At 49.7% G+C, this 143,634-nt stretch overlaps 1 protein-coding gene across 7 annotated transcripts; it reads right to left on the reverse strand.

The window, feature by feature from the left end:
* Nucleotides 1-13,294: 13,294 nt before the first annotated feature.
* On the reverse strand, nucleotides 13,295-115,567 carry SH3BP4 (SH3 domain binding protein 4). 7 transcript variants are annotated; one of them, XM_074398819.1, is made up of 6 exons: nucleotides 115,374-115,567; nucleotides 66,268-66,392; nucleotides 32,854-33,102; nucleotides 25,168-27,527; nucleotides 16,157-16,345; nucleotides 13,295-15,344 (listed from the first exon to the last, which is right to left on the reverse strand). In XM_074398819.1, exons 3-6 carry the CDS (start codon nucleotides 32,969-32,971, stop codon nucleotides 15,120-15,122), a joined length of 2,892 nt encoding a protein of 963 aa, XP_074254920.1. In that variant the 5' UTR covers nucleotides 32,972-33,102; nucleotides 66,268-66,392; nucleotides 115,374-115,567; the 3' UTR covers nucleotides 13,295-15,119. The 7 variants fall into 7 exon arrangements, with proteins under 7 accessions (XP_074254920.1, XP_074254922.1, XP_039325963.1 ...); XM_074398821.1 differs by lacking the exons at nucleotides 66,268-66,392; nucleotides 115,374-115,567 and adding exons at nucleotides 34,316-34,984; nucleotides 38,162-38,880; XM_039470029.2 differs by lacking the exon at nucleotides 66,268-66,392.
* Nucleotides 115,568-143,634: the final 28,067 nt, after the last annotated feature.

Here is a 143,634-nt window from a genome sequence, read left to right on the forward strand (position 1 = left end):
ATGTTTTGTTTGATTTGTTGAAGATCAGTTGGCTGTAAGTATTTGGGTTTATTTCTGGATTCTCTATTCTGTTCCATTGGTCTATGTTTCTATTTTTATACCAGTACCATGCTGTTTTGGTGACTGTGGCCTTATAGTATAGTTTGAAATCAGGTAATATGATGCCTCCAGATTGTTCTTTTTGCCTAATCTTACTTTGTATGTAGGCTCTTTTTTGGTTTCATACGAATTTTAGGATTTTTTTTTTCTAATTCTGTGAAGAATGATGGTGGTATTTTGATGGGAATTGTGTTGAATGTATAAATTGCTTTTGGCAGCATGGTCATTTTCACAATATTGATTCTACCCATCCATGAGCATGTGATGTGTTTCCATTTGATTGTGTCTTTCAGCAGTGTTTTGTAGTATTCCTTGTAGAGGGCTTTCATGTCCTTGGTTAGGTACACTTCTAAGTATTTTATTTTTTTGCAGCTATTGTAAAAGGGGTTGATCCATGCAGTTATCGTGATGAAAAAGTTTTCTAGTTAAAATTCAAGGAAACTCACAGGAATAAAGTTGATCTTACTTCATTCTACTTGAATTCTGTGTAGATGAAATGTGCCTCCACCTGCAGTCTCTCTGTGCACCCACCTGCAGTCACTTTGTGCCTCCACCTGAAGTTGCTCTGTGCCTCCACCTATAGTCACTCTGTGCCCTCACCTGCAGTCACTCTGTGCCCTCACCTGCAGTCACTCTGTACCCTCACCTGCAGTCTCTCTCTGCACCCACCTGCAGTCACTCTGTGCACTCTTAAAGACTTGTTTGGTCATTTGGTTCAAGACTATTTCTTGTCAATTCAGCTCCCACTTTCTCCATTAAGCCACTTCCCTGGTGACCAGATGCATTTTCTGCTCCACTTGTGTCATGCACTTTTATCAGAATAAAACTTGAGTAGTCAGAAATTGTGTCATTATGTTCATCTTAGATTCCAGTGGCACTAGTGAGTGCAGGTTGTGAGTCATCCTCTGGCTGCACTTTCACAACGGGAGTATTGGGCCAGTTTTTAGCCCCAATTGATCCAGGAATCTGTGCTTGCCAGCTCCCAGGGGGAACAAAGCCATACATGGTGGACTCCACTTGGGGCCTGCATAATCTCTCTCCACTTCTATTTTTCCTGATGAGCAGCATCCCTAGTGGTCCACAGGTAAGTCGTAACAAACAAATGAACTTAATCCTCCCTGCCCCACCCCAGGCTCCCTATAACCAGGGCAGCCATGGAGCAGCGCTCTGCTAATGCAATGCAACAGAATTTCACTGAGTGCAGTCACCTGCAAAGTCCTTGTTTCCCTATCACAAAGAGACAGACTGAGCTGGCAGAGCCCTCTGCCCTTCCTCCTGCCTGGAAAATGGACCTGACATGAAGGCATAGCAAGTGTCTTGACTGTGGGACAAAGCTACACTCTAAGGCCGGCTGTGTGTTTTGAGTAAGGGATACTCACCCACCCTGGACAACACATTAGGTGAGAAAATGCAAGCCTTCCCTCGCCACATCTGTTCTTGGTTGGGTTCTTGCTGCAGCCAGTGGAATGCGATCCTGCAGACTGGCAGAGGTGCAGGTGCAGTTCTGGGTGTGCTTCACTTGATGTGTATTTGCTGAGAGCATCTGGGCAAGGTGTGCCTGGGCATCACAGCCAGTGAGTTGGTCCCTGGAGACAAATGGCCTCACACCTTTTTTTTGTTTAGCTTTGTGCTGGAGCGTCCCTCACCAATACTCATTAACCTTTGAATAATACACTGACATCCTCCTTTTCCTACCTCTAGGCTAATGGTTATTAAACTTTTGTGGATCACGAACCTGTGTGAGAATCTATTAAAAACTCTTTATGGATCATGAACCTGTGTGAGCATCTATTAAAAACTCTGGATAATCTCCTCAGCAGATGCACAGGCCCAAATTAGCAAAACACTTGTGCAGCATTTTGAGGGTTTCATAGACCCCCTGTTACGGTCTGTCTGTGTCCCCACCCAGATCTCATCTTGAATTGTAGCTCTCGTATTTCCCACGTGCTGTGGAAGGGGACCTGGTGGGAGATAATTGAATCATTGGGGCGATTTCCCCACACTGTTCTCCTGGTAGTGAATAAGTTTCAAGAGAGCTGATGATTTTATAAGGGGAAACCCCTTTCCCTTGGTTCTCATTCTCTCTCTTACCACTGCCACAGAAGATGCGCCCTTCACCTTCTACCGTGGTTGTGGGGCTTCCCCAGCCATGTGAAACTGTGAGTCCATTAAACCTCTTTTTCTTTATAAAGTACCCAGTCTCATGTATCTCTCTATCAGCAGTGTGAAAACGGACGAATACACCCCCTAAAACCAATCCATGGACCCTGGCTGCAGAAGTCTCGTAGGCATCCACAATCCGCTTTGATTATCTGCCTATATGTGCCCACTTTGTTGATTAACAACATGTTAATTAGGTACTTGTTTGATTTTTAATTTTGCAAATTGGGGTATTTGCTCTATGCCTTGGGTACTTACAGCCAATTCTAAATTGCTCTCATTTCATAAATTATCTGTAGCAAAAAAGTCTGTAGAATTATGAAAATTACATTGGCACTGAGTAAGATGCTAAAAAGGATACACAGTGGAAACTGAGTCCTTCCCCCAAAATGTTCATCTGGGGCATCAACAAACCCTGGGACATCTGGAGTCCCAGCAAACACATGACTAAGTTTCTTGTCGTTTTAGAAATACTTCACGTACAGCCCTATTTTTTCCTCTCTCTCTATGAATGAGAGATTTTATACTCACCACTCTCTTTTCCCCCCTACTACATCTTGGAAGGCCTTTCACACCCATAATTATAGGAGTGCCTTTTCCCTTTGCATGGTGGACCAGGATGCCATTGTATGAATGTAGTGTAAGGTGTCTAACTATTCCATTACCGATAGACATTTACGTTGCAGCAATTTTCTTTTTCTTTTTCTTTTTCTTTTTTTTTTTTTGAGAAGGAGTTTCGCTCTTGTTACCCAGGCTGGAGTACAATGGAGTGATCTCGGCTCACCGCAACTTCCGCCTTATGGGTTCAGGCAAATCTCCTGCCTCAGCCTCCTGAGTAGCTGGGATTGCAGGCACGCGCCACCATGCCCAGCTGATTTTTTGTATTTTTAGTAGAGACGGGGTTTCACCATGTTGACCAGGATGGTCTGGATCTCTTGACCTCGTGATCCACCCGCCTCGGCCTCCCAAAGTGTTAGGATTACAGGCATGAACCACCGCGCCCGGCCTGCAGCAAATTTTAAAATCACTCTTGGTTCAGGAGGTCTCTGTGCTGTCTCCATACCAGCCACCAGAGTGTGCAGAGAGAATACAAACTAATCACATCTGCCCAGCCAAAGGAAATTAAAAACAAAACGCATCAAATCTATGGCAAATCTTTCTCTGCTTCTCACAGTCCTCTTTCTGTAACGAGTGAAGAATTGCAATGTTTGCCATTCACCACTCTGAATGAAGTCACTATTTCTTTCTCTTGCTGGGGTTTTTGACTCAGAAAACCATCACCGCGGCATGGTGGCAGCAGGAGACTGCACACACTGCAGAGCCCTGGAGCTGCGTTTAGGTCACAGCTCCACACTTCCTAGCTGTGTGACCTTGGGAAAGTTGCTTCACCCCTCTGTGCCTCAGGTTCTTAGTTGAAAAATGAAGATAATAGTTCCATCTACTTTACTGGATGTTTCCAGAGTCACATGAGTTAAGAATCTCCAAAGTTCTTAGGGCTGTGATGGGCATGGGCCAAGTGCTAAGTGAATCTTGGCTGTTACCAGTCCAGATGACCTAGGACACACACACACACACACACATTCACACACAAATACTTCATCTGCACACTTCTCAAAGACTCACAAAGGCCTTCTGAACATGTGCCAGTGTGCAGGACGGACCTGAGCGAAGTCCTGTCTGAAGACTGGGATCGGCCAGTGTGAGGACTGTGGATCTGCCCACGTGGTGCCTTCCACAGAGACAGGGAGCCTCTGTCCATCCAAACAGATACGGCCCTTAGTCCCTGAACACATAGGCCCGGGTCAGCCCCAAGCCTCAGCCTGGCTGGGTGCACACACTGTCCTGTTTTGGAGTTTCCAGCAAGGGGATAAAAATCACTCTCTCTGATGCACAGAAAGCCTGAGACAGGCACTGGGAAGAGAGAGGGGGGTCTGTTGTTCAGCTGTGGCTGGCTCCTTTATCCCTCTCAGCAGGGACAGCAAAACAGGTCCCAGTCACATGGTCGGCATCAAGAAGGCTCCCTGAGCACAACTGCCTGGATTTTAATTAAAGTTCAGCGGGAGGTGACTGCAAGTCGGACGATGATTGGACGCCAGAAGTGCGGCGGGAAGAGGCCAGAGCTGTGGCCGCTGAAATATTTAGAAATCCCAACACGGCACCCGCACCCTCCTATCTAGACATGGAAGTCATTTGTTTCCTTTCGATGTAGAATTTTACCAAACAAAATTAAACATGGAGCTTGTCCTCACACTTTAGGACACAAAGGAATGAGATGGAAAGCTTGCTAAAATGCAGATTCCTGGGCCTCCACAGCCATTCGATTCAGGAGGCCTGGGAAGGCCTTGGAACCTGGAGTGTTAGTAGGCTTTCTCCTGCTGAGTTTTCTTCAGGAGCTCCATGGGCTACACTTAAAGACACAGATGAGCAGTCACAGCAACTGTGTCTTCAGAATGATATTATATAGCGGAATTCTTTCATTTTCTCCAATTACTTAGCTGGTACCCAGTCAGCCTCCTCCCACAGCTGTGAATGAAAGAAAATACATGGAAATCCAAGAAAATAATTATATTTCAACCAAAGCTCTGTTGTGATCTGGTTGACTTGAAAAATACCCAAATAAGAGAATTTTATAAAAATTTCAATAATGTGGCTGGGTGTAGTGGCTCATGCTTGCAATCCCAGCACTCTGGGGGTTCAAGGTGGGAAGATGGCTTAAGGCCAGTAGTTCGAGACCAGCTTAGGCAACATGGCAAGACCTCATCTCTACTAAAAGTAAAAAAAAAAAGCATTAGCCAGGCATGGTGGTGGCACACAGCTGTGGTCTCAGCTACTTGGGAGGCTGGGGTGGGAAGATCACTTGAGCCCAGGTGTTTGAGGCTGCAGTGAGCCATGATGATGCCACTGTACTCCAGCCTGGGCAATAAGGAAGAGATCCTGCCTAAAAAAATTTTTTTTAATAAGGCAAGGAAAACATATTTTAAAAAAATATTTATTTATTTATTTATTTATTTATTTATTTATCTATTTTAGAGATGGGGTCTCGTTATGTTGCCCAGGCTGGTCTCAAACTCCTGGCTTCAAGCAATGCTCCCATCTCAGCCTCCCAAAGCGTTGATTACAGGCATGAGCCACTGCACCCAGCCTAGAAAACAAATTTTTAAGACATTCTGAAAATAGCGATACTAATAATGACACTAAGAAACTGCTTGAAGTGAAGTGTGAGTAATCATACAAAGCTCTTTCATTGAAGGAGAGAAGGCTGCCTTACTACATCAAAGGACTTCAATAATATTTCAAGTAGAATTTTGGAATATGTTGCATACATGTCACAAACAGAAAATGGAATTGCTTTTGCTTGGATATGAATTTCTAAGTGCAAAAAATATTATGCTTGTTTTGATATTCTTGTGCCTGGCATAGTGACATCAGCCTTTGGTACATCTCTATATATTTTGTACAGATCTAATATTTGAAAAACGATAGCTATCTCCCAGGACCTGGGAAAACGCCGTAAATCTCCACGGTCTGTGTGAATTATTTTTAAGTAGGTCAAGTGCCCTGAGTCCCTCAGCTCACACACATCCCCTTTCCTGTCTTTAATTTCTCAGCTCATCTATCACGTGGAAAATGTGATAATGAGGAATATATAAAGGTGTTGTGCAAAGCGCCTGGGACAACTGGAATCTGATTTTCTGATGAGATTTTTAATGAATAATTATATCCTTATGAATTCACTGGCTGCTCGAAGAATCCACCCCATCTTGCACTACCATAAATGGGCACAGAGCTACATTAGTACTTGTCAATGTTACAGGTTGTGATGCCAACCTGTCAGTGCGAATTTTCCTGTAAATTCCTCATTCTGTGTATGTTGGTTCTAACCAAGCTCAGAATAAAAAATATAAGTGACTCAGTTCTCTGGATCTTTTCTCTCCCAGACAGAAAGGATGGCTCGGAGCCTGCTGGAGTTGCCAGGCAACCAACCTCCCTACCCGCCTCTACCTGCCTTGGGCTGGCTCAGGTGTCAGGGGGCTGCTCAGAGAGAACTTTGACACCCAGAGAGTTTACCTGAGGCTACAGATGTCCACCAAGTGTCCCCACACTTGCTATTCCCGCCTAAGTGGGATCATCCCCACCCTGGGTGTGAACTGATTTTGCACTTGGAGTGAAAAAAAATATGTGGGTGTGTGAAAAATAAAGCAAGCACTTGTGATTCCAAAGTGTGAGCTTCAGCTGAGTTAAACATACGTAACATTATAGCGGGAAGACCAGCAAACCAAAATCGAGGAGAAATGAAACTTTCTAGAACACAATCTGGTTTCCCCCACAAAGCATGTATTTGTTTGATTAAGAAAGAAGGAGGAGGCGGGGCATGGTGGTTCTTGCCTGTAATCCTAGCACTTTGGGAGGCCAAGGCAGGCAGATCACAAGGTCAGGAGATTGAGACCATCTTGGTCATGGTGAAACACTGTCTCTACTAAAACACAAAAAGTTAGCCGGGTGTCCTGGCGCACGCCTGTAGTCCCAGCTATTCGGGAGGCTGAGGCAGGGGAGTCGCTTGAACCTGGGAGGTGAAGGTTGCAGTGAGCTGAGATTGTGCCACTGCACTCCAGCTAGTGACAGAGCAAGACTCAGTCTCAAAAAAAAAAAAAAAAAGAGAAAGAAAAGAAAAAAAGAAGTACCATAAGGTACTCACACAGCTATTCAAGTACTTGAACCTGGCCTCTATGCCCCTGAGGGAATGAATTTCTCTGACGATTTCATTCATCCAAGAATGTATTGAGTGTGAGTTTGAATTTATTGAGTGTGAGTCCAGCGCTGTGGCATCCTCCTTGTTCATTTCACACTCTGTGGGGTACACCAGGCAAAGACTTAGTTGGGCTACAGAGAGATTCAGGTTATATTCGTGGTAAGGGCAGAGGGCTACGGGAAAACAAAGAAGGACCTTTTCACAAAGGAAGCATCTGAGAAGACTTTCCTAGGAGCCTGATTTCAGAACTGAATCCTGAAGGAGTAAACTGAGTAGGAAGTAAAGGTGCTAATCTGAAGGCAACAGAAATTACCAAGGGTTGGTTCTTCATCAAAAAGTCTCCTTTAACAAGGCAATTCTCAATAGGGATGGGAGGGCTGAGCCCCACACTCAATGCTGAGCTTCCAGGAACCGCATCCAGAACTGGCCTGGTGACGAACGTGTGACTGTAGCAGACGTTCCTGGCACTAGGGCAAACTGCCATGACTGTGTGTCCCCCATGGACTCTTGGCCGGGTCACTAGCTCACTTTGGTGACCACTGCTTCCCTGATGCTCACGCCAGCTCCCTCCCTGCCTTCTGTGTGAATCGGAGCCTCAGAGTCCAAGCTCTACTTGGTGGATTCTGGTCACATGCTTATATTTAACTGCTAGGGGAGCTGTGAGTTTGTGTTTGAAGGGTCCCAAATATAGCACGAGAGTTTCCAAGATGCTGAGCACCCAGAAGATATGACAAAGGCCACCCTCCCAGTGAGGGCAGAAACAGCCATAGGGGCAGACAGCTGTGGAAATGCTGCAGGCAGTGGCATCCCGTCTCTCCCTCCCTGCGTTCAGCAGGACAAGCCTGGAACGATGCGTGATGTGTTATGGGCCAGCCTTTCACCTTGCCAAGCCTGAGGTGTTGAAACATCAAAACAACTCCCGCCACTATAATCCACCGTCACCTTCAGTCACCAGGATATAGGACATTTTAACACCAGACAGGAGTGAAGGGCTAAATGTCAGGATCAGAGAGAGTTGTTTGATTTGCACCAGTGTGGCTTCATGCAAATCCTCCATGAGCTGTCTTTCCTTCTCTCATTTGTCGTGTACCAGTGGAAGCTACATTGGGGTCCACAATGACCTCCAAGCTAGAGTCTGGGAGCCTCCATTCCTCTGCTTAAACCAGGGGACTGCTGATGGCAGAGGCTAAGGAGAAGAGGGGTATGAATCCTTTGTTTTTTTCTTTTTTTGAGATGGAGTCTCACTCTGTTGTCCAGGCTGGAGTACAGTGGTACAATCTCAAATCCCTGCAGCCTCTGCTTCCAGGGTTCAAACAATCCTCTCACTTGGGCCTCCCTAGTAGCTGGGATTACAGGAATGTACTACCATGCCCAGCTAATTTTTTGTGCTTTTGGTAGAAATAGGGCTTCATCGTATTGGCCAGTTTGGTCTTGAACTCCTGACCTCAAGTGATCCACCCACCTTGGCCTCCCAAAGTGCTGGGATTACAGGTGTAAGCCACCGTGGCTGGCCTAAATCCAATTTTTAATTTGTCTTCTTGCCCAGGCTGGAGTGCAGTGGCACAATCTCAGCTCACAGCAACCTCCACCTCCATGGTTCAATTGATTTTCATGCCTCAGCCTCCTGAGTAGCTGGGACTACAGACACCTGCCACCATGCCTGGCTACTTTTTGTATTTTTAGTACAAATGGGGTTTTGCCATGTTGGCTGGGCTGGTCTTGAACCCCTGACCTCAAGTGATCTGCCTACCTCAGCCTCCCAAAGTGCTGGGATTACAGGTATGAACTACTGCTCCTGTGTCTTTTTTTTTTTTTTTTTTTTTTTTTTTTTTGAGACAGAGTCTTGCTCTGTCATCAGGTGCCAGGCTGGAGTGCAGTGGCATGATCTTGGCTCAATGCAACCTCTGCCTCCTGGGTTCAAGCAATTCTCTCGCCTCAGCTTCCCGAGTAGCTGGGACTACAGGCACACGACACCATGCCCAGCTAATTTTTGTATTTTTAGTACAGATGGGGTTTCACCGTGTTGGCCAGGCTGGTCTTGATCTCTTGACCTCGTGATCCACCCACCTTGGCCTCCCAAAGTGCTGGGATTACAGGTGTGAGCCACCACGCCCAGCTGCTTCCTTATTGGATAAACTTCTAGAGGCCCAGGAACCATCTCTTTTCTCCCTGCTGTCCCATGGACTCTCTGCGTGCCCAGGCTTGGCACAGGCCAACCTGTCTCTGATGAGCAGCAAGTCAGCCCTCCACCAAGCTGCCCACAGCTCACTAAGTTGTATGCTGCACCCTCCCCAAATGAAAATTACATTGAAAGCTGTAATATATATGTGATATAAGCATACAGATTTTTTAAAAGTCCAGTTGAAATGGAAAATTACTAAAGATGACTTTAAATATTTAAAAAGTCACAGGCGCAACCAATTAATTTCTTCAAATTTTCCTTCTCCCTCATTAAGCAGAAAATTCTATCAGAGAAGCAAAGCTTTCAAGATACAATTCTTGCTAGCCTGGAGCAGAAAACACTAATGGAAGCACTTAAAAAATGTATGTAGCAAATCTGGGTGACTTCAGTTTCCTTAGGATGAACTCTTTATTCTTTAATAAGGTGAAAACATTACATCTTTATTTTCATTAACCTGCAACTGAACACTGGCATTTCATTCAAGAATGCGTCTAGGCAAGGAACCTCTCTAATAGGAGTTCCTGTGATGTGCTAAACGTAGAAATCTCTGGTATTTGTATTTCCACCAATGCTTTTGCAGATATCTAAATGCTCATCACTATTTTGAGTGTCTGGGGGACATAAGATGAACTACTAGATTGTGTTATTTAATGCACAAAGGGGTATATATATTACACCACGACTTCTAAAAATTGTTGGTAATTGTATGTAAACATAATTGCTTTCATCTGTGATCCCAGGGTTTTTATGTGCATTTCCATAATACTGAGTTTATAGCCTTTATCAAACTGCCAAAGGGGTTGATCCATGGCACAGAAAGAGCTAAGTTGTTCATTTCAATCTATTTCACATAAAACCAAATTTTATTGCAGCATAAATCACGGACCAAACTGACAATGTTTCCTTCATGCCAGAAAATGATTCATTAAGGAATGTAATGGTTCTTGGTATACACTTCATTGAACTCCATCCCTTCAAGTTTCCTCTTTGACCTCTTAAACTCCAAGCTGGTTTTGATGCATTCCTTGGTGTACAGCTTTTCACTTGTTTCTTACATTGGTTGTAAACACGGCACGAAGCCCATTCTATGCACCCCGATAGCCAAAGCCATCTTATTTGGAGATGTATTTCTGTGGCAGAGATAGGACCAATTCCTTCAAGTAACCAATATTGATTGTGCTAGGCTCTTGGGATTCAGAGATGAGCCAGGACAAGGTCGTGTCCTCAGGGAGCTGTGTGTGACTCCGTCAGGTAGGGAAGGAAAGGTGCCACAGCCTGGGCACAGCTCAGACCAACACAGGGAGGTTTACAAAAAGATGGTCAAGGGCATGCTGTAGGAAGTCGGTGTGCATGGGGACACAGCAAAGGCGGTGAGCCCAGAGCTGACCACACAGCAGGAAGCAGGAAGAGCTCCCGTGGAGAGTCCTGTGTCCTCCAGATACAGGACAGAACTGGAGGGAGGACCAGGGGGAGGGTGATGGAGCAGCTTGCCCAAATAGAGGGAGGACGAGCATCAAGGGAAGAAAAAAAGGTCTTCATTCTGATCATGGCAGTAGGCATGGTTGTGAGACCTGTGAGTTGATGAAATCTGGTGACCACTTGACGAGGAGGAGTTCCAGGACCGAGTCTGAGCTCGGGCACCCCTGTGGGGTGATGGATGCTCAGAGGGGCTGGGGGCTGGAGGATTACAAAATAACTGACTTGGTACATGCCTCAGGTGGTTTCACAGAAAGATGGCCAGGTGCAGATCGAGGCAAGAATTAATCAGGGACAAAACTGTCCTTTTCTAGGTAAGTCAGAGCCTAATTTTTTTTTCTAATTAAATATTTTCTTCTGCATATGAGGTCCTAAGGAACACCTACAAATACCATAACATTATGTTAATTATCATTCTCAAGAATGTCAATGTCAAAATCAACATCAACGAAAAACTGGGGGTTTCAATGAGCTGCTTGGCTTGGCCTAAGGAGTATTAGGGAGAAAAGTCTTCATTCATATTCAGACTGGTACCGACCAATTCTGAACATGTATAGGCCAAGAAAAAGTAGCATGAAGAGATTCTTCTTGTTGCCTGAAATAGTCCGGCTGTGGTAGGGATGTTTCCCTGTTAAGAACAAACTGCATTCCCTGCCAGCTTGTGGGTGACAGTGATCATCTGGGTACAGTGTACCCAGGATGAGGGGAAGCAGTACCAGCCCCTGTAATAAGAAACTCTCACCTTCTCGGTGGCCAATCAGAGTTTTCTCTGCCTAGATGCGGTGTGAGATAGTTTGCTGGACAAAGCTTAGAGGGGTCCCTCAGGGACCTGTGGTCCTTCTGTCTGCCCCTGCCTCACCTTTAGGGCCTTGAAGTTCTTCCTGATTAGCTGGAAGAGTAGAGGATTTCTGGAAGGTTCCTGCAAGCTGGACTCAACAGCAGGCAACCTGTAGCATTTGGGTTCCTATCTCCCAGCTGAACCGCACCTGACCGCAAGGGAGATGGGGAAAGACAGCCCAGTCGCTTGCTCAGGGAGAGGATGAGTCTTGGGTGAACACAGCAGTCAGTCGTCAGAAGAGCTTTCTTCCTTTAAGAAGTGCCTTCCTTTACCCCAGCTTTGTGTTGGGTGGAGGGCACCAAGATAGATCAAACCTGATTCCTGCACCATTCTTCCCAAGCAGGCCACGCCCAAAGGGCCAGGCATGGGCAGGGCGGCGGGTGAATTGTGCCCCCTAAAAAGACACGTCTGGCCAGGCGTGGTGGCTCATGCCTGTAATCCCAGCACTCTGGGAGGCTGAGGCAGGCGGATCACGAGGTCAAGAGATCGAGACCATCCTGGCCAACATGGTGAGACCCCATCTCTGCTAAAAATACAAAAATTAGCTGGGCATGTGCCTGTAGCCCCAGCTACTTAGGAGGCTGAGGCAGGAGTATTGCTTGAACCCGGGAGGTGGAGGTTGCAGTGAGCCGAGATCGCGCCACTGCACTCCAGCCTGGCGACAGAGCGAGACTCCGTCAAAAAAAAAAAAAAAAAAAAGACGTTGAAGTCCTAAACCCTATTGTGAATGTGACCCTACGTAGAAACAGGGTCATCCTAGGTGTCATCAAATTAGGATGAAGTCTTGATGGATTAGGGTGGGCTCTAAATCCTGTGACTGGTGTCTTTCTAAGGAAAGATTTAGTCACAGACACAGAGAACAAGCAACCATGTGATACCTTGATTTCAAACACCTGGCCCCCCAAACTGTGACAGAACACACATCTGTTGTTCTAAGCCATGGAGGGCACCTGGTTACAGCAGTTTCGAGTTGAAGTCCCTGCCTCTCTTATTAGCTGTATAAATTATGGGACACACTGAGCCCTGTCCTCGACTGCAAAATGGGTGTGAGGACCCAGCTGGTAGGTGCTGCAGGTGGAATTAACACAGGCACAAGGGGTGGAAAGAGTCCAGCTAACAGAGGGCTCATGCTCACTCCACAAGTCCCAGCCACGTAGAGGGCTCAGCCTCTCCTTGCCCCACGCACCCTGTGTTGTCAACGCTGCCAACACACTGGTCCCCAGGTCTAGCCTGTTGCTGGTCTAGCTGGCTCCCATTCAGCCTTCAAGTCTTGCATCAAAGTCAGGTTCTCAAGAAAGATTTTCATAAGCCCCACTCCTCACCCTACCTCCAAGTGAAGTTGGTCTCCATTAGGAGCTCCTGCACTGCATTCTCCTGGACAACACCAACTTCTTAACGCATGGTCTGCCCTTGTTTGCTGTAATCCGCACTTCAAGGCTGACACCTGGCACACAGAAATAACTCCATCCTAAACTTTGTCTTGTGGGAATGGGGTTGCCAATTCACAGGACCCAGAAAAAAGCAAGCCATCAGTGTGCTTCCCTTCGGGTGCCCTGGGTAACAGGGATTCCCATTTGGTGAGTGATGACTGAGTTACTCGCATTTCAAGAGCAAATTCAATGAATACCAAGAAAACAGACACCTGCCACAGCAGCTGTTATCCTGTCATCTAGGGGTGACTATTTCGGGGAGGCAGCCACTGGTCTATGTATAAATACTTGCATTAGGTTTTATTTGTGTTTTATTGAAAGTTTGGTTGGGTACAGAAAAAACACACACACTTAACAGGTTAAAATATCCAAATAAAATTTACTGCAACTTTTGGAGAATTTTATTTGTGCTACAAGACACGTTGCATAGGAAACTCTTTAAAGCCCCTGAGGAAAAATATCCATGGTTTAAGGTGCAACTGGTTTGGTTTCTTCTTTGGGGAAAAGGTGATGGATGATCTCTCGGAGGAATGATGGGGTCGAGTGGAGAAGCACATGGAAGGCTGCACCGTGGGATGACTGGGGAATTGTGTGTCCTGGTTCTTGCAGTGTACAATAGCTAGTGTTGTTTCTTTTTTCCAGTCAGTGGGTCTTCAGTATCTGAATAAGCAGCTATACAACGTTTCAGGCCAATAAGGGAGTATACGTTGATCATACTAAGGAAGTAACGTGTTTCAAGAAAGCAGTTTGAGAGAATGAGATTCGGGATCCCAAATGGCCCCTGACAATAGCAGACACACCGGGTGTGTCCTGACATGTTGCTGGGGCTCACCGCACTCTACTGATTTGCCAGGAAGCAGTCCTGCCTGCTGCTCCCTTCTAAGATGCGACATCTACCATTCGTTATGAAATTCACGCAGCACGTCTGCACCCCAATTATCAATGCCACTCTTTGCCAAGCTCCTGACTTTATGTGAGACACGTTTTCATTTTTACAAAACGGTCACCTTGCTCAGATGATCTTCACATTGTACAAAAGACGGTTTCATCTAAACGATTACTTCTTTCCGAGGAGACACAGGCACACCGGGAGGGAAGAGGGGTTAAGCCTTAGATGAAATGAAATGCAGAGTTTGGCAAATGGCAGCTGGCACCTCTGCACGTCGGCATAAGGCGTTGCCTGTGAGGCCAACCACAGCATCTGCCACAAACACGAGAGTCGGTGGCCACCAAGGCTCTGGTTCCATCGCAAAGTTTTCTTCCTGTCCACGGAAGAGGTGGCAAACTCGATGGGAAGCACTGCTTTGACCCCAGGAAGAAACAGGACAATAGCCTGGTAGCAGCAGGGACCACCTCACTCTCAAATGGCACTGCTCTTGTGAAGGACTAATTGCATCCGGCAGGAGCCCTAAAGACTGTCAACTCCTGGGTGCTTTCTAATCTACTGGCAGAAACAGCTCACGGCGCCTAAATGCTAATGTGTTAGCAGGACGTCACTCTGCCCACAAAAGCTCACTGAAGAGTCACACGTTCTGTGGACGGCCATTTACTATGCATGAGGCAAAGCACCGAGGACGGGGCAGTACCTCGGGCCTTCTCAGCAAGAATGGGTGTGAGCTGTACCCATTTACTGAAAAGCCACTTTTCCCCACACGACTCACCTTCTTACGTGCAGGGAGTGAAAGAGGTCCCACAACTGAACAAGTGTCTTTCTGGGCTGAGTGTTGAAATGCAAAGTGTGGCCGGGAATCAGAAATGCCCCCAGTGACCTTTAAATACCTATGTACATCCCTAACATAATTTAAAAAGGCCTGTAACAACATAAAAAGCTCAACAGCCTGTGCCCCTATTTTCTTTTAAGCCTTTATGGTCCATAAAAAAAATTAGATACCACCTTTCTCATCGATCCCTTCCCCCCATTCTTTAAAAAAATGATTTCCAATTTAAATTTATACTTAACAAATAGAAAGCTATGCGACTGGGAATGACCTGCGGTAGGAAGTCCCTTCAGGCCTCCCCCTTGATGGAGAAGGGTGGCGCATTACGGGTGTCGGTCCAGCTGGCAGACCCTAAATTTGTTCAGGCAGCCGCCCCTTCCTCCCTCTTCAGCTCTGCGGTCACGGCAGGGCACCCAGGGCGGATGACGGCTTGCCCTCCAGAGCAGCAGGAGGGGAGGGGACCCACTCAAATCACGAAGTCGTCCTGGTCCGCGGGGCTGAAGGCGGCTGCTCTCAGAATGTCCAGGGAGTTCACCAAGATCAGAGTCCCAGTGAGGTGCTTCCAGCGCTTGGTGATGGGGTTTTTCATCTTGTCCAGGCCCAGGTGCAGCTCCTGGATGACATCCCGGTAGCTGTCCCCGATCTGATGGCTCCAGGTGAGTAGGAAGTCATAGGCAGGCTTCCACATGGCCTGGGAGGTGCAGTCAAAAAAAAAAACAAAAGGAAGGAGAGAGGAAGAAAGATGAGGAGACAGAACGAGATTGGTTCCTATTACTTGGTGTGGCTCCTGTAGTTACTATTTGGGACACTCTTTCAAGAGTGCAACAAGCCCACGGAAGAACAGTGGAGCCATCTCGGGGCCAGCGTCAGCACATTCCAGAGGGAAGAGCAGGGCTTGGCGCCAGAGTAGGTGTGCAACAAATGAATAAACAGAAAAATTCCGCTTTCCTTACAATCATCACGGCACCTTCTCTCTGTGCCGTTTGGAAATTTATTCTGTTCATAAAAGACACCCTTGTGCTTGGGACTACCTGCTTCCTAGATCTTGCAAGCCTGAACTGTCTTCCAGGAAGCTCACTAGGGTGCCCTCCACACACAAGCAAGAACAAAGGACATCTGAGCAAGAGCCCGGCCGCACCGACTTTGGCCCAAGTTATGTAACGTACCAGGTATCGCCCAGCCCGGAGCGGCTCACAAAGGCCTGTGTGTGTGTGTTACGGCATTGTTCAGTCCTACTGATGGCAATTTAAGATCAAAATGAGCAAGGGACAGGCAGTTCTGTCTGCCCTGCCCACGTCGTGTGGAACAGCCTTGACACCCTCAAGCCAGAGGGCGGCTCCCGCTCAGTGAGGCACCCAGTGCTGGGCACAGGCACGCACATTTCCACCTGTCGCATCCTCCCGGAAATGCTGCGGGGCAGACCGTTTTATGGCTGCACTACACGGGTCTGAGGGGCCCAGGGACAGAAGGGCTCAGTGAGCTCCAAGCTCAGCCGCTGCTCACCTCGCTGTCCACAACCCCATTCCTGTCCCGGTGGGGAGACTCGTAGGCGTCCATCTGCTGCTTGGAGACCTTGGCCAGCTTCTCAGCCAGCTCCCGCCAGCGGTGGGCCACCTCCACAGCCGTGGTCAGGAGCACAAAGTCCTGGATGAGTCTGACCACCAGGCCCTGGCAGTCCATCTTCAGTAAGGCCTGCGGGAGAATTGGCACAGAGTGAGCTGGTGTCAGGAGCGGGGCAGGCTCTGCTCCCTGCAGAATTCCAGCAGACGGCGCAGGAACGGCCACAGGCTCTCTGCTCTCCATGCTCTCTGGCCTACCAATGCCCTGTGAAATCCATCACTGCCAGGACTCACAGGAGAGAAGGGATGATATGTGGGCATGCTGGGCTCACCAGGGTCTCCCTCCAAAGCCCACATCCGCCTGGAACCTCAGAATGTGACCTTGCTTGGAAATGGGGTCTTTACAGATGGAATTAAGATGAGGTCATTCTGGATTGGGGAAAGTCACCAATGACTGGTGTCTTCATGAGAGAAAGCAGACACAGAGGCAGGGAGGGAAGAAGGCCGTGTGACGACAGAGGCAGAGACTGGACGGATGAGGTCACAAGCCAAGGAATAGAAGGACCGCTGAGCCGGCAGGGCCCAGGAGAGGCCTGCGCACATCCTCTCCCACCGCTCGCAGATGAACCAGCCCTGTGACCTCCTGACTGAGACCTGTGGTCTCCTGAACAGTGAGAGGACAAGAGTCTGCTGTTTGAAGCCCCTCGGTTTGTGGTCATTTGTCTTGGGAGCCCCAAGACAAATGGTGAATGAGGCAGGGTGAATACGGATTAGAGTTGTCACTATTCCCACTCCCACTGGGGACACCAGAGAGAAATGAATGCACATCACCAAACAGACACCATAGCCTGAGGCTGAGAGGGACAGAGGGTGCGCTGAGTGTGCGGTGCCGACACTGGCCAGTTAGAGAGCCCCACAAGCAGAAGAGACCAAGGCTGTGGACTCAGACAGCGACCACCCAGGGAGAACATTCGAGGCCTGAGGCGGAGACGGAGGGTGTCCCACCAAGAACCACGGTGATCAGATCAGAAGAGCCACAGATCTCCCGCAGGAAGCCTTTCCACAGTCGGTGGGGCTGCTCCCATGTCAAAGCTGCAAGAACTTTCTACTGTGTCTTTAGGACAGGGATTACTAACCACAGGGGAAGTCAGAGGGGAGGAAACAGGACAGAGAGCCCTGCTGGGACAGTGGAAGTCGCAGCTGAAGCCGCAACCACCATGTGGCCATGCTGGGACTCAATTCCCACCTAAAAATGGGGGCTGGATGGGACAGGCATGGAACATATGGTTCAACAGCCTAATGTACCTGAGGGACCCCAGGCTGGGGTCAAACTCACATTTCTGGCTTAAAGAAATAAATGGGATTGGCCAGCACTAGCCAGCAGGCCTGCGGGTCTGCACACTGTGCAGTGTACGTCTCCTGCTGTCCCAGGCCACATGTCTGCCACTGGGTGTCATGCAAGCGACTCTGGCGCCGTCCTAATTATAAATAAGCCCACACATGGTTAGCGTGTGGCTCTGAGCCAGTCAGGATGATGTCACCAGGAAGGCAGGAGAGCCGCGTGCCGGGTCTGATTCTTGTCTGAGTCTCCTATGCCATAGGAGGCACAGTTCACCCCCACCTTGAAGCGTTCTCTCATTCAACAATGGGAAAGCCTTGGCTTCCAGGGGAAAGGGGGCCGAGGCAGCCCAGAGGCAGTTTCTGAGGCTCCTGTGGACCCCTGGACGGGAGAATTGCTAAGAGGAGAGGAAAAGTCACCAGGCCTGGCACTCTTTGTCTCTTTATGCTCTGCTTCAGCACCTGAGGTTGTCACTTTAGGACTCCAAAGCAGGCTAAAAAACAAACACCACCCCCCCACCCCGACCCCGCCAACCACGCCGCTGGTGCCAGCGCTCTTTCGTGGACTGTTTTGTGTGGACAACTGGGTTGTCTTGCTAGTGCTCATACAGTCGGCCGGGCTGCTTCCTTCAAAGCTAGCCCCGTTGTTTTAGGCTGAGCATTCTAACGTACACTATGTTCACCTGGGAGGAGTCTAACAATACAAAAAGGTGACTTTTGGCCAGGCACGGTGGCTCACGCCTCTAATCCCAGCACTTTGGGAGGCTGAGGTGGGTGGATCACCTGAGGTCAGGAGTTCGAGACCAGCCTGGCCAACATGGTGAAACCCCATCTCTTAAAAAAAAAAAAAGGTGACTTTTTGGTGATGTGCAGCATGCATCAGCCAGAGTTGGTGACTCACGAGCCTTCTAGGTGGACCCCCAGCATCTCAATCCATTCAATTTATAAAGAACCATAAGGCCGGGCACGGTGGCTCACACCTGTAATTCCAGCACTTTGGGAAACCGAGGTGGGTGGGTGGATCACGAGGTCAGGAAATCAAGACCATCCTTGTCAACATGGTGAAACCTCGTCTCTACTGGAATACAAAAAATTAGCTGGGCGTGGTGGCACATGCCTGTAGTCTGAGCTACTCGGGAAGCTGAGGCAAGAGAATCGCTTGAACCCGGGAGGCAGAGGTTGCAGTGAGCCAGGATTGTGCCACTGCACTCCAGCCTGGTGACAGAGCAAGACTCCATCTCAAACAAACAAACAAATAAACAAACAAACCAAAAAGCCCATGAGCGACAGATCATTCTGATGCCTTCCTAGATCTGAGAGGCTGGCAGCTGGCTACCAATGGGGCTGTCTGGAAGGGGGGTTGAGGACCTGGTGGCTGTTTCTGATTTTGTAGAAGCTACTAGAAACCCAGGGCTTGCTGCGAGCCAGACAGGGCTCCTCTGGTCCCCAGAGCCACCCCATGAAGCAGAGGCTGAGTTCAACCCACTTTACAGAAGCTGAGAGGTGAAGTGGGTTTCACACCTACAACTGTCAGAGCCAGAGCTGCCCCCGGGCGCCCGCCCCCCAGCTCCTCCCTGCTGTGTGGGCCACAAGGCATCTGTTCTACAGATAAGTACGAGAAGCCAGCAGACGCCAGGCTTGTCCCAGGTCCCACAGCTGGAAGTGACAGGCGTGGAAGCAAATGCAGACTTCTTGGCGCTCGGCCAACGGCCTTCCCAATTCTGTGAGCACCACGTGGCACTGGGAATGGAACCGAATATAACACTGGTCTGGATTGTGCTGCCTATCAGCTATTTATATATTTCAGAATAAGGTCTGTTTCATTTTGAATTTAGATATATTCAAAATAAATTCTTTTAAAAAATTAAATGTTTACTGGATTTGTTTCAGAAGATTGAAGAGCATACAGGTGTGTATTCACATGTGGAAGGTGTATAGTAAACTGGTAGGCGGCCAGATTCTAACTGTCTTGCTGTGGTGGGAGCCTCGCCTGTGGTCCTGGGAAGGTGTGCTGGACCACCACAGGGTTTGACACGAAGACACTCACTGTCCCCACTCAGCTCTCTTGTGGCTACTCAGCACACACCAAGCCCCTATGGCTGTGTGCACAGCTGCCTGGTCCCAAAGCAGCATTGATTTCTAGGTAACAGAACATGTCAAAGTCACCTGCTTCTGACTCAACTCATTCCTGGTACAAGTGATCAAAACTGTTCTCTCTCAGGGGCAGAGGGCACAAGTCACCAAAGTCCTGGGAAACACAGGCGCTCTCTAGTCCCTGGGAAGGAGACTGCCTGGACTCCAGCCAGGGGCAGCCACGGTCCCTTTTCCATGGATCCTGGATGAATGGAGAGGTCGGCACTTCCAGCACCAGGAATGAAGGCATCTTTCACTCACTCACTTTGGCTCCACTTACACAGCTTTTACTGAGCCCGGCACTGGTTTAGTTTGTTATAAACCACCCACACCATCAACAAGGCATAATTTATGCCTATTTTTAAAGGGCAAATTTTGAGTCTCCACCAATTCTTAGCAATAGAAAGGTTTCACAGCAGGAGGCTGTAGCTCTATGAACCTGATCCCCGTAGCTTCCAGTTTTGGGGGACACACGGGTATACCAGAAAACGCTCAATGAAGTGATGCACAATCCTGATTTCAGCTGAGTGAGTCAGTCCACCCCGATGTAAGTCAGGGACACTGAACTCCACCTATAAAGGGACAGGCAGTATTTTTGGCTTTGTGTGGCACACTGTATCTCTCAGAGTGGCCTGAAAGCCACAGACAATGCATATGGGAATGGGTATGGCTGGGTTTCAACAAAATGCCATTGACAGGAATGGCGGGCCTGGGGGCCAGAGTTTGGCGACTGATTTCAAGAGATATTCTTGGCCAGGCGTGGTGGCTCAACCCTGAAATACCAGCGCTTTGGGAGGCTGAGGTGGAAGGATTGCTTGAGTTCAGTGAGTTCCAAACCAGCCAGGCAACATAGTGAAACCTTGTCTCTACCACAGACACACACACACAAACACACACACACACACACACACACACACACACACACACACACACATAAGCTGGGGTTGGTGGCGTATGACTGTAGTCCCAGCTATGAAGGAGGCCGAGGTGGGAGGACTGCTTGAGTCCAGGAGTTTGAGGCTGCAGTGATCTGTGATCATACCACTGCGCTCCAGCCTAGGGGACAGAGCAGCGAGACCTTGTTTTGAAAAAAAAGGTGGCGGGGTGGGAGAAGATATTCTTATGAAATTATAAAGAAATACAATTTAGGCTTTTTTGCTGCTTGTTTATTACATCCTGCTTCCTTCCTGGGGCATCCAGACGCTGGAAGGGGAGCCTTCTCCACACAGCACCTGGACGGCGGGCCCAGCCAGCCTCCTTCTTGGCATCGAAAGATGCTGTGGAATGTAAAGATTTCTGATTCTTAAAAAGCTGGGTTCCCTTTCAAAGCCTCCACCACAGCCTGATGCTGCCCCTCCTCTTTGCCTGACAGGAGCCCACTGGCCACGCCGTGCTTCCGGCCAGTCTACAGAGCATGCACAGTGAGGGCTTCCTGTCCCCTGCTTCCCGAACTCTGACACCTCAGGGGGCTGAGCGTAAACTCTACCCTCGAATCATGCCACCGCCACCATTGTTTGTACATGAGACCCACGAAGGAGCACAAGACTTAAATGGGAATGTGCACGGTTCTCCTTTCATAAATATTGATGCCCCTTCTATGGCTCATTGCATATGTATATTTGGCCACCAATATCCATAAGTTCTTATTGCCTCTGCCCCTCCCTTGAACTGTCTCTTTTGGCTTCTGGCCGGAGGCTCTGCTTACTAGCCTGTCGGAATGGCCACTTGCAGGCTGCACCCTTTACGTGGAATGAAGGCTCTCCTTTCCAAATGCATGAACCTTATCAATCTTCAGCTGATGCCACCATGGACAGAGGCTCTGGTAGGAGAGAGGTGGCCAGGACAGAGGAGGGCAGCCACAGCCATGCTGCTGGGAAGGGGCAGGCAGAGGCCCCGGGATGCCCCATGTGCTAGCTCTGCTATCAAAAACAGGCATGAAAAGAATGGAAAGTGGAAATGGGACCACAGATCAGAAGCATGGTATGGCCACGTGAGAATGCCCCCTGCTTGGATTCTTAGTGCAGCCCAAGGCCCGCATTCATTATCCATTCATTCATTCCTCAGTCATCCATCGAGTACCTCAGTGTTTCTTAGGTACCAGGGCCCTTCCTCTCATGGGACCTATGTCCAGTTAGAGTGATAATGAGAAGCAAGTACACGAGAATCTAAACAAACTTGTTTCTTTTCTTCCTTTCTTTATTTTTGAGACAGGGTTTCACTCTGCTGTCCAGGCTGGAGTGCAGTGCTGTGACATAGCTCACTGCGGCTTTGAACTCCTGGGCTCAAGTAATCCTCCCACCTCAGCCTCCTGAGGAGCTGGGACTACAGGTGCGTACCACGACACCTGGCTAATCAAAAAAGAAAAAATTGTAGGGGTGAAGTCTTACTATGTTACCCAGGTTGGTCTTGAACTCCTGGGCTTAAGCGATTCTCCTGCCTCAGCCTCCCAAAGGGCTGGTATTACAGGTGTGAACCTCCATGTCTGGCCAAAATAAACTGCTTCTGATTCAAGAAACACCATGGAGACAGGGGATGATAAGGTGCATGGGGCTGCAGGGGAGGACATCTTTGAGAGATGGCATTTGAGTGACAGCTGAAGGAGATGAGGCGGTCCGGCTAAGGAAGCTCCAGGAAGAGGAACAGCATAGCATCTGCCAGGGCTGGAGGTCAGGTGAGCCGCGTGTGTTCCAGGCGGGGGTGCACGGAGCACAGTGGGCCCCAGGGGTGGGATTGGTAGGGCCAGATCTTATAGGACTTTCTGGGGTAGGGGCAGGGGCTGACCCCCTTCTGATGGTGGGGGAGAGAGAAACAACCCAGGTTTCATTTGGTTCCTTTTTCCTTCCCATCACCTTGCACACTGACTGTCTCAAACCCTCAGACTTTCCCTGTCATTTAGACAGTTTCCAACCCAGGTCTCATCAAAACAACAACACAGAGAGCAGTGCTACAGATAAGTGTGTGTGTTGACAGGGGGCAGGGGAGCAGTGGCAGTGATTCTCCCGGAGGAGCAGGAAAGCAGTGGTGGGAGGCTGCAGAAATCCTGGCAGCCCCACAACGACAAGCGGAATAGAACACCCAGTTTTCAGAGTCTCCTAATAAACCACGCTGGGATAAATCGTCTGTGGTTTCTAGACATTTGGCCAAGATGATGACTGACACAGGTTGGGGCCGATGGGGTGAGGACACGGCAAAACCAGTTTCACTTTATCACCACGAAATCTAAGCTTGCCTCAGGGAGCCGACCTGGCCAGGAGCGAGTTTCACTTCCTCCTCTCGGGGTGGAGGAAGGACTCAGGCACAGAGGACACAACCTTCCCAGGAGCAGATGGGGAAGCCCACCCAGAGCTTGGGAAAAATCCCTTCCCAGACGCTTGGCAATCCAATTAAAAGAGTTAGATCATCTAAGTCTTTCGGAAAAAGATAAAAAAGAAGGAAACGAGCCGGGCGCGGTGGCTCAAGCCTGTAATCCCAGCACTTTGGGAGGCCGAGGCGGGTGGATCACGAGGTCAAGAGATCGAGACCATCCTGGTCAACATGGTGAAACCCTGTCTCTACTAAAAATACAAAAAAAATTAGCTGGGCATGGTGGCTCGTGCCTGTAATCCCAGCTACTCAGGAGGCTGAGGCAGGAGAATTGCCTGAACCCAGGAGGGGGAGGTTGCGGTGAGCCGAGATCGTGCCATTGCACTCCAGCCTGGGTAACAAGAGCGAAACTCCGCCTCAAAAAAAAAAAAAAAAAAAAAAAAAAAAAAAAAAAAAAAAAAGAAGGAAACGAGCATAAAGCCACTTCCTTGGTTGTCATTTCCCACAGCTGGTGTGAAACTCCCGCTTGTGTCATTTTCCACCTCTGGTGTGGTGTCAAGGTGAGCGTCCTGGGCTCACCAACGCCGTCAGGTTCCACGACAGCATGCATGGCCATGGCTGTGGTGTCCAGGCTGCCCGCACGGAGGCTCTCACAGGATGGAGGCGCCTTGTCTGCTGCTGCGCTGGGTGCACCCGTGAGGAGATCAGGCCACAGCCAGGAACCAGCTTCCGGAAAGTTATTTTACTGGAGAGCCAGGACGAATGCTCTGAACCACAACGGGTGATGGCTGATGGGAGGGACACGGGCCATCCCATCCCTGCAGGTGACCCCACGTGGGGCCCGGGAAGCTCCCTTGCTGCATTTGTTTGCCTCCTCCCCACCCAAGAGCGGTGACTTCCTGGTCGCCATGGCAGCCCCTCTGATGGCTGCTTCTGGTTCCATCTCCCTCCCCTGGGCAATCTCATGGCTCCATGCTTCTGGCACTGCACACAATTGCAGGCCCCTGAGAAAGGGTCTTGCTCCTGCCCCACTTCTGCCGGGCTGCCTCCCTTCTGTCTCCTGGCTCAATATGGGCAGCCAGACCAGGTATGTGCCATGTGCAACCCTTACCTGCACACCTGTGTCTAAGGGACACTCCAGGCTCTCCCAGACACACAGGGCTCAATCCAGGGGAGCCAGGGAGGTGGCAGAAAGGCCAGGGCACCAGAACTGCACCTCTCAAAAGCTAGGACACAAGAAAGCCTGCGGGCTCAGAAGAATGAGGAAGAGCGCAAGGCCACGGGGTTTTCCTGCAGGAATAAACACCAGTGATGCGTCCCTCTCTGGAGGATGGGGGTGGACTCTGTTCTATCACAGGGAGAAGTCCATGGTGACTCTCCACCACAAACACCGCTGGGGATGCCAGGACACGATGTGGCTATGCCTAGCCAAGGTAACCTCTGGGACCCAGCTCTGCTGAAGGTGGGGCTACCTGTGGGGGGCGGGGCTGAGAAAGCGTTTAGCAAATCTGCCTGTGGGGGGCAGGGCTGAGAAAGCATGAGCAAATGCTCCCCAATTGGCTGGTAGGACGGGGCGTATCCCACAGTCTGACACTTACTTCCCCCTTTTATTTCTTTGGATTCCAGCTCAGGGTTGTGCTGGCAAAATAAATGCTGTCCTTGACCCAACTCAAACCAACACAGAGCGCGAAGTGGAAACTATACAGAGATGCTAGACGCTTCAAGGAAGCGAAGGTGAGAAAAACTCACAATGAACTCAGGCTTGGGGGCAGTGCTTCTTAAGACTCTGGAGACACAGACCCTGTTGGGAATCTGATGAACCACAGATCTGCTCCTGAGATCTAAACAGAAGGGGCGAGAGCACAGGCCTCCGTCTGCCCCGTCCCCGACCGGGTCCGTTCTGGAACCGTTGAGGAGCTCACAGCTTCAGTGGGAAAGTGACTCTAATGCTCTTCTTTGCAGAATTCTTGGGTTGTCTGGGGCCCCCAGGATCCCCCATAAACCCCTATCTCCAGCTGCACACTTCGAGCCCCACACGTGTATCCCAGACAGTGGGACATCAGCCACAGACACCGTCCCGGTGACTTACGACACCACAGCCCACACCCACGTGCACTGGGAAGGCGGAAAGGCTGTGCTGAGCCACACCCCTGAGCACCCAGGTGCCTGCTGAGCACTCACCATCACGAGCTCCTTCTGGAAGGACTTCCGTTCTTTGCTCTCCATGTTGTTGCAGTCCTCCTTCAGCTTTTCCAGGACACACGCCACCCGCTCGGGCTCGCTATCCAACTCCGCCCGGCAGAAGAAGGTCAGCGGCAGGTCCGCGTAGCCCAGGGCGTCGGCGAAGGAGCGCCAGCTGCTGATGTTCTCCATGAGCAGGGTCCTCACGGAGGCGTAGATGTAGGTGAGGAACTTGCAGGGCCGCAGGATCTGCTCCAGCAGCACCGAGGTGCTGAGCTCGGGCCCCGAGCACAGGCTGGGCCGCGCCCTGCCCACCACCAGCACGTTCTTGGCGTGCACGAGGCCCACCCTGCCCTGGTAGTAGCCGATGTACCACTCCTTGGTCCACAGCTGCCCCCGGAGCCTCACCCGCTCCTCGCTGAGCAGGGCGATGCCGTCCCCCTTCTTGTACTCCAGCAGGTAGTGGTTCTTGTTCTGCCGCACCACGGTCTTGAGTAACTTGCCGAACTTGAGGCTGGACACCGGGCGGTCCTGGAAAGTCGGGTACTTGGTGGTGGTGGCAAACGGGGACAGGATGATCTTCCCGACTTCGTTCTTCTTGAGAAACCTCCTTTGCCCGGAAGGCTTGATGGCACTTTTGGGGGGTGGCTGAGGAGTCTGGACGCAAAACTGGGTGAGGATGGCCTCCTGGTCGTCCTTCACCTGGACCCGCAGCGTGAAGTCAGAGAGCTCGTTGGCATTCTGGGAGGCGATGGGGAAGATCAGGCGGCTCACCTTGCCCAGCTTCAGCTGGAAGCCTCGCACCACTCTGGCCTGCTCACTGGCTCTGACCTCGTAATTCATCATGTTGGAAAACATACAGACCTTGAGATCCTGGGGCCGGGGCAAAATGAACTGGTGCTTACCCCACAGCTGCAAGGCCACTGGGGCAGGGCCGGGTGCCTGGCGGGTGACCTCGCTGACCAGGAGTGTCTTTGGGGCACAGTCGTGCCCAAAGATGGTCACTACCGTCTTGAAGGATGGATGGATGTGTTTGGGGCCGTAAAGCCCCACTGTGACTTTTTTATGGATGAAGTCCCACACGGTGGAAGGGTAGAGGATGCTGGGGCCGTGGGCAACGATAGCCACGTACATACATGGCTCCAGGTTGTGCAGCTGTGCCTGGACTGTGTCCCCACAGCTGTAGCTCAGCGGGACCGAGACATATGGCCCTTCCTTTGAGTCGCTCCTCAGGCACTGGAGGCCCACTGTGCTTTTGCTAAAAAGGTCATTTTTGATCTCGGCCGACACTTTCATCTCCAGGATGATGGAGGTTTTCACTTCCAGGTTGCTCAGCTTGACCTCCAACACGGGGCTGATGCTGCAAGACCTGTCACTGTTGAGCTCTAGAGGGGGGTCCAGCAGGGCTTTCAGGGAGATCTGCTGCATCTCGCCAGGGGTGACGTGGCCCTCGGGGACATGGATGCTGATGCCAGTGTCGGGGAGCTGCACGGTCCCCCCGGAGCTGTCCAGCTTGCACACAATGTTTGTCTCCACAGCTTGGGTCTGGCCCCAACCAGGGCTTTGGCCGAGCAAGTCCAGGTCATGGCAAGAGCGGGCCAGCTTCCGGTGGTTCAGCCAGGCGGTTCGAAAATCCTCCCGGCTCTGGAATTGCTCGGGGGCAGGTGATTTCAAGCCGGTGAAGAAACTCGACGACGTAGGCGCGTCAGACTTGGCTTGGAGGACGGAGAGTTCCGAGAGACTGTAGGAGCGCTTGCTTCTGAAGAAGGGGTTGTCCCGCTTGACCGGCGGCTCTGTGTGGGGTCCGTTTGCGACTGGAAGCTCATCGAAGATGTTGCCAGTGCTGTTCGTAGTGGCTGAGCTGGATTCAGTGAAGGAGGATGTGCCCGTGTCAAAAAGGAGCAAATCCACAGTACTTTTGGGATTCAGCTCATCCAAGCTGGGCATGATGGGTGCATTCCCATTCAGAAATGGGTTGGTTTGGGCACCATTCCAGAAAGGGTTGTTACTGTACCTTCTGGCTGGTACGTTTTTGTCATCTGTCCATCCCCCGAGCAGATCCAGCTCCTTGGCTACCTCATCTGGGCTGTCTGGAAGATTGTCAATCATACCGCTGTCACTCAGCGTGGAGTTCCGGTAGTTCAAGGGCTGCACGTAGGACGAGGGGATGTAGCCTATTTCTGTGGTGTTGTGCGCGTACCACCACTCACCGCCAGATGTGTCCAAGACATAGAGGTGGTCTCCTTTGGAGAACTTGAGCGTGGTGAAGTTGGTGGGGCAATAGTCCTTGATTGCAATCACCTCCTTTGCATTTCCAAAAGGTGTGGGGCTGTCTACTAGCAAGGCACTGGGAGAAGGCACTGTGTAAAACACAAAGAAAAGAGATGGTGAGGGCAAGCCTGGCAGGGCGCCCAGAGCGCTTCCGAGAGAAGGGAGGGAGGAAGGTGGCAAAACGAATGGGTAGGCAATAACGCAGGCAAGTCACCGACAGAAACAAACCAAAGTGAAATCTGGTACCTCATTTACCTGGCCCACAAACTAGTTCGCGAGAGCACCACTGTTACTCGGTCACTTTCCAAATCGACAGCCTATGCCAGGCAGAAAGACCACAGAGGAAGCCTCTCCATCACTCACAGAGAGGCGGATAGAAGATCTAACATGCCCTATGCCTTAAACATCTCATTTTGGGCAACTTTAACTTCTTAACAGAACTGCTACTAGATACAAAGAGAAACTGAATGTGATTTACTCAGAAAACATGGTGAGCTGATGAGTCAGGTGACCACTGCATGTAACTGGGGACTGGAAAGGAACATTCTCCCAAAACTCGTGCAGCAACACATGAGCTGATTCCAAGCTCTGCCTGTGGATGGAAAGGTTCCCTCCACCTGGTTCTTAAATTTCCAAGCTCAACCTGTTCCTCACCAAACTGCTTCTTCAGATAAAGTATGAATTCTGAAGTCGGATCCTTCCAACCTCTTTTATTTTAATTTTATTTATTTATTTATTCATTCATTCATTCATTCATTCATTTTTGAGACAGCATTTCATTCCATCACCCAGGCTGGAGTGTAGTGGCACAGTCTCAGCTCACTGCAACCTCAACCGCTCAGGTTCAAGCGATTTTTCTGCCTCAGCCTCCCAAGTAGCTAGGATGACGGGTGCGTGCCACTACGCCTAGCTAACTTTTGTATTTTTAGTAGAAATGGGGTTTCACCATGTTGGCTAGGCTGGCCTCGAACTCCTGACCTCAAGTGATCCTCCCACCTCAGCCTCCCAAAGTGCTGGGATCACAGGCGTGAGCCACCGTGCCCAGCCCAACCTATTTTAAATGATCAGTTAAAATCACAACACGAAAACAGGCTGCCCACATATCTTGAAAATGAGAGATGATGCCTAGTCTTAGCTCATACTATCATTGAGCAAGTGTTGACGCATTCTGAAAAATTCAAACCCTTTAAAAAGTGAATCAAGTTAATTTATGGTTCCTGCCATTGAACTCTGTAAGTACCAATGTAGACAGCAATGGAAACAGCAAAAGTAAACTAAACAGGTGGTGTGTTTGAAAGATAATGGATGTGATTAAATAGCCAAGTGCTTTTTCTCCCTCTCATACACGAGAAGGCATATTCAGAAGACGAAGAACATTCTCCCTGAAGAAAATAAGCATACTTACTTCTCCCCAAGACTCCCCTCCCCAACATCCCAATCTGCCTCTCTTACAGAGTCTGCTGACATTCCGGCTTCCTTTAATAAACAATTGAAAGAAAGAAAGGAAGCTTCTTTTTCTTTTCTTTTTAAGTTGCCAAAGCAAATGAGCAAAGAAAGGAATCCGTTTTTATTTGAACTAAACCTACAGCTTTTCTAACGGTAGATTAAGTCCACAGTCATCACGTCATCACATTCCATTCAATTGCTCCCCCCCTCCAAAAATCACCTGCCAGTTTCCTTTTCCTTTCAAAGGAAATAATTACACTTCCTTGGTAAAGTGTTAGCAAATCAGGTGGACAGTTTCTATTAATTTATGTTAACTGGGTTACAGAGATGAGCTTGGCTGGGAGCATCCCTGGCACTTGAAACCCCACCTACCCCCACGCCTCCCCCCAACCCTGCCTGTGAAATTACATCAGGCCGTTTGTCTGGGTGTCTCAGAGAACCTGGCTTTGGGATCACTAGACCTGGACTTGAATAGAACCCTTAGAAACTGTGTGAGCTCCAGAGCCTAAGACGCCACTCACGGTGGAGAAAAAGTCCGTTTCCTCCATGGGCTTTGCAGGGGACAAAATGCAAAGACAGAGATAAGGCACTTATCATAATCATGCTTGACCCGACTTGAGGACGCACAGGATGTTATGGGAAATAGCGATCTCCTGGCCCCACTGTTATCTTTTTCCATAGTTCTTATCACCAGCCACTTACATCATGTACCTGATGAGGTTCAGAACATGCCACCCCAAAATATAGCACCATGAATATTTTAAGCTGGAGGAATTTAAGAAACAGCAGGTGCAGGAAGGACTTCCTGCCCGCCTGCTGAGGCAGGTCATAGACCCTCAAAAGGGAGGGGCCCTCCGTATATGTCGGGGACAGAGCATCCTATCTCCAAGGACACAGGGAGTCTGCAATGCCCAGGACTTGCTGGCCTCCAGCTCATGACGCTTGCTCAGGCCTTTTTTTTTTGTCTCATCACATTTTTCCAGGACTCTCCACACCTCATCAGACTCCACGGGTTTAACTACTTGTTTAAGTCTTCATTTCCTTAAGAAGAAATATATACATAATCTATCTGTAATATACATAAAACATATATTAAGTAAGTTTGGATGCTTTTCTCTTATTAATGTCTTTTGTTATAGGGGCCCAAGCCAAGAACTCAGAATTTTTCCTTCTCTACATACTTTACATACATATATAAAGGAAAATAGATGCATATATATGTACAGTTTTTTGTGTAGGGGGAGGGGAGAGCCTCCATCTCCCCATTAGGGTATCAGCACCACTGGAGCCTGTTTTGTTTGCTGTTGTATCCCTGGGCCTCGTACAATGCCTGGCACGTAGCAGGGGCTCAATGAGTATTTGTGGAATGAACGCTTATCACACATGTTTAAATGACACAGGGAGGCCATCATCTATGTTACTGGATCCTGGTGTTGGTCAAAGCAATGTCTGAATTCCTCCTGGCTGTACCCTTGTGCTCTAATAAAAATCATAAAACCGACAAATTATTTAATATGAGATGGGAGTGAACCAAAACCCGTGAAAGAAAATGGCTTTGATGGAGAGATGGGAAGAAGTGATGCGGGTCAGGCTGAGGCCAGGGGATACATAGGCTCTTCTCCCCGACTCCTGCTTGCTGGTTGTGATCTCCAGGAATATAAACCATTTCGTCTCCTTGACACATCTACTGGGAAAGGCACATAAAGATGAAAACCAAATGAAAATTAAATAAAGCTTGCTGGCCATCACAATCTTGCTAGAATCCCTCAAAGGTTATGTCCTTATTATGCTCCCCCAGAATAATTCCCTCGTAGTAGTTTCAAAATTAAGAAACCAAAGCAATTAAGCATGCTTTGTGCATAGCCTAAAATGGATCGATAAGAATTATCACTCAGTTTTATCCAACTGAAGAATAAGAATGGCTTCACTTAAAATTCCCAGTTCTCTCCTTGGAAGAGAAGTAGTCACAGATTTCACTTAAAGGATCAGGGTTACCCAAGGGAAACCACCTCACTCTTCCTCTCCAGAACCCCAGGGTGATGGACTGTGGTGTGAACCCCTTTCTGGATGAGGCCATCCATCAGTCAATTGCCACCAAGCAGCTGGGGACACTGGAGAAGGGCTTCTATCCTATCAAACGCCAGAGAATCCCTATTGAATGCCATCTTAATGAATTCTGAGGAGTGTTACCCAGATTCACAGCCCCCTTGATTTTAATGCAAAAGTCTCCCTGGGTGTTAGAAGTTCAATGTACCCAATAAAACATTTCTTATCCCTCTGCCTATGTCCTGATGCAGCAAAACACTCATTACAGCAGAAGATTCCATGCAGATATTTTGGCTGGAATAAATTCCCACCTTAAAGTCTGTCTACCACCAGGATGTGTGTGAAGCTGCTGGCTGGCACACTGCCTGAGTGACATGAGGCGGCTCAGGGGCAGAGCCCCAAGGATCTCTGGGCGAGGCCGGAGACTCCATGGTCCTGTCTGCCTCAGTATCTCAAAATACCCTCCCCTTCACGTTCGAGACTATCTAGTTTGTCTTCCTCCTCCAAATTTGGGATTCTTTTAGGGATAACAGTCAATATTTTTTCCAGAGCACTATCATTATTTTTAAAAATTCATCTCACTTTATAAGGCTCTGCTCTCCTCACTTCAACACTCCGCCCGAATCACACAATTTATGCTCACAAGTTCTAGCTTTAACTCTGATGAACTGGGCTATAAAGTACAAAAACAATGTCTGTGAACAGAACCTGAAAAATAAATGCTTCAGTTATTTATAGCAATACCCAATCACTGTTGCTCTCTTATTAATAAAATCTCATACTGGCTAGTCTTTTCTTTTAAAAAAAACCTTTACAGCAGTGCTCAGGGATGCCAGCATCAATCAGGGGCAGGGAAAAGATGTTTGGGATAAAGGGGAAGGAGAAGCTACTCAATCAGACAGACATAAACACGGTGCATGTAATTTCTAGTAGATCACAGTAGAGGATTACAGCTTTATCTGGGTGATAGTGGTTTAGTTCCAGAAACATTTGCTTAGCACTGACTTTAGGCTGGGGCTGAGGATACAAAGGTCAAAGTAAAGTTCCTACTTTTCAGCTTTGCTCCAGGCAAGACAATTTCAACAGCTAAGAGAAAGGCAGAGGATGATGATATTGATGATGTCGGTGCTCTTGCTGAAGCTGCCAAGCCCCAGCGGAGCATGTGAGAGAGAGTGAACGTGGCCTAGGCTAGGGAAGATGTCCAGGAAGAAAATGACCTGCTGGTATCCACCTTGGTGTCCAAAAGATAGATTTTCTCATCAACTCAATTTTATGAGGCCACTGGAGAAACCCAGAGACCCAGGGTTATCAAACCACCTTCTAGACCAGGGGTTGGTAAAGCATAGCCCTGGGGCCAAATGGAGCTGACTGCAAACACAGCCGTCATGGAGCATGAGTGTGGCTGTTGACTCACTGACTTCTGTGGCTGCTTTCACGCGACAAGGCAGCAGTGAATAGTTGTGACAGAGACTGTGTATGGCCTGCAAAGCTTAACATGCTTCCTATCAGACCCTTTAGAGAAAAGGTTTGCTGTCCCCTGCCCTAAACCACCTTTAATCTTCTCTCGTGGTTCTCAGTATTTCACTTGCCTGCCACACTGTCTGTTCCCCTGGGTTTCGGGACCACCAAGCTCCCCACCACACTGTCACCGAATTTTATCAAGAGAAAAAGAAGCATATCCTGTATGCAGAAGGGGTTTCACGGAAGAGGGGGAACATTCAAAACCTCCTGGAAACGCAACAAAAAATAAGACAGGTGACTATTATTCCAGGGCTAAGTCTACAGCACAATGAAGTTTAAAGAACTAAATTCTAATTATCTGAAGGCGAAACCAGCAATCTTTAAAGCAGAAACGTCCTCAGGTCCCAACTTACAAATCCCAGTATTCCCCCTGAGCCACAGTCCTGTTCCCCAGAAGCTCACCTTTGACATCATTAAAGCTCGTCTCTGAAAAGCCCTCGCTCAGGTCAATCAGGGTCCCCTCGGACTTGCAGCGCGGGAGGCCACTGGAGTTGGCAGCTCGGATCCTCTGAGCCGCCATCTTGACACTCGCTTCCAGGTAGAGCTCCTAAGGCTTCATCTTCCTCCCTCCAGTGACCCCAGCAGACGCTGATGCTTCGGTGTCAAGCAAACACGCTGCTCAGCGGCGTCCACTTGGCAATACGCTTCTTCCTGCAAGTAGGGGAGGAAAAAAAGTCCCTTGAGCAAGCGAAACACGGGTTCAATGGTCATTTTACAGGAAGTGGGAATCCTCCGTTTTTCAGGCTGCTCCAATGAGGACAGACCCATTTCATCCTTCCTGGCCCAACAGGGCAGATCAGTGCCCGCTCCCTGGCCTCTGTGCCCATTTTGTGCTTGTCTCATCGGCACAGAAAACACTGCTGGGCACACACAGCCCAAGCAGGGTTTTCTGGCCAGCTGTTTGCACCTGCTCTTCCTGAGGGTATAAGGGGGCCTGTGAAATGTGAGCCCATTCATTACAGTCGAAGAGGAGGATAGACGACTGTACAGTCCGCGCTGGCAGCCTCAGGGCTCAGAAAAGGAAAAATCGGCCTCTGCTTGTTCAGAGTGGCTGGGCCCAGTGCAGGAGCAGTCATCATGGTGACTCGGCCCCGGGAAGCAGCTATCAGTGAGCACAGCCCAGCAGAGGCCCCGAAGGTGATGCTCCCTACCAATGAGCTCCTGAAATCCCCCTTGCACCCCAAATAAACAATTCTAAATACAACATAGAGCGGCCAGGAAGTATTCTCAATGCAACGGGGCAGAAGAAACTGGGGTGTATTTACTGAACCATTGTTACTGGGCAAGAAAGATCTTTCTGTGGAAGAGACCACAAGAATCACCCCTAAGGCCTCTGCTTCAGGACGGACACATGTAGGGGTTCTGGGTATGAATGAGGTGACTGGCTTTGAGCAGGGCCTTCACCAGGGAGACAAGACAACAGCAGAGAACCCATGCTGAAGAGGTGAATTTCACATGCTCTCCAAGAGAAAGTGGCAGACGCCATCATAGCTGGCCACAGTACTTAAGAGCTCTCTGAGCAGGCAAATCTCACGCCTACCATAACCAGGCACACATACGATGGTTTGAGGTCCCTTATTCCTCAACTGCTCTATCCAGAGACAGCTGAGAAGGCAGCTTCTGACCCAATGTGCTGCCTTTACCATGCGGAGACCCGGAAGCCCTGACACCACCCTTTGCAGCATTTCTGCAGCAGCCAGGACAGAGCCCTAACAATCCCTACTCTTCCCCCAGGCTCCACGTGCTGTTGCTATGGCTCGGAGGGCCCCTGTGCAGTGAGCAGAGCCAGGTGTGTGGCCACATGCTGCTCTAGGGACAATCTTGTGTTCAGAATTTAACCCTGCCAAGTCTCAGCCACTGTCACCACTGCATCAGAAGCTGCAGTCCCAGCTCCACGTGACTGGCTTGAGGGAGGCGTCCTTTCCATCTCAAGGCCTCAGAAGGCTGCATTCTGCACTTGAACGCTGTCTGGAGAGAAGACATGCATTACAGATTGAACTGTGTTCCCCCGAAGGCATGCTGAAGCCCTATCCCCTAATGGGATGGCACTGGGCGGTGGGGCAGTGGTGAGTCGCTAGAGTTAGAAGTGGTCATGAAGGTGGGGTCCCCATGATCAGATCAGTGCCTTTACTTGAGACACCAGAGAGCTTCCATTCTCTCCCTCTGCCACGTGAGGACACGTGAAGCCAGGAAGAGGGCCCTCACTGAGACCAGAGTCAGCCAGCGCCTTGACTTTGGACTTGCAGCCCTTTGAACTGTGAAAGAGGAGCCTCACCGGGGCTGTCGTGCTTGAATGCAGTGGGCAGCAGGTGAAAAGGGCACAGCGGCCACCTCTCCAGGAAGGGACAGAGCTGCCCTCCTAGGGGCCCTTCCCTTATAAGACACCTACCTGAGCCCAGCATCGCTGTCTCTCCTGCCCAGCATAGTAGGGAGGGGCAGAGTGGAGGCCGGCACTCACACAGGCCAGTTATTCACAGGAAGGAATGAAGCAGCTCCCCCTGAATCGGGTGCTCACAGATGTTTCTGTCTTTCCCTATGAAGTTAGGATGGTCAGGTCTGTGAGCGTACTCCCTTTCCGCAGCCCCAGAGAACTATGCGTGGGGGAGACCACCAGACCCCACCTTGGACCCAGGAGGAGGCCTCCTCCCACCCCACACTCCACCATCCTGCTGGCATCTGGGACACTGAGGCTTAGCACTGACAAGCGCTGGGGACGCAGCACCCTCGCCCCCGACCGGAGGCAAAGACCAAGTGGTTCTGTCTGCACAGCCGGCGTGCAGAACTGGAGAGAGGGGTCTTGCCGCCACTCCAGAAATCACCCTACCACAGCCAGGCGGACGGCAGCCCAGCAGCCCCCAGATGCAAGGGCCGTGTGTACAAGCCCCAGGCTGCCTGGAGGCCACTGCGGAGACCCCAGCAACAGCCCTCTCCGGAGCAGCCTAACTTCGATATTCTGAGCAAGGAGTAAAAATCCTTTCCATACAAAAACGCGGGATCATTTACTGAAGAGAGGAAAACGCAGGGAGGAAAAGAGGAGACCCGTGAGTGGGTGAGGGAGGAGCTTTAGGACAATCAGCCCACAACCAGAGCTTGCCACGTGGCCTTTCACGCGTGACGGGGACAGTTCCTGCCTGAGGGTCTCCGTCTGACTGTATCTGAGGAGGAGGAGAAATCAGGAGGTGTCAGCTGTGAGGGCAACTGGAGCCCGCCTGCCCATCCTGTAAGGGACTGGGGTGCCCCCACCCACACACAGGCCAGAGCTGCTCTGAGGACTGCGCTGGGTGAGACTCTGGGTCACAGTGGCCGAACAAAGGCTCCTGGTAATCATCGACGTCTCTCCTGTGGAAGGACAAGGGCTGCCTCAGCCCCTTTGGCCACCCCGCCCCCTCATGACTGTGGCATTGCCTGGTTTCCCATTCACACCAGGAGGCGTTATTTCATGGAGGGTAAACAAAAAGTCCATCTGGGCATAAGAGGGAGGCATTCCCAAAAGCTTGCCGTCGCGCCCTGGCTCTGCACAGCTGCCAGCAGAGGCCGGGGTCAGGCACCTGGAGCGCCACACAGGCTGCTCAGGGCATTGCCAGGCCTGGTGGGGCCTAGGGCGGTAGCAGGCATGGGGTCTAGAGAGCAGGACTGGCCACCTGGGGGGGGCCCAGAGAGCTGCCCATGGAAGATGAGATGCCATTGAGTCATCAGTGAGGAGGAGGAGGAGGCCCAGAGGCCAGTGGGAGGCCTAAGGACAGGTGTGCATGGTGAAGACTGGCTGCACCAGTGTCGGGCTAAAGGGAGGGAGGGGCTGTGGGGGCCGCAGTGAAGGCAGGAGGCCAGATAAGTGGGCAGAATGCAGGGGTGAAGGTCAGTCTTGCCCAGGAGACTCCAGAAAGCCACTGCAGCTTCCGAACTGAGGAAGAAAACTGGCTGAGAGAGGGAAAAACTGAAAGCAGCAACGTTGTTTCCTTTGAAAACTATGGACGGGCCGGGTGCGGTGGCTCACGCCTGTAATCCCAGCACTTTGGGAGGCCGAGGTGTGTGGGTCACGAGGTCAAGAGATCGAGACCATCCTGGCCAACGTGGTGAAACCCTGTCTCTACTAAAAATACAAAAATTAGCTGGGCGTGGTGGTGCGTGCCTGTAATCCCAGCTACTCAGGAGGCTGAGGCAGAATTGCTTGAACCCGGGAGGCAGAGGTTGTGGTGAGCCAAGATTGTGCCACTGCACTCCAGCTTGGCGCCTGGCGACAGTGTGAGACTCTGTCTCAAAAAAAAAAAAAAAAAAAAAAAAAAAAAACAAACAGAAAAACAAAAAAACAAACAAAAAAAACCTATGGACGTAAGGCCTTCAGCCCCCGCGGGGGCAGAGGACAGAAGTCACAGAGCCCCACACGTGCTTCCCGGAGCTGCAGCACATGGTGTTTGTGTTTATTATCGATGGCGGGATATGGCCACTCCCCTGAAACAGTGAGGAGACAAAAAGCTAAAGTGTGTGCAGTTCTAGAAAGAGATCCACAGGTCTATCCCCACAGGGGAAGCCATTCAAGGAAGAAGAGGCAACACCTGTGGACTCCGCCCCCCACCCTTTTCAGCCCGAGAGAAGCCATGCAGGGAACTCCTCCACCCAGGGCTCAGAAGCCTCGTGTTACCACGGGCACCACTGCGCTCACAGGCAGCCCTCCCCGCCGCGCAGCAGAGGGGAGACCTTTGTCCCGTGGCCCTCGATGCTCTGTAAATTCCCAGAATGACCGCTTCTTTCCTGGGGCCAGAGGGAGGCCATCCTGGGATGGAGCTGTAACACCCATCCGGACATTCAGGGCTGAGTAACAGAGAGGCCCACTGTCTGAAACCTTAGGGCCGTTTTACAGTAAAAAAAGAGGGCAGTCAGCCCTGGTGTGGAGCGCGCACGGAGCGCTCCCCGCTCCCGAAACCCTCCTGAGCGCGTGGAGCCGGAGCGAGTGCTAAGAGGGAAGCTCTGCTCCTCCAGACGCTGCCACATCCTCAGGGGGCTGGCACAGGAGGGAGGACGCAGCCAGCACCCCAGGGCCGCCCTGTGTGCTCCTCGCTGGGAGGTCAGCTCTGTCCTCCTTCCTACAGTGGAGTCCTCTCCCCTCCCACCCCTCCTCCTCCTCCCAGCTCATCCTGGTGTGGCCGCCCTCACTGGCCACCGCTGAGTGATGACTCGTCAATCTCCCCCGGATCACCCGCTTCCCCCATGGAGCCCAACAGCATCTCCTAGTCTGAACAGACGTAGAGGACGACAGTCAGGTGTGCTCCCCTTACAGCACAGGCTACGCTCCAAGCTCCACCAGGCACCATCCCACTGTGTCCTCAAGGGACAGAAAGAAGACAGCAGGGACGAGGCTTGGCTACGCTTGTGCAGATTCCGATCACTCAAGCAACTTACTTGCCCGAGGTAATGCAGCCAAGATGTGAGCGTGACGAAACACTCTGCTCTCAGCCTTGCTAACTGTTTCTTCCCACGCCCAGGGCTCCCCAGGCCTTTGCTGGCGGTGGCTGCTGGAACCCTGAACTCCTCAAGCCCTCGCCCTCAGCCCTGGTGAGCCCGATTCCCTCAAAGCCACGCTGCCGCCCTGCTCGAACACCTCCAGGCAGTGCTCGCTGCCTTTAAGAAGTCAGTCCGACTTCCCCCGACCTGGGATACAAAGCCCCGCGCTACTCAGGCTCCACCTGTACCTCCAGGGTTATGAATCACCGACCTCAACCCTTAAATCGATCACCCGCCACAGTCGCTGGAGCTTGCTGTGTCTTCAGCCTTCCTGGCACTGTCCACCTCTGAGTTGTTTCTTCAGCTGATGCGTGGAGCAGCCAGGACCCACCCAAGCTTCCAGGAAGCTCATCTTCTCTCGCCCCCTCTTTTAGTTCCACTGCTCTCCTGCCCTGCGAGGTCCTACAGTGACTCACCAGTGCACGGCATGCAGAGCCTGTGGCCCGGAGCCCGTGGCCCAGAGCCTCAGATCCGCCTCGCCCAGCCCGAGTGCCACGCCGGTGAACGGCTCCTTGCTGTATTAGTAAAGTAGGGCTGTCACCGGCACGATGCTGTGACTGTGAGCTCCCAAAGGTTCATTACGCTATCTTCCCTAAAATTACGTACATGTATGAAAATGTGCACAATAAAACATTTTTAAAATTTAGAAAACATTGGGAAACACGTCACCTACTTTCTTAGGCACATGCCAGGAGAGAGAATGTGTGTGTTCGTGGGTGTGGCTATCTCCCCTTGGCTAGGAGAGCCGCCACTGCTAAGGAGCTACCAACTGCAATGCCCAGGCAGCCCGAGCCCCTCCAAAGCACAGGTGGACATGGCTGTGTTCCCATTCTGTTGACAAGTGGCCCCTGAACCTCAGACTCAGAGACGCCTCTGCCCACCAAGCGCTCCCTTCAGTACCTAAGGTGCATCTTGAATGTCCTGGATCCAAAGCCAACTCTGGAGCTTGCCCCAAACCCTGCCCCTGGCATCTCCCATCTCAGCAGTGCACGGTAGTGCCATCCAACCAGCCGAAAAGCCCACACCCCTCCCTGTCCTCCCTGCCCTATCCCTCTCTCATGCACTCCCGGTGGCTCCACCTGCGGAACGCAACCTCTGGCTGACCTCTCCCTGGCACCTCCACACCACCGCCATCTCTCAGCACAATTACAGTCATCAGCTCCTCTCCAGCAGGCCCGCCTGCGGCCTGGAGTCCACCCCTCAATTAGCAGCCAGAACTTTTTGAGAAGTCAGTCAGACACCTTTAGGTGTCCTGGGCTCTTATCAGCAGTGTCCAGTGCCCCAGAAGCCGAACACCATCTCCGCCTGTCCCATTTCCTGCTGTTCTCTGCCTCCCTCTGCTTGACTCTTCTTGTCTCCATGCAGTTCCCCAGATACCAAACCCCACCCACCACAGGGCCTTTGCACATGCAAAATACGGAAGGCCCTCAGTATGGAAGGTCCCGGCCAGAAACAAGATGCTCTCATCCCATCACTTCATTCAGGTCTCTGCTCAAATGTCAGTGCAAGGGGAACAGCCCTCACCCCATCTTCTTTCTCTGCCCTTCTTTATCACCACTAGACATATCGCGCTCTGACTTGTCCCTGGCCAAATTTTTCCACAACAATCTGAGCTTTCCTAGGACATGGGACCATCTGTCTGTCTTTTTCTGTTCCTGTCACATTGAGATGGACCTGTGCATGGTCAGCTCCCAAACCTGAATGAATGAATTCGATTTAAACAAACATGGCTGTTTCAGACGTATCTCGGTAGGTATCCCTGGGATAATCTTTAAGGAGTTAAATAGCTGATGTGATAGGATTATACTCAAGAGGCTGAATTTAGGAATTCTACTCTATTCCTGAAACCTAAGCCACACATTCTCAAAACACCGATGGGTTCCCTTGGTGGGCACCTTGGATCTACCCGGGCAGCTGTACAAGCTTGGCCACCCTCTGCTCAGCAGGTCCCACCGTGGGCAGGGCAGCCACCACTGGGTCTTAAGACCCCCTAGAAGAGCAGGTTCCATTTCCCCTCTTCTCCTCCCAGGCGGGGGTCAGGTCTAGGAAGACAGGAAGGCACATTCAAGCTTATAACTGACAAGCTTTTCCTTTTTCTGTGTCAAGGCTGATTCATCTAGAGACAAAAGAGGTTGCTCTTGGCTCCTCCCCAGGAACTAGGAGGGCAGCCTCTGAACAGACAACATCACTGCACACAGAGGGCATCACCGGCAGATTCTGGCGGCAAACTCAAGAACCTGCACACGCCCATTCCGCTACGGCTGCCGTCATGCCACACGCAGACTCCAGATCACAGAATATTCTCACTGTGGCCTCTGCCAACGATCTGCCCCAAGGAACAATTAGACAAAAAAAACCAACCCAGAAAAATCAGCCTAACGAGAGCACGGCTGGGGTGAAGGCCTTATGGGAGCCTCAGGCTGAGCCCACAGACTTCACGTTCTCCCGCGGCCACGAACCCCAGTGCTGAAGAAGGAAAGCAGCCGGCCTGGAGGGGCTGAGGGTGTAACTACTGCTCTTGCTCCTCCCTCGCCGACTCCCTGAGTGCCTTGTTTAGGATGACTCACTCTCTGTGTTTGAGGAGAATTTCTGGGGTATCATGTTGATTTCATCAGATTTCCTCCGGGTTAGAAAAAAAAAAGGCGTGAGTTTCGACCTGCTCTCCGTAATTTCTGTCACCAGCCTCTGTCGATGGAAACTCATCACATCTGCTCACCTCCCTCCCTGCGCAAGAGCGCATTCCAGAGGACCCTAAAACCCACAGATGTTCCTCCCCAGAGGGTCGGTCCTCTTGTTAGTGATGGTCTGACACCCAGCACCCCGCGCTTCGGACCCCATTGCTGCAGTGGAAAAGCCTTCGGGGCCTGGGGTAGGTGGGAGGGACACCTGGCTTTCACAGTCACTTGCTGGGATCTTAAGGAGACCATGGGGTTAACACCCAGCTCTCTCTCTCACTCCAAAGGCAAAATCACGTAAATCTTCCTCCTAGTCCTGACCTGACTGGTCTGGGCAACAGACTAAGTGGAGTCAACACGTGACTGGTGTCCCTGCCCGGGTGCTTCTGGGTGTGGCTTGGCAGGGAAGGCAAAGCTCCCCCTCAGGGTGGACCAGACTAGGCGCAGTGAGATCGATCCAAACCTTTCCTGCCACCTGGGCAGACAGCCCCTCCCTCTTACAGAAGCCTGATCAGCAGAACCTTTCTTCATGCACCCAGAGCGCTAACGACGGCCACACCACCCTGAGCACGCCCAATCTCGCCTAACGCACCCAGAGCACATGAAGAACTCGCTGCCTGGGGCTCGGGCGGGCTGTCTTTTCTGGGGGAGAAAAGAGCATGGCCCATCGGAGGGCACGGGCAGTCACTCACAGTGCCCCTCTGGGGTGTATTTCCCTAAAGAACTAAGTTCAGTTTCGGAGGTGGCAGCCGTGATTGAGAGCAACGACCACACCACAGGGTGAAATAATGAGGAACCAGGGCGGGACCACGAGTTCCAGTCGGAGGATGAGAAAGGTGGGCATCTCCTGAGCGCCACGTCTACCTGGGACCATACACAGAGGCCACCTTAGTGAACACCTACTGAGTGCCAGGCTCTAGCAGTGAGGCTCTGTGCTCAAAACTGGGGACAGTAATAAGTGGAGGAGAGTTGGTTTTGAAGGAAGCTGTATTGGAGACAAACCCAGAAAAGAATGGAAGAGCCGGAGCTGAAGCAGAGCTGAGGTTCTGCGCGCCAGACGCTGGGTTGTGACTTGCTCACATTCAAGGCTTCATGTGGGTGCAAAGCTGGTGACTCAGACACCAGAGATGCACGGAAAACAAGGGCCACAAGTCGCCACTGGGTGCTCTTTGCTTGCTCAGTTTTTATTGCAAAAAGTGAGATGGCTAGAGTGGCTGGAACCACGACTCTGGATGGTTTCACCGGCCAGACTGAGAACATCTGAGCCTGGGGAATCTCCCAGGCAGGCCAGGAAGAGGAGAGGAGAGAGTACAAATCCCTCTCCAAGGCCTGAGCTGCTTCTCACTGGGCTTCCTCCCACACTTGCCTCCCCCCTCCCCTGCTTCTTCCTTTCCCGGCCCCCTCCTTCCAGACCTCCCTCCCTCCCCTTGATGTGATGCCCAGCTGTGGGGTTGTTCTCAGAGCACTGCGCTGATCCCAGAATTTCCTTGCATTCAAAGCAACCACTGCAGACTCTTCAGAGGCCCCACAGTCTGTGGGAGACAATCCAAGCTCTCCAGATTCTTCACACCTTCCCCCGTACATCCCATGCGTTCACCAAACACAGCTACTGTTTCTTCCAAAACATCTCCAGACCTCGTGCCTTTCTTCCCACCCCCTTTCTTGAAGACCCAACAGGGCTCCCCATTTCTACAACATCAAAACCTATCGATTTGAGAATGGCCCCGAGAAACAGTGCCTTTCTTTGCCTTTGCAAATGGAATCCAGCTCTTCTCCCAGCTCTCCTGGACGCGTCAACATTGTCTCCAGGCATTTACTGCTTTTATCCCAAGCATCGCACTGTGAAACACGCTTATTATTTTTTCTTAGTTCCCTAACTATGCTTGTTTCCTTGAAAGCTGGTGACTTGGCTGCTCTATCTTTATAGTTCTCCAGCATTGAGCGCAGTGCCCAGCCCAAGCTTGGACTGTCTCCCACAGACTGTGGGGGCCTCCGAAGCTTGGTGCTTGATGCCATCTGCGGCACGGATGACTGTTTCGCTCCGGCATCAATTCAACATCACATGCGTTCGCAACCAGCAAATACACAAGGGAAAGCAGGACCCAGACCTTACCTGTACTGCTTATCATTAAGCTGGAAAGACACACACGTGAAGCCAACACCACAGGAGAGGGGTGGGGCCCCCACCATGTCTTCAGGGTGTGCATGGGACCAGAAGCCCATAGACACCTTGGTTCGCTTTCCTTGCATGCTCCCAGGTTGACGCTCTTCACCAACAGCTTCCTTCCCTGCCCTCACCCTGCTGCTGAGAATCATGAAACGCTTACAGACACACCAGTGTGCACCTGTCAAGCACTCATCAGGCCCGGGGTGTACACAGACATTCGTTGCAATGGGCTGCTGTCAGCCCCCTTGAGTCACATGGGAAGGCCAGCCTGCCCGTGTCAGATGGCTGACAGCAGACAGGCTATGAAGTAGGATCTTGTGATCAGCCCAGACCAGAAATACTCCCCAGCTCTGGTCCTCAGCCAGTGACCAGAAAGAAAAAGTGTAACTGTCTCAAAGATGTTTTAAGAACAGCAAGCAGAGAGGCCCATTCATCTGACTGGGGCTGGCCAGCGGGCTGCACTCAGACTCCAGGCTCCCACTTGCCACTTAAGACTGCAAAGCATCGGCACTGGAAGGATTTGTGTCCTCCAAACACCAGTCACCGACTCACCACCTTCTTCAAAAAAAATTAATTGTTATTAATACTTCCCCATGAATCAATCCACTTTTCACAACTTGGTTATTTTAAAGGAAGCTTTTGATCATACTTTTAAATAGACTTGATAGATCTTTTCTAGTACACATTAACTTAGAATTGTTTAGAGTGCATCTTAAGTGCCATTCCGAAACATGCAGAGCTAGCCAAACCCCACGCATTTTACAGATGAGAAAACTGAGACCTATTTGTTATTGGAAGGGGCTTTCCCTGATTAAAATGCTGGATCTGAAAAGGCTAGAGAGGGGAAGGTGGCTTCTAGGCTTTAAAGGTGCTCCTGATTCTACCCACAGTTCTCACTAGTGACACATGCATGCCATGTCTGGAGCTCAAGGAACTTCATACGGTGAGGACACGAGTGGAGCCCCGAAGCCAGAGAAGCATGTGGATGTGCCACAGTCCTTGTAAAAGGCCACAAGCAGAAAGCCAAGTCAAACCCACCCAATGGATCTGCTGAAAAAGCACCAACACACCCCAGGATGCCTGGCATGTCCACCCCATGCAAACTGTGGGTGGGCCCCCAGGGCGTCGCTTAGGAGACGTGACTTTGCAAGGTATCATTCCTGAGTTTATTGTTTAAGCCTCTGCCTCTCAGCCAGACCTTTCCCTAAGAAAGGGAGCAACTGCAATTTTATCCACCTATTTAACAAGAATCTGGCCTCTAAGCAATTAGTACAATTTGTGAATGAATGAATGAATGAATATGTCCTTACTGAAGAGCTGCCATGTCCATGAATTACTAATCGAGATACCTAGAGCAAAAAAAATCAATGAAAAATCCATCCTTGAATCAATATTTATTAAGAACATGAGAGGGTATGGAATTCCTGTCCCTCCTCCCCTCCCACTGTCCCTCAGTATACCTGTCCTTAGGAAATCGAAGGCAGAGATAAAGCGTTTCCAGTAAGGAAATGGAAGCAACCTAGTTATCCCACACAGAGCTTGAGACACCGTATCTCCGTAAACAGCCGTGCAGCCATTAAAATTCTTCCCAGGCTATTTAATAGAATGGAAAATCTATATGAAATAATATTTAAAGAATTAAATCCAGTTTCTTGTACACTAACATTACATTCTCTTTACTTTCAATTTAACCTGACTTTTGGATTGCTGTGTCTTAGACCAGTGGTCCCCTACCTTTTGGCACCAGGAACCAGTTTTGTAGAAGACAAATTTTCCACTGACAAGGGGCAGGAGAACAGTTTCATTCTGAAACTGTTCTAACTCAGATCATCAAGCATTAGATTCTCATAAGGAGCGTGCAGCCTATACTGCTTGGATGCGCACTTCACGTAGGGTTTGCGTTCCTATGAGAAGCTAATGTCTCCACAGATCTGACAGGAGGCGGAGCTCAGTCGGTAATGCTGCTAGCTGGCCACCCACCACCTGCCATGGGCCTGCTTCCTAACAGGTCAGGGGCTGGTATGGGTCCATGACCCAGAGTGTTTGGAACCCCTGTGTCAGACAATACTACAAATAACAAAAATGGCAGATCAAAAAATAATGTACTTAATTGCTCTTTCCTAAGATAGATCTTAATAAGGCAATTTGTAGTATTAAGTTTCTATGTTTAAAAAGCTGAAATCAATGCTATTTGATAAAATATGTCCTGATTTAGAGTAGTAAATCTTTGATTGAATTAAAATAGAAGAACTCTGTATTAGGACTAATCAAATAAATCTGTATTAGAACTAAAAAGTTCAGCAAATTCACTTAAAGCAAAACAGGTATTTGAAAATAAAATTTTATTGCTTTAAAAAAAAAAGAATTAAATCCACAGATTGTATAATAAAATCTTTGTTTTTAAAAAAATACATTTTATAGAAAAAGAAAAGTAAATTCCACACTCAATGCTGACATTATCTCTAGGTAGCAAGCATGTATGGAGAATTCTTTTCCTCTTTAAAATTTTCTTAATTTTCCTAAGATTTTTCTATAATAAAAAATGCTTTTTATAAAATGAATTCCCATTCTTTTTTTCCCCTCTGAGATGGAGTCTTGCTCTGTTACCCAGGCTGGAGTGCAGTGATACGATCTCAGCTAACGGCAACCTCCACCACCCAGGTTCATGCAATTTTCCTGCCTTAGCCTCCCGAGTAGCTGAGATTACAGGCACCTGCCAGTTAATTTTTTGTAGTTTTAGAAGAGACAGGGTTTCACCGTGTCAGCCGGGCTGGTCTTGAACTCCTGACCTCAAGTGACCCACCCGCCTTGGACTCCCAAAGTGCTGAGAGTACAGGTGTGAGCCACCGCTCCCAGCCTGAGTTCCCATTCTTATTCTGAAACATGAGGCCTTGATTCCGGCAGGTCTTTGCAACTTTGTAAGGCCAATGTTATGATCAAGTGGAAAGGATGCCAGCTCTCAGATACCTGACTGAGCACCTCTAAACGCGTACTAACCCCGGAGGATCGAGCTCCAGGATGTCCAGTTCCAGCTCTGTGATTTGGGGAAAGTCATTTTGCCACTACATGAAAACAAAAGGTACACCTACTTCTCCTGGCATTATTACTCCACTAAGTAGGAGACATGGGTTACTGGCTAGAAAGGAGAAGTGAGGAGGGACAAGGTCAAGGAGCAGGGCCCAACCAGACCCCCTGGACCTCAGCTGCAACTCTGCAGAGCCAGAGCAGCGCCCTGGCCCGCCTCCTCCCAGCAGGGCTGCCACATTCTTGCTACCGTGAGCGGCACAGCCGCGATCATCTTTATATTTACTCATCCTCAGCATTTGGGGTTATTTTCTGAGGACTGCTTTCTAGTAGAGTATGAAGTGTTGCCAAAAGCAGTCCTGGAAGGCTGTGGCAATCTATCCTCTCCTTAAGATCAAGAAAAGCCTTGCTCATCTGACAATGAGGCGATGGGCCGTCAACGCTGACATTCACCATCTTTCACTGTCCTTTGACCATTAGTCAGAAAGAGTTCAAATATCAACGACTTCTTTCTTTTTTTGAGACAGTTTCGCCCTGTCACCCAGGCTGGAACACAGTGGCAGGATCTCTGCTCACTGCAGCCTCCACCTCTGGAGTAGCTGGGACCACAGGAGTGTGCCACCACACCCGGCTAATTTTTTATATTTTTAGTGGAGATGGGGTTTCACCATGTTGGCCAGGCTGGTCTCAAACCCCTGACTTCAAGTGATCCACCCACCTCAGCCTCCCAAAGTGATGGGATCACAGGCGTGAGCCACTGCACCTGGCCAAGTAGCAACTGCTTCTTATTTCCTACTTTGTGGGTTACCATTTTGTACCCTCTGCTCAATTACATCCTAAAATCTTATCAGGTCAGCTGCAAATATATCCCCAACTCTTCGCTTGCTTACAGTAATCCATTTGGTAACTTGATGAAGTCCCAATTATGTAATCACATCAATATTTCCTTTGTGATTTCCCCTTGATGCACAGAAAGGCCTCCCTTGATGACAAATTCAATAAACATTCACATCTATTTTCCTTTACTTAAAAAAATGGTCTGTGGATTGACATTAATGTACAAAGAATTTATTTTGCTTCTCGGGGAGGAACGTTACCAAATTAATTAGCAAACGGATGAGCAATTACTCCTGCCTGAGTTTCTGAACAATCTATCCCCTTCTGACTCATGTGATGTCATCTTAATGCACTTTTTAAATGTGTACAGGCACTGGGGTCTGAATTGGGCTGCTCTGTGTCATTAGTCTGCCTGTATTAGTATCACAATAACAACCTTTATTTAGCCATTATAGTTTTCCATGTTAGGCTACATGGAAGGTCCAGTTTCTACGCACTATTCTATTTCAAAGTCCTATCAGTTATTTTTACCTTTTTTTCTTCCAAATAAATTTTATTATTATCATTTTTTCCTGAGACAAAGTCTCACTCTTTCATCTAGGCTAGAGCACAGTGGCAAGATCTTGGCTCACTGCAACCTCTGCCTCCCAAGTTCAAGGGATTCTCTTGCCTCAGCCTCTGAAGCACCTGGGATTACAGGCATGCACCACCATGCCTGGCTAATTTATTTTTTAGTAGAGACAGAGTTTCACCATGCTGGCCGGGCTGGTCTCGAACCCCTGACCTCAAGTGACATGCCTTGGCCTAAAGTACTAGGATTACAGGTGTGAGCCACTGCACCCTGCCCTCCTCCAAATAAACTTAATAATAATTTAATAAAATATCTCCCACCATCTAATTTCTGCAAAAACGTATTCCCACTGGGATTTCCAGGGTGCAGCCCTGCGAGAACTGATATCTTTATACTATTCCATCTTTTCCTCCACAAATGTGGTTGGGTCCCCACTGATTTAGAGATGAGTCCCAGAGCAGTGTAGGGCAGAGACTGCCAAACTTTTCCCGTAAAGGGACAGAGAGTAAAGTAAGCTTTGGGTGGGGGAGCACGTATTCTCTGTCACAAAGACTCAGCTCCGCTCTTGTGGTCCAAAACAAGCCATAGATGATACAAAGAAATGGGTAGGACCATGTTCCAACAGAAATGCACTTATAAAAAACAGGAGGCAGACCACAGTTCGCCCCTCCCTGGTGTTGAGATTATGAGCGTGGGAGACTCTGCCCAGAGTCTGCCCGATGGATGTGGGGCCTTGGCACCATCGATTTCCAGCTGAGTGGCTTAGGGCAAAAATCGCTTGACCTTAAAAGGACCCCTGAAGTGCAAAATGGAAACAATGAAAACGCAATGAGATCATAGGTACAGGAAAAGCACTTCTTCTAGCGTTGATGTTAACCAAAAGCACTAACAGTAACGTAACACCAGCACTACCACCACCTACTACTGTAGCAGTAACAGTAGTCACAGAAAGAGGACGCAAAGGGTTTCCTTTGCAGAAAGCATTTCTAATACATTAAGACATTTTAAATTTGGTTTCGGATGTTGTCATTGCTGTGAATGCCGTCTCTTTTCTCGATTATATTTTCAGAGGAGTATTGCTAGAAAAGAGAAGTCACTTCTTTCTTTCTTTCTTTCTTTTTTTGAGATAGGATCTCGCTCTGTCACCCATGCTGGAGTGCCATGGTGCAATCTCGGCTCACTGCAACCTCCACCTCCCAGGCTCAAGCAATTCTCCTGCCGCCATCTCCAGAGTAGCTGGGACTACAGGCCGCCATGCCTGGCTAATTTTTGTATTTTTGGCAGAGGCAAGGTTTCACTATGTTGGCCAGGCTGGTCTTGAACTCCTGACCTCAAGTGACCTGCCACCTTGGCCTCCCAAAGTGCTGGGATGACAGGCATGAGCTACTGCACCTGGTCAAGAAGTCACTTACTTCTCTATCTAGGCATTTTCAATTCAGTAACTAAAATTTTGTTTTAAAGACACCCATTCCTACAAACCTGCTTCAGGGCCAGCCAGAGTCTGCCCAGCTCAGTGGGGTCTGTTTGACTGCCTTCCCCATCCCTGCTCTTACATCACAAAGAAGAGTCTTTTTAGATTCGGTGGTTCTCCCTCAGCGGGTCACAAGCTCCAGCTTGACCTCTTTCTCACAATCTGGTCAATAATCAGTTAAAATATCATTTACAACAATATTTCCAGATAGAACACGCTGTTCTTTCTCTTAAAAATTCTACTTTTTTTTTTTTTTTTAAGAATCTTTAGAGTACAGTCTGAGAACTCTGGCCTCAGATCTCTCACCTGGAAAAGGAGGAGAGGAATGGGTCTGCTTCTAGATTGAAACGGTAGCAGCAGCAGAAACAGTGGTGACGAGAGAATTCACCCTTCCTGCCTTCAAGCCCAGCATCCTCACAGAAGCGGCTTTCCCTGCCTCTCTCCCTTTCTTCTACCTCCAGTCCAGCCCACTGTGTCCAGTCAGTGTGGCTGCCAGTGTATTCCAGACTCACCTCATCTCTCTATTACCTGCTCCCGGCTGCCTGCTCCGTCGCTCACCTGGGTGTCCTGCAGTGCCCGCCCGCCTGGGCCCCCTGGTTCCACTCCCTCCACCCACCCACCAATGAAACCATTCTCCTTAGAGCACCCAGGGCTCTTTCAACAAATCGAGTCTCTCCAGCGCATCTCGCTGCATTCAGAACAAAATTTCAGCTTTTGACGAGGCTCCAAGGCCCTGCTTGACCTTGTCTCCTCCCTGGTGCACAACTGAACTCATCCTGCCCCAGGACCTTGCACTGGCTGCTCCCTCTGGCAAGCAAGCCCTGCTCCAGGACTTCACTTGACTGATAACTTTTGCCACCCAGATCTCAGGCCAGTGTCATCGCTCCAGAAAGGTCCCTCTGACCACTCACCACTGCAGCCCTGCTCACAGGGTTTTGCTTTCTTGAGAGCACATGACTTACCTCAATCAACTTCGCCTTGAGGTCTTATCTACTTCCTGGCTACCTCTGGAAGGTAAACTCCACGAACTAACTCCCTGTTTCCAGATGTGTCCCGACTCCCAGAACAGTGCCAGGTATGACTTTTTCACCAGATAAATGGGCTAAAAAAAGCAACTGGAACCTAAAGGCAGCATCGCGCACCCAAGGGGCCCCCCAGAGCACCCCAGTCCTGTCTCCCGTTCTCCCAGAAGTACTTTAAGGTGGAAAGGATTAAAAGTCACCTAAATTACTCATAATAATACATATCTTTTTTGCTCAAAACTTTCAGGAATGCTTGTTTGCAAAGATCACGGAGGGGTGGAAGAATGATTTACCTATTCAATAAAGCCTCCCTGAGGGCAGGCTTACTGGAGAATGGTGCTCGATGCTATGGTAACTAACATTGGTTAGTTAAGAGGGAAGTGGCAGCTTTTCCTACTCACCTGCCCAGGGGCCTGAACCTGGCCACTGCACACCAGCCTGGGAGGGACAGTCTGCACCTGCTCCCCAGGAGACTAAAATGGTTGCAGGGATGGCTGTTTTGTTAAATTTATTGCTCTACCATGCCCCCACCCCCAATCTCCTGGCTTCTGGAACTGCCTCTTACTCCTACCAAGCACCCAGACTCTGTAGAATGAACTCAGGGCCATGGTCTGATACGAGTTACACAGAAAACAATCACCTGATCCAGCTTCCTCCTCCTGCAACCTCCCCGGCCCACACCAAGGCTTTGGCTATCCCATAAGCCACTTAGGCCCTTGAACACAGGTAATCCAAGATCCTGGAAGCTCTCGTATGCCTCCACTGTCCCTGGGCCATAGAGATCTGCCCGGGCCACGGAATTAGGGCCCGTTTCTCACTTCTGCACAGGATGTCCATGTGGGTGGTGTTGACAGGACGCAATATAGGAGGTACCTACAGTGCTTTCTGCGCAAGTGGCCCCACCAAGAGCCCTGCTGTGGTTCAGAAAGAACCAAAAAACTGGTTGAATATCAGCCATTGATGTGGTTCAACCTAAAACCAATGTTCTAAAATAATTCATTACAGATTTAATGTGACACCGCCTCTAATTTCCTGAGAGGGATTTTAATGCTGATAACACTCCACCCATACGAAAAGGCAGGGGAGGGGGCCTGACACATGGCACCCCACCTTTGCCTGCAGAGAATGAATGACACTGGACCCCTGGAGGCAGGGTGGAGACAAGCACGTGTGCAGAAATATCAATTCCCACCCGCGTCCATAAAGCAACTTATGCCCAGCCATTCATCCTGAGAAGACGGAGGGAAAGCCAGACACAAAAGCTCGAGATAACCCCACAGATGAGGGTGAAACGGATTTATAAAGTCTGATCTATGAATGACAGAGTGACAGGCAGCCATTAATAGGCCCTAGGAGAGGGGTTTTTTTGAGATGGAGTCTCGCTCTGTCACCTAGGCTGGAGTGCAGTGGCATGATCTTGGCTCACTGCAACCTCCCCATTCCGGGTTCAAACAGTTCTCTGCCTCAGCCTTAATAGTAGCTGGGATTACAGGCACTCACCACCACACCTAGCTAATTTTTGTATTTTTAGTAGAGACAGGGTTTCACTGTCTTGGCCAGGCTGGTCTTGAACTCCTTACCTCCTGATCAGGAGTTCAAGATTATAGGCATGAGCCAGTGCACTAGGCCAGGAGAAGATTTTAAAATATAAGAAATGTGAATATTTTAAGTCTTAAAAGTATTTTACCAAATAATATTATAGCATGGCTTCACTTTTCTTTGAGTACACAAGGATATATACAAAAAAAAAAAAAAAAAAAATCAAAAACAGAAACTCGCTGCGGGAAGTGAGATCTGGATGATTTATGTTGTTGCTTGTAACTGTTTCTGTGATCCCTGAATCTTCTGAAGTCAGCATGTTCTGCTCTTGGGGGAAGTGTCAGGTGGCATCTCCATCCCCCATAGACAGAAACTTGCATCTCTGCATTAGCTTAGAAGGAAGGGATGGATGGATGGATGGATGGGTGGATGGGTGGATGAGTGAGTGGATGGATGGATAGATGGGTGGTGTGTGGATGGGTGGGTAGATGGATGAATGGATGGATGAACAGACGAACAGACAGAAGGACGGATGAAAGGATGAGTCACGGGGGCTCACGCCTATAATCCTAGCACTTCAGGAGGCCAAGGCAGACGGATCATGAGGTCAAGAGATTTTGATCTTGACCTCATGATCTTGTTGGCTCATCCTGGCCAACATGGTGAAAACCTGTCTCTACCAAAAATACAAAACAATTAGCTGGGCGTGGTGGTGTGAGTCTGTAGTCCCAGCTACTAGGGAAGCTGAGGCAGGAGAATCACCTGAATCCAGGAGGTGGAGGTTGCAGTGAGGCTAGATCACATCACTGCACTTCAGCCTGGTGATAGATCGAGACACTGTGTCAAAAAAAAAAAAAAAAAAAAAAGGAAAGAAAGGACGAGTGAGCGGATGGTGGTGCTGAGGGCGGTCAGCTACCCAGGCCCAGCTGAGCATCCGGCATCACCAGACACTTCGAGTCACAGAGAAAAGTGTTCCCTTTCTAAGTACAACACAGCAGTACACCCAGTGCACCGCCTGCTCAGGTGACCTACAGGACATTTGCCTGGACTTCCAAATCTCTTCTTACACAGAAGCAGAAGAAAACAAGGAACGTCTTATTTTCATTCCTCAGATGTGCCCCGTGTTTCTGGCCCAAGCCTCTGTCCGTGTTGTTACGTCTGTCATAGCAAGTTCCCCTGGGCCCAGTGCAGTGGTCTACACCTTGTCTACCCCTCTGCCTCTCTTCCCCCTGGCCCCCTCACCTTGTGACATTTAAAAATGTTTCCAGACTTTACTGAATATCCCCGGGTTGGGGAGCAACTCTCCCAGAACTATCGCTCTAATCTGAGCTGCTTAATCCCAGCTAAATGTGTGTCCCCCAAATCTCTGCAATGTATCCCCCATGTGACTGATGCTGATGAGCACAGGAGACCCCACGAGGCCCCTCATTTGCACCTTTCTCATCCTGACCCAGCTCAGCCACTCTTAGGATTAACTAGCAAGGCGCCTATAGTTGTGGTCTCTTTCTGGCAACACCATACAGGAGGGCACCTGAGGGAGAGCTGCCCTGGGTTACATGTTACTCCGGAGACAGGCTGGGAACCATATTAAACAACCAGCCTTCCTGGTGGTTCCCATCTTTATCTGTTCTCAGGCAGGCCCATCCTCTGCCCCCACCCCTACCACTCAGGTCCTCAAGAACCTGCCCACAGGCTCTTTCTTCCCAACCTTCCTCTACCTGCCTGGGATACGCTGGCTCACCAGAGTGGGCTGTGCCCGCCACGGTCACAGACAGTGTCTCACTGCCAGTCCTTCAGGCTAACACTGGACTCAAACCATCCTTGCATTCCCCACAGAGCCCTGCAGTCATATCTAAGCCCTGCGGTTATCAGCCATGTGATCTGGGAAAGTTGCTGACCTCTTTGCCTCACTGTCCCCATCTGCCAGAGGGAGGGACAGCAGCAGTGAGGGCTTCCACGTGAGATAATGCAGCACGGGCCCAGGACATCCTCTGCAGAGGTTAGAAGTTGAGCTGTTCATCATGACCCATCTCACACCCAGGCCCTACATTTTTCCTCGACAAGAGCTCAAAGTCTTGTTTACTCGGGCTTGCTGCTTCCCAAGTGTACCACTGAGGTCTGGAATGCAGAGAATTGAACCAGATTGGGTTAAGAGGTACTTCGTTAAAGTGAGTAGTATAATGTCTTTATTAGCTACTGATCAGCTCCTGTATTTTACCTCCGCTGATAGCTGTGAGCACTATGGGCTGCACGTAGTGAAGGTTTAGCGATATTTACTGCATCTTTTTTGCATTTGTTTGAGCTACTTAAGGTCCAAACAAAGGGTTAAAGGATAACACAGAAATGCTTGTGTACAAGCACCTTTTGGCTAAAACCTAAATGCCACCAGGCCAGGGAGAGGATGATAGTGAGAAGTCACTATGTTCACGTTTTAAGATGCTAAAGTCCTCATCCCCAATAGCTGTAAATGCGACTGTGTTTGGCAAGAAGGTCTTTGCAGATGATCAAGTTAAGGAAGTAACTGGAGGGCCCTAATCCAGTAGGACTGGCATTCTCATTTATACACAGAGGAAATGTGGACACAGAGAGAAGCATACGAGGAAAGGTGATGTGAAGACCCAGTGAGAAGGTGACCAATCACAAGCCAAGAAGGGACGCAGAGGAGCGGAAGCCAGGAGCGGAGAAGGGGACGGATTCTCCCTCACAGCCTCGGGAGGAACCAGCTCTGCTGATGCTTGATTATGAACATCGGGCTGATGTCTGATGTACTGAGAACAGACTTCCATGGGAAGACACCCGATTGGTGGTGCTTTGTTATGGCAGCCCCAGGAAACAAACATTTCCCTAAAGAGTAAAGCCATGAAGGCCTGGACACAGATCTCTGTTCTCAGAACTCGTTCTCCTCAACGCCGTGTGGACGCTGCTTCCTGAGTGCCTCTCACAGCTAACGCAATGGGGCCTCCAAGACTACACAGAGGGACAGCTCCCAAGACAGGGGGAGGAGGTGCTCGCTGAGTGTACCTTCCTAAGACCCGCAACCAGCTGGCATCACTGGATCCTGCTCAGCAAATATTCCTGAAGGATGAGGCTGATGTCGGCAGGCAATGGGTAATTAAGCCTCTGTATCCACAGTGAAATTTACAAAATCCTGTTACATCACCTTGAGAGCCATGCGAAGACATTTCTTAATGGCAACCAAATCACTGAGGCTTTCACACTAAATTTCACTAAGATACTGGAGCTACCCGAACATTGCGATTAACTAGGAATATGCTCAAATCATTAGAAAATGGGGGGAAGGTCTTGGGAATAAAAGGACAGAGCACAATGGAGCCCCCATAAGCGACGGTGGGCAAAACCAGGGAGCTCCTCATCCCCAGCCCAGCAGTTACCTTGGGAGATCTTGAGGCGGCATTGATCTCCCCAGAAAATCGAGTTCCTCCAGGTGGGAGCCAACTAGTCTGCTGCAGCATATGCACCAACCAGCAAAATAATTATTAACGCAAATGAACAAACGGCCATCCACAGTCACAGCCTGAAGCTCAAACTCCAAGGAGAAATTTCCAGCAGCTGGTCGGAGCTGAGTGAAAATCATCCAAGGGCGGAGAGCAAGGAAGGGTGGGCTGAGAAATGCAAGGACTGCGCAGACATGGGGGACAACTGGGGGCGGCGGGGGGAACAGCTCCTTACACACGGCCGCTTTGTGATCGTGGGGAAGGTGGGCCGGACCTTCTGCATAGGAGGAAGGAAGGGCTGGCAGCAAACCGTGCGGGCCAGGGAAAAGGCCACTCAGACAGAGGAGGCCTGAAGACCTCCTCTCCTCCCACGCTGGCCAGATGTGCCCTGCGAATCGGCATTTAGGGTCTTCACGTGTTTTTTTCTCTCACAACTGAATCTCACCCCGGTTGATTCAAGAGACGGTAACTCTGGGAAAAGACCAGGGAACGAAAGGCTGTTTTGGAAACATTTCTTTTTATTGTGAGTGGGCTGAAGTTTCTGCAGCCTGGGAGAAAAGCTGTGTCACCACCTGCATTTAGTGTACACATTCGGCGTCCACAGCTGAGGCGCAGAAAGTCAGCCCCGCTCCCAGAGGCCTGTGCACTCTTCTGGGTGTGGTCCTTGGCTTTCTCACCTGATCCTCAGTAAAATACTAAAATTTCATTTATGGCTCCTTCTTCCAGCTCCTTGGACTACAGCAGGGACCAAGCTGGGGCGATGGCACAGCGCAAGATGGAAAAGTGTTTTGGGGTTAGATGTGTGTAATGCACTGCGAGAAGCAAGCTGGGTGACAGCGAGGGACATGGGCTGGTGCCAGGCCAGTGCACCCTGCAGGCACCACAGCCCAGCCAGCCGGGCAGGTGGAAGAGGGAAACTGTGAGCCGGGCTGGGGTCAGGCCAGGCCTGCAGGCACACAGGCAGTAAAAGGAAGAGCCCTCCCTTGCAGCAGCTGCTCACTGTCCCCACTCAGACACAGGGTGTGCGTTCTTTAGGTGGGACACACAGCCATCCAAACATGACCACAACCAGGATGAAAACTTGGCAGACAACTCGGGGGTCCCTTCAGTTCCTGTTTATAGAACATTACAGAACACATTCTTAGCTACCACCCTTCTCAACCTGTGGGGGCAGAGCCTTGTTAGCAATGACCTGTCCATGGGGTGAAGATGCTGGGTCACTGCCTGTGCTGTCAATCACTCAGCTGTGCCTTGTGCAGCAGGGACCCTGGGTACGGTCTGCCGAGGTCAGGGCCCTTCTGGTCCCAGCTACGGTTCTTGTGCCTCCTTTGGGCCAGCTGTCCCTCTCGGTTCCCTGAGCCACCGTCAGTGCCCTGTAACACCAATAAACAGCTGGAAGGAAGATGCCAGAGTTTTTAAACCAATAGCTGCTCCCTGTGTCCACACCAAGTATGCGTGCAGCAGCGTCATGCTCTCCCTATAATAGAATCTAATCACTTTATCGTAACAGCTTATTGAATTGTGTGTCTCTCCAGCCAAGCTGTGTGCTCCGGGTCAGCAAGGGCTGTGCCCGTCTCTCGGTATCCCCACTCCCCACACAGAGCCTGGAACACAGCAGCAACCGTTCAATGGACGCTAGTCAACCGCACGGAGGGCTTCGGGGTGGGTCCCTTCTTGTATATAAATGGGGCTGCCTCCCAAAAGCAAGAGTCCTTGCGCTCAGTCTTCGCATTTCCAGCTGGCACAGGCATATGTTCTAATAACCTGAGAGTTATCAGAACTGGAGTCTTCCTTAATTTAAGTCCAGAGAAAGGACATTCACTGAATACACAGGTACTGAGCCTTCGCCAGGAATACAAAGAAAAGCAAGGCTGCTGCTGTTCTCAGCATGAGCTCTAACAGAGACTATGATCCAAGGAAGACAGTGAGAGCCACTGTTATGGGTAGAACTGAGCCACCCCAGAAGACTTGTTTAAGTCCTAACTCCTGGTACCTGTACATTTGACAGCATTTGGGAATAGAGTCTTCGAAGATGTGATCAAGTCAAGATGAGGTCATACTGAATTAGGATGGGATCTAAATCTAATCACTGGTGTCCTTATAATAGGGAAATTTAAATCTAGTACAGAGACACAGACAAAAGAGGGCCACATAATGATGGAGGCAGACATTTTTGCAGTGACACAGATTTAAGCCAATGAAGACTGCTAACAACTGCCAGAAGCCAGGAGAGGGAGGGAGGGTTCTCCTAGGAGAGGGAGGAGGGGTTCTCCTAGGAGAGGGAAAAGGGGTTCTCCTAGGAGAGGGAAGAGGGGTTCTCCTAGGAGAGGGAAGAGGGGTTCTCCTAGGAGAGGGAGGAATAGTTCTCCTAGGATAGGGAGGAGGGGTTCTCCTAGGAGAGGGAGGAGGGGTTCTCCTAGGAGAGGGAAAAGGGGTTCTCCTAGGAGAGGGAAGAGGGGTTCTCCTAGGAGAGGGAAGAGGGGTTCTCCTAGGAGAGGGAGGAATAGTTCTCCTAGGATAGGGAGGAGGGGTTCTCCTAGGATAGGGAGGAGGGGTTCTCTTGGAGAGGGAAGAGGGGTTCTCCTAGGTGAGGGAGGAGGGGTTCTCCTAGGAGAGGGAGGAACGGTTCTCTTGGAGAGGGAAGAGGGGTTCTCCTAGGTGAGGGAGGAGGGGTTCTCCCAAGACAGGGAGGAGGGGTACTCCTAGGAGAGGGAGGAAGAGTTCTAGCAGAGGGAGGAGGGGTTCTCCTAGAGTCTCTGCAGAGACATGGTCCTGCCAACATCTTGCTTTCCAGCCTCCAGCCTCCAGACTGTGCGAGAATGTGCTTTTGCTTTAAGGTCCGCAGTCCTTAGCACTCAGTTCCAGCAGCCCTAGGGAACCAGTGCATCCATCAACATTGGTTGGTTGCTAGGTGTGTCGGGCACCATGCTAAGTGCTTTCAGTGAGTTAATTCACTTGTGCATCACAAGTACCCTATGAGACAGCTAATGATTATGACCTCTATTGCACAAATGAAGAAACCAAGGTGGAGAGAAGCCCAGACTCTTGTCCAAGGTTTTCCATCCACCACGCAGCTGGCCGAGCAGTTCTGGGGCCTGCTGTGTGCCCCCTGCCCTGAGGGCCTCCCCCTGAAGCAGGCTGGGCCCAGCACGGGAGTTCAGCACCAAAGGATGCAGACAGGCAAGTAGAGATGAAGTGGAGCGGACCCAGGGACGGAGCAAAGGGGGCTCACAGACACACCCATTGTTCCTGGGTGCGTGAAGGTGTATTGGCTCCATTTGGAGAGAAAACCTGGGGTGTAGGGCACAGATGCTCTGTGCCCCATGGGGAGGGGTCTCTAATCTGCAAGGCAGCCTGTTAAGGAGGGGATGACATGCCCTAAGTAGCTTGGGGGGATCCCAGGGATGAGATGAAGGGCAGATGTGCAGGAGGTAACCCTGAAAAAAGACTCTCCAGGAAGCTCGAGCACTCACCAGAGGGAGGTGACTGAGCATCTCCACCAGGGCAGGGAGGGTTTGAGGAGAGGCGAGACTAACACACTCTCCCAGGAGCAAGAGGCAGGGCCTGGGGGTGACATGAAGGCGGCAAGCAAAATCCATAAACAAGGATGCTATTAGCTGGGATCCCCAAAATAGGCTGACTGTGGGCAGCATGGAGAAAAAGGAAGGTGGAGCATTTTCTCCTGGACATGGGGTGCCCATAGGAAGAGCAGACACAAGCTATGGAACCGAGAGGTGAATCTTGATTAGATCTGGAAGAGATATTTGGGGAGAGATCCACATAGAGAGGATGAGATCAAGGATATGGGAATGAGGCCGGGGTCAAGGGCAGGAACCCAGCGAACATTTACCATCACAGGCAGGTCAGCTAGCAAAGAACAAAGACACACGGAGCGAGGCCAAGGAGAGTGGGAAGAGAGACGACAGAGAAGCTGAGAAGTAATGAAGCCCAACAGAAGGAGCTGAATCCCCAAAGCACGCTTGGATGCAATGACCCAGGTGCTCTGTCCTCCAGGGTCCTAGGCACACCACGGTCCCTCTCCCAAACTCTCCTTTAAGATCCTCTTATCTCTGGCTCAATCTGTGACACTTTGGTCCTTTCAACCATCCTGCCATACTGGAGTGAGCTCTGAGTTTTGTTCCTCGGAAGTGGAGGGGCCAACTGCCTTTGAAGAGTCGCCCAGAGCAGACAGACAGACACTGTAGGCTGGATGCCATCTTCAGAGCTCAAAGGGGAGCTGGGCAGCAGGAGGGTGCAGACAGCACTCTGGGAGCCTGTTCATCCCAAGTGATAGTCCTTCAAGTGTTAAGGAGGCAAGTATATTCTACCTGGAACCATTTCTATTTAAACAAACTCACCAATGGGTCAGTGATAAACATTCAGCTCTCAGCTTTGGGGAAACATTCGTATGCAAATCAACTGATTTCTAAACAATCCCAGAGAACACAAGCTGTCCCTCCACCTGCCGCTTGGGCAAATGTCAGCCCAGCCCCTGTACACCAGTTGGAACTCCCAGTGTTGTGCTGGTGTGGTAGAGCTAACAGGACCGCCAGACAAAAACAGGCAGGCGGCAGGCAGCTGCTCCCATCGCTTTCTTTTATAAAGCAAAGCATAAATGAGCAAAGTGTGTGAATCAGCCTGTTTTTCAGTGAGGCCTCTTCTACAAGCCTGTACCAGGTGGAGATAAAATGGAACGAAACCTACCCAACGGGTTTCCCAGCGGGAGAATGAGTTCACCAGAGGCCGGTGGCCCTTTGATAATTCATAACTTGTTTACCTTGGAGTTTTTACAGTGACGTAGGGAGCGGTGCTTAGAAAGGGTACCAGGAGTGATCCAGGGCCAGAGGACACTGTGAGAAACACGGGTAGCTTGGAGAAGCCTCTTTCTTGTCTCCTGCCAGGAAGTACCTAAGGAGCATTATTCTACGCAGAGGGCACCAGAAAGAGATCAGAAGATAACCACCCACAAGGAGAAGCCGTACAAGACGCAGCACCTCCGGCTTCCTCCGCCCCTGCTTTATATCGCCATGCTTCCTGAGCAGGTCTCGGCTGGCTCTTCCTGGCATTTTCTCTCCAGCCCTCCTGGTGCCCTGCAGGAAGGCTGCAGCCCAGAGCTCGTGCCAGGTGACCACACAGACCCAGCTGCATCGGGGTGACCACATAGCCCCAGCTGCATCCAGGGGCCTCCCTTTCACCATGTGGCTGTTCCAGCCGAGGGCTTCAGGCTAGCTGAGCTGGGAGGCGAGACTGGCAAACAGAACTCCTTTCTTTCAGCTTATACACATCCTGCAGCAGCCCCTCAATCTGTACCACGCCTCCCGAGGCACCAGATCCCACCTGATGGCTCATGACACTGTTCCCACCCAGGCTGGAGAGGAAGTTTCACATGGAGGGCCAAGTCCCAGGGGAACTTTTCTGACAGCTCTGAAACCTCCGAGCCACCCAGCTGTGGCGCTCCCCTTTCCTGAGGGGGAGGGGGCAACTCGAAGGGCATCCTCCATCCCATGGCTGGTCCTTCTTGGCCTCCTTCAGAGGGTCTCTTCCCCTGCCTGCCCTTGACATCCAGCCTCTCCAGTGTCCATCCTTGCTCTGCTAGGCTCCTTGCTGGCACATTCTCCTCGGGGTCCTGAGTCCACCCTGGGACTGGCTAGGGGCATCTCTGCTGATGCTCAGACTTTGTCTCTACCCTGCCTCTTAAGCACCACCCGCAACTGCCCCCATGGGCTCAGGATGGCCGCAGCTCGGGGTCCGGATGGCTGCAGCCCCTCAAGCCCTGAATGCCTGGCCTCTTCCTCCCCACCTAGCAATGCCTGGAAATCCCTCATCTGAACTTCCTACCTCTTCCAAAACCAGTCAATCAGTTCTCTAGATGAAACAGCAAACTTTTCTGGAAAATGGTTTCTCTACCCAGGCACTGCTGACATGTGGGGCCGGACCCACCTTTGCTGTGGGCTGTTCTGGGCACCGTGGGAAGTGCAGCAGCATCCCCAGGCTCTATCCACTCCATGCTGGTTGGACCCTCTTTCCTGAGTGGTGACAACCACGTTTCCAGACATGACCATATGTCCCTGGGGAGCCAGGGGAGGCAAAGTCACCCAGGTGAGAAGCCCTGTGGTAAAGGATCAGAGACTCAGTATCTGGGGCTTTTCAGGCCATTTGGTCTCCACTGGAACCTGGAGGAAGTTGTGGGGAGCTGCTCTGGACCCCACCTGCCGTCTCTCCATCTCTGTCCAGCTCCCCTCTGCACCCCCTGCCCTGCCTTCCTGCAGGGACTCACCTGTCTCACCTGAACCCTCCCTCTCAGCTGCCTCCACTCCCTCCCCTCTACTTGATTTCTCAGGTGTGATTTCTACTTGATTTCTTGCCCGCCCTAGGAAAGGGAAATCATTTCCATCCTGACGGGGAACATGACACCTTCTGCCGGGGCCAGGCCTTATGCTAAATGTTCCATCAACTCATTGAAGTCTCTGAAGCAGGTTGGATGAGTAGAGAGAATGAAACGGATCTGGAGAATGAACTTGTCTGTAAGGACACACAAACGCTGCGGAGCACCCCAATCGGCATCACTAAGCACCGGACGCCACCAGCCGTGTTGCTGCGGTCACTCAGGTCCTGCCCTGGGTCCCCCTCTCATTATCTCACCTAACTCAGGCCCAGGCAGAGCCCAGATGGAGGGTCAGGGCTGGAGGGTTTCGGCAGCTGAGCTGCAGCACAGACGGACGCTTCTATTCGGGAACACGCCTCGTGCCCTTAGCTTTGCCAGTCTCGTCCCAGAGCCTCTGGGGTGCTGGCCCAGCAGAAATCTAAGCTGGGCAGCCCCTGGCGAAGCAGAGCACGGGGAGCCTGAGAGCACTGGCCCTCTCCCTCCGCTTCGCTTCTCAGAGTCCTGTGGTTCTGACTGCAGCCAGCCCAGCACCATCCGGACCTTCATCTGCTGGCTTCCTTCCGGGAATGCTTTTGTATCACACATAAAAATCCACTAGAAATAAAAGGCACGATGCTTTGTTTCCTGAAAATAATATGCTACCCCACAGATTTCCAATGGATCCACTCTTTACCAAACCCACGATATTTGGGACAATGCCCTTAGGCAGCAAGTGGCCCTTCTGGGATTTTCTAAACACACCCGTTCCCAGTCCAAAGGAAAAGGGCAGGAAGGAAAAAAGCCTCGCGGAACAAAGCCAGCAAAGGCAAAGGAGACTGAGGCTGACTCCCATCTCCTACCTGCTGTCCTTTTTCTATCCTGCACGCTAGGTCAGAAAAGCCATAGCCGGTGTGTGCACTGGGTACAAAGCAGGCCCCGTGCTCGGGTCACTCCGCTCCAGCCAGCCCAGCACCGTGCCAGGACAGGCAGCTACTGCCCAGGATTAGTGGCTGGGGCCGGACAGCTGCAGGATCCGGGCTGGCTTCCTGGCCACCCAGAGATCAAAACCTCCCCATGGCGCCTCCCACAGCCAGGGACACAGGCAGGCACGCAACAGGGGGGTTCCAGCTGCAGGAGCTAAAACAGTGGTTGGCTGCATGGGACCCCCACCAAGCCAGCCTGCTTGGGACCCGGGGACGGCCAGCGCTGGCTTGTTTACAATGGGCCACCCTTCCCAAAGCCAACATGCTCTGCCTCTCCTCCCGGTCTGCCCCCACTGCATTTTGTAAGACGTGTCTGAAACCTGCAAAGCCTGGATCCCTGGGAGGGATCAGCAAACATGCTGCCTCTGAAGCTCTGAAAGGCAGAAGCACCTATGGCCTGGACACAAGGAAGCCGAGGTCAACACGTTGGCGGGTGGAGGGGGCAAGGGCTCAGCAGCTTTAAGGGGCTCAAGGTGTCAGGGGAAGATTAGTTAAAATTCAGGTTCTGGGCCTGCCTTGGAGACCTTCACTCAGTAGGGCTGAGACATCGCTCAAGATGCCAACGGGAAAGGGATAATTTACAACGAGGCAGGGATCCCCTCGGGGAGGTGATGCCGGGGGAAGTGGTGAAGAGGGAAGCCTCTCTTGGCATCTTGGGGAGACAGGGACCCCTGGTCAGGGGAGCCGGAGTCAGCCCCAGGCGAGGGGCTCCCCTGACACCTCCCTCTCCACGGCAAGCCAGGAGGTAGGGGAGCTCCCTGGGGTGCAGCCAATTTGGATATCACTCCCCAGGCCACCAGCACGGCAGGGCCGGGAGGGGCAGACAGACAGACAGACAGACAGACATGGCCAGCACAGGGAGGCCCAGGAAGCTGCTTTTTCACAAGCCTCTCGTGTGACATCTGTGCAAACACCCAGACTAGGACTGTGGTTGAATACCCTGCTCTCCGTAAGCAGCGCTTACGCAAGCGGACGGCACTAAACAGAGGCTTTCATGTGACAGTGACCCTTCCTGGCCCATAACAAGACGGAGTTCAACAACAGACCAAGCCCTAGCTCCTGCGAGATTCCTAGAATCCTGTGGACGGGCACGGAGCTGGGGAGAAGGAATCAAAAGCCAAGGGTCTCTCCAAGAACTCAGAAATGAGAGAAGACAGCTGTTAGAATAGAATTAGACCATCAAAATACCTGAATCCTAGCAGCACCAGTCCCAATAACCGGAAGGTAGCAAACGACCCAAATGTCCATCAACAAATGAAAGTGTAAACAAAATGTGATCGCACCGTACAGTGGAATATTACGCAGCCATAAAAAGGAAGGAGATTCTGACACATGCGGCAAGGAGTGTGAACCCTGGAAACACTCTGCAGTGAAAGAAGAGAGTCACAGAAGGCCACATATTGTATGGTTCTGTTTATAAGTAATGTCCAGAATACACACATCCATAGGAATCCATAGAGACCACGAGCAGAGCAGCGGTTATCAGGGGCTGGAAGAAGCGGCCGCGACTGCGGATGGGTGCCCGCCCGTTAAGGTGGATAAAGCATTCTGGGAATCGAGAGAGGTGGTGGCGGCATGACTTTGTGAGCCTCCTATATAGCACAGAACTGTAATGGTAAATTAGCTATTGTGTGAACTTCATTTCAATAAAAGCTCGAAACAAATAATGAAACCCTGTAAAGAAGCAAAATCACTCTAAAGAGACCTGGTGCCACCAAGGCCACTACAGGCAATGACATCTTAAAAGCGGGCCCATGAGGAACCCATTTGGGGCTAAAATATTACACACGTGCAGAGAAAACAGTCTGAAAAGTTACCTTTATGAAAAGTGACTGTGACACTGGGAGCAGATGTTACCGTCAGCAATGAACGACTGAAGCATGGAAAAAGAAAATTTGTAAGCCGGGCGCGGTGGCTCAAGCCTGTAATCCCAGCACTTTGGGAGGCCGAGGAGGGTGGATCACGAGGTCGAGAGATCGAGACCATCCTGGTCAACATGGTGAAACCCCGTCTCTACTAAAAATACAAAAAATTAGCTGGGCATGGTGGCGCGTGCCTGTAATCCCAGCTACTCGGGAGGCTGAGGCAGGAGAATTGCCTGAACCCAGGAGGCGGAGGTTGCAGTGAGCCGAGATCGCGCCATTGCACTCCAGCCTGGGTAACAAGAGCGAAACTCCGTCTCAAAAAAAAAAAAAAAGAAAATTTGTGTTTAGTGAGGAGTTAGGAACGGGCCTAGTCAGTGAGGCACACGGAAAAAGCCACCAACAGGGAAAGCCGACTGACTGCCAGGAGCTAGGAGCTGTCAGGGTGCTAGCAGGGAGCCCCAAAGCCTGCAGTCCCACGAGAGCAAGGCACCCCACAGAGGGCTGGTACCTAGGGCCATCTAAGGTGCTCTTCTAGGAACCACCTAAGAAAAAAGCAGAAACAGACTGTGGCCCCTAAAGTCACACCGAGGTGAGGCCAGGGGCGAGGCCATCCCTGGGGCCACCTGGATGCAGAGACTCCAAGCCCTGCAGCCTCCGGCCTCTGTCACCATCACTGTGAGCTCAGCTTCTTTATGTCAGAGCCACATCTCCCTGCACAGGAGCGTGACTGGGAAGGCTCCACACTCCCATAACCTGCATTTTAACCTATCTTCCCCTGACATAAAGGCAGCAAATGTTGGCTGAACCCTCCCAGGGATCTGGGCTGTGACTTCTCACTCCCATTTTACAGAGGAGCAAACTAAGGCCCAATAGAGGATAGTGAGCAGAGCCAGGGGCTGCTCCTCACCACGATTCGAACCTGTCACCCCCTAGACCAGACAGTTTAGTTCCAGAGTCGAGGCTACACACTGGTGCTGGTGAAATGGGAAGAAAACAGGGTCTGCTTCTCAGCAGATAAAAACAGTAAACAGCCACTCCGTCCAGAGAATGACCCTCATTCTGCTCTCATGCTCCCCGCGTATGGTGAGGACACACCTTCTGCACCTCCAAAGTAGCCCCTTTTTTCCTGTCAAATGAATATATTGGTACCCTTGCCTCTGTGGCCTGGGTCTGTAGGATCTAAGTCCACCCCAGAATCTGGTGTTTGAGGGCCAGGCCCTGGCCAAGGGAGGGCTCTCCTGGGTCACAATGGTTCCAGCCCCTCCGTTCTGTTTCCTGGGTCCCCAACACAGGAGTCTGAAAGGACAGGACCACGCTGACCCTGCTGCCAGCCACACCCCATCCACCAAAGCCCTGGGCTTCTTCAGTCAGGAGCCTATTCATGTGTGATAGCTTGAAGAATTTCTAAAGAAATGTAGCATCAAGTTGGGAAAACTATTTCATAGCAACTTAGACGCAGCCCTGCCTCCTGGCACACATCTACGCCTGGGCAGATGGCAGCGAGGTTCAGGTTACTTCAAGTTCTTTTGAAATCAGGAGATCAAAGGCAGGATGGAATCAGCATTCCCGCTGGCAGCTGATCCAGGCCCTCCTCGGAGTCCGCTACGATTGGGCAACTCCTCCCTCTGCTGCAAATTCTAGAATCTTGTGTGGCCTTCCGTTACCTGAACCTAGCCCATCTGCTTAGGGTGCCCTGTGTCATGGCACTGGGAGCAGAAGATTCTGTTTGGGCCCATCCCTGCCAAACGCATGGCCTAATTTGTTTTACTTGTTTTGTTTTGTTTTTAAATTGAGACAGGGTCTGGCTTTGCCACGCAGGCTGCAATGCAGTGGCATGATCACAGCTCACCGCAGCCTTAACCTCCTGGGCTCAATCAATCCTCCCCTCAGCCTCCTGAGCAGTGGGGACTACAACTGTCACCAGCATGACTAGCTAATTTTTAGTAGACACCACGTTTTGCTGGGTTGCTCAGGCTAGTTTTGAACTCCTGGACTCAAGTGATCCATCTGCCTCAGCCTCCCTTGGATTATAGGCATGAGAACCACTGTATCCAGCTTGACCTTGGTTTGATGACCATTCAGCTTCTCTGAGGCACAAGTTCCCTTATCCGTAAAATGAGGCTGCTAATGAATACTTGGCTCAACCCACCTGCCCTTGAGAAGAGAGTACACAACATAACAAACCCAAGAGAGCCTGGCAAACTGCAAGCCACCAGGCACAATTTAAATATAAAATAAGCCTGCAGGAGAGTTCTCCAAACCCTGCAGCGTAACACTTCTCTCCTGCAGCTTCCTCATCTCCAAACCTGACGTGGCCCCAGAACGGCAACATTTAAAAACTTACCCTCCGGCCCGATGTGGTGGCTCACACCAGTAATCCCAGCACTTTGGGGAGGTCGAGGCGGGCAGATCACATGAGGTCAGGAGTTTTGAGATCAGCCTGGCCAATACAGTGAAGTCCTGTTTCTGCTAAAAATACAAAAATTAGTCAGGTGTGGAGGCAGAGACCGGTAATCCCAGCTACTCCAGAGTCTGCGGCAGGAGAATTACTTGAACCCGGGAGGCGGAGGTTGCAGTGAGCTAAAAGTGTGCCACTGCACTCCAGCCTGGGCGACAGAGTGAGACTCCATCTCAAAAACAAAAAAACAAAAGCAAAAAACACAAAAACACCTCAACCTCCTTTGAGAGCCAATTCCTAATTCCTCTTCGACACCAAGTAGCCTGAACAATTTGTGAAGACCCTTCTTTCCGTCACCTGCCCACAGGCTGCCTGGACGCTGCCTCTCGCCCTGGACCGTGAGTTTCTATGAATCTATCTAGAGAGCACCATGGACTTTCAGGGATTGTTCAGAAGACCAAATTCAACGAAAACTCTAAAGATAATTTTCAGAAGCCAGGTCTTCCCTGTCCTTTAAGTGGACAAATAATATCTGCACTTAATGAAAAGCAAAAGAAATAAAAGCTAAAAAAGGGAAGGAGAGCTTTACACTGGTTCCTGTCAAGTGTGATCTCCGTTTCAGCTACGCACTGCAGCCAAGACACTCAGGCCCAGCGCCGCCTGGTTATCTTATCTCCAAGTGTGATAGGCTTGTCTTAGGCCTGCCTCCAGCTCAGGGTTTGTTAACATTTTTTGAGGGTGCAAATCTAAGGAATCTGACAAAGTCTCTGGTGGTTCTCTTTAGAAGACCACCTCCATTTGTAAAGTTCTGTGTGTAGTTTCAGGGGGTTCCCAGGCCCTCTCAAAGGACCATGCCAAGGGCCCAGGAGCCCAGGATAAACACACGTGTTCTGTTCCTGATAACAGTTACCTTCAGAAGACCAAAGCTGGGAAGAGCCGTGGATGCCCCAGGTCACGCTGGAGACTGTGTCAACACTGTTTATAATTAATTTTCTCAAAAACTGGAGGCAGAGACGAGGCTCTGCGGCCCAGCTGGGACACAAAAGTGAGCGCTGTGTGAACGGGATTGATGGGCAATAACAAGGTAAGAAGGGAAAGGGTCAAGTTGTGTTTACTGACAGCAAAGTCCAGAATGGCCTGGGGGAACCTGGGGAAGGGAAAGGGGTCAGAACAAGGTGACGCCTGCCCACAAGCAGCTGGGGCAACGGGGGACGCCACCAGTGCAGAAAAAGACAGAATCTACGCAGGGGTTGCTGGCAGTGGGGACAGGCCCCAGTGTGTGAGGTGCACAAGCCCCTGGCCTTTACATCGCTGCTTCCTCCTCTGCCAAATGCCAGGCTGGGCTCTGTGATCTTTCGAGTTCCTCTGGCCCTTGAACAGGGTGGAAAGGAGATTCTGGGCACACCGCATGTGGGACTCCAGGACCGGCTCTGTGCATCGGGGACGTGAACGTCGCAGCCTGACATCCTTCATGTCAGCGGCTCAGGGACAGAGCATCACAGCCTGACCCCAAGATCCAGGCTTTCCATTCCGGCTAAGCCTCCTGCTAACCTCTTGGAAGGAGGGGCCCCGTGTTAATGACTGTGGCCAGTGGGTCATGCTAATCCCTCCTCTGACCTTCACATCCCCCGGGAACAGAGGGCGGCCCCAGATCAGAAGAGCAGCCTGCATGGGAGAAGAGCACCAGTGAAATGCCAGGGACAGGGCAGCCCCCGGTCACATCAATAACATGTTAACAGAGAAGCCACACAGCTAAGGCTCGCTCGGGGACCTCCATAAGCAGGTGAGAAAAGCGAGGCCCAGAGAGGCTCCAGGTCTTAAAGTGATGGGGTTGTGGGAGTTCTGAAAGGAAGGAAGGAGGGAGGGAGGGAGCTTGCAGAGAAGCTCAGCTGAGGATGAGTGAGTATCACTTCCCCGACTGCCTGTACTGCCTGGCCCAGGTACACCCTCAGCCCGGACACCCCTGTGGCCTCACCCCCTCCCAAGATGCATCAGCGGTGGAGACCAGGTACAGGTGAATCAATCCACAGTGGACCCAGAGCTTGAGCTGGCCCAAGCTGCTTCTGGGACCTGGATGCTGGGAAACTCAAAAGCGGCCCAAGGGCAGGGCCTGCAAAGCGCTGCTATGCACTGGCTGGGTCACTCCTGGGCCAGGTGTGTGCCCGTGAGCAGCAGAGGCGAGGTGAAAGGGCCAGATGCACAGGCCGGAGGAAAGCGTAATTTCTGATGACCAATTCATTCCTCAAAGTTTGAGAGGACTCACTACACTCCATTTCTGGATCGTTCCAATAATCCTGCCTCCTTTTCTTGAGCAAGTTTGAGGGCATCTTTGATTCCTTTTTAGTCGTTGAGAACCTTCAGAGACACAGCTTCCATCTTTACCCACGAAGAAACTGGGGCCAAGGAAACTGATTTCTGTAACATGCTATTGTTTCTGTCCATACTTGGTTAGAAGCTCTTTGCATAGGTATTTTTCTGACCCAAGAATGAAATACATCCTGGTGCCCTCCTTCCAAAACCGCAGTCTGCCCAGTCAACTTTAAATAATGAACGAACAGCAGGGTGGGGGGCAACTCCAAACACAGAGACAGGAAAATCATGGCTCTTCTGATCTGACGGGAAGGTTCTTCAAAAATGGGAGCGGATTTCAGCCAGGGATTCAAAGGCTCTCGAAATAAACAATAGCGGAATCTATCCCCAAAGCCTCAAGTATGTTAAAAATCCCTTCTTCGTCCTCACGACATGCTTGCTTTGAGAAGGTGTCAGGCAGGCTAGTTATGACACCACAAAGCAAGCCTCTTAAGAAGGCAGGCGCTGTTCTTAGACCAATGTGTCACCGGGAGTGCGGCTCACGTTTCTTTCTCTTCTGTCCAGATTCCCCAGCTTCCCTTTGGCAGCCGACGGCCTCACCAACGGGCACTCGAAGCGGTTCATTTCCTGAGGTCCTGCGGAAATCGTCACTGGAATGCAGAGGCTTGGAGAGACGCTGAGCGCAGCTTCCCGTTCTGCCACCGCATGGCCCCAAGCGCCCTTCTCCTATACTGGATTATCTGCTGATACCCTGAAGGTCAGGCCTTGGCAGGTGCAGAATCAGCGCCTGCAGGCCACCTCCATGGACAGTCCAAGCAGACCTGGTCACTCTATTAAGGATGCTGGCCTTAGCTGCTCTGTCCCAAGGATGTATGAAAGCCAGGATCTTGGTCACAGCTGGAAAGCCATGAGAACTGAGGCCGGGGCAAACCTCAAAAGTAAACCAATTAGTGGTTGTCAGAGGCGGGGACAGGGGGCAATGGGAGTGGTGACTTGGTGAGTACAGGGTGCTCCTCCAGGGCGATGCGGAAGTTTTGAAACGAGAGAGAGTGGTGGCGATGAGGCACCAGGAATGCGCTTGATGCCCAGTGCTGTGCTCAACTGGAGGTTATGTGACTTTCACCTCAAAACCAAAACCAGGCGGAGCGCAGTGGCTCATAGCATAGTCCCAGCACTTCGGGAGGACAAGGTAGGCGGATCGCAAGGTCAGGAGATTGAGACCATCGTAGCAAAACATGGTGAAGCCCCATCTCTACTAAAAATACAAAAATTTAGCCAGGCGTGGTGGCGTGTGCCTGTAGTCCCAGCTACTCGGGAGGCTGAGGCAGGAGAATCACTTGAACCTGTGAGGTGGAGGTTGCAGTGGGCCAAGATCACACCACTGCACTCCGGCCTGGGCAACAGAGTGAGACTCTGTCTCAAAAAACAAATCAAATCAAACAAACAAAAACAAAACCAACAAAGAAGCTAACCAAACACACAGAGCTAGGAACGTTTGGAGACCCTCAGTCTGAGGTGACCCCTGAAGACTTTCCACATCACCTGGGCAGGAGGTGGCCAGGCAGAGCTGGCACGGCCAGTCGCCCTGCCAAGAGCAGGTGACTTCACTATCACCCATTTCTTCACTGCACCCTTGACTGTCGTGTGAATTTACAGTCCAAAGAAGAAAAATCTTCTTTACCCGTTCATTTTTACGTCTCCTGTCTGTGGCTCACAGTTTATTCCTACTGGCCAGAGTTAGAGTGGGGGGCGTGGCTCCAGCCTATGTGGCCCCTGGGCCCTCCCAGGCACTAGCTAAGCTAAGGGAACAGAGGAGTGGTTTAGGGGGCACGCAAATGCGGCCGGACTCTAGGCTGGGCCCCGGTACTTCTTCATCACCCTCTGAACTTGAAGTATTCTGGGTCTCTGAGTCCTCTGAGATGAGTTTCTCATCTGTGAAACAGGCAGGGCATTCCCAGAGCTTAAGCAGACACAACTACAGGGGTAGCTGTTGAAGCCGCCAGGGGCTGAAGCTCACCCTTCCCAGCCATCAGGGGGACAGTGAGGAACAACCACAGGGTGAGGACCTGTGGGTCCCCGGTCTCCCGGCCGGCTCCATCCTCTGGCTGACACTCCCCGGAGGAGCAGCTGTCGGCCTGGTTTCCTCCGTCATTCATTCTGGTCTCAAGAGCATTTCTGCTCCTTCCTTTGTCCTGAAGGGCCACAGGCACCAGGATCAACTACCTTTGCCAGGGATGAGAGTGGGATCAGAATCAGGTTAACGACTTGAACCCATGAGGCAGGAACTACATGCAAATCACAAACTTTGTCACCGGCAACACTCAGGGCATGGAAGTGGCATGCACCCGTCCCACCCTCCTGCTCCTCTCCCCAGACGTCTTGCTGCCCCAGTAACTCTGGCACAGGGCCAGAAAAAGCAAACCACATGTGGGCCGCCCAAGGAACTGCTGGAGCCTGAAAGGGACCCCCATTAGCCTCCTCCTGCCTTGCCCAGGATGGAGCCTGCTCTGGCCAAGCCACAATCCAGAGCCCAGCAAGGCGAGCCCATGTGGGGGCACACAGGCTGCACAGCCCCTGCTCTCTCCCCAGTTTATCTACAGAGAAGAAGCAAGCTGCAGTGCCTGCCTTTGATTTTAGAAACCCCGGCTTTCTGACCAATGCCAGGCCAAAAGAATGCCAGGAATGTGGACGCCTTTCAGGAGAGTTCACCGCAGCCCAAAGAGACCACAGCCTCCAGGGCCAGGGACTGCACTTATAAGGAAAGGCCTCTGGTGGCCTCTGCCTGGGCTGAAGCGTTTCAAGTCACTGAAGCCCCAGTGGGTAGAGGATTGACCCTGGGACCAGAAAGCTCCTGAATTCCTCATATCACAACGAAAAGCCCTGAGCCTCCTGGCACATCTCAAACATTCTCTCCGTCCTAAGGCACAAGCAGATACTGAAAAACAAAGAGACAGGACAGAAAGGGTGGGAAGAGAAGTTGAAACAAAATCCAATCAGCTACCCTGTTTACAGGATTTAAAGAAAAACCTGAAACAGTTCAAGTAGCTGCCTGCTTGATTTGGAAGGGCTTTTGAAATTCAGACATGGCTGAACAGGAATCCCACCGTGAACCGTGGCTTCTCAGCTCCCCCTTCAGCCTTGAGCATCCAAATGTTGTGTTTACTTAGATCCTGTCCTTTCTGCTTGGTGGGGAAAGACTCGTACATTGCCTTGTTTTCCACCTCCAGGAGACAGTCTTGCTCTTTCGCACAGGCTGGAGTGCAGGGGTGAGATCTCAGCTCCCTGCAACCTCCGCCTCCCAGGTTCAAGCAATTCTCCTGCCTTAACCTTCTCCCAAGTAGCTGGGACTACAGGCATGGGCCACCATGCCCGGCTAAGTTTTGCATTTTTAGTAGAGATGGGGTTTCACTGTGTTGGCCAGACTGGTCTCGAACTCCCGACCTTGGGATCTGCCCACCTCAGCCTCCCAAAGTGCTGGGATTACAAGCGTGAGCCACCGCACCCAGCCTCATATGTTGCTTTCTAAGCAAATACAGGCTGTGCCCTGTTCCTTCTATTGCCAACCAGGAGAATAAAGGCCACGAACAGCCAAGAAAACATCCAGGAACATTTTACCAGAACACCATTTAATCCAGCTCTTCCTCACCAACACCAGCCAAGACTTCCTTGGAACATTTTCTGCCAGTGGGTCTCAAGGACACACGCTCCCCCGACGCCCCAGGGAGGGTGACCTGTAACTGCAGGTCCTTCTGCGACACGAGAACAACCCCTCCTTTGTTCTCAATGCATCACATGAGGGGACGAGGGCACAGCCAACCCGGGCTCTGTCCCGCAGCCACTGGTGGGGGATGAGCTGCTAGCCTGGCTTTCTCAGAAGAGTGAGAACGTTCCATGGGTGTCCCTGAAAGGGGATTCGCGGAAAACAGAAACATGGGGCTGTTCTGAGAAGGCGCCGGGCGCCAGGATGACAAAAGACCATTTCACGCTGGGGACAACTCTGTGGGCTTCGAGGACAGGAGGACAGCATCACAAGGGACAGGACTGCAGTGCCTGTGAAAGGTCAAGTGTCACCGGAAGCTTCCAGAGCTTTCTCCCTCCTGCAGCTGCTCTGCACATGTTTGGGCCTGTCTCCCCACGGCTCTGCGCCTTGGTAATGACACAGTAAAGCGGGTCCAGCGAGGGAAACCACTCACAGCGTGCCTACACTGCCTACCGGGCACAGCCCCAGCCTCCCGATGTCAGAGAAGTCCCAGGACACGACAGCCTTTCGTCCAGGAGAGAAGGGAGATGCCGCAAGACAAGAAGGAAACACGAGTGAGCTTCCGTCCCGTCCAGCGCAGAGCTCAGGCCTGTGCTTCCCGCTAGGGCCCCTCCACGTCCTGGAGGGCACATGTGCTCCGCACTGCGTGTCCACAGCAGGTGAAGACAGGGGGCGGACATCACCACGTGCCCCAGACCTCCTTCACGGAGGCCACCCAGAACTGTCTCAGTGGAAGAAGCCCTTCCTGAGGCCATATCAGCCCCCTTCCGGGGCCAGCCCGCACCCAATGACCAAGCCAGTGACCCACGCAGGGGAACAAGGCCTGCCCCTCACCCTATCCTGACTCGGCGTGACGCTGCAGGCCAGCCCGGGCCAGCGCTCCTGTGGGGTCGGCAACAGGCTGTGTGGAGGCTGCGTCCCAGCCTCACTGTCCTCTGCCCTCACTGCTGGGCTTCCCAGCAAACCTAAACATCCCGCCCAGTGGCCTCTGCGTCACAGTCCGCTTCACAGGGAGCCCTGCCTGTGACAATAGCTTATTGTGCCTTTTCTCACCCCAAGGCTGAGTCTCCGTCACCTGCCATTACTTCTGGGGCAACAACTGGCACCGCTAATGCAACAGAAGAATCTCATCAGCTGAGCCCCGAAGACGAACCCCAGACATACTGCGGCAGTGGGGTCTCCTCCTCAAGTCACATAGCACTGACATCACTACAGAGCCGGCGCCTTTGAGAGCAGAGCTGGCCAACATGGATGCGACACGCAGGACTGCACGTGCCACCACGACCCCTCCCCCTCAGGCTGACCTTCTCTACAGGTACAACAGAGTGGCCCCAGTCTTCAGAGGAATCTGGGACCCCGTCAGATGGTGAAAGAAGGAGGGGAAATTTCCTTCTGGACACCTTCCCAAAATCATGGCCAGTTAGCCTCCGCAGAAACCCGACAGCCCAGAAGAGACCTCCACCCGTGTCAATATTTAACATGCAATTAAAAGGAGCATCACAACCACCCAGGAAGGAAGAAAACATTCCCTGTGATGCCGGGACGGCTGGCTGGTGTTCAGAGCACAGACTCCTTGTTCGGCGCTTCAACTCAGAACCAAAGACAAAATGAATTTCAGATCAATAAAAAGGTCTGAGGGCGAGGGAAGGAGGAAAGGAAGTCGCCCATTAGGTCACAGAAAACCTAGTTGTCTAGTTGGTCTCTACGTAGACACAGACCTTCTAAGTGTCCAAGCGACGTACAAAATCACACAGGCAAAAGGAAAAGAATCAAGGAACACGACGAAAAAGGCCACAACAGTGTGACAAAATAGATGCACAAATACGACAAAAGATCCGAAACCAGAGACAAAAGCAAAAGGTGGGAAGAGACGGGCGGACGGCAGGTGCCACCATGACTCCCGCGCAGCCACCCGCGCCCAGGCTGACTTTCTGGAATCACAAGACAGCCCTGTTGACGGCACAGAAGGCAGGACGCGGCCATCCGTCCATCCGTCCATCCCCCTCCTTTGAGACGGGTCCACCATGTTGCTCAGAGCTTTTCGGAATATTTCTCAAAGTAGCTTGTTCTCCAAAGAGCCATGTCAAAACAGAACAGTTGAAAACCTCATCAACGTAAGAGAAAAAAATAAAAAGGGCCCTGAAAAAAACCTGGGGGAAGTGAAAATACGAAGGTGCTGTCTTCGCGGGTCCGTAGCCTGCCTTCTCAGACTTCCGCAGCTTTGCCCACGTCCTCCACAGTGCGCGTGCATTTCCTGGTTTTTTTTCTAATTTTTATTTTCTTTTCTTTTTTTTTTGAGACAGAGTCTCGCTCTGTCACCCAGGCTCGAGTGCAGTGGTGCGATCTCGGCTCACCGCAACCTCTGCCTCCCTGGTTTGAGCAATTCTCCTGCCTCGGCCTCCCAAGCAGCTGGGACTACAGGTGCACACCAGCACGCCCAGCTAATTTTTGTATTTTTTTGGTAGAGACGGGGTTTCACCATGTTGGACATGACGGTCTCAGTCTCTCGATCTCGTGATCTGCCTGCCTCGGCCTCCCAAAGTGCTGGGATTACAAGCATGAGCCACCACGCCCGGCCTGAATACTGATTTTTAAAAGCCACTGCAACCAGCATCTCTGAGAACCAGGTGCCCCTTCTTTCCTTTGTACCCCAAGCCCCTATGCCCCGGTCAGGGTACTTGAATCTCCAGCCTGAACTCTGGGAAGGCACTGGCACCGCTGTGCCCCTTCATCAGGCGGGTCCATCGTGGGCCGTCATAAAGGGCAGACCCGGGACCTGCCTCAGTGGGGTCCCCCCTCAAGTGGCCGCGGTTACTACTGGGCCAGTGAGGAAAGGAGGAGAGGGTGAGTCCTGTGACACAGAAGATCACCCCAAGAGAGCGTGTGGCCCGAACATCAGCTGACAGGAGCTTCCTGAAACCCGCCACAGGGGATCATCTCAGCCGCCTCACTCTCCCCGGGGCACTTCCTGACACAAACCCAAGGCGGGGATAGCAAGTGTATTTTCCCTGCCCCACCGAGTGCTCCCAGAAGGGACCCTGCTCCCCTCAAAGGAACTCCCCGGCCTCCCAGGCTGTGGGCAAGGCCTAGACCGAAGACTGCCAGCTGCTGTCCAGACCCACAGCCCACATGGCAGGAACATGTCCCTCTCCAGCAGCCCCCGACGCCTTCCTCTTTATGACACCCCTCCCCCAGCTCGCTCCACGCGACTCTGTCATGGGGGCTGCCGAGGCCACGGAGATCCCTGGAGAGCCGCCCTCCAGCAGCCCCGAGGAAAATGACCTGTGTGTGGCCCGCATGTGGCCTCAGTCTCTCCATCCTCGCTGCCACCCAGCTCTCCCCAGGCTGTCCAGCTCCCGCCCCCAAGGTGCAAAATAAATCTTTGCTGGACAACTCCAGATGCCACCTCTTCCCAAATCCAAAAAGCTGCCGCGCTTCCTTCTCTATTTAAAGAGAGGTTGCGCTAACAACACCTTCCGTCACTGTGGCTTTGGTGCTGATTCTCTTCGCATTTTTGGAGAAGGGCCCTGCAAACCCTCTGGAGCTTTCCTTCTGGCAGCTTCTTTAGGCAGCGCCTTTACTTAACGGCCTCACAGTCCTGAAGCTGAGCTGCATCTCATCACATAAATCCCCGGCAGGCTCCCTGGACAGACAGGTGACTGGGTGAACTCATACCTCATGCCTAAGTATGGGTGGACCCAGCTTCCCTGACAGGGGACCCAGAGATGCCAGCACTGGACTCTAGGCAAGGACAGGTGTACACGTGGCATCACTGGTCCCCTCAGTGCTGGAGCGGAGGGGAGGAGGGAATCTAGATCTAACTGTCATGTCTGGGAGGTTCCAGTGGATGGATTCAGTGGACAGGACTGCTGGCCCCTTTCCACCTCCCCAACTCCTGATCAACTGCTCCGGAGGCCCAAGGTCTCTGGACAAGGACCAGCCTTGCTGAGAAGAAAGGGGCACGATCTTTCATTCAGGCGCTGTTCTCCCACGGGCACCACCATACACCAGTGTGAGCCCATCAGCTTTCAGGGGCCCCAAGAAAACCGCGTGTCTTAGTGTGGGTGGATCAAGGAAGCATCAAGTCTGGAAGATGTCTTATTCTCCAGTTGTTTCAAGAAACATCAGGGTTGTCATTAACCATGATTTGGGGCAAATCTCCATAAACCACAATGCCAAGAAGACAAGGTTCCGCTGTCATCAGCAGGTCAAAACACAAGCGTCTTCTCCCACAGTGCACTGCAGGGAGAAGGGCAGTTATGCCACTTTGTCCGTCTGAGCAGCTGTTTTAACAATGGCTGAGGGTCTCAGATGATGACAAATCTGCAGAGGATTCCTCCCACCTCAGTGGGTCTGGAAGGGCGAGTGGATAAATGACAGACAGCTTGTGGTCCCCCACCCCGCCACAGTCAGACAGAAAGCTATATTCACACACAGAGATGACCACCGTCATCTACATCCCAAATCCTCATTCCAGGCAGTCACCAAGACCGTTCCCCCCATTTCCCAAATGTTACGCATGGAATTGTGTGCCCCCCAAATTTGCATGTTAAGTCCTAATGCCCCACACCTCAGAATGTGACCTTATTTGGAGACAGAGTCTTGGAGGCGTAAGCAAGCTGAAGTGAGATCACCAGGTGAGGCCCAAGCCAATATGACCCAGCAACTTTATAAAAGCGGGGAGTTAACAGACATGCACACAGAGAGGAGCGGGCGACCGGAGGATGGAGATGGGGGCGAGGCTTTACCAGCCAGCGGCTACCTGCAAACCCGCAGAAGCTGAGGGAGAAAAGCCTGGAACGGATTCTCCCTCAGCCTCAGAAGGAACCCGCCCTGCTGACACGCGTCTTGGACTCCCAGCCTCCATTCCTGTAAGACAATCCGTTTCCGCTGTGGAAACCACCCAGCAGCTGGTGTTTCATTGACAACAGCCCCACCAAATGAATTCATCAGACCTTAGAGTCTCCATCTGCGAACTGGGAAAAGGAATTCTCACGGCTCTGCCCATCTCAGAGGTTGCTGAGGGAGTGAAAGATTTGAAAATGCTCCATGAACTCTTCACCCAGCTCAACCCACAGGCCGGCCTGACACCAAGAGCTGGTCCACACTGCAGAGCTGAGTGTTTCAGGCCAGACTTCCATGCGTTCCTGGTGAACATGCAGGAACACCCAAAATGCATTTGGTTCTAACAACCTCAGGAATGGGCCCAAAAGTCCAACCCAGTAGTTATGGACATAGTTCGTGAAGGGTTGAGGTGAAGCATATTTTAGGCTGGTTTTGGGTAAACTGGAAAACTTGTAAGCCTACTTTTTAGATTTCTAAGCTGCCACAGTGGACATCAATGGAGCCATTGGCCAGAGAAGGCTCTATATCCTGTATCCTCGACAGCTGGATGATGGCGTCACTCCATCCTCACCCCCCACCATACACCAGAGCCAGTCAGTAGAACCAAAGTACAAAGTAGAACTAAATACAGGCTGAGTACCATTTATCCAAAATGCCTGGGACCAGAGGTGTTTTGGATTTCAGATCTTGGAACATCTGTATATACACAATGAGATACCTTGCAGATGGGACTCAAGTCTAAACACTAAATTCATTTACGTCTCTTTTTTTTTTTTTTTTTTTTTTTTTGAGACGGAGTCTCACTCTGTCACCCAGGCTGAGTGCAGTGGTGCAATCCTGGCTCACTGCAACCTCTGCCTCCCAGGTTGAAGTGATTCTCCTGCCTCAGCCTCTAGCTGGGACTACAGGTGCACAGCACAACACTCAGCTAATTTTTTGTATTTTTAGTAGAGACAGGGTTTCACCATGTCAGCCATGATGGTCTCGATCTCCTGACCTCGTGATCTGCCCACTTTGGCCTCCCAAAGTGCTGGGACTACAGGTATGAGCCACTATGCCCAGCCTAAATTCATTTACGTTTCATCTGTACTTTATACACATAGCCCAAAGGTGATTTTATATAACATTTTAAATGATTTTGTTCTGAAGTTTTGACGGCAACCTGTCAAACCTGTCATGTGAGATCAGGTGTGAAATTTTCCACTGTGGCATCACGTCGGTGCTGAAAGAGTTTCAGAGTTTGCAGCATTTTGGATTTCAAATTTTTGGATGAGGGGTGTTCACCCTGAAAATTCTTGTCCAAACCAGAGGAAAACTACAGCCGGTGGGCCAGATCTAACCTGGCCACTAGTCTTTGTATGGCCCATGAACAAAGAATGTCTTTCTATTTTTAAGTACTTGGTGGGGAAATAAAAAGAGTAATATTTTATGATGTGAAAATGATATGAAATTTAAGTCGCGGCGTCCTTAGCTAAGTTCCACCAGCACAGCCCCGCCCATTTATCAATGGCACTTCTGTGCAACCAAAACAGAGTAGCTGTGACACAGACCTTATGGCCCACAAAACAGAAAATATTTACTCTCTGGCTTTTCACAGAGAAAAGTGTGCCAACCCCTGTTCTCTACCCTCCCTCCTTACGCAGTGGGCAAAGGGCCAGGCGGGATGTAGGCTCAGGCCAAACGGAAGTGGGCCTTCACCCGGGTACACGGCCGAGTGCCAGGAATGTTTGCCAAGAGACCAGCCAGGATAAGAGATGGCAAGAGAAAAGGAAAGCAAATCAGACGTAGGTGTGGTCAGAAAGGGAGATGGAAATGGGCCCAACATCCATTTCGGGGTTTCTTTCTAGAGGTGGCTCCAACCTCAAAAAGAGGGGAGGCATCTCTGGCCCTCCTCCAGCAGCACAGGGACGCCATCCTCCTCCAGTGTCAGGTTCCCACGGTGGGTCCTCAAGCATGGCACGTCCAAGACTCCAGGGGGGCCTCGTGGCCTGGCCATGGACCCAACCCCGGGTTTTTCATTCTCTATGAGGGCAGACCATTCCACTCCGAAACAACTAATTTACAGAAAAAAGAAAGCAACACTCTGGTCAACTGATAAAGGCTTTTATACTTCATGCTATCAAACCAACACTATTACAGTTTCAACACTCAGGAAGTATTTGGGCAAGGAATGGACGATGCAGCCAAGTAAGAGGGCCTGAAATCTCACCTGACGCACGTTACATTTTCTCATGCAGAACACACCACTGCTTTACTTACCCTCCCTATCTTACGTAAAACTCCCAATTTTACAGCAAATGTGATAGGGAACAGGGATATAACCGTCCTATCTCCTGTGTTAGACCTAGAATGAATACTAAGCACAAAAATGGGGGAGGGGCGTTGAGCCAACGACCCACCCAGCACCTGCAGTGGCTTCGTTCGCCTGCTCACGCGTCCTCCCTACGCTGCAAGCTCGTCCCGGCACCTGCACAGCACCGAGCGTCTACGGTGATCTCGTCAACACCGAGCAGCTGCCTTCTCTGAACGCCCTTCCTGCCTGGCAGGGCGGCAGAGGAGGAGGCAGAGGCCCCCTGCCCCGAGTGGGAAAACAGGAGGACAATGAGACACCGGCCCCCACACCTGTGTGGCTGGAAGACCACTTTCTCATTCCCCTTTGGGCTTCTGCTTCCCTGGCTGGAGCCGGGGTCCTTGTGGATATTTTACATATTTAATTACTACATACACTGATGGCCAGGCATGAGACAAGGGCAGCGGCCACAGCAATCCAAGTGGAATGTGTCAGAAAGACTCACCAAAGGTGAATCGCTTAAATACGTGGCTGGCAAGCTAGATGGCATTCAACACCTGAGGAAAACGCAGTCAACTCCAGGAGAACTCTGGGCATGGATGGCTTCACCAGTGGCCGTGAGTCATGGCGCCGTCTTGGACAGGAAATCAAAGACTGCATCACACGTGTGGGTCACACAGGAGACACCACGGCCAAACCCACACTCAGGAAAGACCCCTACCCAACAGAAAGACTGGAAGATGCATGCACGCTTGGCTTTTCCTTGTTTTTTTTTTTTTTTTTTTTTTAATTATTCTTCTAGACTTTGACTTTTTCAACTCACTGACTACTCCCTTCTGGACCCTCACAGGCTGATCTAGTTAACCATCCTGGACTCTACCGGGGTTACAGCGGGGGTGAAGTTTTTAATCCAAGGTTTCTACAATCACCACCTAAAAGCTAGCCAAGGACAGCGTCTCAAGGAAGGCGTCCTAGGCTTTGATTTTGACCTTGGAATTCTCTTCCATGAATAAGTGGGGGGACACCATGTGCCACCCATGAGGTAGGGAGGCAGTCTGGGGAACGGAGGGTCCAGACACTGTCGTCAGTCAGACGTGTGGGTTCACGTTTCTCACACCAGCTCCACTGCCTTTGCTAAATGACTTACCTTGTCTGAGCCTCGTTTTCCTCAACGGTAACACGGGGCTCTAGAGATCCAGTTCGTGTGGGTTTCTCTTCTTTTAGTTTTTCTTCCAGCCTGTAGACCATGTTGAGAGCAGGGACCTTGTCTTTCTTTCTTTCTTTGAAACATACCAGACACTTAGTGCCAAATACATAGTAGAAATTGCACACAATATCTGTGACATTCTGTGAATAAGGCAGTGGTTCTCAAACACTGGCATTCATTGGAATTACCTGGAATGCTGATTAAGACACAGGTTGCTGGGCCCAGCAACCCTCAGTGTCTGATTCTGTCGGTCTGGAGTGGGCCAGAGAATGTGTGCTTCTAACATGTTCCCAGCTGATGTTGATGCTGCCTCTGAAAACCATTAGCAGGCCAGCCGTGGTGGCTCAGGCCTGTAATCCCAGAACTTTGGGAGATCAAGCCGGGTGGATCCCTTGGGGTCAGGAGTTCGAGAGCAGCCTGACCAACATGGTGAAACCCGTCTCTACTAAATGCAAAAAATTAGCCGGGCGTGGTAGCAGATGCCTATAATCCCAGCTACTTGGGAGGCTGAGGCAGGAGAACCGCTTGAACCCAGGAGGCGGAGGTTGCAGTGAGCCAAGATTGCGCCATTGCACTCCAGCCTGGGCAACAAGAGTGAAACTTCATCACAAAAAAAAACAAAAGAAAGAAAAGAAAATCATTAGCATAATGTATCCTTGTTGACAACATACTTTCCCATTTGGCCTCTCGGTTGCTTTTCTCAGCAGCCCTGTGAGGTAGGCCAGACAGGTATCATCATGCCATCATTTAGTAGATACGAGAACGAAGGCTGACCAGGTTTCAAAGACTCACTTGAGATCAGGAAATGAAAAGCTGGGATCCTAACCCAACGCACTGGCAAAGCCAGCAGCAGCAACCCAGATACGCAGAGTAACGGCAAACACAAGGAGAACAATCCCGAGAGCACACGGGTTGCAGTTAGACAGGGCGTGGCCAAGTGAGGGTGTCAGATTCCAGACCAGGCTCCAGTGTGTTTCCTTCTCCCACAGCAAGTTATAAAATCTCAAGTCTTTCAAAGTGGAAGTTAACATTCCTGCCTGAATCAGACTAAGAAAGTTTGTGATGGAGTCTTTGCATGTCCCCCAAGAAACCTTTAGGAGGCTGAAGATATCTAGGAAACACCAGTATGTTGAAGACTTGGACCTTAATTGAATATGGACTCAAATCCTGGCACTGCCACTCCATGCTGGGACCACGGTTACGTCTTATCCTTCCTCCTCAACTCAGGGTGGGGAGGGAATTACTGGGCCTCTTCATGAATGATAAGAGCGATGATACCTGCACTGTGGTCTCTGTGCTCATAGAAGGGCTGGTTCACCTGCACATGTTCCCTGAGCTCGTAGGTATGTATCAAGGACTGGTTCACCTGCATATGGCCCCTGTGCTTCGAAGTGTGTGTCGAGGGCTGATTCACCTGAACATACACCAAGGGAGGAAGCTACAAACACAACCAAAACGCCTGTACGCAGAGAGTCAAAACACCTGTGCGCAGAGAATCAAAACGCCTGTGCGCAGAGGGTCAAAACACCTGTGCACAGAGAGTCAAAACACCTGTGCGCAGAGAATCAAAACGCCTGTGCGCAGCGAGTCAAAACACCTGTGCACAGAGAATCAAAACGCCTGTGCGCAGAGGGTCAAAACACCTGTGCACAGAGAGTCAAAACACCTGTGCGCAGAGAATCAAAACGCCTGTGCGCAGCAAGTCAAAACACCTGTGCGCAGAGAATCAAAACGCCTGTGTGCAGAGAATCAAAACGCCTGTGCGCAGAGAATCAAAATGCCTGCACGCAGAGGGTCAAAAATGCTTGTGCACAAGAGTCATAAACGGGTGTACAGGTAAGATGCGCTTTCCCGCTGCAGTCCTCTTCATTCACACTTCTTTGACTTTCTCCCATGTTCTTCTAAACATCTTCCACCATGCTGGCGGTGTGTAAAGGCATTAAGGCAGACCTTGGTAGGTGACTCAAGTCTTGGTGGATGGAGCTAAAATATGTGCCTTTCTTATGACTCGCAGGGCAGAAGCACAAAGCGAGGACTTGGTGGAAGTGGAGGGCTGGCTATAGCACATCTTGGTATCATCACTACTCCGTTGCCATGATCTGTAGGTGCTCTGACATCCCAGTACACCACAGCCCCAAGCCTGGGTCAGCCTGCAGGATGGAGGATGCGTTATAGAGACATACCCCCCAAAGATGCCTTGGGGTGGATGCCTCCCCTCCACCCACCTCCTGACCTCCAGAAAGACGATTCTAGGGCACATTCTCACGGCTTCTCAAATACATCCCGAGTATGATGGAGTCCTAATAGTTGGTTAACAGTGGCCACTAGCTCAGCAGCTAACTCCCGATTCGCTTTTCCTCTTCCCTCTTCTCACCCTCTTCTGCTTGGATGGGCTGCTGGGACCAGTCATCTCCCCCAAAACATCAGTACCCAAGTCCTTTTCTCGGGCTCTGCCTTCAGGGGCTGCAAACCAAGACAGAAGGTAAATGGCGCTAGACCACTGGGTTTTCTGTCCAGGACACAGACACTCAGCTGAGAGACGTAACTGAGCACTCAGTGGGTTCTGGTCACAGCCAGTGAGCTGCTATGGATTGTTCAAAATCCCCAAATTAGAAAGCCAAGCAAGTATTTTGTTCCATTAATAAGATATATTTATACTCAATTCGTTTATACTCAGCAAAGGGGATTTAGACCTCAACTGACATTTTTACATTTACAAGAATGAGGCTTAGTGGCTCATGCCTGTAATCCCAACAGTTTGGACAGCCAAAGCAGGAGGACTACTTGAGCCCAGGAGTTTGAGGCCAGTCCGGGCAACACAAGAAGACTGCAAAAAGTAAAAAAAAAAAAAAAAAAAAAAAAAAAATAGCCAGGCATGGTGATGTGTGCCTGTACTCTCAGCCACTTTGGATGCTGGGGTGGGAGGATCGCTTGAACCCAGAGGTCAAGGCTACAGTGAGCTGTGATTGCACCACTGCACTCCAGCCTGGAGAGATACAGTGAGATCCTGCCCTGCACCAACACAAAAACAAAAACAAAAACAAAAAACATACTCATATATATGCATTGTGGGTCACTTCCAGGCTGAGGGCAAGTGCCAGATCAGGGATTCCTGACCCTTAGCTAGGTCTGGATCCTGGTTCAGGCTCTGTGGCCCCAGCCACAGGTCAGCAGAGAAGCCTGGCCCGAACCTCGGAGGGCTCTGCTCAGATGTCAACTCCCTTGAGTTTCCTATCTATTTTGTAACAACTTTCCACCAACTTAGTGGTTTAAAACACACATTCACTCTCCTACAGTTCTGGGCTGAAATCAGGGCCAGTGCCTTCTGGAGACTCCCGAAGGGGGCAATCTGTTTCCAGGGCCCTGCCCTTTCCTGTATGTCGTGGCTGCCTGGATTCCTGGCTCACGGCCCCTCCTCCATCTTCAAAGCTCAGGACTCCAATCTCTGTTCCCAACATTCCAGGGCCTCCTCCTGTGGTCAGATCCCCCTCGTAAAAGACTCGTGATAACATTTAGTCCACCTAGGTAATCTAGGGTAATCTCACCATCTCAAGATCCTTCAGTGAATCACACCTGCAAAGTCCCTTTTGCCAAATAACGTAACACCTATAGGTTCTGAGCATTAGGATAGGAATATCTTTTTTTGTGGGGGAAATTACTCAGCCGATGACACACCGTATCAGAAACACAAGCACATCATTGCTGCCCACTCCCTCCCCTGGTCTCCTCTGCCACTCTTGACATTCATTTAGTTATCACTTCCTTATCTCCTTTTTCTCCCACCAGAACAGGCTCCATGAAGGCAAGGACTTTGTCCTGTTCACCGGAAACCACCTGGAACAGAGCAGGTGCAGTCGACGTTTGAATGAATGGATGATTTATAGAGTACCCAGGGCGTATATGCCAATGCAGGGAAGGATGGGGACTCAGAGCGTCTCAAGCACAAGTCTGTGGACAAGAACAAGATCAAAACATTTTTTCTGTGGTCAGATCTCTGTCTCCCTCTTAAAAGACTCGTGATAACATTTAGAGTCCATCTAGGTAATCCTGGGTAATCTCACAATCTCAGGATCCTTCAGTGAATCACACCTGCAAAGTCCCTTTGGCCAAATAAGGTAACACCTACAGGTTCTGAGCCTTAGGATACGGTCAAGGGCTGTGTGGAGTGCCCTGAGGAATAACATCTGGATGTTTGGCAAGCTGGCCTGTATGGCCTGCGGGCAGGAACCCACCCGTTCTGCTCACTTCTGTATCCCCTAGGCCTGCACTCGGGCACAGGAGCATGCGGCATCGACAGTACCTACAGCCTGAACAGAAGAGGAAGCTTCCCAGGCACCTATGATCTGCAGCTTGGTCTCGGGTCCGCTGATCCACCGCCTCCCTGCTGGTCTCAGGGGCTTTCCCCACCAAAATGACAGTCCCCGGCTCAAGAGCACAGGGTGCCCTGCTCCTTCCTGCCCCTGCCTCCCTTGGAGCCCAGGCTTCCCTGCCCCATTTCACGGTTCTCCACGGCGTGCCCTGCCGGACACAGCCAGCCTCCTTAGCATCCACTGCCGACCCCCTTCACTCCCGCCCGGTCGGCGGCCCACCCTCCAACTCTCCTGCACGCATCCCACCTCCTCCTATTTGCCCACACCCCGTGACCAGGAAATGCCTCCTTGGTCCCTGCCCTGCCTGTGCAAACACTACCTTTCCTTCAAGGCCCACACTGAGGCTTCCCCACAGCCTGCATTCCCAGGTCTCAGGGACAGCCCCCTGTCACCCAGACCCTCAGCCCCACAGCGCTTCCTCCTCGTGTGTGAGTTTCTGACCGTCTTTTCTGCTCTCCGGAGAAGACGATGGTTTCATTTCTCCTGTGCCCTCCAGCTGCTGGGCTTTGAATCCTACAGGCTAAAAGTTCCATTTATGAGCTGCGTACTGCTGGGCAGGCTGGTAGCAGCTTTTTCTAATTTTAACTTTCTCCAGGAATTCATTCCTTTTAAATACACTGGGCAAATTCTCCCCAGACCCATGCATCCCTCCGGCCTCTCCATTCTTCCTCCATAAAATGGGCACGCAACCCCCGCCCAGCACCAGCAGGAGGGGGGCGTCAACACAGAAGTGGACAGAGCCCCACAAAGCCACAGGTGTGCCCACTGGTGCCAACAGCCCGCCTGCTGCTGGCGACGCCCCTGTCAGCTGAGAGAGGCCCAGGTACCACCAGAGACCAGGAAAGAGGGGCTGCAAAGGGTAGCTGGGCCGGGAGAGGTCTCTAGACAAAACCCAGACCTCCCAGTTACATGTGAATTTCAGGTATACCATGAGTAATGTTTTAGTGTATATGACCCCAGATATTCAAATGTATTTGGGTATTCCGCATTTGTATTTGCTCAACCTGGACCCCACTGCCTGTGCCAGTCAGAGGGGGTCTCCCAAGAAGCCCAGCTTCGGGAGGCGACACCAGAGGTGGCCTCCCAGGAAGGAGGTGGGGACGGGAGAACGGCCGACGAGCTTACACAGAGGTGCGCTCCACAAGACTTGTTTCCTGCTAAAGAGCTGTTTTCTAAAATAAATAAATAAAATAATCTTGTTATCAACAAGGGATTGTTTCGATAATATTTTTCCATTCCGATACGATTCTGCAAGAACTCAGAAAACAAAGCAGTGACCCCGACAACAAAGCTCACTATGGAAACCGCTCACCTCCATCCCAAAAATCATGACTTCACCTCGCATTCCACCAGAAACCAACTACAGATTGTTACCAAAGAATCCTTGTGCAAACAAACAGCAGGCAACTGCCACTGAATGGCAGGAAATGTAGCAGCTTTTTCTAATTTTAACTTTCTCCCGGAATGCATTCCTTCTAAACACCCTGGGCAAATTCTCCCCAGCCCCGTGCATTCCTCTGCAGTCAAGCAATCACCTCCAGGGAGCCCAAAACTAGCTGCAGATTTCAAGTGAGCGCTGGCCTGACTGTGAGGGGTCCCGGGCTCCAGGTCCTGTGCTGACTCACTGAACGATGCTCTCCACAGTGACTCAAAGGTTGAAATGAGCTATCAGAACAGGAAAACACTCCCCGACTAGAGGGTGAGCCACAGACGGGAACAGAGCCCAGCAGTCTCCACTCAGGAAGGCAGCGTCAAGCAAGAACGATAAACAGGGATAACAGCCCACGACCTGCAGACCAGGACCCAAGGGGCAGGATTGGGAATGCCCCAAAAGCGTAATTGTGCAAATTATCCCCCTGGATGGAAAGATTCAGAATTGTGCCTGATTTGATTTTAAAAGCTCAACAGGGCAAAGGACAAACTGGGATGCAGTATTTGCAATGGTCATAACTAAGAGAGGCTTATTTTCCAGAAAATTCACAGCACTGCTACAACTAGCCAGCCATGGTGGTGCAAGCCTGTAATCCCAGCTACCTAGGAGGCGGAGGTCGCAGTGAGCAGAGATTGCATGCCACTGCACTCCAGCCTGGGTGACACAGTGAGACCCTGTCTCAAAAAACAAAAACGAAACAACACTCCTACAATTCAATAAGAAAAATGGGCAAAAACCGCAAAAAGGATCTCCATAGGGAGGAAATCAGAATGGTCAGTAAACATTAGCTTCCGGCAGGAGAACACAGAAACACTCAGATACCATCTCCTGCCCATCAGACCATCCCCCAGGTTGAAAACGGCGGACAATAACCAGGGAGGGGAACATGTGGAGGAGGCTGGGCGAACCCGAAGGCTGCCGTGGGAAGTGGAGCTCAACTGGCAGCCAAGGCCCAGCCGCACTCTTAGATAAACATTTGCACACCGAGCTGGAAGTCATGTACAAAGACCTTCACAGCAAGTGCGGTTTCTGATAGCAAAGGCTGTAAACACCCTATTGTCCTTCAGGAGCAGAAAGAATAATTACGCCAAGGCATTAACATACAGCAGTCCCCTCACATCCCAAGTTTCCATGGTTTCAGTTACCCCCGGCCAACTGTGGTCCCAAAACAGGCGCTACAGTACAATAAGATATCCCGGCAGAGAGAAAAACACATTCACACAAATTCTATTACAACATCGTGCTAAGATTGTTCCATTTTATCATTTATTATTGCTCATCTCTCAGGGTGCCTAATTTACAAACTAACCTTTATCACAGGCATGTATACATAGGAAAAAATATGGTGCATATATAGGGTTTGGTACTATCTAAAGTTTCAGGCACCTTCTGGGGTCTTCGATCCCCTGCAGATAAGGGAGGACTGCTTACGAGGGAAAAGCACGTAGTCAAGAAAGCAGATGAACCTCAAGAACACAACGCTTAGCCAAAAACGGAACTCTTGCAAGACTATGCTTTAGCCACCTAGTGCTGCGTAACAAATCACCCCAAACGACAGGCATCTATTATTGCACGGTTTCTGCAGTTCAGGAATCCGGATGCGGCTTAGCTGGGTGAAGAAGAGATCCTCTTCTTCAGGGCCTCTCGCAGAGCTGCCATCAAGGTCATGGCCGAGGATGGGGTCTCATCTCAACGCTAGACTGGGGAGGGGTCCTCCAGGGTCACCTGCTTGTTGTAGCATCCAGTTCCTTGTGGCCGTGGGACTGAGGCCTCAATGTCATGCTGGCTGCTGGGGGAGGCCACCCTCAGTTCCTTGCCATGTGGCCTCTCTATCTGGCAGCCTGCTCCACCACAGCCAGCAGGGGAGACCATCTGTTGTCAAGGAGGAAGTTCTAAGCCCATGTAACATAATCAGCAATCACGGGAGGTAGGAACAGCATCACTGTGGATGCATCCTACTGGTTGGAAGCAAGTTGCTAGCTCGGCTCACACCAAAAGGAAGGGACTTCACGGGATGTGAACACCAGGAGGTGTGGATCACTGAAGGCCGTCTCAGAGTCTGCCAGCCACAAAAGATACTGCGTGATTCCATTTACATAAAAGTGAAACCCACAAAAACAAATGATGTTGCTTAGAAACACAACCCCATAGGATAAAACCAAAAAACAGCACAGAATGACACTGCGAAATTCAGGACAGGGACTCCTGTAAATGCTTCAGGTTTATCCAATAAAAATATTTTTGTGGGGAGGGGAGAGGATCGAGAGCTGGGAGCTGGGACTGGGAGGGGCAAAGCGCATTCCCAAGTTCAGTTCCATTTCCTGGCCTGGGTAGTGGCTACACAAGTGTTCACTGTTTTTGTGATTCTGTTAACATTTCCAAATATTTTCAAATATTATCTGTATCTACTCAAAGTTCAGGGACCACATGGCTTGCTCCTTTGGAACCCCAGGAAACAGTGAGGATGGGCCCTGCATCCTGTGAAAACTCAAGAAATGCAGCTGGTGTCTCCCTGGCATCCCAGCCTGAGTCCACCTTGCCCTGCAAAGAAACACACCAGCCCTGACCCAGCATCATATCCAGCCCCCAGAAATCCCGCTCTATCTCCTTACCAAACCAAAGGCAAAGGCCTCTCGCCTGACCTGGAGGTAAAGCCACTCCTCCTGGACGTTCGGCCTGTTCCTCTGGGCTGCGGCATGACTCTCGGAGCTCACCAGCCTCTTGCCCTTCAGTGTCAAATGCAGCCCACGGAGGATGCAGATCTCAGTCTCTCTTCACGGGGCCAGGGCTCCCCTCCAGGACCTTGAAGCACCCTATTGTTGGGGTGCTTGTCTCTGTTTCAGTTTCCCCTCTCGAGGCAACTGAAAACAACAATGGATTTGCTGGAAGTTGGGAGTCACCCAGACCCACATCCTGTTGGGCCCTGGCACTGATTCAATCATGCCAATGTCACCCGGACAAAAGAACTTTCTACACAGGCTTAAGAAAGAGCTGCGGCGCCTGCAGCAGGAAAGGAGCCCAGCCGGAGAGTTGCTGCACCAGCCAGAGAACACAGAGGGCTGGACGGATGACCAGCGGGGCCCCAGGGCACTGTGGGGCGCAGGAAGAGTACCTGGTCCCGCAGTGAGGGGGACCCTGCATTTTCACCCTCCCTCCTCACCTGGCACCACTGCTGCGGTCAGGTACTTGTTGAATGAATGAATGGATGAATGAATGAATGCAGCTCTTCTCCAGGTGCAGTGAGGAAACTCCAAAACAGAAACAGACCATCTGAATGAGACAGACTGGCCACTGGCGGCTGCAGAGCACAACCCCGGTGACATCCTTCTTGCTTAAGACGATAAACTCAAGGGTAGGGTCTCAGGGTCTCTTTGTGCGTGCACATGTGCGTGCGTGTGCCTGTGTGTGTGCTGTGTGCATACGTGTCTTTCCCCGCGCAGGGCTCACTCTGTGCACTAACCGTATAAGCAAAAGAAAAAACATCTGAGGAGCAGGCGCCTCGGTGTGGCTGTGAATATTCATACTTGAGCCAGCCCTCTTTGGGAGAGAGACGCTCTCATCCTGTTTTCCGTCCACTTACCCCTAAGTCGCTAATGGGATTAGTGGGGGGCCAGGGCCACGGCCACAGGTCCGACACCTGCCAATCAGCCCAGAGCCGGGTGCCCTGGGCTCTGAGTCTCAGAGCAATTTAATAATGCATCATTGTCCCTGCAGCTCTGCTCCAGTTCTCAAGTTCACTTGGCAAAAGGCTGATCTGCCTCTGTGTTTAGAAGCTCCCCACCGGCCAGGAAGGTGGCTCACCTCTACACGTCTGGGCTGGAGAGAACAAAGGACATGCTGCTGGGAAACGAGATGGGCCTTGGCACAACTGGGAGGGCTGGGCCCATCTGCCACGGCCCACCGAGCGAGGGTATGTAGGAAAGGGCATTTGCTGGCCAGGGAGTGGGGACCCTGGGCTTCTCCCTGGCAGGGGGTACCCAGTGTCACCTGCCTAAAGCAGACACAGGTGTAGAGGGCCACGTCTGGAATCCTGGCCTCCGACCAGCCTTCCTAAGCACTCTTGCCTGTTTTCTCAAATAAGCTTTTTCTTTTAGAACAGATTGAAATTCACAGAAAAGTTATGGAGATAATACAGATAATTCCCATATACCTCTCAACGCCCGGCTTCCCTGTGAATGTCTTACAGGAGGAAGGCACCTTTGTCATAACGGATGTCCGTGCACTATCATCAAACAATAAAGCCCGTCCTTCACTCAGGTCTCCTGTGTTTGCCCCCGGTTGTCCTTTTTTTCTGTTCCAGGATCCCATCCAGGTCACCACATGACTTTTCCTTGTGTCTCTTTGAGCTCCTCTTGGCTAGGGCTTCTCCCCAGACATTGTGTGTTTTGGGTGACCTTGCCAGTACAGAGGAGCCTGGTTGGGTACTCCGCAAGGTGCCCCTCGGCTGGGATTTGTCTCCTGTTCTTCTCCCAGTCAGACCGGGTTGTGTTACTGAGAGGAAGACCATAGAGGCAAGTGCCCTTCTCGCTGCACGATGCTACCAGCAGGACTTTTCCCCATGACGAGGTCCCTGGTCACCTGCCAGCCTCTCTAAATCCCTTCCACAGGCCCTTGCTTGCTCTCTGCTCAGAGATGCCCCTCTGTCCACTACTAGAGGGGAGTAAAGATAAATAAGCTTCCGTATCTGTCACTAAACAAGAAGCCTGGGGCCAAGAGACGGTAGGCCTGGCTGAGCTGCAGGCAGCCATCCATAAAACGCAAGAGCGACCTTAACCTGGTACATACCTGCCCTGTCATCCCTAAGGATCTAAGTTAGCTACTCAGAACTCTCAGTTGATTGTAAGAGCAACACAAGTTTAAAATCAAAGTGACTGAATGACTAAATAAATAAAGGTGATAGCCGGCCGGGCGAAGTGGCTCACGCCTGTAATTCCAGCACTTTGGGAGGCCAAGGCAGGCGGATCACAAGTTCAGCAGATTGAGACCATCCAGGCCAACATGGCGAAACCTCATCTTTACTAAAAAAAAAAAAACCCAAAAACAATTAGCTGGGTGTTGTGGTGCATGCCTGTAGTCCCAGCTGCTCGGGAGGCTGAGGCAGGAGAATTGCTTGAACCCAGGAGGCGGAGGTTGCAGTGAGCCGAAATTGTGCCATTGCACTGCAGACTGGGAGACAGTGCAAGACTCCGTCTCAAAAAAAGAAAGAAAGGTGATAGCTTAGTCTGCATTTATAAAAAGGCAACTTCTAGGAGAAGGGCCCAGATAACTGCCTGTACTGCACAGACCCTTCAAAGCTGGCCAGGTGGGCTGGTGCTGGGTAACCTGGGCTGCCCTGCAGGAGCCGCTCTTGGCAGGGGTCACTGCATGAAAGCCAGGGCCCCTGTCCCTAGGAGATGTAAACACACACATCATCCCTGGCGCCAAACTCGGCTCCGACTCCTGTGTTCTGGAGTCATCATTCAATTTGGAGGGCTGTTTCTATGGAGGACGCTGAGCTCAGTTTCTAAGGGGCTGACAAGACAGGAAACTGAGGCTGGAGAAAAGAAACAGCCTCTTTTAAGCAGACAAGTGGGGAAACCACTAAGATGTTAGGGGGAAGCTAAGACTGAATGTTCTTGGTCAAACTACTTTTATTTATTTATTTTTTTGAGACAGGGTCTTGCTCTGTTGCCCAGCCTGGAGTACAACGGCACGTTGCAGCTCACTGCAGCCTCAATCTCCTGGGCTCTCGTGATCCCCCCACCTCAGTCACCTGAGCAGCTGGGACTACAGGTGCACACCACCATACCCAGCTAATTTTTGTATTTTTTGCAAAGACAGGGCTTGACCGTGTTGCTCTGGCTGGTTTTGTACTCTTGGGCTCAAACAAACCTCCTGCTTCAGGCTCCTGAAGGGTTGGGATTACAGATATGAGACACGGCGCCTGGCCTCAAACAACTTCTGTTTGATTTTTCATCCTGAAAAACTTCAGTGAACTGCTCAGTGCCTCAGTTTCCCCATATATGAAATGAAGCCACTTACAGTGCTTGCCTCACAGGTAGGATTCTAGAATTTGGCCTGATCCTGAGGTTAAAGCCACATTAGGCAATGGGACTCAGACGCTGGAGGTAAGAGACACTGGGCGTAGGTGCAGACAGATTTCTGGGCTCAAGTCTGGCCGCTGTGACCTCAGCCAGTGCCCGCACCTCCCCACGCCCGGCTTCTCCACCTGTGAAAGGGGAAAGAGCAGCAGCTCCAGCCAGAGCACCCTGCACCGAGTGCCATGTCTGCCACCCTGCTACTGCTGTCCCCCATGTTACTGCCATTTCCTGGAGGCAACCAATTCCCTGTAGGATAGCAAATGCAACCAACCACAAAATGCCTGTCTCCCCAGGAGCTCTCCAACAGCCGTCTCCACCAGGAACACTCAATGCCGGCACCAAACAAACCCAGAGAAATGCATCGCACGCCAACCTTCCCCTGTCCAGTTCCTGAAACTCCGAGAATTGCAAGGCAGCTTCCTGCCACCCGAGCTCGGCCTGCTCCGAGGGACGGAACTGAGCCGTGTGCTGGGCACGCTTCCCACATGCCTTAAACAGGCTAAGTTTTATTATGATCCCCATGACAAATCACCACATGTCACGGGCACGCAGGGTGTGCCAGGGTGAAATGTGACCTCCAGCACCCCAGTGTGGGCACACGGCTGACTCACATTCCTTCCCCTCCCTCTACTCTTAGCCAAAAAGCACCCCAACACCAGCCAGAGAACAAAGAAGCAGCAGAGAGGAGCCAGAGAAGCTGACAAGGAACCCCTCGATTTTTCAGAGCTAAGAGAGCTTGTGGAATGCCCTGGGCCACAGGCTGCATTACTTCTTCATTACTGTAAAATGCGGCCAGGGAATCGGGCCACCCTGGTCTCTGACACTCTGAGAACCAGAAGGCCTGTGCCAGCTCAACACTAAGGCAAGAGGTGTTCTGGGCTTCCAAGTGGACTCACACATGCTGTGGTGGGAAGCAGGATACCCCTGTCAGCTCCGGGGCTGCGTGTCCACAGAGCAACTTATCCCGCCCATTTCACCAACGCAGCGTTTTATGGAGCAGTGAAATGGGCTGGAGCTCATGATCTTTACAAATCCCTTTTTTTTTTTTTTTTTTTTGAGACAGAGTTTTGTTCTTTTTGCCGAGGCTGGGGTCCAACGGTGCAATCTTGGCTCACTGCAACCCCAGCGTCCCGGGTTTAAGTGATTCTCCTTCTCAGCCTTCTGGTAGTTATGATTACAGGCTCGCGCCACAACGCCTAGCTAATTTTGTATTTTTAGTAGAGATGCTGCTTCACCATATTGGGCAGGTTGGTCTTGAACTCCCGACCTCAGGTGATCTGCCCACCTTGCCCTCCCAAAGTGCTGGGATTACAGGCGTAAGCCACTGTGCCCGGCCTTTCACAAATCTCTAGGTGAGTTTTCCCAGGGCGGGTGACGAGCTGCTGAGTTCTGAAAACCTCCCCGGTTGACTCACTAGACTCGGAGCACTTGGACACTGGCTGGTGTCGGCAGCGCAGCCTCACAGCCTCCCAAAACTCCAGGCTTGGCCAGGTGCCATGGCTCACACCTGTAGTACTGGCACTTTGGGAGGCTGAGACAGGAGGATCCCTTGATCCCAGAAGTCTGAGACCAGCCTGGGCAACGTAGGGAGACCCTCTATAAAAACAATTTTAAAACTCAGCTGGGTGTGGTGGCATAGGCCTGTGGCCCCAGCTGTGCAGAAGGTTGAGGCAGGAGGATCCCTTGAGCCCAGGAAGTCACTTCTTGTTTCCTCCACTCTAGCCCGGGCAACAGAGCAAGACAATGTCTCAAAAAAAAAAAAAAAAAAAAAAAAAAAAAAAAAAAAAAATCCAAATCCAGGCTTTAGAAAGAAGAGCTTCTGGGAGCCTACAGCTGAATTAAGTGAGAAAGGGCAGGTGCTGTCTGTTGAAGGGCGTCCATATTTGCATATGGCTGCCTCAGAAAGTCAAACTGCTCTGGGCTGGTGCCTCTCACGTAAGAGGTGGTCGGCAATTCCTGGATGACTTGATTTCAGGACAGAGCACTGGAATGACTTCCGTGAAGTGAAGCTGTACACACTGCTCAGAAAGGTGGCAGAGATGCCAGTCTCAGTGAGGAAAATTGGAGGGGAGATGAAAGGCTGCGGAGATGCCAGTCTTCGCAAGGAACATCAGAAGGGAGATGTTGAAACAGGGCGTGCACAGGGGTAGGTGAACCACTGCGCTCCATCAATGAGGGGTCCCAAAACTGCACTGAAGGTGATTCCCCTGGAAGACGGACTTTCGCATCCCGCCAGTGAGGGCTCACAGGTGGATGGTGTGTGGGTGACGTCAGCACTGCCAGTGAAACCACCCAGTGAAAGAAGCAGGCTGCAGACTGAACACAAATACCCCATCTAAAAAGAATGTCCATGTGATTTAGCCCACATAATGGAGTTAAGGGCAGTCAGATGATTTTTAATTTATTTCCGAGGCTGTATTTTCTACATCTTCTATGATACACATGTAACTCACCAACAGACAGAAGGCCAGTTGCTGGCCATACTCTAGAGCAGGCGTCTCCAAACTTTTTACACAGGGGGCCAGTTCACTGTCCCTCAGACCGTTGGAGGGCCACCACATACTGTGCTCCTCTCACTGACCACCAATGAAAGAGGTGCCCCTTCCTGAAGTGCGGCGGGGGCCGGATAAATGGCCTCAGGGGGCCGCATGCGGCCCACGGGCCGTAGTTTGGGGACGCCTGCTCTAGAGTCACCAGGAGGCTTGAGTCTCAGACCTCAGGTCTGCACGGTGATGTCTGTGTTCTGCATGTGTTTTTCAACACAATGCACTTCAGCTAGACCCACTCTCAACAATCTGCAAGGGTAAAGGTGGCTTTGGAAGAGTACAGCCAGGAAAAAGGCTCGTTCCCTCTTTCCTTGGAAGGAGCTTCTCCTGCAGTCTGTTTAGAAATAAGCTCCCCATGCAAACGAGCAATGAGAGAAAACACACACCATCTACAACAATTCACTTGAGTTTTATTTTTAATTTTTTTGAAACAAGGCCTTGTTCTGTAGGAGTGCAGTGGCATGATCACAGCTCACTGCAGCCTTGACCTCCCAGGCTCAAGCCATCCTCCCGTCTCAGCCTCCCCGTAGCTGGGACTACAAGCGCATGCCACCTTGCCCAGCTAAGTTTTTGTCGTTTTTGTCCTTTTTTGTCCTGGTATCAGACTGCTGGGCTCAAGCAATCCTCCTGCCTCAGCTTCCCTCCTCCTTCTAGCTCTACAAGAAAAAAAAAATACACAAAAAGTGAGGGGATTACAGGCATGAGCCACCATGCTTCCCAAAACTTTAAGAGGCTGAGTGAGGCAGGTGAATCACCTGAGGTCAGGAGTCCAAGACCAGCCTGGCCAACATGGTGAAACCCCGTCTCTACTAAAAAACTACAAAATTTAGCCAGCATACATGCCTATAATCCCAGCTATTCAGGAGGCTGAAGAATGAGAATCACTTGAACCCAGGGGACAGAGGTTGCAATGACCTGAGATCACACCACTGCCTTCCAGCCTGGGCGACAGAGAGAGACACTGTCTCAAAAAAGAAAAGAAAAGAGGCTGGCGCGGTGACTCATGCCTGTAATCCCAGCATTTTGGGAGGCCAAGGTGGGCGGATCACCTGAGGTCGGGAGTTCGAGACCAGTGTGAGCAACATGGAGAAACTCCCATCTCTACTAAAAAAAAAAAATACAAAATTAGCCGGGTGTGGTGGTGCATGCCTGTAATTTCAACTACTAGGGAGGCTGAGGCAGGAGAATCACTTGAACCTGGGAGGCAGAGGTTGCAATGAGCCAAGACTGCGCCACTGCACTCCAGTCTGGGCAACAAGAGCAAAACTCTGTCTCAAAGAAAAGAAAAAGGAAAACTTCACAGAAAATTTAAGTTGATAAATGCAGTTGAAAGAAGGGAAGCCGGCCAACAAGCATCTGCTCAGCATCACAAATCGTTCCAGAGAGCTGCAAGTCAAAACCACCACGAGAGCCCACCACACACCTGTGGAGAGGCTACTGTCAAAAAAACCAGCAATTAACAAATGCTGGTGAGGGTGTGAAGAAACCGGAACCCTGGTACACTATTGATGGAAACGCAAAATGCAGTGACTGCTATGGAAAACAACTGAAAATTCCTCAAGAAATTAAAAATAGAATTACCATAGAATCCAGCAATTCCACCTCTGGGAATAGACCCAAAAGAGCTGAGAGCAGGGACTTGAAGAGATGCCTGCACACCCATGTTCACGGCAGTATCACTCACAATAGGCATGAGGCACAACTCAAATGTCCACGGACAGATGAACGGATGAACAAAATAGAACATATCGGTATAATGGAATATTATGCAGCCTTCAAGTGTGACGTCATCTGCCACAACATGGATGAACCTTGAAGACACTATGCTAAGTGAAATATACCAGTCACAAAAAGACGGACGCTGTGTGATTCCACCTATATGAAGTATCTGCAGTAGTCAAAGTGATGGAAACAGAAAGTGGGATGGTGTGCCAGGGCTAGGGGGGAGGAGGAAACGGGTACAGAATTTTTATTCTGCAAGATGAAAACGTTCTCAAGATACTGCTGTACAACACCTAACACGACTGAACTGTGCGCCTAACGATGGCTAAAATGGTAACGTTTATATTATGTCTTTTAGCACAATTTAAAAAAAATTTTTAAAGGCAGCAGGAGAAGCCCGTATCGAGTAGCCTATTTTGTTTTCTTCATGTAGTCGTTGAAGAAATTTGTGTCTCGTAACTCACGCTGCAGCCATCCCCTCATCTACTTTCTTTCAATTTGGGCCTGATAACCCACAAAACAATTCTAAAGCAGTTAAAAAAAAAAAAAAAAAAAAAAGCCAACCCTCTCTCTAACTGTTTTTACGAGGCAAAAAGTGATCCCGATCCCCAGCGCTAATAAACAAACAAAAAAAACCGACACATAAATCCCATCTGGGAATGCAGACATGGACACCTACATGACAGAAGTCAGCTGAAGAGGCACCCCAATTAGCTGGAATTAGCAGAATGCAAGGCCAGCGCCCCGAGGGAAGGCTGCTCCAGGAGCGGAGGGTGACTCACTGTTCACTTTCTATGTGTCTGTGACATTTGGAATGACTACAAAGGCTTTTATGATTCCTGCAATAAAAAGAGTTACGCACACCCAAAGTTTTGAAAAAACATGATCTCAGAAATGATACCACTGGAGACACGTATTCCAGTGGAGGTGACTGTCCAACGTGGTCATTTTTCAATCTCAGTTGGGCCTATCAAGTCACCTGGGGTGGGTTTAAAATTAAAAAGCCAGAGGTCCCAGCTCCAGGCCGACGGACTCTCCAGGGGAAGGACCTGAGCAAGACCTTTAACCCCCACAGGTGCTTCTGATGCACAGGAGGAGAAGTCCCGCCGGGTTTACAGATGGGTTCAGACTTCTCGACATTTAATATTCCATCAGCGTTCCCAAGTGTTTTGAGTTCTGACCAAAGCAGAAGCCCTCTAGAAACAGAGGAAGTGTGTGTGAGTACGTGTGTGTGTCTGAGTGTGTCTGTGTGTGTTTGAGACTGTGTGTGTGTTTGAGAGACTGTGTGTGTGAATGTGTATGTGTGTGTGAATGTGTTTGAGAGTGTGTGTGTATGTGAGAGAGTATGTGTGTGTTTGAGTGTGTCTATGTGTGAGTATAAGCGTGTGTTTGAGAGTGTGTGTATATGTGAGAGTTTATGTGTGTGACACTGTGTGTATGTGAGTGCATGTGTGTGTGAGAGAGAGAGAGAGAGTGTGTGTGTGTGTGTGTGTGTATGTGTGTGTGTTTCAGCCTGAAAGCTGAGAAGCAAAGTCTCACTGGGCAGAGGCGATAAGGGGTAGGCTGGGGGTGCACACATGCTTCACTGAGGGGACCCACGAGCAACTTACGGGCCCACTGGAGGAGGCAGGGCAGGGCTCCGGATAAAATCCTCCAAGTCCAGCCTGCCAGGGCTCTGTGTGCTGTGTGGCAAAGCGGAGGCCTTCTCTGTAAAACCATGAAGCCCTCGAAGTCTGCAGGCCAGGAAGAGCCACGATCAGACCTATGTTTTCAGTCCTTGGAAAAGTGGGAAGGCCACAACTGGCACTGAAGGCAGCCTGCCAGAGTCTGCTGAGCAAATCAATGAATGACTGGGCAGGAGGGACAGGGGTGGCCTCCCAGACACAGGCCAGGGTCACAAATCCACCTACTCAGAGCCGGCACACAATGGGACATCACAAGACTTCATGTGATGACACACAACTTCCAAACTTCAGGGGAGGGGACTTTGAGCATGAAGCAGGTGCACAGACCCAGACTCTACCATTCCCCAAAGCCACCTGCAGATCAGAGTACCGAAGGTACAAAACCAAAACCATACACAGCATTCCGCAAAAAGCCGATACATGGGATATCCTAAGCTGCCAATCTGCCTAACAAGACTGGCAGCTTCAACGGCACAAATCAGAACCTCTCAATGAAATCTCCCTGGTGGCTATGGGGAAGAGAAGCCAGGGGGTAAGTAGCCCTGGGCTGGGACGAGCTTCAGTGCTCTCCTTTCCAAAGCTAACAGCAAAGTCGCCTGGTACAAGGGTGGCTGGTCTCACTCCCACATCATAAAGGAAGAAAGAGCTCTAGGAGACGGCAGGAGAAGCAAAGTCTTCAAAGAAGAGGGCAGTGGTAAAACCAACCGTATGAGTTACACCACCAAATATGAAAATCAGTGAAAAGAATCAGTCTCACTGTTTGCATAAAACAAAACCACAACGAAATGACCTAGAAACGGAGGCGACAAAATGATATCAGGAAAACAAAACCTTAGGACCCAAAACATGAAATACACACACACAGGAGGATTTCTCTGCTGGTAAAATTCCAAAGCAACAGAAACATCCAATTGTGCTGAAAGAACAATTAAAACAGGCCAGGTGCCGTGTCTCACACCTGTAACTCCAGCACTTTGGGAGGCTGAGGCGGGAGGATCATGAGGTCAAGAGATCGAGACCAGTCTGGCCAACATGGTGAAATCCTGTCTCTACTAAAATACAAAAATTAGCTGGGCATGGTGGCGGTGCCTGTAATCCCAGCTACTCGGGAGGCTGAGGCAGGAGAATTGCCTAAACCTGGGAGGCGGAGGTTGCAGTGAGCTGAGGTTGCACCACTGCACTCCAGCCTGGGAAATAGAGCAAGACTCTGTCTCAAAAAAATAAAAACAACTAAAATACATGGAAAAAAACTGTGAGTGTGGATCAGGGGAACGGCAAGGCAGCAGCCATGCATGGAAACCTAAACACAACCCTTGAGACTTGACAGTCCAACAGACAAGACGCAGGGCACGCGGCATGAAATATGACATAATCAAGCTTGATTGAACTGATCTATCTGAAACCCCACATCCCAGAGAACATACAACTGATTTGCAAGCATCCATAATCAAACACTAAAGGCCTTCTCAGCCAAAGAAAACATCAATAAATTCCCCAAAGTAGAAAACTGGCCTCAATGCAACAATTCCAGAAGGTAACTAGAAAATAAGAGTAAACAACTTAAAAAAAGAAAAACCAAGGAGAACACCTCAGGGTCCATCTGACTCTACAAACTCATTGGGCATCAGGTGGCCATGTTTCTGCAGCCCCTCATGGAAATACAAGCCCTGAATCCCCACCTCATGAGTCTACTGATATTGCTACTAATAAACATTCCCTCTGAGTAGAGTTCAGATTTCCAAAGGGGAAATCCTAGGACACTCCATCTATTATCATTGCTACCACTGAGCTGACCAGATCCCTGACCACCTGGCTACAGCCCAGCTGCTCCCTTCATTCCAACTGCTATGGGCTGGTTGGCAGAACCAGGTGGACCTAGGTGTGGTCACCCTCACCTGAGCAAGGGAAGGAGCGGGCTTCTCCACAGGTGGCAGGAAACCCAGCAGGTGCCTTCACCATCTGGGTGGAAGCTTCCTGTCCTGCACTACTTCTTAGACGAACACATAATGGCCAATCAGAAAAGCCCTGCAAAGTACAGATACCTGAGGGCAAGCTTCTCAGGCATAAAGAGCCATCTCTGCAGCATCCACCGCTCAGGGTGGCAGGGATCCTGGCTCTGATCATTTCCACCAAGGGTCTGCCGTGGCTGCCCCTGTGCCACACCTCCCAAAGCAGGACTCAGCATCTCCCGGTCTCTGGGTGAGGGGCTTCAGTGACACCTGTCTGTGCAGAGGTGAGCACCAAGAACTTGGGGAGCCAGAGAGGAAGGAGAAAGAGGAACCCCAACATGGATATGGAGCCATGAGAAGAATTCCTTGTTGCAACGAGCACAGCTCCAGTACCACTTAGGGAAGTGCAAGGGTGCAGCAGAAGCCCCAGGGCTGGAAGGTCGAGGACTGCTGCAGGAGACTCCAAGCAGGCAGGGAAGATGGGGAGCCCATGTGTCAGGGTGCAGTGGTGAGACCCCAACTTCACGCCCTCTTGGTGTTAGGGCCTTCCCCTCATCCTCCAAGTCGTGGCTCCTGCTGTAAGTCTGAGCTCATCCTCCTGACTACCCACCTGGCAAACTCCTGCCCACTCTCACATCTCATCTGGGACCTCAGATTCCCCACCTCCCACAGCACAGCCCCATCATGCTCCCCAGTCTGGCCCCAGTTAAGCAGCTTGTTCACCCTGGAATCGAGACCTGGCAGAACAGTGTCATGGTTGAGACAGCCTGGACTTAACTCCTGGCTTCTGCATGTCCCAGCTCACAAAAGTCCCTAAACCCCCCTGTGCCTCAGTTTCCCCATCTGTTAACAGAGCCAGTAGAAGTCCCTCCCCTATGTGCTATAAGGTTGTAAAGTGCTGAAAACACAGGATGGCATCCAGCCCTATTCTGTTACTATTATTACTGTTAAGTACTATATATGTGTGTTATGCATGAACACCAAACAAGAATCTGAAAGAGGGAATACATAAACATGATTAGTTAGCAAAGTAGGATTACATACTTTTAGTATTTCCATTATCAAGAATAATGTTAGCTTAATTAAGCAAAGCTTTTATACATTTTCTGCCAGACAGGCAATGTTCACGTTAGTTTGACACCAGGACTATTTGCCATCGATGAAAATAACTATTTCCAAAGTTTCCAAAGACCCTTATAATTCAGAGGAATATTAGAGAGTCAAAAGGATGTCAAAATTACAGGCTCCTCAAATGCAGAATAGAGTTCACAGGAAATTAAACGTAACATGCCAGTGCCTCGTATCCCTAATTCCCCTTAGTTAATATGCAGACCTAAGTGCCACACACAAGATTTACTGCCTGGTATTTCAGATACTTGCTGTGTTCACAGACACATTAAATTATGTTCTTGGCTTTAGTTTCATCAGCATAAAACGGAAACAAAACCATTTACTCTAATGGGTTTTCCCGAGGATTAAGGAAGTAGTGAAAGAACCTAGTACAGTGACTGCCTGTAGCTGCTTTACAAATTTTTACAAATTTTAGCTACCATCTCCCTTTTTTTTTTTTTTTTGGCAGAATTTAACTCTGGTTGCCCAGGCTAGAGTGCAATGGTGCAATCTCGGCTCACTGCAACATCCACCGCCTGGGTTCAAGCTATTCTCATGCCTCAGCCTCTCTAGTAGCTGGGATTACGTGCCTGCCACCATGCCCAGCTAATTTTGTATTTTTACTAACGATGGGGTTTCACCATATTGGCCAGGCTGATCTTGAACTCCTGACCTCAAGTGATCCACCCACCTCAGCCTCCCAAAGTGTTGGGACTACAGACGTGAGCCGCTGCGCCCAGCCTCTTCCTCCGCTTTTCTCCCAAAGTATTTACAATTTACAGTTTCCTTAAAGACAATGGGAGGAATGGAGGTGTGGTTGGGTGAGAGATGACCAGCCCGAAACTCGCCAGGCCAAACCTCAACCCAGACAACATTGTTATTTTTGTACATTCCCTTTCAGACCCTATTTTGCAAGCTCTACCGCGTTGCCTATTTGCAATTCCCAGTAGCACAAGAGGACAACCATGAGCAACTTGACGTAGTCAAAGTCATACTCGCACATGTGTTTCCCATTACGCCTAATTGTCCATCATCGGCGGAGCAGTACAGTGGAATTTTGTCCCGAATGTTACTCACCTGTTAGTCTCAGCCCTCCAACACAGGGTCGCTGTGGGAATCACTGCTATTCCACCCACGTTCCTGCTCATGAAAATAACCCCCATCCTCCCAGAATAACAACCCAACTCTCAATTTCGCAAGCAACCAATTTCTAGACAATTTCACTAATGCCAAAAAAAAAAAAAAAGAAATCAGTGCTTATGACATCACTTCCCAGCTTTTCACTATTTCCTTTACACCCTGAAAAACTAATGGTTTTCCTCTGAGCAAGTTGAGGACAGCTGGTTTTCCTATTGGAGCCGAAGGTTGTATTCAAGTTTTCACAGAAGAGATGGGATTAGCCAGGTTAATGTGGGTTCAACACAGAAATCTCTCTGGATTGGTCAGTAAACTCAGCAGCTCATCGGGGAGCAGGGACGGTGGCTGTCAGGAGTCTGACCACCCAGCCCTGCAAGTTTCAGAAACTTACAGTTACAGCCAGGACACATCCTGTCCACTGACCTTCCCTGAGGGGCACAGCCGGGGAGATCAAGGACTCAGCTGACCAGGGAGAGGTGCACTGATGCCCGGTCTCTCGCCAGGCGCCTCTGATGTGGTTTTCACTGGACAAGCTCCTCTTCCTCAACACCTTTTTTCTCTCTGGGATGAAAGAATGCTGTGGCTCCTTTAATGATTCAACTGTCAGCTTAGTTTCTGAAGTGTTGTTTTGGGTAATGTAACTTTTAAAAGCTGTACCGGGTGGTTAATCAGGAGACAATTTTCTAAGAACCTCACAGCATGCCAGGAGGGAGAAGTACCACATGTGGGTCACCTGTGGGGTCATGGGAGCACTGGGCAGGGAGCCTGACTCTGCCACACGCAGTGCCAGGGCTGTGAAGAAGGGGGTCTGGGACAGGATGTAGTGTGCAGAGTCACCTCCCTGCCAGGCCACGATGACGGATGAGTCACCTCCTGTGTCAGGGAACCCCCCCCCTACCCTCAGCCAGGTCACTCGGCCCCTTTCAAGTTGTGTTTACACAACTCATTGTGTCTTCTCAGTGCCCTGAGATACAAGTTCAAAGCTGGGGAAGCGCAGAAGTACCTGTCCGATCCAGCGACCTGCCCAGGAATCCCTCCCAGGTGCTCTCAGGAAGGAGGTCTCACTACGGCCCTCTTTTGGTTCCTTGGACTCACCAAGCCACCCTGCCCAGAACCCACCAACCCACAGCCCACATATATCTCTCTGGGTACCCATACAGTTTCTGGCCTGCTCATTCTTCAGGTGCCCCCCCTACTTAGTGGGGCTTCTTTGGGGAGCCTGTCCTGACCCCCAATACAACCTCTGACCTTTCTCCTAGTGCACTTTCATGTCGTTTCTCCCCTGCTGGCCAGCGAACTCCCTGTGCGGCCGCTGCGTTTGGTGGGCTCCTCATCTGTCTTCCCCACCTGGCAGACAGAGGGGCTCAGCAGTGAGTCAAGGGATTAAAATGAGTTAAAGTTAAACAAGGGTGAACGAGAAGAGGGAAAGAGCCAATACCGTGTCCCAGAGAGTTAGAAAACGCATCAGCTCTCAGGCTTGATGTCGGCCCCGCCCAGCCTCCTGAAGGTGTCCCCCGAAGTCAGAACAAAAAACCAGAACTCCTGGACAGTCTCCTGCTTCCAGGCAGCCCTCAGGGCATCCTGGGAATACCCACGAGTCCCTTACCCGCCTAGCTGGGGTTTCATAAAGCCCCAAAATGTTGCCTCATGTTACCTATCGGTGGATGACTCACAAATACCATGGTGCCAAGACCTGAGGAGGCAGCCAGGCCCCTCTGCAAAACTATGCACAGGAGACAGGCCAAAAAATATTCCACCCATAAATTAGTTTTCCTCTCTTGCCAGAAAGAGAGCTTGCGACACCAGACCGCAAACATCCAAATTACAGTCTTGCCATCAGCAGGAGGAATGAGGAACTCTCCCCTTAGTGAACCCAGAGGTCCTGAAAACCACGTCTGTGCTTTTACCAGATGCCAGATCCAACTGCAGTCTGTCTTGTCACAGCTGATCAAGTGACGCAGCTGCAAAATCACTCCGGACGCCCATGATGACATGACCCTGGAGAAGCTTGCAATGACAGTTCCGAAGCTGAACGCATGAAAACCATCACTCATCTCCTTCTAGGAGGTAGTGGGCCCTGAACACCTCCCAACAGAAATACCTCCTGGGCTCTAGGACACACAGCTGCTCCCAGATGTTAAACATTTCTGAAGCTGGCATATATGTGTCCACCCTAAAATGGAAGTACGCGCTTAGGGCATCCACACTTCCTGCTGAGCCAACCTCCCACTCCAAAAGCGCAGGACGCAAAGCAGGTAAGGATCTGGAGAAACAGAAAGCAATTTCCCCAAAAGGGATGGGGACGGGTGAGGGTGCCCTTAAAGCTCACCAAGTTTTATATAACGGATTCAGGAACTCTTCCCAAAGTGATTCCCCTTTGAGGTGCTTTTCTGTACGGTAATTATACAGTCACCCAACGATTAATATAATTAGAAGTTTTTCATAGATTTTAAGCACTATGAAAGTAAAAGATTCATTCCAAGGAGAAACTTCACATGCATGGAAAAACCTGTATATCAAAAGATGTTCATTGCAGTGTTGTTTATAATTTCAAAATAACTGGGAAGTGTCTATTCATAAGCACTTGTTAAATAAACAGGGTACTTACCTACACGGGACTGACATGAAAAGTGAGGATGCAGATCTGTATTGATCTGAAAAGATGTCAACAATTTTAGATAAAAAGCTATTTTTAAATGCATAGTATTGCTGGGTATGGTGGCTCATGTCTATAATCCCAGAACTTTGTGAGGCCAAGGCAGCTGGATCACTTGGGATCAGGAGTTCGAGACCAGCCTGGCCAACATGATGAAACCCCATCTCTACTAAAATACAAAAATTAGCCAGGCATGGTGGCAAGTGCCTGTAGTCCCAGCTACGAGGGAGGCTGAGGCAGGAGAATTGCTTGAACTCAGGAGGCAGAAGTTGCAGTGAGCTGAAATTGTACCACTGCACTCCAGCCTCGGTGACAGAATGAGACTCAAAAAGCCTCCAAAAAAAAAAAAAAAAAAAAAAAGGACATAGTATTCATTCAGTAAGTACTTATTAAAAAATTGCTAGGTGCCAGGTACACAGGGAAGACCACCCACTGTCTCATCCTTTTTGTTTGGAAGCTCTGTATTTCCAAGTGAAAATATCTGAAAGATGCATATGAAAGTGTCCAGAGTGGTAAATTTTTTTCCCTTTTACATTTTCTAGTGTTTCTAAAACAAGCATGTACAAACATGTAATGTATTAAGTAATTTAACATACATAAGCAGAAAGGGTTTTTTTTTTGTTGTTGTTGTTTAAAAAAAAAAGAAAAAGAAAAAGAAGAAGAGGCCAGGCACGGTGGCTCACACATGTAATCCCAGCACGTTGGGAGGCCTCAATGGGCAGATCACTTGAGGCCGAGAGTTCAAGACCAGGCTGGCCAACACAGCGAAACCCCATCTCTACCACAAACATAAAAATTAGCCGAGCATAGGTGGTGACGTACACCTGTAATATCGGCTACTAGGGAGGCTGAGGCACGAGAATCACTTGAACCTGGGAGGCGGAGGTTTCAGGGAGCCGAGGTCGCACCACTGTATTCCAGCCTGGGCGACAGAGCAAGACTCCATCTCAAAATAAATAAAATAAAATAAAATAAAATAAACACAGGGACAATGATGCAGCCAAACCCACAGTTACCAGTGTGATCTCATTTAAGCTGCCCAACTCCAGGAGTGAAGTACTGTGGTCGCCATTTGACAGATCAGAGGCTGAGCCTCAAAGAAGTCCAAAAATGTGTCCAAGGTTATAACAGGAAGCGAAGCCATATATTTGGACACAGACAGGTGTGCGGGGCTGAGACGCCCCCTGCTCATGTCCACTGTAATGTCCCTGCAATGAACCAGGTCCCCACAAAGAGCCATGGAGCCGCCACTGGAAAAAGGAACTTCTCATATTCCAGTCTGTGAAAACACCATTCCAGCTATGTTTCACCGACAAAGGCTGGGAAACAAAAAACACTGTTACAAGAACATGATAGTGAGCCATGAGATTCTTACTAAGGATTTTCTTCCCCAGGACGACATTCAGTTTAACAGATCGGGCTGTTTTCGTATTTGATTGATTTACAAGAAACAGCTGTAAACAGAACGTGTTTCGGTGCTTGACACAGGGAAAAGGCCAGCAAATCTGGGAAGCAACCGAAACCACGGAGAAATCCTGTGTGACAGTGCAACTGAGCATTTCAAGTGTGTGTGCACGTGGGACCGAGCATTTCAAGTGTGTGTGCACATGGCCCCAAACAGTAGCGTCTGCTTTCCCCTAATCTAGCAATTCTGAAAATCACAGGTGGCACTGGTAAAATACACGTATAAGCAAAAATGTGCACTAAGTGAACTCTTGGGATTCTGTTTTTGATGAGAAGCCGGTGCCTGATTTCCTGATATCACCCAGAGTCAGCGCCCCCTCACAGGGGCCTGAAATGGGACCAAAATTTAAACCTCTGTTGATGGTCTTGTTCCACACTGTAAAGGTGATACAATGGCTGCAGGTCATTCCTCTTATAAACATCTTAAATACCGATTTCTGAAACCACGAGAGAAAAACGAAAACGCAACTTTCTCCAGGGGGCATTTGGGATAGGGGTAAGGAAAAGTGAGACCAGACCCACAGCAGTAAGAACCACGACTGTATGTTTATTTACCACTTTGCACATGAACTATGTACAAGTATCACATCAGTTCCAGTCATTACTTTCAGTTCGATCTGAACGCTGTACCCTTATTTTTCATTTATGCACAGGACACATACAAATATTTGATGGCACTTGTCCATCAACTATGATTGTTAGGGCGATTTAAAAATGCTTAAGTGCACATGCATTTTAAGAATACTCCATTTACCTCTTAGTATCTTAACGCTATTAAAAAATCAAATCCTCGCCGGGCGCGGTGGCTCACGCCTGTGATACCAGCACTTTGGGAGGCCAAGGCCGGCAGATCAACTAAGGTCAGGAGTTCAAGACCAGCCTGGCCAACATGCTGAAACCGCGTCTCTACTAAAAACACAAAAATTAGCCAGGCATGGTGGCATGTGCCTGTAATCCCAGCTACTTGGGGGGCTGAGGCAGGAGAATCACTTGAACCCGGGAGGCAGAGGTTGCAGCAAGCCAAGATCATGTCATTGCACTCCAGCATGGGCAACAGAGCGAGACTCCATCTCAAAAAATAAAATAAAATCCTCTTATAAAGGGCAACAGTGGAAAATGGGTAAACAAAGGTGAGGTAAACCTACCTGAATTAAAAATTAAATTGCACAGCACGCTGGGGATGGCCACTTGACAGTATTTATAAGTAAGCTGGTTATTATTCATAGGGAGGATTACTTCTATCATATATTGTAAGGTTTACACTGCCAAGATGTCAAGAAGAGAATATTGGAGTTGTCACTACACGGCTGTATGAAGTCACCAGCCTAAGCCTTTACCTCGGCCAGCCTCTCTGGCAGAGGCCAGCTCTTTCATGCACTGGGCATGGTGTCTGAGGGGCTCTTGTGTATGGAGGATGCAGAGATAATAAAACGCAACTGCCCCCAAGCAGTGCCCTGCCTAGGCGGATGTCAGCTAAGAAAGCCATGACACAGGCAGACACAGGTGCAGGGTCACTCAGGTTTGTCTGAGAAGGGAGGGTGGACTGGGCCTGAAAGAGCAAGTGAGTCGGTGAGTTGTGTCTTAAAGGCAAATGGGCCCCCTGGCCAGCCCTCCACAAAGGCTAGTGGGAAAAAGTTGCAAATGTGCTATCTGAAAAAGCATCTGGGGAAGGTCTCTTCACCAGCTGCTCCTGGTGATCAGCTCTTCACACCCAGTGCTTCCCTCTCAGTATCTGCAGCCACTCCCCAGTGCCCGAGGAGAATTCTCCACGCCTGCTAGAATCCCAGTCCCTCTGACCCACCCCTGGCTCCCTCCAGCCCTATCTCCACACCATCAAATACAACTTCTTTTATCACCGACATTCTTCTGTGTGGCCTCTGCCCTGTGCTATTTCTTCTGTTGTAGGAGTTTCTCCACTACCACGGTGACAGGGTTCCAGTCCTGTTCGTAAGTCCTCTCCACATGATGGACCCAGAACTGTCCTGTCTGTTTGAGCTCTCAACCCCCTCTCCGCGTACCCCCAACTTTCTCCTCCTTGGCTTCAGGGCCACGCAGGATACTTATTCTTCTATCCCAGCTGCTCCTTCACTGGATCCCCCCTTAGCCTTCCTGCCCCGGCAGGGGGTGACCCAGCAGTGTGATCCCAGCCCCTGCTCTTCACATTGGGTTCCCACGTGTGAGCTCTTCCATACTCACCGCCCAACTCTAACAAAGTGAGCACAGGGCTCCCCCTGCCCCCTGCAAACAGCCTTCCCCTGGCCTGCAGGACACCACCCAGAGCGAGTACCTCCTTGAATCCTGCACCCAGGGGCCTCATGTGTCTCTCCCCAGTCCCACCCCTGCTCACCAAGGCTGGCTCTGAAGTTGAATGGCGTTTCCCTCCCACATGCTTACTGCCTCCAAAGAAAGCTCTCACACTTTAAAATAATTTTACTGCTAATTATGATGGAGAAAAAATAATCGGCTTATGTGTGCGCCCAGGCTCAAGGACTCTTATGAAGCGCTCAGCTATGGTCCTTGAGCTGTGGGGTTCTCTTTCCTTCACCTGGGTGGTCCCAGTAAGGCCCTCTGCTTTAATATCTGAGAACAGCACACCAACCCACGGCGGTCTGCCTGGCTTCATCCTGACCACCCCCAACCCCAACTTCCTGGAAGACCCTTTTCCTCCCTAGACCAGCAGAAGCAACCAAAGCTAAACAAGTATGTGGACCTCACCAGGGCAGGACAAGGGCAGCTGGAGGAGGACAGACAGATGGACTCCGCCTGCCTCCCCTGGCCCAGCACTTCCTCACCCTCCCAGAGGCTTCAAGGAAACACATTCCCTGCTCTGCAAGGGACATCTCACCTCCTTGGGCTCAAATACAGGGTCTGCCACGCCCTGCCCCAAACTGCCTTCCCAACTTTCTTCTTGTACAAATTCATTACCACATGGGTGTTCACCCTGGACATACGTTACAGTCACCTGGGGAACTTTCCATCTCTACAGAGGTCTGGCCCCACACCCAGACATTCTGATTCAACTGGGGATGGGCCTGGAACATTTATTGTTGTTTTTTTAAGCTCCCGGGTGATTTTAAAATGAGGCCTGAGTTTTGAAGCCTTCTACTCTTGCTGTCCAAATTCGGTTACTCAGTAGCACCCAAATCCTTTTTCAGCACTGCTCCCAGGCAGACATGGAGCAAGCAGAAGTGAGGCCACGATTTCTTTCATTAAGTGATGGGGCTAAGGGAAGCCGAAGCGGGGGGTGGGCTCGGCACAATGAACGGTGAGCAGGACCCAGCTCTTATGGGCTCACACAGATTGTTACCATCTAGTAATGTTGCCAGCCCTAACTGGCAGTTTGAAACCAGGCTGGGCACGGTGGCTCACAACTACAATCCCAGCGCTTTGGTAGGCCAAGGCAGGAGGATCACCTGAGGTCAGGAGTTTGAGACCAGCCTGGTCAACATGGGGAAGCTGGTCTCTACTAAAAATATAAAAATTAGCTGGGCATGGGGGCAGACGCCTGTAGTCCCAGCTACTCAGGAGGCTGAAGCAGGAGAATCGCTTGAACTTGTGAGGCAGAGGTTGCAGTGGGCCGAGACAGCGCCACTGCACTCCAGCCTGGGCGATGGAGCAAGACTCAAAAAAAAAAAAAAAAAAAAAAAAAAACCACAAAGAAATTAGCCATGGTGAGAGTATTTACATCACAGAGATTAGCGGATGCTGCAATCAAGTCTCTGCTTTTTCCTCGGAGAGCAGGTTTACCAGCACACTATGAGCTCAGGGGCCTCCTACAATTGGAGGGCCTAGGAAAACTCCCTTCAGGCCTGCAGACTTTAGTAGCTCATAAAAATGGGGCAGGGCAGGGCAACGTGCCTCACCTGCAATCCCAGTGCTTTGGGAGACCAAGGCTGGAGGATCACTTGAAACCAGGAGTCCAAGACTAGCCTGGACAACATAGCATGACACCATTTCTACAGGAATAAAACAAAAAAAATTAGCAGGGTGTGCTGGTGCGCACCTGAGTAGTTCCAGCTACTCAGGAGGCTGAGGCAGGAGGATTGCATGAGCCCATGAATTGGAGGCTGCAGTGAGCTATGATTGAGCCACTGCACTCCAGCCTGGATGACAGAGAACTCTCAACTCAAAAAAAAAAGCAAAAACAAAAACAAAAAATGTGGCAGGGTTTTCCTCAGTTATGCAGGACTGTGGGGGGCGTGATTTAATAAAAACTTGGAACCACAAAATCCTTTCAAAGGAGGTATTCTTTTCGATCTCTTCAGAAGAGTTGGTAACTGGTCTCAGCAAAGAGAGCTCTCCTGAGACAAGCTTTTATTGAGCAGATAAGAATAATCTCAAAGAGGAAGGTAGAAGCCTTTTTGTACATTTACTTAACAGCCTTCCTATAATCTTAATCTTATTCTAGTGACCTCATGTGCCCAAACACCATCTTTTCACAGGACAAGAAAAAGATGTCTTACCAAATCCTGTCTGAGTTATCCCAACTTCAAAGTCACAATCTTCCCAATAAATCATGCTTCACCCTGGCGACGGGATGAGGGCTTCAGAACAAACGTGGAAAATGGCTGCCTTCCATTCAGGCTGGGAAGGCTTCACAGGTTTTAAAGACTTCATCACCTTCAGAGAACAAGCTATTTTCTAATTGTGTGAGGGAGGCTGGCTCCCTGCTATTTGCATGCCTGTATCTTCAGGAGCAAAGTGTGACTGACAGCCGTTTGTTTCTTTAATTTCAGCACCCTGGGAGATGTGATGAAAAGCTCTGGACTTGGACAGATCCAGGTTCAAATCCCACTCAAGCACTCATTAAACGCCAAGGTTGAAGGAGTTTCTTAAATTCTCCTAGCTTCCCTGTAAAATGGAACCCCTGGTGGTTTTCATGAGGATTCAAATGTGCACGCATGGGGTTTAGAATACGGTAAGCCCTCAACGAGTGATACCTATTCCCATCCCTCAAAATACCCCAAATCTAAAGCTAATTAGAGGACTTCAGTACAGTAATTGTACTTCCTCAGCTGGACACGCTTCCTGATGTCTTCAGGAGGCAGTGTTCACCTGGAAGATGGGAGGCTGTGATGTTCCACGTGGGATTTTACCCTTCTTAAAACACTACACACAGCCTTTCTTTCTCAAGTACATTCTGTACTCCCTCTCCTTCCAAAGACTGATTATTGAGACTTTTTTCCCGTAGCGAGGTCACAGGCATCAGGTGCTGAGTTATGTAACCCGTGGATGCCCTCAGGGCCCACCGAGGTGCTGGTTTCGGCTTCCAGGAACATACCGAATCAAGTGGCTGGATTGTTCCCTGGCCGTTTGGGGGCTAGATGAATTACTTTTCTGCCGCTGCTCCACAGGGTGGTGGCAGAATGTGAGACTTCCTTTGGGCCAATAGCTGGGGAGCCCAGAGATCCAGCCCAGCTCCCCAGAAGCTGTGTGGAAACCCCATGTGGCCTGAGGCTCGATCCTGGCCAGGAGCAAAGCTGACCGGAGCACTCTCTGAGAATTCTATTTAGCACTCGGTGACCTTTTTGGATTCCTGGTTGTCAGGCAGCGACCTCGAAACAAAGAAGACCTGATGTCCACCTCCAGGGCCTTGGGAAATGTCCCAGGGGCCTGACTCCAATTTTCAGATGAAAAATCACAACAGAGCCCAATTTCGGTGTGGAATTCGAAAATAATAAAGCTAAGGGAAATGCACATGGCTGGGCAGTTGTAAACAGCAGCTCCTACACGGTCAAAACAGGCTAGTACCTGAAACAGGGAGCTGGGAGGTCTGCCCGGAGCCAGGGACGAGGTCTGCAGGGGCCGCACTCTGGAGCTCTTCACCTTGTTTGGGTCAAGGGCTCCATAAGAAGCTCCCCAGGAAGAGAAAGCACACACCTCCCACGCAATTTTGGGGGAACCAAGGGCTCTTAACTGGCCAGGATTCCAGGATTTAAAACCAGGAACACCTCCCAGGACTCAAGGGCGTAAACCACATTCACCATTCGCATATCTTAGGATCAGACTAGAACCCAACAGCATTAGAATAAGAAAGTCTATTCAAGCAGCCCAGAGGGAAATAATTCCGGGCTGCCGGATTAGCCAACAAGAGCAAAGGAGAAAATCCCCGAAGGTGCTTTCTCCACAGAGAAAATTAAGAGCACAGTACAGTAACAGACAAGGCACCTGGTGAAGGACACTTTATCAGCAATTTTTTCAGCCCACTTTCTGGGTCTTTCCAAAACCCAGGCTTGAGCTGTGATCTGCAACTAGACAGAGCTTGGTCAGATCCACATGCTGGTGGGAACCACAATTTAAAAAATGAAACTATCAAATGACAAATTGTTACAGAAAGAGGATCTTCTACACTGATGACGTCGTTGTTGGAGGGGCGCATCGGCTTTGGGGATAAGAGGCTTGCTGTGAAGCACCTCTCCCCACCTGGGTCTTTGGTACCCGGAATTAACAAATGGCTTGGGTTCTTATTCATCGTTTTATAAGATCACTAAAGTGTAGTCTTGGGACAACAGGAAAAAAATAATAAAGCTCATAGAAGTGTCCTGGGCTTCTCTGCAGCCGGTCATTGTTCATTTAGTAAACAAGTGAGCCATACAAATCCCTAGGAAGCCAGGTTTGTTCAGCTTACACGTCCTGCCAGAACTAACTGTTCTCTTGGATAAGCACGGCCTGGGCATTCCACAGACCCACAAACATCAGGCAGTGGGCAATGAGGGGCCCCGCCTAAATATCACTGCCCCCTTACTTTAAGAAATTCGCCTACTCGCACAAAGCAGAGGTGGGGGAGGGGAATTTGAGAACGGAGGCTCCTCCCAAGCTTCCCACTTTGAGGGATTTGACCCAGTCCCGAGGGCACCGAGCAGGGAACCAGGAATATTGTCCTCAGGGCTCCACTGGACATTCCTGGAGTCTATTTCCTGGGCAGGACGGCCAGGTGAAACGCAGCCTAATATACTGGATGTCCACTGCAATGTGGAGCAGCAAAATGTTCCCCAGCACCTTAAAGTACAGCCGCTGTCCATCCACGGATGTCAAAACACTCTGCAAACCACCCATTAATTTTTATGGTGGCCTGAGAAGCAGATTGAGAATCATTACCTTGATTTTTACAAGGCAAGGAACCAAAACCACAGAGGGCGGTGAGGCTCCAGGCCTCTCTCATCATTCCATCCGGACCACAGATCTCAAGGAAAACCCCAGCCCACAGGGAAGGGGACTCGTGGCCAGCAGAGACTCTGCTCGGGTAGGAAGCACGGAAAAAAACCCAAACTTTGGAGCTCAGAGCTCCTCACAAGGGTGGGAAGGGGAGTCTGCATTCACGGATTCTCTGGTTTAGGCGAGAATGGCTTCAGTCTAACTTAAGGTTCCAATCTGCGAGGCTGTGACAAGGCTGGTACAAACTGTGGGACTGGGGATTTTTTTACCGTTTGCTGTTTATTTCTTTAGCTTTCTGCCCTGAGCACACATTGTTTCTGTAATCATAACAAAAGTTGTGCGAACTTTATTATTATCACGGATACATTCTATGGTTCCAATCTGCCTACTAACTTGGAAAGAATAAGCAGAAAATACAATCTCGCAATGAGATTTTTCAGAAAATTTCATTGATCCTTCAGGTTCCACGACCCTCTGCTCCCAGAGCCCGGCGGCTCTCCCGAGGCTCCTCCCGCGTGGTATCTCTGGGTGCCCGACACCCGGCCAGGGCCAGCTGGGCCTGTCCCCCAGCCCCGTCTACACCGCAGGCCCCGGGCTAGGAGCCGCGGGACCCAGGGTTGGGGTCCCAACAGACACACACACCCTCAGCCGCGGATCGGGCTTCTCGGTAAACATCGCTCAGAGAACAACGCGCCTCTATCCCAGCCGGTCCCCACCCCTGGGGCGCCGGCGCTGTCACCTCGCGGCTGCTCGGTCACACGATCGCCAAGCCAGAAACCGGAGTTTTCAATTTCATCCTCACAGGAGGGATCTCCGAAGAAGTTGAAATATGCATTGTCACCAACAAGTTTAACGGGAGACCGCGCGTCCTTCCCTGCTCCCCAGCGCCGCGCGAGGGGGGCGCCCTGACCCTTCCACGCCCTCCCTCGGCCCCCGCGGCCCCCGCCAGCCGAGCGCGCCCGCCCATTCGCCCCCGAGGACGCGTCGGGTTGCCCAGGGAGGCCACCCTACAGGGCCGCCCGCCGGGAAGTGGCCAGAGCCGGGGTTGGGGGTCGGCCCGAGTGCACGCCGGGGGCTCCGAGAGCTCCTCGGTGCCCGGAACCCCGGGCCCTGCCCCCCGCCCGCCAGCACCGGGGCGACCCGAGCGCCCGGGGGAGCGGCGAGGAGCGCGCGAGGCTTCCCTGAAGCCGCTCCGCGCCCGCCACGCCCGGGCACCCCGCATCCCCGAACTACGGCGGCAGGGGCAGGATCGGCACCCCCGGCGGCGTGCAACGCCCGCAGCACGACCCCCAGGGCCCCGCCGCCCGGGGCGCTCCCCGCCGCCGCCTGCCTACCTGGCTCGCATGGCGTCCCGGCGGTCTCCTGAGGCTCCGCTCGTCGGCCGGCGGCTCGGCCCAGCCGGGGACGCGCGCGGCTCCGCGGGACTCACGGCGACCGTGGCAGCGCTGGCGGAAAGGGGCCCGGACCTCCGAGAGTGCCGGGCGCGCAGGGCCCCCGCCTCGGCGGGCGGAGGGTGGTCCCGCGCCGGGGCGGGGGCGGGGCGGGGCGGGGGCGCGGGGGGCGGGGCCGGGACCCGAGCGGCGGCCGCGGATGGGGAGGGGGGTCCCCCGCAGGGGCGGGGCCTCGGGAGAGGGGCGGGGCGGGGCGCGGCAGCCCGAGGCCGCCAGCGTGGGGCAGGCTGGGGGTGGTGCCGCGGCTCCGGGTCCCCGCGGGGATGCAGCCTCGGCGCCTCCTCCTCTCCCTCCGCGCGGCGCCGGCCAGGGTGGCGGGGTCCCGGCCGCCCGCATCCCCGGGTCTGGGTGCCCGGTACCGAGCAGGTCTGGGTGCCCGCACGCGCTGCTGTGGCCCCTGCACCCCCACTTCCCACCCCTTCTCCGGGAATCCCTAGAGAGGACCCCTGGGCCAGTGCAGCCCCGCAAGCGGGCGTGGGCGAGGCTCGCGCGGCGTTCGGAGGCTCCTTACAACACCCTGGGCGAGGACGCTGGAGGGCGGGCCGGGCGCGAAAGTTACAAACTAAGAACCGGAGGGAAAGCGGCCACGCTGAAAATCACCAGGGCGGAGAGCCTCCCGCGAAGCGGAATGCAGATGGAAGGGCTCCCGTCGGAATCGTTCGCACTTCGTCTGACCTGGGCGCCTCTGGGTCCCCGGCGCGTAAAACATGGCTGGCACATAGTAGGCGCTCCGTCAATGCGCGGAGAGTGAACATGGCTGGCACATAGTAGGCGCTCCGTCAATGCTCAGAGAGTGAACGCACCGCTTAACTATGTGGTCTATGGACGGACACATCTAATCCTTTAAAAAAAAAAAAAAAATCCCAATTTTGGCTACTCCCTTTAGTCCATTTCACACGGGCAAACTAGAGCTCCGAGGGTTCGTTCCCCACAGCAGGAAAAGGGGAGAACCAGAATCGGAACCGAGGTCGACTCCAGAGGCTGGGGTCTAACCGCTGTGCCACCGCCTGGGGCCCTCGGGACTGCGCCCACCCCCACCCCGGGAACAGGAGACCCGGAGAAAGCGCGAGTCTTTGGTGGGGAAGAAGCCAACATTTGTGGCTCCGGGTCCTGAGTGAGATAGACAGTCAGTCCTCACCATTAACCCCGGGGCAGATACTGTTATTGTACCCATTTTACAGGTGACTTGAGACCTTAAACACTTGTCTTATGATCACATGGGACGGACCAGAGTCTGAATTCAAACCGGGGATGTTCAGACTTGGAAACCTTCCTTTCCTTAAGGAATCTGGTTTTCTGCCACTCCATTTGAAGTCTGTGTTGAAGTTTAAGGAGACACAGGTGGACAGAGACACGGACCTAGGGCTTGGGGTTGCTGTTCTGATTTTGGTGTCATCTCTGTGTAGATCGTGGAATTCCTGAAAAAGGATACGAGTATCCCTAAAATATATGCCGCAGATTTTAAAAAGAGGCAATGGGGCAAAGGCGCAGCTGGAGGAAGCAGAGAAGCCTCCGAGCCGAGGAGAGTTTCTGGGTGGCTAGGAGTTCTGGTGTAGGGGTGTGTCTGGAGTGTGCTTGAATCTCTGGCAAGTTATCTCGCCTCTCTGTGACTCAGTTTCCTAAATGAGTATAAAAATGAAATGCAACATATAAAGTGCTCAGCAGACTGCTGGCACGTAGCAGCTTTAATAAGTTTTAGCTGCTATTAGTACTGCTATCCCAAATAGCATCCACATTGTGCTTTAAAAAAAAAAAAAAAAAAAAAAAAAAAGCCTTTAAAGCATTGAAAAAGACAAGCCAGTAAAAAATGGACAAAAGCTCTGTAGACCATTCCGCAAGAGCCACAGGTGGCTCAAAGCATGAAAACTCCTTGCCTATACTAGTGAGGGAGCTAGGGCAACACATGCACACAAAAACAAGCGAATAAGAAAATTCTAGGCCTTACAAAACACAGTTAAAAAAATAAAAAGGAAAGAAAACTCTAGGCCTATCCAGGCAGCTCAGTTCACTAAGCAGTCAGGGTGGAAGACACCCCTAAAAATCACAAGGAACCAAGTGCCGTGGAAACGCAGGATGGAACGTGAATAAACAAACATTAGAGATCTCGCCTGGGGAAACAGGGAGCAGGGCTTATGATGTCCACATATGTATGCGAGTGCTTGCTACAGGCATCCTCAAACCAGTCCACATCCTAGAGAAAAATGTACAGAGGTCAGAATGTTTAAACAATGGTTCAAAAAAAAAAAAAAAAAAAAAAAAAGCACACACATTACCTTATATTCTTACTATAATAACTCGAATTCTTCTTCAGCTGGTATGGGCCAGGGAGGCAACGTTACTGGTTTAGATGTTAAGTTGTCTGTGAACCGTTTTCTCTTTTGTATCCTGGAAGGCAAAAGGATCTCTAGATGTTGCTTCCTGTTGAATGTGTGCTTTTTTTCCCCACCAGTTTTTGTTACTTGCTCTTCTAAAGGCCACTGGAACAAAAGAAAAAAGAAGAGCTATTTGTTCATAACATTCAATTATTCAATAAGCCTTTCCAGTGGGAACGCACACAGCAAAATCAATAACTTGTTTTTTTAGTACAGAGATAACACATTTGTTTCGAAGGATTAAAATGATTAGAAAAATGTGTAGAGTAAAAAGTAAACATCAATCCTAAGTTCGTACCCTTTCCCAGATTCCACAGTTAACAGTGAATTATACTCTGCCAGAAGCTTTCTCCAAGCGTTTGCACGTGTTGGGTGTATGCGTGTGTAGGTGATACATATGTGCGTGATATGTGTGGGTTTTTATGCATGTACATGCACCTATGTATAAAGACCGTGTGGTGGGTTCTAAAATCAGGCTGCCCCGCTTCGAATGCCAGCCCCACTACTCACCCGCTGGTGACGTAAAGCAGGGCCACTCAGTGCCTGTTTTCTTACCTTAAAGTGGGTACAGTGCTCACCAGGATTAATGGAGGTGGTGCATGGATACTGCTTAACGTAGTGCTGAGCACACGGTACATCGTTTACAAATATAAGCCCTTAGTACTTACACACACATACACGTTATTTTTGTTTCACATTAGTAACTCCAAGACCATGAAATTCATACATTTAGGGCTGGGAGCCATGGCTCACACAGGTAATCCTATCACTTTGGGAGGCCGAGGAGAGTGATCATGAGGTCAGAAGATAGAGGCCGGCCTGGCCAACGTGGCGAAGCCTCATATCTACTAAAAATACAAAAAAATTAGCTGGGCGTGGTGGTGCACGCTTGTAGTCCCAGCTGCTTGGGAGGCTGAGGCAGGAGAATTGCTTGAACTCAGGAGGTGGAGATTGCAGTGAGCTGAGATGGCGCCACTGCACTACAGCCTGGGCAACAGTGCAAGACTCCATCTATAAAAATAAAAAAAAAGAAAAGAAAAAAGAAATTTGTACGTCTCAAAAGGACTCCACTTGGCAAATCTCTCTGTGAGCACGGGTTCCTCTGTGTTGGGGTGTACTCAGTGTCTCTGCTGTCTAGGAAAGTAAGATGTGCAGAGAAGAACTGGGGCAGCTTTGACGGCCAATGTGCTGTGTCTGTTGCTAACGCCAGCAACAGTTAAATCACACCAACCACCTCCACCACCGATTCATTACAGGGAATTTTCAGAATAGATACAACACTCTCAGGAAAAGCAGCCCGGGCAAGAATAACTCTCAAGTAATATACACTATCCTGAACTCTACATAAGCACTCTAATATGTTATAGCATTCTGGCCACCTATAAAATACACTTCACATTAGGAAATCGCTACTCAGAAATCGCACATGGGCCCATCATGAAAATATCTCTCTGTGGGCAAAAACATTCTTAACAATGAAATGAAAAGAATAATGTTCTCTGGTGAAGTGAAATCACTAATGACCAAATGCCCATGTCACGGGGAAAATAGAATACAAATGTCCAAAACACAGCTAAAGAGGCAAAGATGAACATAAGGCATACAATATTTTTCAATGGAATCTAGAGCATTAGAAATTTAACCGTCAGTGTGGGTGAATGGAATTTTGAATTAATTGTCTCTGACTCAGAATGTGGAGAGAAGACCTGGTATGAAAATTCAAGCCTGGATACATACCCTCTGTTGGTGATGCAATTTGGATATTTGTTCCTTCTAAATCTCATGTTGAGATACAACTCCCAATGTTGGAGGTGGGACCTGGTGGAAGTTGTTTAGGTCATGGCGACAGACCCCTCATGACTTGGTGGTGTCCTCCCAAAAGTGAGTGAGTACTTGGGAGATCTGGCCTTTAAAAGTATGTGACACCTCCCTCTCTTTCTCTCTCTCTTGCTTCCCCTTCGCCTTCCGCCAGAAATAAAAGGCTCTCTGAGGCATCATCAGAAACTGGACAGTGCGGGAGCCATGCTTGTACAGCCTGTAGAACTGTGAGCCAAATACATCTTCTTTCTGTGTAAATTACCCATTCTCGGATATTCCTGTATAGTAACCTAAGAATGGCCTAATAGGGTGGATTTAAGTTGGGGGAGAAAATGCTGCTTCCGTGATTCACAAGCCTACACAATGACATGAATTTGTTCAAAAAAATCTTTATTGGACATCTGCTGTGGGCCAGCCCCTAAGCATGGCCCCAGGGAGCAGGTGCCCTAGTGAGACAGAGGCAGCTGAGATTGCACAGGGGAGCCAGGCAGAAGGGGAACCGCAAAACCTGCAGGTGGTGATAAGTGTCCTAAAAGAAACACAACATGCTGTGAACTGGGATGACCTGCTTTATGTGGGAGGGCTGGAGAAGGCTCTAGAGGAGGTCACACTGGACCCAAAGGGAACGGAGAGTGAAGGGGCCTGTCCAAAGTCCCCGAGGCCTGAAAGAGCTTCACAGCCTCGGGGATCTGAATGACACCAGTGAGGCTAGAGAGAAAAGAATGAAGTGAATGAAAAGAGGTAGAGAGAGATTCCAAAGGGTCTGTGTCGGGAAATGGGGGTTCCTGGGGCATCTGGATCCTGCCCATCCTCTGTAATTATCCCAGCAGCTTGGAGAACATCACTTTGCTGAGAATTCAATAAGACATGAGCTATGAGAGAGAGAGAGAGACTTTGGTTTTGCCAGAAAGTGTGGGGTGATCTGTCTGCCATTCTGAGAAGCCTCTGTCCTTCCAATTCTAAAAAGTTGTGACAGGGAGCCCCTCCACACTGCTGGCTGTCCTTAATAAATTCATATGCTCTAAGGGCCAGGCGCAGTGGCTCACATCTGATCCCAGCACTTTGGGAGGCTGAGGTGGGTGGATCACCTGAGGTCAGGAGTTTGAGACCAGCCTAGCCAACATAGTGAAACCCTGTCTCTACTAAAAATACAAAAAAAAAAAAAAAAAAAAAAAAAAAATTACTGGGAGTGGTGGCAGATGGCCTGAGGTCAGGAGTTTGAGACCAGCTTGGCCAACATGGCAAAACCCTATCTCTACTAAAAAATACAAAAATTAGCCAGGCATGGTGTAATCCCAGCTATTCAGGAGACTGAGGCTGGAGAGTCGCTTGAATCCTGGAGGCAGAAGTTGCAGGCAGCTGAGATCGCACCACTGAACTCCAGGCTGAGTGACAGAGCAAGACTCTGTCTCAGTGGGAAAAAAAAATCAGTAACTACTAGTCCCAGTAACTAGGGAGGCTGAGGCAGTAGAATTGCTTGAACCTGAGAGGCAGAGGTTGCAGTAAGCTGAGATTGCAGTACTGCACTCTAGCCTGGGTGACAGAGTGAGACTCTGTCTCACACATGGAAAAACAATCGTAGGCACTGGGACATAACACGGGCATCCCAGGAACACACAGAATCCAGAAGGGATGCAGACAAAATGACCTGCTGAAAAGAGTTTTGTGGCTTTAAGGAAACTTCCAGAAATACTTCTAAACAAATATTCATTACCTTGCTCATTTATTCACTTATGCATTCAACAAATATGTGTGGAATGCTTACTGTGTGTCAGGCGTGTGCTAGGAGCTGAAGATAGGAAAATAAGCCTATCATCACCCACATTAATCATCAATGTGGGTGAATGCAATTTTAAATTAATTGTCTCTGACTCAGAATGTGGAAAGAAGACGTGTTATCAAAATGCAAGCCTGGATACATACCCTCTGTTGGTGATATAATTTAGATATTTGTTCCTTCTAAATCTCATGTTGAAATATAACTCCCAATGTTCTAGATTCTTCTACTTAAGGAGTACATAGTTGGTATCCTTCTATGGTTAGTCTACAGAATGATAAATAGTTGAATAAGTGCCAGGGTGCACAGAGGAAGACCACCTGGATCCATCCTGGATGTAGCTGGGCATGGGTATCCTCAGGGCTGGATGACGAAGGATGAATATGATTTGTTAGTAGGTTTAGAAACAGAGCTGAGGGACAGACATCCCAGGCAGAATCTGTAAATGCAAAGTTTGGCAGTTTGAGGGAGTTCCAGGGAAGGAGCAAGGGGCTTTCTGTGTCTGGTGAGGAAAGTGGGATGTATCTGCGAGGCCAAGGAATGCCAGACCAGACAGGCAGGCTACCTTAAATCCCAGGAAGTCCTGCAAAGCATGGAATCAAAGCTGTGCAGGCCCAGTCCTCTGCGTAGTTCATATTGCAACGTTAAACTATGAAAATTTAATAGAGGCATTTTGGTCAGTTTGGGAATGTAAAAAAGAGGTGAAAGTTTTGCAACCCACAGCCAGTATTGTGATTAGTAAACACCACGAGCAGCAGAACATTCGGCCCAGAGGTCTGAGATTTTTCTCATGCTTGTTCGTCTGGTTTGCACGTGGCTTTTCCACATGGCCCGGAACAAGTTGCTTTATTTCTTTAAAAAAAAAAAAAAAAAAAGAAATCAAGGCCGGGCGTGGTGGCTCAAGCCTGTAATCCCAGCACTTTGGGAGGCCGAGGCGGGTGGATCACGAGATCAAGAGATCTAGACCATCCTGGCCAACAAGGTGAAACCCCGTCTCTACTAAAAATACAAAAAATTACCTGGGCATGGTGGTGCGTGCCTGTAATCCAAGCTACTCAGGAGGCTGAGGCAGGAGAATTGCCTGAACCCAGGAGGCGGAGGTTGCGGTGAGCCGAGATCGCGCCATTGCACTCCAGCCTGGGTAACGAGAGCGAAACTCTGTCTCAAAAAAAAAAAAAAAGTCAGGGCCAGTCATGGTGTCTAACACCCATAATCCCAACACTGTGGGAGGCCGAGGTGGGCAGATGGCCTGAAGTCAGGAGTTTGAGACTAGCCTGGCCAACATGGAGAAACCCTATCTCTACCAAAAACTGCAAAAATTAGGCGGGCGTGGTGGCAGGTGCCTGTAATCCCAGCTACTCGGGAGGCTGAGGCTGGAGAATCACTTGAATCCTGGAGACGGAGGTTGCGGTGAGCTGAGATCGCACCACTGCATTCAGGAGGGGCGACAGAGCCAGACTCTGTCTCAGGGGAGAAAAAAAATCAGTAACTACTAGTCATGTCAACTGGATTTAAATAGGGGTTTTAAATGGTGTTTTCCATTTACATCAAAAAAGGAGAAAGATCTCAAATAAACAACTTAACATCGTGCCTTAAGGAAATAGAGAAAGGAGAATAAACTAAGCCCAATGCTAGTAAAAGGAAAGAAATCATGAAGGTCAGAGGAGAAATAAAGGAAAGAGACTGAAAACAACGGCAACAAAAGAGCAACAAAACCAAGCCCTGGATTTTTAAAGAATAAATGGCCAGGTGTGGTGGCTTATGCCTGTAATCTTAGCACTTTGGGAGGCTAAGGCTAGTGGGTTGCTTGAGGCCAGGAGTTCGAGACCAGCCTGGCCAACATGGTAAAACCCTCTCTCTACTAAAAATACAAAAATTAGTCGGGTGTGGTGGCCTGTGCCTGTAGTCTCAGATACTCAGGAGGCTGAGGTATAAGAATTGCTTGAACCTAGGAGGCGGAGGTTGCAGTGATCCAAGATCTCATCACTGCTCTCCAGCCTGGGTGACAAAGCAGGACTCTGTCTCAAAAAAAGAAAAGAAGAGATAAACAAAATTGACAAATCTTTAGCTACACTAAGAGGAAAAGAGAGAACAAATAAGTCAGAAATAAAAGAGGAAATATTACAACTGATCCTACAGAAATATAAAGGATCCTAAGAGACCTCATGGTTTCACTAATGAATTTTACCAAACATTTAAAGAATAACTAATACCATTCTTTCACAAACTCTTCTGAAAAATTAAAGAGGAGGGGATATTTCAAGCTCTTTTTATGAGGCCAGCATTGCTCTAATCCAAAACCAGACAAAGACACTACAAATATAAATACATAAATAAGTAAGTAAAACTACAGGCCAGTATCCCTGTTGAACACAGATGCAAAAATCGTCAACAAAATACTAGCAAGCTGAATTAAACAACACATTAAAAGCATCATTCACCAATGATTAAGTGGGATTTATCCCAGGATAGGAGGATGGTTCAACAAATGTAAATCTACAAATGTGAAACACCGCATTAGCAAAATGAGGGACAAAAACCATGTGATTATCTCATCAGATACAGGAAAAGCATTTGATGCAACTTGGCATCCTTTTATGATAAAAACTCTCAAGGATTTAGGTATAGAAGACGTGTACCTCAACACAATATAGAAGATATCTGATAAGCATACAGTTAACCTTATACTCAATGGTGAAAAATTGAAACCCTTTCCTTTAAAATTCCGAAGACAAGGAAACCTACTCTCACCACTTCTATTTAATATCATGTTGGAAGTCCTTGCAATTAGGCAAGAGAAAGGAATGAAAGGCATCGAAATAGGAAAGGAAGAAGTGAGATTGTTACTGTTTGTTGATGACATGATCCCATACAGAGGAAACCTTAAAGATTTCACCAAAAATCTGTTAGGACTAAGAAATGAATGTGGTAAAGTTGAGGATTAGAAAAGAAACACACAACGATCAGTAGCATCTATTGATTTGTTGACACGAAAAATAAACTTTTCAAAAAATGAATTAAAAGAGCAATCTCGTTTATATTGGCTTCAAAAACAAAAAGCCACTTAAGAATAAATGTAGTCAAGTGGGTGAAAACCTGTGCACTGAAAACCATAAAATATTGATGAAAGAAATTGAAGAAAACACACATAAACAGAAAGATATCGTATGATGATGGATTGGAAGAATTCATATTTTTAAGTGTTCGTGCTATCCAAAGCAATCTATAGATTCAATAAAATCCCTATAAAATTTCCAACATAATTTTACAAAAAAAACAGAAACAACCGTTCTAAAATTCATATGAAACCACAAAAGAAATCCAGATAGACAAGGCAATCATGCACAAAAATTACAAAGCTAGAAGCATGACACTACTTGATTTCAAACTGTTCTACAAAGTGATAGTAATTAAAACAGCATGACACAGGCATAAAAATAGACACATGGTCCAATGGAACAGATTAGAGATCCCAAAAATGAATGTACATCTGTACAGTCAATAGATTTTTGACAAAGGTACCAAGAATGCGCAATGGGAAAAGGACAGTCTGTTCACTAAATGGTACTGGGAAAATTGGACATTCATATGGAGAAGAATGAAATTGGATCCTTATCTCACCCCATGTACAAAAATCAACTCAAAATGGATTAAACATTTAAACATAACACTTGAGACGATACAGCTACTAAAGGAAAACATAGGGGGAAAACTACATTAGTCTGCATAACGATTTTTTTTATATTTGATTCCAAAAGTACAGGTAAGAAAAGCAAAAATAAACAAAGGGGATTACATAAAACTAAAAAACTTCTGTACAATAAAGGAAACGACACCCTCCTTTTTCTCTCCTCCACCCGCCTCTCCTCTCCCTCCCTCTCTTCTTTCCTTTCTCTCTTTCTCTTGCATCACAAGGAACTTTCTTTACTGCTTCCTACCTTAGCCACATTTCTGTCCTTGTTGCCCTTTTGGGGGCCAGAGAGAAGCCTCAGTTTGAGATTGCTGTTTAGATAGCACGTTTCTCACTGAGGAGAGGTAAAGGTCAGGTCTGGTTGACAAGCGGTTCTTTTTTTTTTTTTTTTTTTTTTTTTTTTTGAGACGGAGTCACGCTCTGTTGCACAGACTGGAGTGCAATGTGCAATGGCGCAGTCTTGGTTTACTGCAACCGCTGCCTCCCGGGGCGATTCTCTTGCCTCAGTCTCCTAAGTAGCTGGGACTGCAGGTGGTCACCACCACACCCGGCTAATTTTTGTATTTTTAGTAGAGTCTGGGTTTCTCCCTATCTGCCAGACTGGTCTCGAACTCCTGACCCTGTGATCCACCCTTACAAAGTGCTGGGATTATAGGTGTGAGCCACCATGCCCGGTGACATGTGGTTCTTTTTTTTTTTTTTTTTTTTTTTATGGATGCCTGAAACCTCAGATAGTACCAAACCCTAATATACTATGTTTTATCCTATGTGTACATTCCAATGATAAAGCTTCATTTCTAAACTAGGCACAGTAAGAGATTAACAACAACTAAAAATAAAATAGAACAATTATAACAATGCACTGTAACGAAAGCTAAGTGAATGTGAATGTCGTCTCTCTTTGAATATCTTTTTGTTTTGAGATGGAGTCTCACTTTATCTCCTAGGCTGGAGTGCATTGGCGTGATCTCAGCTCACTGCAACCTCCGCCTCCTGGGTTCAAGTCATTCTTTTTTTTTTTTTTTTTTGAGGAAGAAAGAGAAAGAGGAAGATGGAGAGAGGATGGGGGTATTGCTTTATTGCCCAGGCTAGAATGCAATCTATGCAATCTAAATATGGGTATGCCTATAATTGTCCTTAATAATGGAGATATAAAAGAAAATAAGGGAAAAGAATAACAAACAAGCAGCCAACCAACATTTCGTTTAAACTTCTAAGTTGATATGATGTGGTACTGATAAGAGTGTATATTTTGTGTATTTAAAGTGGAGAGTTCTATAGATGTTAATTACATGTACTTGTTCCAGATCTGAGTTCAAGTCCTGGATATTGTTGTTAATTTTCTGTCCCATTGATCTGTCTAATATTAATGTGGAAGTCTCCCACTATTATTATGTGGGAGTCTAAGTCTCTTTATAAGTCTTGTATGTCTGTGTATTCCTGTATTGGGTGCATATATATTTAGGATCTTTAGCTCTTCTTGTTGTTGCATTGATCCTTTTATCATTATATAATGTCCTTCTTTGCTTCTTTTGATCTTTGTTGCTTAATTGTAACTTCTGCTTTTTATTTATTTATTTTAGCTCTCTATTTAGTTGGTAAATCCTTCTCCATCCCTTGTTTTGAGTCTTTGTGTATCCTTGAATGTGAGATGGGTCTGGATGCAGCATACTGAAGGGTTTTAGTTTTTTATTCAAATTGCCTGTCTGTCTTTGGATTGGGGGATTTAGTCAATTTAAATTTAGAATTAATAATAATATATGTGAGTTTAATACTGCCATTTAATATTAGCTGGCTATTTTGCCCATTAGTTGATGTAAATTCTTCATTATATTGATGCTCCTTTTGGTATTTTTTTTAGAAAGGCTGATACTGTTTGTTCCTTTCTATGTGTAGTGGTTCTTTCAGAAGCTCTTGTAAAGCAGGCCTGGTGGTGATGAAATCTCTGAGTGCTTGCTTGTTCACAAAAAACTTTATTTTTCCTTCACTTGTGAAGCTTAGTTTGGCTGGATGTGAAATTCTGGGTTGAAAGTTCTTTTCTTTAAGGATGTTGAATATTGGTCCCCACTCTCTTCTGGCTTGTAGGGTTTCTGCTGAGAGATCTGCTGTAAGTCTGATAGGCTTCTCTTTGTGGGTAACCTGACCTTTCTCTCTGGCTGCCCTTAGTATTTTCTCCTTCATTTCAACCCGGGTGAATCTAACGATTATGTGCCTTGGAGTTGCTCTTCTTGAGGAATATCTTTGTGGTGTTCTCTGTATTACCTGGAGTTGAATATTATCCTGCCTTACTAGGTTGGGAAAATTTTCCTGAATAATGTCCTGAAGCGTATTTTCCAGCTTGGATTCATTCTCTTCGTCACATTCAGGTACACCTATCAAGCGTAGATTAGGTCTTTTCACATAGTCCCATATTTCTTGGAGACTTTGCTTGTTCCTTTTTATCCTTTTTTCTCTAATCTTGTCTTCTTGTTTTATTTCATTGAGTTGGTCTTCGACCTCTGATATCCTTTCTTCTGCTTGATCAATTCGGCTGTTAAAACTTGTGCATAATTCACGAAGTTCTCGTATTGTGTTTTTCAGCTCCATCAATTCACTTATTTTCCTCTCTAAATTGTGTATTCTTGTTAACATTTCGTCAAATCTTTTTTCAAAGTTCTTAGTTTCTTTGGATTGGTTTAAAACAAGTTCTTTTAATTCACAGAAGTTTCTCATTATCCACATTTTGAAGCCTGCTTCTGTAATTGGAACACACTCGTTCTCCATCAAGCCTTGTTCCGTTGCTGATGAGGAACCGTGATCCTCTGCTGAGGGAGAGGCGTTCTGATCTTGGGTATTCTCAGCCTTTTTTGGCCGTTTTCCTCCCTTCGTTGTAGATTTATCCAACTGTGGTCTTTGTATTTACTGTTTTTGTAATTGGGTTTCTGAGTGGATGTCCAACTTATTGATTCTCAGCGCCGAAAATCTGAGCAACCCACTGCGCCGACTAAATCAGCGGCGTTAAGATTGATGGTGCTTTTCTGACTCTGCACCAAGAACCGACGCTCCGAGGCGCCTCGCCGGTCACAAGAGTCGCGCTGGCAACCTGTGGGGCTCCTCCGCTGGGAATCTCCTGGTGCGTGAGCAACAAGAATTCATGTGAAGGTGTGGCGTCCTCTCGTTCTTTGCGCTTTCACTGGGAGCTACAATCCCGAGCTGCTAGTGATCAGCCATCTTGGATCTCTCTCTGACATGTGGTTCTTAACATCTGAAAAGTCAACAGCAAACCTTTGCATTCCTGGCTTCTGGTGTACTTTAGGGTCCCTGCCTGCCACTCTACCCGCTTCCTTTAGGGAGTCACTCATATGTATGCTTCTGGTGGGACCCACAGCACCTGACTCCAGAACCACCCAATCAGAACCTCCAAACCTCAGGGGCAGACGCCTGAGCCAGGTAAGGCCAGGGGAACAGAAACCTAGGGGTTTTGCTGGAAGCATGTGGGAGAGAAGCTGCAGGGAAGCGATGTCCATTTCTTATTTTCATTTTGTTTTGGTTGTAAAGGGCAGAGGAGGGAAATGATTTGCTGCGTCGTGCTTGCTTGTGCGTCAGGCTCCTCTGAGAGGCAGTTTGAAAGATAAAAGAGAAAACAAGAAGTGCCCTGGTGGGGTGCTGGTTTCGGGTGGGGCCCATCCCTCCAGCCCAGTAGGTGATGAGGAGAGCTCAGGCTTGCTGGGACTCTAAGACAGTCTGAGCCTGGACCTCACCGTTCATTCCTCCCCAGCGGCATGCGGATCTGAAAGCAGATAGTGGCCTTGGAGAGGAATTCAAAGGCTGCCAGGTGCCCCGCATCTCTGGTCAGTGCGGAACAGGGCAGTGGTTGGAGCTGTCACGGAAGAGAGGCTGCATAGGGAGGGGGCCTGTTGCAGGCTTGGCTTTGGGTGATCTCTCTCTAAGGGCCTCCCCTTGAGCTCATAGTTCTGTGTGTCAGCCTCCCTCCCTAAAGGTTCCAGAGGAGGGAAGAGAGTAGAGGGTAGGTGGCCCTGCTCCCCCTACCCAGGTAATGGGCATGGTCAGCGAAGACCACCATGGGGCAGTAATCTCACAGGCTCGCTGTCTACATACACTTGGAAAGAACAGGGACAGGGCTTCCTGATTTTCTCCTCGGAGCCTTGGAATCTAATATTCATAGATGAGGGCAGCAAGGAGGTCATCCATTTCTGGAGTCTAATAAGTGAGAAGTTCTTTTAGACAACAAAAGAACTGGGTCTCAAAAACTGTCACATATTAAAAATGTATAATTGTATGCTGCAGGCTAAAAGCACTGCTGCTCCCCCCCCCCCTTTCTGATGTCAATTTCCAGTTCCTCCTCCTGGAACCTAGGCAATGGGACGCTAGTTCCTGGGCTGCTCCTCACTCCTTTATAAAACTGATCTATTTCATCTGCACAAGAGCCCCGCCACCCATATTCTCGGGGGAGGGCTCCCAGGACTGGTGATTGGCTCTCTGTTGATGCACTTCTTCCAAATGCCACCTTTGGATTCTGAGTCTTTATCAGTTGTTTACATGAGAAGCTCTTCCCTCTTCCTGACATCTATTCTGCTCTGCCCCTTGCAGATGGACCAACCTGCCTGGACTGGGGTCCTCTGACCCCCTAGCCTTTGAGTGTAGCTTCTCGGGCAGCTGTGGAAAGAGTCAGGCCAAGGCATAGACTGTCTGCTGTCTTCAGATCTCTCTGCCTACTTCCCAGGATAGCACCTTCCCCGGTAAACACTGAGTCAAATTGAATTAACAGTTCTTGAGTGCTTCCTGTGAGCCAGATACTATGCTGCACACATTGCCTCCCAGTATTTTCATTTTTAAGAAAATCATTCCCAGTGATTAAATACTCTGCCCAGGATCACACATACCTGGAAAGTGGCACATGAGAGACTCGAACCCAGGTCTCCCTAACAGCATATGTTCTTCACCTGCAGCCCTTGCACCGAGTGATGCTTCCCCACAGGTGAGGTCCGTACGGTCCTAGTGCCCACAGCTGCCTGTGTGACCCTGAATAGGTCACTTCTCTTCTCTACATTTGGGTCAAATAAGCAGATGAACTAGATCATCTCTGAAGTCCCCTCAAGCCCTGACAGCCCAGATTCATTTAACAAACATTCAAGAGCCTACTGTGAGCCAGGCATTGTTGGAGCCACAGGGAATATTGCAACACACATGCTGTCACAGAATTAAAGTCAGGTAGGGGTAACAGGCAATAACTGACCACATAAGCAAGTCTAGGGGGGGAATTTTCCTTTCTCCTTTCCCTAGACATGAGAATCACTGCCAAGGAAGATCACCTAGATGTCCAAGGGAAGAAAGAGCTGTCAGAAGGAGAGGGGGCTATTCCCTTAAACAGAGGACCCCAGGGCTGCAGTGTGCCCTGAGCCCAGGCTACAGGCTGACCCCTCTGGAAAGGTGGGGTGGGATACAGGCAGACTCTTTCTTCAGGCTTATTCTTCATGCCCATATGTGCTCCAAGGGGATTTAGACAGTTTATGATAAATAATGCAAAGTCCATAAAGCCATTAAAAAGAAAATAAACGTTTAAGAGCCTTGTAATATGGACTAAAGATGGAAGGCGTTTTTTTTTTTTTTTTTTTTTTTTTTTTTTTTTTTTTTGTTGTTGTTGTTGTTGTTGTTGTTGTTGTTGTTTTTTTTTTATCCCAGCAAAACTTGGCTGAGGTGTATGCCTGCAATGGAGCATAAGATTTAACACCCAGCTCCCAGGCAACCAAAGAAAAGGGAAAACACAGGAAGTTATGAATACATTTATTATCCACTAACAAGAATTTTATCACTTAGCTGGAGGAACCAGCGTTTTTCACCTCTGATGTGCACAGCTCATCTGATAGATATGTATTTCTACCCTCCGTGTTTTTAGAGACTTCTCTCTGTTCCCAGGGTTGTGAAATTTCTCAAGATGTCACTTAGTGTTCTATTTTCATCTATTGTGATTTGTGATAAACAATTTAACAGCCTTTCAATCTGGAAACACACGCGTTTAGATTGTGGGAGATTTTCTTGAATCTTTTTTCTTTAATAGTTTGGTTCCAGCCAGCTCAGTGGTTCACGCCTATAATCCCAGCACTTTGGGAGGCTGAGGTGGGCGGATCACTTGAGGTCAAGAGTTCGAGACCAGTCTGGCTAACATGGTGAAACCCTGTCCCTACTAAAAATACAAAAATTAGCCAGGGTTGGTGGTACATGCCTGTAATCTCAGCTGCTTGGGAGGCTGAGGCAGGAGAATTGCTTGAACTCAGGAGGCGGAGGTTGCAGCGAGCCACGACTGTGCCACTGTACTCTAGCCTAGGTGACAGAGCAAGACTTTGTCTCAGAGAAAAAAAAAAAAAAAAATTTCTCCATTTTCTCTCTCTGGGACTCTGATTTTCTGGATGTCTGACCCTTGGGATCAGTATCCTGTTTCCTTTATTTCTGTCCTCATGCTTTCAATATCTCTTTGTCCATGTGCTCAGCTTTTTTTAGATACTGCCTCCATTTTATTTTCTAAATTTTCTATTGAAGTCTAAAATCTTTGCCATTATACTTCTAATAGTCAATCTTTTTTAAAAAACAACAAATGCTGGCCTCCTCCAACACTGTTCTGCACTTCAGCTTCTGCCTGAACAAAATATCCTGGAGATGGTGCCAAAGCAGAGGACAGAGCGTTGTCTCCTTCTCTCTAATGGCCATAGAGTGTTTCATTGCAGATTTATGCACCATGTTGGGTTGGTTCTGAAGGATGACAGGCATCCACTAACTGAGAGGGAGCTCTGAGCATCACAGGTGGAAGAGTGAGTCAGTGGGGAGCCGTGGGATGTGGGACAGCCTGAGACATGGCAGGAGCTGAGCATGCATGACCCGGTTGGGCTGGAGGAGTGAGAGTGTGGCACATGTGTTTGTGTGTATGTTGGAGAGAATGTGACTTGAGAGTCACATGAAGGACAGGTTGCTTTTCCAAGTGATTTGGATGGATTACTCTAGACTGAAAGCAGAGGAGGGCTATGCGGACATCTGTTTCTCAGAAGCCCCTTCTGTCTGGAGTATGGAAGGTGGGCCAGAAGGGATGGGACTTGGGTCATGAGGGACAGTTAAAGGGTTGTTGCAGAAACTGCAGCAAGAAGTGATGAGCATTGGGCCTGGGCGGTGGCAGCGTCACCCCAGTCCTAATGCTCCAGAGATCAGCAGAGATGCCCGATATGATGACGGCGGGCACTGTGGGGTTTGTGGCTGTGTGGAGGGAAGGAAGAAGTCTAGCACTAGTCCTGAGTTCCACTGTTCCGTTACGGGAAAGTGTCTCCCTTCACAGGATGGGGAATCCCAGATAGGAGGTAGCTCTGAGGGGAATGAAGAAGTTAGGCTTGGACATGTTGAGTCTGAAATATTTCTGGGACATCAACATAGAGATGTCCTAACTGTAGCGGTCTGATTCTTTTTTTTTTTTTTTTTTTTTTTTTTTTTTGAGACTAAGTTTCACTTTGTTGCCCAGGCTGGAGTGCAATGGTATGGTCTCTGCTCACTGCAACTTCTGCCTCCTGGGTTCAAGTGATTCTCCTGCCTCAGCCTCCTGAGGAGCTGGGATTACAGGTGCCTGCCACCATGCCCGGCTAATTTTTGTATTTTTAGTAGAGACAGCATTTCACCATGTTGGCCAGGCTAGTCTCGAACTCCTGACCTGGTGATCCACCAGCCTCAGCCTCCCAAAGTGCTGGGATTACAGGTGTGAGCCACTGTGCAGGGCCAGGGGTCTGATTCTGAACCAAGAGGTATGGGCTGAAGTTGTAGATTCATCGGGACGATGGCGGAAACTGTCACTCACTCCTGGACGCCTTGGTGTTTGCTGTCCCTCCACTCCTTCGTTTCTCATTATATTTCCCCCACTGCTCCTCGAACACATGCGGCAGGGACCTGCCTCAGAGTCTTCAGACTTGCCGTTCTGTTTGCGGAGTGCACACTGCCCAGGCCTTCATGTCGGTCACCTTCCTGTGTCTTTCCATCTCTGGTCAGCAGCCTCCCTCTCTGATCACCCTACTCCAGGGAGAGCCCTCTCCTGACTGTTACTCTCCATCAGTTTTGCCTCGTTTTCTTTCGCTGCCTAGTGCTTATCATCATCTGTCCTCATGGTACATACTTAAGCATTCATGTGTTTTTCACTTATTCAGTGCTCTCCGCCCTCACCCGACATCGAAATGTTCAGTTCTTCCAGAGAAGAGGCGATTGCTGTGTCCACTAGGCCCAAACACTCCCTGGGAATGAGTTGGTGCCCCAGAAATATTCGTGGAGGAAATGAGTGAGCGTCCGGAGGGAGTCAAGAGAAGACTCAGAAGGGGCATTTGGGGGAACCAAAAGGGAAGCCACGGTAGCCCAACCTCCGAAGGCCAGGACAGAATCGTTTCAAGTAGGAGAGAAGGGTCGCCGTGTCGGATGTCAGTGGGATGTCAAAAAAGATAAAAACAGAGAACATCTGTCGGGTTGACAACAGGAAGAGCATGGGCCACGTTAGCCATGACAGAGGGGTAGAGGGCGGAGGGCAGACTGGGAGGTGAGAGTGGGTGACCAGGGTTCAGGATGCTTTTAAGAAATTGGCTATGCACAAAGACATACAGAGTGATTTAATGGACTTGGCGGACTCCGGGGCAGGTGGGAGGGTGAGGGATAAAAGGCTGCATATTGGGTACAGTGCGGAGTGTGCTGAATCCCAGACTTCACCACTGTAGAACTCATCCATGTACCCAGAAACCACCTGTACCCCCAAAGCTATTAAAATCTTTTAAAAGGAGAAGAAATTGGCTATGAATAGATCCAGATAGGGCAGGAGCTAGAAGGAGACTGATATTTTTTCTTTTCTCCCACCCCCAAATTATTTTTTGTTGGTTTTGGGGTGCAACAGCTAGAAAAATGAGAGGGCACAGCCAGAATAGGAGCCTGGAGGTGCCGTTCCAGAGGCAGACGTGACTGGGATGGTGACCAGAGTCTAGAGGTGGCCGTGGGGGCGGGTAGCAGGCAGGGCCGATGCCCTCTCTCTGCACAGGCAACCGTTTTCCGTCGGGTCAGGCTCTCTCTCTGCCTCAGCTCTTCTGCTGCTCCCCAGTGCCTGTAAGTAGACTCTGCTAAAGCTGGCCTCCGTAAGTAGGAATTTTCACATGTTGTACGTTGCACTTGCTAGTGTGACTGAGTTTGTGGCGGGACTGAGGGGGGCCTCTTATCACAATGTCTTGCTGTCTGGAGTCTCTACCTTGGCCTGTGGACCTGGGCTTCGCCTTTCCCTCAGCTGCCTTTGCGTTCCCCTGGTCAGGGCTGTCAGCACGGAGGCGTCCCTTCCTCTTCTCCACCAAGAAACCCGCTTTGCAGGCCACTCGAGGTTAAGGGTCAGTTTGGAAGGAAGAAGGCCAGGATATGCAACCCCTTCTCATTTGTGAAGGACACTTCCAGACAAGGCGGTGGAGAGAGCCTTGGAGGGGCTTCCCATGCCCCTGTATTTCCTCAGGATCTCTGCAGAGCACACAGAAGGGAAGTTTATGTGTGCTCGGGAAATGAAGGAGGAATGCAGTCCTCAGGCTGGAAAACTCAGATTTGGGAGCAGATGAAAGGGCCATAGACAGTTGTGTTATAAAGGGACAAGCAGGCGTAGACGGTAAGAGAGAAAACGTGATCACCAGGATAGCTCTGAAAACTATGATCATAACATTTCAGAGAGTCCAGAATGGAGATGGGGCAAAACTGATAATCAGAAGATGTGTGGAATGAGCTGGGCTTGGTGGCTTATGCCTGTAATTCTAGCACTTTGGGAGGCTGAGGTGGGTAGATCACTTGAGGTTGGGAGTTTGAGACCAGCCTAGCCAGCATCATGGAACCTGTCTTTACTACAAAAATTAGCTGGGCATGATGGCAGGTGGCTGTAACCCCAGCTAGTCGGGAGGCTGAGGCAGGAGAATCGCTTGAACCTAGGAGGCAGAGATTACAGTGATCTGAGATCGTGCCATTGCACTCCAGCCTCGGGGACAGAATGAGAGTGCATCTTAAAAAAAAAGGGTTTATAGCATGAAATACAAATCAGCCTGAAAACAGAATTCCAACATGAGGAAATCATGGCTGGAGAGGCAGGCAGTGACCCAAGTGAAACATATGAAGGAAGACAAAGCCACGTAACTTTTAAAACACAGTTTCCAAAAGGACTTTGCTGTTGTTGTCATTGTTGAAAGAAATGATTTGCAGGGAAATATTATAATGATGATGTTTATAGGTCCAGATTAATTTGGGAGGGGGGTGGGGAGGTAAGGAAGAAAACTTCGAAATCTATTGTTTTCCTTATGAGGATATTATAAGGCTCATTTCCTTGCTGACTTTGACTGTTAGTTTCCATTAAGTTTAAGAATACATTTTTAGGCTGGGTATGGTGGCTCATGCCTGTAATCCCAGCACTTTGGGAGTCTGAGGCAGGCGGATGACGAGGTTAGGAGATCGAGACCATCCTGGCTAACACAGTGAAACCTCATCTCTATACTAAAAATACAAAAAGTTAGCCAGGCGTGGTGGCACAAAACTGTAGTTGCAGCTGCTCAGGAGGCTGAGGCAGGAGAATCACGTGAACCTGGGAAGCGGAGGTTGCAGTGAGCCAAGATCACGCCACTGCCCTCCCACCTGGGCAGCAGAGCAAGACTCGGTCTCAAAAAGAAAAAATACTACATTTTTAATTATTTTTATGTAGGCCAAGCACAGTGGCTCATGCCTGTAATCTCAGTACTTTGGGAGACCGAGGTGAGAGGATTGCTTGAGCTCAGGAGTTCAAGACCAGTTTGAGCAACATGGCGAAACCCTGTCTCTCTAAAAAATACAAAAGTTAGCTGGGCATGGTGGTGTGCACCTGCAGCCCCAGCTACTGAGGAGGCTGAGGTGGGAGGATCTCCTGACCCTGGGAGGCAAGGCTGCAGTGAGCTGAGATCATACCACTGCATTCCAGCCTGGGCAACAGAATGAGACTTGGTTTCAAAAAAACTTTTTTTTTTTTTTCATGTAACAATTATTAGATTGAAAGAACATTTACCTTACAAATCCGTACCGAAGTCGACATAGGAAAATAAAAGAGGGGAAAAGAAAGACCCCACTCAAACAAAACCAACCACAATAGAGGGGAAACAATTTCGGAAGCCAAACCAGAGAGAAAAGACGTTGATGGGTATAAATGGGTTAATTCAATAAGGAAAAGGAAGCAAATTGAATTAAAAAACAATCCAACAGTAAGCTGCTTACAAGTCAGACCCATGACAAGATGACAAAGGGAAGGATAATTAAAGGCAAACGTGTAGTACCTGGCACACGAGAACCAGACAGGAAGGGAGGGGGATAGGTGAACAGCAGCAGAAAAGCCTCCCTGGGAAAAGGCAGGACTGGAGGAAATCAACACCATCTCCCTAGGGGACCTCATCCACATGCCCACAGTTAATGATCATCCATATGCTAATGATCCTTGATTCCTGTCTCAGGCCCAGATCCAATCTGTCACCCACCTCCCTACCCCCATGCCAGTTGTCTGTTTGCCACCCTTGCCTGACTCAGGCATCTGCGAGAGTGACCAACGGTTCCCATCTGCCCAGGCCTGTGGGGTGTTCATGGGCATGAGCATTTCCGTTCTGATTTGGGACCGTCCCAGGGAAACCAAGACGGTTGATCAGCCTGATTCCCTCTGCCACTAAGAAGGGAACGTCCTGTTTGCTCCGTGCTGCTCAGGGCAGACTGTGACCCCAGGCTCATTTCTGCTTCCTTTGTCTGAAAGTGCAAGGAGGGCAAAGCCTGTGTTCGGGATTGTTAGCCTTTGTGCCTGCGCCCTCTCCCGCAGTGCCCGACACTGAATCAATGCTGGTGGAATGTCATGTGAAATGAATGATGGTCTAACGTCAAGACTCTTAATGTGCTACAAAACAGCATCAGAATGTGCGAGGCGACTTCCAAATAATTTGCTCATTTAAACATTTAAATACATTTCTTAAAAGTATAAAACAAAACGTGGGCATTGGGCATGGTGGTTCATGCCTGTAAAAACAGCACATTGGGAGGCCAACCCAGGCGGATCACTCGAGGTCAGAAGTTCGAGACCAGCCTGGCCAACATGGCAAAACCCTGTCTCTACTAAGACTCCAGCCTGGGTGGCTGAGTGAGACTCTGTCTCAAAAAACAAATGGCCAGGCACAGTGGCTCATGCCTGTAATCTTAACATTTTGGGAGTCCGAGGTGGGTGGATTGCCTGAGCTCAGGAGTTTGAGACAATCCTGGGTAACACAGTGAAAGCCTGTCTCTATTAAAATACAAAAAATTAGCTGGGTATGGCAGCGTGTGCCTGTAGTCCCAGTTACTCAGGAGGCTTAGGCAAAATTGCTTGAACCTGGGAGGCAGAGGTTGCAGTGAGCTGAGATTGCACTACTGCACTGCAGTCTGGGTGACAGAGCGAGATTCCGTCTCCAAAAAACAAACAAACAAAATAACCGCATTTGTGTGTGTGTGTGTGTGTGTGTGTGTGTGTGTGTGTGTGTATGTGTGTGTGATGTTTGCCTTAGCCACCTTCTCTAGAGATCATTCAGAAATGCCTCCACTCCTTGGACTCTCCTCGGTCTTTCAATTGCCCGCACCCATTTGTTTGCTTCACAAAAGTTTAGCTTTTGCTAGACATTTTAGTTTCCTAAGATTTTGAAATTTTTTCAACTTTGCTGAGTAAGTTTGGATGTCACAACAAAGCAAAACAAAACACACACAAAAGAACAGAATTAAAATAGAATGGTCATTTATTACTAACTAAAAACGTTTTTCCCCTTGATGTAGAAATTGTTCATCTTGGTATCATTTACAGAAACACTTTCTATTCCCCAAATATTTATTAATGAAATATTTTTATCTCCAACCATGCCTTCTAAATATTTACTTCTTAGCAATGCTTTTGCAAAGTTCTGTTTATAAATTGCTAGGAGAAGTGAGAGCTGCTCTTACTTCACAGGACTAGGGGAACAACAATGGTGAAAGGTTGTTTGGTTGTTGGCTTTGCTGCAGAATAATAGATTCGGTTCTGTTGTGTTTTATGCAGTTCCAATGTTTAAAACACTTATCCAAGAATAGACGCATGTGAATTTTTTGCAAGAGAGAGTCTAGCTAGAATAGACCCAAACAGAAGAGTGAAACCCAAGAATGAGGAGTGAGCTGCCTATTCTTAGTTCATGGCAAGTGGAGGCCAATGGATGCATCCAGCGCCTGACTTTCAAGGCACCAAGGGTGCACACAAACACACCTATAGAACGACCCCTCGAGTTCTCTTCCCCTTTCCAGAAGGTTTCCCTTTCCTAATTGTCCACTTTGGCCCTGCCTTTAGCTGCATTGCACAGCCTCTGTGCTACAGCACAGCCACAAAGCTCCTGAAATGTACAGGACCATCTTGAATTTAAATATTTAGGCAGTTTTTTGACTGCATGTAGCAAATTAATCCCAGTTTTTGGCTAGGAAAATGTGATACAACACAACTGAGTGCTTTTCAGTGCTTTACTTGGTAAGAAAGAATGAGTTTTCTCCACAAATTTCCTAGGAGAGGGGTACGTACGTTTTGGATATGTAGTCGGCGTGCAAAATAAATGCCAACATCTTTTTTTGGGGCAGCGGGTGTTGTGTTACTTAAAATGATGGGGTTATTTTATTGCACAGTTTGTGTCAGCGCTTCTCAGCTGAGTGTTACAATGCACGGTGTTTTCTTTTTTTTTTAATTACATTTTAGGTTTTGGGGTACATGTGAAGAACATGCAAGATTGCTGCATAGGTACAGCATGGCAGTGTGATTTGCTGCCTTCCTCCCCATCACCTCTATCTGGCATTTCTCCCCATGCTATCTCTCCCCAACTCCCCACACCCCACTGTCCCTCCCCCATTTTACCCAACAGACCCCAGTGTGTAGTGCTCCCCTCCCTGTGTCCATGTGTTTTCATTGTTCAACACCCGCCTATGAGTGAGAACATGCGATGTTTGATATTCTGCTCTTGTGTCAGTTTGCTGAGAATGATGGTTTCCAGGTTCATCCTGTCCCTACAAAGGACACGAACTCATCTTTTTTGATGGCTGCATAATATTCCATGGTGTACATGTGCCACGTTTTCCCTGTCCAGTCTATCATCGATGGGCATTTTCATTGGTTCCAAGTCTTTGCTATTGTAAACAGTGCTGCAATGAACATTCGTGAATGCACGGTGTTCTCTACATGGTTGGTGTTGTGCTCCCAGTAATTTCTTATTGGCAATAAATGAAGCACCAAAGTTGGTGAATAATTTACCTTAAAACAATTTCAGCTGTTATATCCTTGATGGCATCCTTGCTCACTTGCATCTGTTTGGGTTTATTGGATGGGGAAGAAGGGTTAGAGTGACAGCCAGCAGGCAGGGGCTTTTCCCCCTGTGCCCTGGCAACTGCCTTGGGACTGTGTCACAACTGTGCACGTCGTCTGCTCATGTGTGACTCAGGAGAGCTCCTGCATGATGTCACTTGTTTTCTAAAAACATTTCTAGCTCTTTCCTTTCTCCATAAAGAGAAAGAGGCAGTTCTGGGAAAGGCTCTTGAGGGCTGACTGGAAATGGAAAGCTTTAAGCAGAGATAAAGGAAGTAGCTTATTACAGGATTTATATGTGTATAATAGTTTCATTGTACTTTATAAAACTAAATTATTTAGTGCTGATAGAGAAGGTAATGAGAAGATAACGCAAAATGAGCTCACCACCTAATGGTCTTTATTTTTAGATTTGTGTCTCTGTGTGTTCCCAACAAACTGAACTGCCCAATTCTATTTTCTCAGGCCAACATTATCCTGAGCATGCATGCTCATTTGTGGCGAGTAGTCCCAGCTCAGCACAAGAAGTGGCTTCCCAAAAGCTAAAAAGAAAACCTAGAACTTAGTATTTATTGTTGCAATACACAAATTGAAAAATCTCTGTGCCCTTTGTGCTGTGTTGGTTAAAAATAAGCAAACCCAACACTGGGTGCAAGTAAACAGAAATGTAATAATTTATTAAGGTATTAACAAAAAGTGATGCCACCAAGATTTAGCAAAACTGACCACCTTACAAATTGGTCCTAATTACTCATATGCTAGAAAATATGTTTTCAGGATGTCTGTGGGAGCTTGTCTAAAATTCAGTATGCTTTAAATAGCCATTTTGTCTTTAGAACTTATCTTCCTGAACTGCTCTGTGGGATGCAACCAGTTATTACCTGTCACTGTTCCTGAGAATTTTAGTGATTCAAATTTTGGTATGTGTGTTTGTCATCTTTTCAGTTATAAGGACTATGCTTTTTACTATCTGTAACCCTCTGGTGTGCCCAAAATGGTGTCTACTCAGAGTAGGGTTCCAGCACACTGTGATTCAGTTTCCTGCTCCTCTCTCAGAAAGAAAGAGTAGATTTTAAGACCACATGTTCATAGAATTCTTGGAGGTCGCCTGGGGCCAACTCCATCCCATGTTGATTTCCTTTTTCTACCTCCCTGACCAGCCTCTGCTTTTACCACTGCAGAAGCAAGAGATCCCTGGCGACAGAGCGAGACTTCCACCTAGATGGCCATCTTGTTCCAGTGTCTTCACACGATCTCCCTGTGTCTTCAGCTTAAGCTCCTAAGATCGTTGGTGGCCTGGGCACGTCAGAAGCAGCGGTCACCATGTGTGACTGGAAAACTGCCTTCTTGAGACTTCTGGCATCAGGGCTGCCCGACTCCTTGGCCTACACAACCATGGAATGCTTCTTTGGATGAGAGCCCATTTAAGCTTGCATAGCCTCCCCATTTTCTTTTTACTTTTTTTTTTTTTGTAAGTTATGCATGCCGTATTTTTATTCATCCAAGCATTATTTTCCCAGCAAGAGAACACCCAGTTATATGCAATAATAATTAAATTTGGTTTTCTATATTTTGCCAGGTTTTCTATATTTTCCCATTTTCTCCTCTGTCCTGGGCTCGCCAAAGACTAAGTTTCCTTGCCGGTCCTGATTGGAGTCATTCCAAATCAGTTTGCTCTATGGCTGCAGCATGCAGAAGGTGTCCAAGGCTGGTTTCCTTGGACTCTCCAGCATTGGAATCTCCACCCTGTATTTGCAGAATATCCCATCTTATGAGTATTTTTGGGAGAACAAACTCACCTTCCACTACAGAAGCTGAACCAGCAAATGGGGTGTCTTTCCACTGCCCAGACCTGTGCCTGCTTTTTCAGTCCTTTGGACCCAGTACTTGAGGTTGTGACGAAGGCTCCTCTAACCAGCTGGACTAGGCTGGGCTTTGAGTTGAGATGCAGAGGACTGTCTGGCTGCTCTTCCCAGGCAGCAGAGTGGCGCTTTTCAGGGTATTTGGATTCCTAGGCAGACCCATCCTATCAGGGAGATTCTGGCTGTTGGTCGCATCTCTGCCCACCAGCCACGCGTCTCCGGCTCTCCCAGCACTTCCCAGTGCTCTTCTGTAAATGGCTTTTCTGCTTAAATCAGCCAGTGTCCATGTCTGTTTCGGGTAGCCAAGAACCTTGTCTGATTGTACACAGTATGACGTGGTCGTTAAGAGTTCTGGTATGGGCCGGGTGCGGTGGCTCACGCCTGTAATCCCAGCACTTTGGGAGGCTGAGATGGGCGGATCACAAGGTCAAGAGATCAAGACTATCCTGGTCAACATGGTGAAACCCCGTCTCTACTAAAAATACAAAAAATTAGCTGGGCATGGTGACGCGTACCTGTAATCCCAGCTACTCAGGAGGCTGAGGCAGGAGAATTGCCTGAACCCAGGAGGCGGAGGTTGCGGTGAGCCGAGATCGTGCCATTGCACTTCAGCCTGGGTAACAAGAATGAAACTCCGTCTCAAAAAAAAAAAAAAAAAAAAAAAAAAAGAGTTCTGGTATGGAGACTGATTTCAGGGTTCCTCATCACCTGATTCCCCCCCTCTGTGGCCACAGGTATTAACGTCATCTTCAGGAAAATGGGATAATAATAATAATCTCACCTTCACAGGATTTCCCACCAAATAATTAAATGCATTCATTAAATAATTAAACATCATATTAGTTTGTTAAGGCTGAAATACCACAAACAAGGTGGCCTAAATAACAGAAATTTATTTTATAACAAAATCTAGTATATAATTAGGAGTCTGAGATCAAGGTGTTGTTGGCAGGATGCTTTCTTCTCAGGCTTCACTCCTTGGCTTATACTGTAGATGGCCTTCATTTTTTGGAGAGGGGGGCGGTGATGACAGGATCTTACTCTGTCACCCCAGGCTGGAGTACAGTGGTGTATTCTCGGCTCGTGGCAGCCTCCACCTCACAGTCTCAGTTGATCCTCCTGCCTCAGCCTCCCAAGTAGCTGGGACTACAGGGGTGCCACCATGCCAGGCTAATTTTTGTGTTTTTTACAGAGACAGGGTTTCACTATGTTGCCCAGGCTGGTCTTGAACTCAAGTGATTTACCTGCCTTGTCCTCCCAAAGTGCAGAAATTATGGGAATGAGCCACTGCCTCCCACCTAGATGGCTATGATGCTCTAGTGTCTTCACACCACCTCCCTGTGTCTTCATCTTAAGCTCCTCTTTTGTAAGTATGCCAGACATATTGGACTAGGACCCACCCCTGTGACCTCATCTTGACTTAGTTATCTCTTTAAAGGCCCTGTCTCCAAGTACAGCTGCATTCTGAGGTCCTGGAGATTAGGAATTTTGAGGGGACACCATTCTGCCCATGGCAAAGGTCATAATACATGTGAGGAGCATGGTGTGGAGCCTGACATGCTAGCAGCAGCATTGCCCTTTGTATAGGCAGGATTCACCCTTCAGAACTAGGTTTTGGAAAGCTACCTCTCCCCTGTGGGACAGGAGAATCATGCAGTACTATGCCTGGTTGAAGGAAGTACGTTGTTGCTGCTGTTATTATTATTGTTTTTATGTTTTTAGCTTTGGCCACATTGAAGATGTTGCAAAAGAACCAGGTGCAGTGATGGTTCATGTCTCACAAATAAATGGGAGGTTGAACACTATCATGACGCCCTCCTTGGCATGGTTCTAGGGCTTGGTTCCTTGCTGGCTCCAGCCTAAGGATGAGACAGAGCAGCTCTATTCTTTCTCTTTGTTGGTGCCTCTGAACAACTGGAAGCCCTGAAGGTCCATTGTAAAATGCACTGTTGAAATGATGAGCATTCACTCTGCTGTGTATCCAGTGAGGGGTCCCAAGTGAACAGGACAAACTATTGCGACAGCTTTCAGCCATGTGTGCTGATGGCAAAGCTGATTTCTCCCAAGATGGTCCTTATGGGGCTTTACTCTTCTCTGAGTTTTACAGAAAGGTCTGTAGGGAATGGCATATTAAAACCAGGAGTGTCTTTTGCACCAGAGTGACTCCTGAAATTGGGCATGGAGCTCGTGAGCACGTTCCTCAGCAGGTCCGCCACAGTCTTGGGAGGCTTACTGTAGATGTCCCATACCTGAGCTGTGTGC

The sequence above is a fragment of the Saimiri boliviensis genome, chromosome 5 (genome assembly GCF_048565385.1).
Source record: "Saimiri boliviensis isolate mSaiBol1 chromosome 5, mSaiBol1.pri, whole genome shotgun sequence".
Lineage (NCBI taxonomy): Eukaryota > Metazoa > Chordata > Mammalia > Primates > Cebidae > Saimiri > Saimiri boliviensis.

Coding starts and splice junctions, on each gene's coding strand:
- SH3BP4 (XM_039470029.2), bottom strand. CDS start 32,971: ATGGCGGCTCAGAGGATCCGAGCTGCCAACTCCAGTGGCCTCCCGCGC. Junction 16,346..25,167: donor TCCAGAAGGAGCTCGTGATG/GTGAGTGCTCAG, acceptor ATTCTCCCGCAG/GCCTTACTGAAGATGGACTG. Junction 15,345..16,156: donor ATGGGGTTGTGGACAGCGAG/GTGAGCAGCGGC, acceptor TGCACCTCCCAG/GCCATGTGGAAGCCTGCCTA.